Source organism: Anabrus simplex, chromosome 5 (assembly GCF_040414725.1).
Source record: "Anabrus simplex isolate iqAnaSimp1 chromosome 5, ASM4041472v1, whole genome shotgun sequence".
NCBI lineage: Eukaryota > Metazoa > Arthropoda > Insecta > Orthoptera > Tettigoniidae > Anabrus > Anabrus simplex.
The window spans coordinates 453,742,570-453,886,748 of NC_090269.1; the positions used below are offsets into that span (position 1 = coordinate 453,742,570).

General features: G+C 40.0%; 1 protein-coding gene across 3 annotated transcripts; it reads left to right on the forward strand.

The window, feature by feature from the left end:
* The first annotated feature begins 10,779 nt into the window (after nt 1-10,779).
* LOC136875118 (oocyte zinc finger protein XlCOF6) lies at nt 10,780-102,401 on the forward strand. Of its 3 annotated transcripts, none has more exons than XM_067148856.2 (4): nt 10,780-10,867; nt 18,125-18,266; nt 70,122-70,201; nt 99,275-102,401. In XM_067148856.2, the coding sequence occupies exons 2-4, from the start codon at nt 18,201-18,203 to the stop codon at nt 100,218-100,220; spliced, it is 1,092 nt and encodes a 363-aa protein (XP_067004957.2). In that variant the 5' UTR covers nt 10,780-10,867; nt 18,125-18,200; the 3' UTR covers nt 100,221-102,401. The 3 variants fall into 3 exon arrangements, with proteins under 3 accessions (XP_067004957.2, XP_067004958.2, XP_067004959.2); XM_067148857.2 differs by lacking the exon at nt 10,780-10,867 and adding an exon at nt 11,178-11,256; XM_067148858.2 differs by lacking the exons at nt 10,780-10,867; nt 18,125-18,266 and adding an exon at nt 54,549-54,652.
* The last annotated feature ends 41,778 nt before the right edge of the window (nt 102,402-144,179 follow it).

Sequence of the window (144,179 nt, forward strand, 5' to 3'; positions counted from 1 at the left end):
GGACTCAAATCTTTCATCAAAATCCAAGGTTTAAATGGAGATCTTCTTGAAGTCAGTTCGAGAAAAATAATTGAATATCACTGATCCTATAGTCTTTTTAACTTTTATGAACACACTAAGTATTTGTCTTGAACCTGGAGTCTTTCTAAGTATTAAATCCAAAAAATGAACACACACTTATTATTGAAAAACTGAAAGAAAAATTTAACTTCTTGATGAATGTTTCTCAGTTCGTTAGCATTGAAATTAAGGATCATAAAACACTTGAAAACCCTAAAGTTCTTCTACATAATGTGAACATGAATTACTTGTTAAATTTGAAAAATAAATCTACACTAAATATGAACTTCTTGGTAATGATGAAAAGTTATGAAATATTGTTCACACGTAGCACTGAGAATATCACTGCTCAGGATTAATGAAAATAAAGTCAGTCAGTTCAATGACATGTCTGTTCCCCCTGGTCGCCTTTGGCAAAGGGCCGTACAGATCGATTGCCACAATTTCTCCAGGCTTTTCCGGGATGAGCGGTTTGGGAAATTCCTTGAGCAGGTAATTATTCGGCTTGATCCGCTGGCACAAGTGACAAGACCGCAAAATTCCCCTAGTGTCTCGCCTAAGGTATTCCCATGTAGATCTCTCCTTAATAAGGTTGAGAACTTTATCAGTACCAGCATGACCTGAAATTCAATGACAATGCCATATGATGGCCTTCCTAATTTTTATAGGTGCATAAATCCTGCATTGCGTCTTGGCTATGTCAATGTATTTCATAAGCATTCCATCCTGTAAACAGTAGTTTGAAGACAGTCGTTGAAGACGTGGGAAGTCATCATCATCGACGGGAATCGAACACGATAAAAATCGAATTAATTCTCTACAATTGCCGTCTCTTCGTTGCATCTGGGCGAGGTAGCGCAGTTTGCGAAGAAATTCTTCGTCACCATCAGTCATGGCGTTAACTTCGTGAATTTCGATGACGTCAGCAGGGTTGCGGTTAAGTGCATCTGCTAAGGCATTCTTACGACCAGGCTTGTGTATTACTGTGAGGTTGAACTGCTGTATGAAGAGAGCCCATCGTGAAACTCTTTCATTTGTCATGTCTGACGACAGTATGAATGTCAGAGCTTTATGGTCTGTGTAAATCGTAATGGGATATCCATAAATGATTTTCTTCCAATACTGGAGAGAATAGACAACGGCCAAAGCTTCGAGTTCCGTTATGGTGTAGGACTTTTCGTGAGGTCGTAGTTTTCTACACCACGAGTGTTCATGGAGTATGCAAACGCTAAATTTGTCAGGGACAGTTATTTAATTTTATTGAATGTCACTCACTCGTAAAATGCTTTGGATCGGTTATTACTGATTACTGAATATAATTAACTGTCTCACTACCTCTAAACAATCTGACGCGTTTGCCCTTTCATTGATGATTGCACCATGAGCCGCAACTGACTGTTGTTAACAATTAAAATGTTCAATATTAAAATAAGGCTTCTATTCACGAATAATGTACATTGTCCGTTACCACACGGCTTATTCCGCGATATCTTACATCGCAATGATGTGTTTTTCTTCTATAACACAACACTTCATAAACTGATATCCAAGTTCACTCCTAACGTGTTAGTACCGCAGCTACACAAATGACAATGAGATACTGTATCTAGGTCCTGGCTCTACTTATAGCCTCCGGACAAAATGATCAGGGGGAAGTTAAATTATGCCCCTGCTGAATTTGAAGGTCTGGTAATCGGAATCTTTCAGCGACGTAAAAACACTCAAATTATAGCTTATGACCTCTACTTTCTACTGAACACATATAAAACTAAAGCGATCAGTGGGTCATTCACAATCTTAAAAGCGTCCTTTTAGAAAATCACGCGTCATGGTTCATCACGCAAGACCTCCCACTTTTTTCCACACATTGTCAGATTTCAGCAGTCATCTTTAATCTGCGTACTACTATATGACAAGCGTCATTACCGATCCACCATTAAAGTATTGCATTTATATGCATCAACAATTAGCATTAAATACATCGGTTCGAATGAGACCTGACTCATAAACTTCCAAAAATTATTTCAGATGAAGCTGTTCTTCTTCTTGCTCTTTTTAGTAAATTATAGTGAAGTGGTACCAGTGAAGGCGGTGTTGAATTAGTAAAGGACATTTATATCTCAGGGGTTAACACACCTTAACTCAGGCCACTCTCCGACAACCTACATTTCCACGCGTAGCGTCATCCTTCCTTCTCGCTCCCAGGGGCGATTTCTCCGAGCATGCTACGCTTGCTGCGCAAGCGCAATATTTTTCTAAAGCAGGCGAGTTAAACAATTACAACATGTACCGTATCTGTAATAGATCTGCTTTATACAAATCGCATGTTGCATATACCTTGGCGAGTCCAGCGAGGCTTGCTCTCGTCTTAGGAGCTTCAGCGGAGCTGTCGACACAGCGAGAAATGTATGCCCGCGCAGGTTTCGTCTTTCCAAGGCCGGTTGCAAGCTGACACGTTTGTAATGTGTAACTGGAAGCTCTGGTCTGAGAGCTACAGATCTAGTGTGTTGTATCAGTGAGTAGTGTACTGTAAGTTCCTGATCATCTATTCTGAATGATTTGAAGTGTTGCAATAGGTTCCGAACCGTGCATTATTGGCAGCATGTTATCAAATCTATTTCCTAGGAAGACTATCCAAGAGAAATCAGACATTATTAAGAATGGCAGACCCTGTCGAGCGCTGCCAGATTTAAAGACACAGCACAGGGAGAAAAATGGATAATATATACGTTCGTTCTCTGTATCTCAATATAAAAATATAAAAATACCCACTGGTTGACAGGGTCCAAGAAACTGAATAGACCGTTTTGCTGGCCGTGTTTACTATTTTCTGCTCATAACGGTGTATGGTGTAAAAGTGGCTTTGACAATTTGAACACCAATACAAGACATGAGAAATTTGCAAACCATATGAAGGGTTTCTTGCAGTTAAATTGCTTTGGGCGTACAAGGATCGACCACCAGCTGCATGAACAGAAACGCATCAGCGACCAACTTCATAATGAAAATACAAAGAAAAATCATGACATACTTAAACGACTGATCGATGAAGTATGCTTTTTAGCAAAACAGGAACTGCCATTTCGCGGACATGAAGAGTCTGCAACTTCCGTAAACAGAGGGAATTACATCGAACTTCTACAAATTATAAGTGAATATGACCCTCTTCTGGCAGCTCATCTGAAAGACTCCGCCATTTTCAGAGGGACGTCGTCTGCAATCCAAAATTATTTAATAGCAGAAATGAGTGCAGTAATTGTGAGAAGAATAAAGGAGGAGCTTAAACAAGCAACTTTTGTGGCAATAATGTTGGACGAAACGTCCGATATTATTAATAAGTCACAACTCTCTACTTTACTCCGTTTTTTAGATGAAAGTGGTGAAACTCAAGAGAGGTTTCTTGTTTTTGCTGCCTTGAGTAAAGATTGCACTGCTGCAGCCCTCTTAAATCATGTTCGCGCTATTTTAAAAGAGTTTAGTTGTGAGGAAAAGATTGTGGCTCAAACATATGACGGTGCTGCTGTCTTAGGCGGTCATGTGAATGGGCTTAATAAACTACTTCAAGACCAGTATCCATATGCGACATTTGTGCATTGTTATAGCCAACTATTGAATTTAACACTACAGCAGTATGCTTCAAAAATTAAAGAATGTACAATTTTCTTCCAAACAATGTCAGGACTTGCTTCTTTTTTTTTTTTTTTTTTTTTTTTTTTTTTTTTTTTTTTCAAAGTCTACAAAGAGAACAGCTGATCTTCGAGATTTTGTTCAGAAGATGTTGCCAACAGTAGCACCAACGAGATGGAATTTTGCTTCGTGCCTTATTAATACTCTGAAGGAATATTATGATACGCTGGTGAAATTCTTTCAGCATGTACAGGATACTTCAGACGACTGGGATGAAGACACTACATTGAAAGCACAAGGATTTTTGTTCTTCTTACTTAAGTTCAACACTAAATTTCTGCTGGCAGTGTTCTCCAAGATTTTTTCATTCTCCGATACTGTGTTCAATATTTTACAAACAAAAAGTCTGGATATTCAGTATTGTGGCAAAAGGTTGAGGAGCTCTTTTTAAATATCCAGTCTATGAGAGATGAAGCGTTTGACAGTTTGTATGGACATGTTGATACTGAAATTGATGTTTTATGGAGGACAGCCGTGCTCTAAAAATCGAAGAATTTGTGATGAACCAGAAAAATCAAAATATAAACATATATTCAATGAAATTATTGACAATGTACTTGTCCAAATAGGAGACCGTTTCAAATGCATAAAGAAATTTGTGTTCTTCTCGCTGTTGGATTGCGATTTGTTTGAGAAGCACAGAAATACGTTTCCAGACAGTGATGTTACTGCCCTATAAAAGACCTATGGGTCATTTTTCGACATTGTTCGCTTAAGAACCGAATTAAGTGTGATGTATTCCTCTTCTGATTTTAAAGAGAAAAGTGTTTCGGACTTAATGCAGTTTATGCATACTAATAAATTGTACATGGGTACGCCAGAAATGTTCAAGCTCATCAAACTTGTAGCAACAATTCCTGCTACTACATCCTCTGCAGAACGTTCTTTTTCAACACTGAGACGCATTAATACATATGGCAGATCAGCTCAAGGTCAGGAGAGGCTATCATCATTAGCTATGTTGTCGATTGAAAAAGTATTGCTTGCAAAAATTAGATTACAGTCCACTTTCTATGATGACTTTATTGATGGTTTTGTAAAGAGAAGCCGCAGAGTAGAGTTTGTTTTCATGTAGGAAGATCTAATAAATAGTTGAAACTTTTCTGTGTACATAGTTTGACGTTTACTTGTTCAAATTATATAATCACTGGCTTGTCATGATTTGTTAAAATTATAAAATGTGTCTGATTGTTATTCTTTTGGCCATTCTTGAAAGTGTGACGTAACGAGTTTGAATGCATGTTCATGTAACCGATGATGAAAATGTTTACGTGATTTAGCGATTATTGGATTTATAAACTTTATTCATTCATATCTATGCATGTCCCACCCCACCAAGTTTCACGAATGGAAGAGCAAGCCTGACTTTCATGACCAGCATTCGCCCCTGTCGCTCACACGAAAAGAGAGCGCGATTTCAAGATCCAGCGGTAATGCGCTATCCTTTTCTCGTTACAGCGCAGAAAATTGCTCCCTTCGGGCTGGGATATCGCAAATCACACCCCTGCTCGGCATGTAGACTGCTAATTACTACATTATATGTCACAGAATGTTGCGGAAAACGGCATATATAATCGACCAAACCTCCTAACTTGCCTATGGCATGGCTATGAACGGTTACAGTATACATGTCTTTCTGTAGTGAATGACTTTATTGTTAGTGCATGACGCCGAATTATCCATTCTTCTACATACGTAATTCTCGTTTTAACCAAGCAAATGCTCACCATATTCACTGCACTTATTTCATTATAACATCAATGCAAATTAAGCATGTTTGAAAATGTCGTGTTTATTCTTAAATATATCTTTAATTTGCAATAACGTGACCGGTAATCTCATCAATTCATTGAACTGATAAGGGCTAACTGTCAAGACCAAGAAGTGGCAGCCGCCATGACAGTTGTAGGCAAAAGTTAGTTCGCTGTGCTTCAACCAGGGGCGCTGTAACGAATATATTTAGCAGTCTATTGCCCGGTTTCTGGAACGTGAGATATCGAACCTATAGCGGTATCGAATGGATAACTCTCGTTTTGGCGTTGCACGAACGTCAGCTACATCTATCGATTCGATAAATCTCCTGCTAACTTAGAGGGTCCTGAGCAGGAGATATCTATTTGTTAACTTGGTTGGCACGTGCGCAGTACTTCAGTATCGGCGAAGGTATCGGCAGCTAATATTGTGTTAACGTTTTACATGGCTTTCTCATCTTCTTCCGACGAAGAAATTATAGAAGTTGTCAACATTTTAGAACGACCACGATTATATCATCGTCGACCTAATGTTATGACGATGTACAGTGAAAGCGAATTCAAAGACAGATTCAGATTACATAAGGATACTGTCATGCATTTGGTTGAGGTTATAGGCAATAATTTGCGTCCTGTGACAAACAGAAGTTTTTCAATTTCTCCTCTTGAACAAATATTAATAACAATACGTTTTTATGCTACTGGTTCTTATCAGATTCTTGTCGGTGATTGCATTCATGTCCATAAAAGCACAGTTTGTAGAGTAATTAAGAAGGTAACTCACGAGATTGCCAGTTTGAGGCCTAATTACGTACGAATGCCAGAATCAAGGAACGAACTGTTAAGGGTAAAGGAAGGTTTCTTTTCTATGAGTGGATTCCCTAATGTATTAGGCTGTGTTGATGGAAGTCACATTCCAGTTCAATCACCGAGCAAAGATATGGGTGAACTTTATAGAAACAGAAAGGGATTCTTTTCCATTAATGTTCAAGTTGTCTGTGACCATTTATTGAAGATTAGGGATATTGTCGCACGATTTCCTGGGTCTGTTCATGACAGTACAGTCTTCAACAGTTCCCATATCAGGGCTAGGTTTGAAGCTCAGGAGTTTGATGGCACTTTACTTGGTGACAGTGCTTACCCATGTCGTCCATATCTCATGACTCCATTTCTCAATCCTAGTACTGAAGGTGAAGTGAGATATAATCATGCTCACATTAGAACAAGAGTATCAGTGGAACATACATTTGGTGTCTGGAAAAGGAGATTTCCTTGTTTATCTTTAGGCCTGAGGATTAAATTGGAAACAGCACTTGCTGTAATTGTGGCTACTGCTGTTTTACATAACCTAGCAATAGATGAACATGGACAAGAGTTTGACATTGAAGCTATTCCTGAAGAAAATAACATGGACCCACCTCTGCCAGACAATGGGTCTGGAAATGCTGTGAGAAGAACACTGGTTACCACCTTCTTCAGGTAAGACTGAAATATGATTTAAAAAATGAAATTGTACAACACTACATTGTAATGAACAATATAACACACAGTAGTAGAAAAAAATTATTTAACGTTGTTTCCCTGCTTCTAAATATCAATGTTGCACTTTAATTGATCATACTGTGCTTGCTTTATTTTAAGTTCTAAGGTTTTCAGTTCATTTTCTATCTGAATATTCTCTAACTGGTTTAATTTCACTTGTCTTTCCAATCTTGCACTCTCCAGTTCTATTTCAAGTTTACTTTCAATTAGTTTATGGCATCTTTTCATATGGTCCAACACTAAAATACTGGTTTCCTCCCCCTTGCCTTTACTGCCTCCTAAGTAGTCATTATTTTCAATTTTTTTTCATGAATTTCATTGTCATATTTGTCTTTAATATTTTTTCTGTTTATTACTCTGTCTGCCATGCACTCTGCTGCCCTCTTCCTTCTTATAACATTACCATTACATTGGTCACTGTTTATTGCAGCTGATCGACTGTGTGTGGGCGTTGGGGTGACCACTTCTGGTGCCCTATGCACATCAGGGACTGCCTGGGTGACAACTTCTGGTACCTTATGGACTATAGGGGCTGTTTGGGGGATGACTTCTGGTGACTTTTGAATCTCAACTTCAAGGGCTGTTTGGGTGACCACTTCTGGTGCCTTTTGCAGATGATCATCTGATGGATTAATCACATCTAGTACAACATCTGAAAAATATAATAGTATCTATTAATACGGTATAAAATAAAAAGGTCATAGTTAAGTTATAGTACTCATTCCAACAAAATAAATTAATTAATAAATTATATGACAGAAAGGAAGATAACAGATGAAGATTAAATTAGATACCTCCAAGATATTCAGCACATGAATCGTAACAATTCCGCAGAGGCTCAAGCTGAGGTTTCATCATTGCTATGAATCTCTCATCTATGTTGTCTGTTTTTGGAGTAAATGTTCCACCTGAAATAATAAATACATGCATGTTTACCAATAATCATAAAGGAATAAATCTCATTGAATCCTAAAGTAATTCACATAATAGCTAAGCAAACCAGCAAACCTCATATCCAACAGACAGACCACTGAGGATAAAAATGGAAGAGAGGTATTATTTTATTCTAGCCTTGCATATAGACTAACCTAGTCTTAATTATGTAATATTTACAGTTGTTATCCACATGTTGCATTATTATTTCATTACTGGTATATTAACAATAATTAATATTAAAGATTCATAACTGATAATTATTGTATTATTCAATTACCAGCTGTCATGAAACGTTTTCATACCTTCCTGTGTCATAAAAATATAGGCTTACTCAGTACCTTGCATGTATCTTAAGAATAGTTGCCTAAATTTGGACAAAACAAGTTCTAGCTCTTATTCAAATGAAACCATTGCACTTGCATTTCATTTTCTTACTGTCATGTTACTGTTTTTAATAATATCAGTTTGACTGCATGATCAGATTACATCTTTTACTATTATTATTATTATTATTATTATTATTATTTCCTCCAGGCCCAATTTTATCATCAGCTCTTCATGGAGAATTCAGGGAACAGAAGGAAGATTTTAATCACATAGAAATTAACTTATTGTTTTCTTCAGTTAGTGCAAAGAAAACTATTTTAGAATGTGAGAAAAAAGTCTGTGTACCTTTCAAAGTGGTGGTGGTGATTACTGTTTTAAGAGGAAGTATTTATCTTTCAAAAACAAAGAACAAGCTTGGAACCAACCAGCTGGTAGTTTCAATGAAATATGTGACTCCCAAGAAACATAAAACATCTGGGCCTCTTTAATTAAAAATCTTGCTGAGAGCTGTTGTTTATGTTACCTTCTTATCTGTGTCAACACACTTCACAGCCTTCAGGAATATTAAGTGGCCTTGGTTAGCTCCCTACATTCAGTTGAAATTCTCAAGCAGACTGCTAAATCTCATGTCATGAGTTAAGAGAGGGATTTGGAGGTATTAACAGGTAAGTACGAAAACAGATGCTTCTTTTATGTTAACTTTAATTTCTTCCTTCATTGGTTCACCAACAAATCATAAAAATACTGGTGGAGAGGATAGTTTGCTTGATATCATTTTCTGCCATATTTGGGAGATTGTTAATTCTCTGAGGAAAATTGTGCAGTGTGTTAGTGACTTCAAACTGGTCATCAGTAACAGGAGGTAGCTTTCTTAACCTCAGTTGTACATTGAATCATTAGCCTATCTATCATCAATAATTTCAATTAATTATTTCATTTTCTAATGCCAATAGGCCTACTATTTTTCAGCTGTATTAAAAAGTGTAGTGTTTGAGTAAATAGTTCAGCAGCTTGTTATTCAAATCTATGGTAACCTTTTTACTAGGAAATTCCCAGATACATTAATACAAACTGGGGGAAAATGGGTTTAGTTTAAACTCAGAATTAAGTAGTTTTGGGAGGATGGTTGTCCAGCTGTACTTCCTCTTAAAACAATAATCACCAACCAGAAATGCTAAACTACAGCAGTTTCAAATAAATGCAAGTTTGAACTCATTTGGAGGAAATGGCCCTAAGCCTAGGAATTTCTTTCTTTCTTCATCTTCCTGTTTTGCTATTTGTTTTACATCACAGTGCCAGATAATTATTATGCCAATGATGGGATAAAAAAAAAAACTACGACTGGTAAGGAAGCAACTGATGTGAAAATGGGAAACCAACATCTGTGCTGCTGACAGCTGGGTTCAAACCCACTATCTCCCGAATGCAAGCTGGCAGCTACGTGACAAACCGCGTAGCGAACTCACTTGTAGGCATTTCTATTGTAAGGTTTATATGGATAGCCTAACCTATAATATAGTAGGAATAGATAGAAATATTTTTATTGAAAAATCTTACCTTATCATCTGCAATATGCTGCCGAGCCTTCCTCTTCAATGTGTCGTACAAATAGTGCAGCTGTTTCGGGAGCCTGGGTCCTGATTGACAATTAGCATTGTACAATTTGGTTATCTCCTCCCAAGCTGTATTCTTTTCTTTCACACTCGTTGCATCAGTCCTTTTGTTCCCTATAACACTTATGAACTGCTCTACAATATCTAACAATATATTTTTGTCTTGTTCAGTGAAGTTTTTTGCCCTTTTGCTATCCATGATGTTACCCTCTGCAGAATTTAGCAATATTATTCAACGAAATGTACCGTATGACGTATTTGTGATGATGACTGGGACAGCTGGATAATAGCCAAGACTGTGAATCACTGCCTTTTGGATTCTGCTCATATTATGCATAAAAACAAGGCAGTACTAGCGGAGGCATCTAGTGAGTAGTTACGAAACTTGATCAACGAGCCAATAGTTGACAGTTCGATAAGTTAGCTGCTGTTACGCTGTGCAACGCAGCGAAGATTTATCGATTCGACAGCTGTAACAAATCAATAGCTGTCGGAAAGATATCTCACCATTCCAGAAACCGGGCATATATCTTTCATGTCGTTGGCACAAATGAACGAGATAGTTCATTTGAGCTAGTTCATGAACTATCTCGTTCATTTGAGCTAGTTCATTTCAACGACTCAAGGCGACGAACGGTATCGAATGAACTAGTTCAAACAAACGTACTAGGCCTACTTCCTCTTAAAACAATAATCACCACCACCACCACCACTAAAATATATGTTTTATTTTTAATATTATTGACCTGTCCAAGAAACCTGCGGATTATGTTTATTAAATCAAGATGATCTAAGGACATTATCTTAACTTTTTGAAGAAATGTTATGTTACCATTTCTTGTTGGTAACACTGCAGCTGGCACCGTCACCGTAGTTTTTAGAGTTTAACAGCCAAACCTGATCTTAACAATTTCGGGTAAACTGGAAGACGTTCTTCACCTTTGTTGACAGGTAAGCTGAAATGAAATACACGTACGGTAATTATAGTGTAATAAATGTTCGACTCTGTTAACAGCGCTATGGTAAGGAGCTTCATTGCTGTTAGAATATCGGAGCGTTTCCCGCCAATTTAACGATACAGTTCTTATATTAAGTGAAATAGTGCTGCGTTGTGTGGAATAGTTAACTGGTCGTTATACATTGTTTCTGTCTTGGTTAACACTTTGGTCCTTTGCATTCGGTACTCAAATATACGATACTGGTTGCTCTCCTTAACATAACCCAGCTACATGCTTTGTGTCATTATAACTGTTATGTTAAGCGATTAGTGCGGAATGTATATGCGTATGGACAAAAAGTATTGAAATAGCTACAGGTGTTCAAATAATACATTTACCTATGTACGTATGTGGGCTATGGTTTGATTTCGAAATGGTTGGTTTGATATTTAATTGTGATATGCATTTTTGATTTTCCAGATGTATTGCCATACTTTGTGCCACTTATTTCGTTAATTGTGTTATTGCCGTATCCTTCGCTTCATTAAGGAATTGTGTATTTTAAACATTTTTGGTTTTGAAATATTATTGCTGCAAAATAGCCAGAGATATATACACATGTAAATACAGTACGAGGTTGAGCTTATATTTATTCACTACCTACATAGTTTTATTCGTGATATTAGAGCTATTATTAATTTTTTCTTTGTGCACATAATGGCATGTTATCAGGAACATTGAATATTACATAGTTCAAAAACATAGTCCTAATTTCGCTACTGAAATCTTCTGTTGGTGCATAGCTTATGGTGGAAGTCAAGATTCATAAATCAAGTGATGATTGATGATGTGTGTCATTTTATTCAGTTAGTCTGTCTGCAGTCATCTGTCAGTATGGCATCTCTTATGTATAATTCACTCAAAATGGTGTTTCATTTCTCATGTAATATTTGGTTTTAAATAGATGTAACTGCAATCTCATATCTTCTATGAAAAAGTTTTCTTTAATGATAGTATAAGTCAAGTTTCGATGGTGTTGTGCTCTGCATGATGTGCATGTGTGTGTGTGTTTGTCAATACTGTAAATAGCTTTCCTATTGTCAATGAAGCCTGCATTATATTTCTTTCCAGAGTGTCTTAGAGTGTCTCGTACCTGTTCTATGAGATAAGTGATTGATTGCTTGCTTGGGGAAAGCTGACTGGAGTACTGAACCTATAGTTTACTCAAGCCTATTTGTTAAGAGCCGGGCCTAGTGGTGCTGGCCTTCTGACCCCAACTTGGCAGGTTCAATCCTGGCTCAGTCCGGTGGTATTTGAAGGTGCTCAGATACATGAGCCTCATGTTGGTAGATTTACTGGCACATAAAATAACTCGTGCAGGACTATATTCTGGCGTTTTGACATCTCCAAAAACAGAAAAGTATTTTGTGGAACATAAACCAAATAACATTATTGTGTTAAGATATTAGAGAACATTTTTAAATTTACATTTTTAGGTGCAGTATCTAGGTATGTGTCTGGGTTATTGGCATCACCTTTCTGTTTAAAAAAAGGACTTGTTGAATTTCTTAATGCTTCTTGGACATTTTCAGTCATGTTGCATTTGTTAAACAAGTTTATTCAATAGTTTTCTTTTAGGTGAAAAGACTACTGTAGGTGTTCTGTTGAAATGCCACCTGTTCGTAACACTTCTTATTTTTTGTTGTAGTTATTCCTTTGTTTATTTATATTTTTGTTTATTCTCATGGTTCATGGTGTGTGGGTTACTGTAGTCACGTAGTTCGTGAACCATAGGCAATGGGTGAGTGGCCTAGTAGGTGGTCCTGAGAGTCGGGATACCAGTTGCTACGGAATGGGAGAGGGCATCTCATACATATTCCGAGTCATGACCTTCATTGGGCTCAGGCAGCTAGAGCTATACAATACACCATGGACCCTAACCCTTAGAGGAGACATCCTCATTTGGACTATTTGTAAGTAGGGTACCATCGAGCTCAGAACATTTTAAGCAAGCCTCGGACCGATGGGAGTAAGAGAGGCCCACTCCCATTAGACAGGCGAGGGACTCCTTGGAAATAACTTGGCGAAGAAAATAGAATTTGATGGGGAGCTATCAATATTAATGGGGCTTATGGAAGAAATTAGAACTTGCTGAGTCAGCAAAGAGGATGCATCTGAATGTGCTAGGCATAAGTAGATATTCAGGGAAGGGAAGGTAATGATGAAGAGATAGGAGATTATAAAGTGTAATTGACAGGTGTTAAAAAGGGAAGGGCAGAATCTGGGGTAGGGCTGTTCATCAGGAATACTATTGCACGCAACATAGTCTCTGTTAGGCGCGTAAACGAGTGAATGATGTGCGTAGATTTGGTAATTGGAGGAATTAGACAAGAATTTCTCAGTGCATTCACCATGTGAGGTGCAGATGAGGATGAGGTTGACAAGTTTTGTGAAGCATTGAGTGACATAGCAGTCAGGGTCAACAGCAAGGATAGGTTAGTGAATAGGTGATTTCATTGCAAGAGTTGGAAATAGAATTGATGGATACAAAAGCGTGTATGGTAATGTGGAGAAGATATGGAAGCTAATAAGAATGGGTAGCATTTGCTGGACTTCTGTGCTAGTATGGACGAGTTACCCCGAGGTGACTCCAAGCTCGAAGCAGCTCACACCAGTGATAAGATGCATATCGCCAAGATCTGTTCAGGGAGGACGATCGGCGTGAATCAGAAAGATGAAGAGGCTCTGATGATGTCCCAGGAGATGGAGGCAGCGATTGCAATGGTACGGCTGGCGGGACCCCTGCTAGTGGATCCAGCACCAATGGAAGACAAACCGATGACCAATGAACGAGGATACCACCTGGCCAGGACACTCGTTCCGGTATGAACATTAAATTCCGACCCTGGAAGAAGAGGAAATTCAGCAGGGCCAAGCCTGGGACAAGCAAACCGGTCCCTTGCATCACCTCGGAGGACTATGAAGGCGCTCAGGCCCTGGCAGTAGACGTGGGTGTGGACGAAAAGAAAACTGCTGAAGTTCCAGATACCAAGCGAGGACTTGAGGATCATTATCACCGGGAACGAGGACAGCGTCGACCAGACCCAACGGATCTCCCATGGGAAGGTATTGGCCAACCGACCAAACCGTCTGGCGCTGTATCGTGGAGTATGTCGGGGCGCCTTATCCTGAGGAGAGGGCAGTATAGCATGGTGACCCGCTGTATCCGCCATGCCAAAGTACAACCATGGAAAGTAACGTGAGGTAGTCAGCTCCAATCGTACGCTCATCAAGAATCTTTATTTGCCATTGAATTAGGCTTCGTCAACTCATGATAATTTAGTACTAATTATTGCTAAGGCTAAATGAACATACACCTTTTATTAAAACTTAATACTAACATTATGCATTTTTAAGAATTCAGAGGTATTATAAAATCAATTTTATATTAACAAATGTTATATTTTTCTTATCAAATTACTTAAAGGAGTGGACTGTGCAGGATGTGGTATTTTATTAAATAATCTTAAACAACTGATTTTATGTGAGTGAGCAGTTTTTGACAGCCTGTGAATTGGGATGTCAATGCCTGCTTTGCCCCGAGTATCATGAAGGTGAATGTACTGAATTTATTTATGTTGTTTTTAACATACATCAATGATATATAAATATACAAATTTATAATTGTCAGTATTTTAAGCTTAATGAAGAGAGGTTGACAATGGTCAATTGCACCAGCCCTACACATTGTTTGGAAAACCTTTTGCTGTATTAGAAGAATATTATATACATAAGAAGAATGCCCCCATAATAACAGTCCATAAGTAATGTGTGACTGGAAGGGACCAAAATATGCCATCCTTAGGTAGTCACTGCTAACTAAATCCCTCAATTTCCATATGAAATAGGCCACTTGTGATATTCTTTTACAAACATGATCATTGTATACTTCCCAGTTTAATTTGACATCAGTATGAAAACCCAAAATTTGACTGACTGACTTTCAGTATCTTTGGATAATTCTTGTGTGAGAAATTGAGTTTTATCCTGATTGCACAATAGCCTATTGGATGAAAACCAATCCATTGCAGTTGCAAGAGCTTCCTGTGACATCTGATGCAAACCTGAGATGCTCTGGTGTTTTGTAATTAACGTTGTATCGTCCGCATAGAATATAAGAGCATGAGCTGTGACATTTTGCAGTAAATCATTGACTGCCAGAATGAATAAAAATGGACCGAGGGCAGAGCCCTGTGGCACACCAGTTGTAACTTTCTTCAAAGTGGAATACCTATTTTTATTTGATACAAACTGATATCTGTTATTTAAGTATGACAATCCTGTTCAGTGAGGGATACTCGACACCATACAACTCGAGTTTTGTAAGTAAAATTTCATGATTAATACAATCAAAAGCTTTACTTATATCACACAACACCGAAGAGATGTCCTGCCTTTTTTTCAAAAGCTCTTAATATCTGATTAACAATTTCAAGAACAGCAGTAGTAGTACATTTACCTTGTCGAAACTGAAGCAGACAGTCAGATAGGAGATTGTAAGTTTCAAAATAGTTGCTAAGTTGATTGTACAAAAGTGATTTATATATTTTAGAAATTATTGGAACACTTGAGATTGCACGATAGTTCTAAAGAAATTCTTTGTCCCCACTTTTAAATACTGGAATAACTTAAGAAATTTTAAGTAAATCAGGAAAAACTCCAAACTCTAAACACTTATTAAAAGTAAAAGCTAGAGGTTCAGAAATCAAATGTATTATTCTTTTGAAGATGTAATTAGATAACCAATAACAATCCATACTCTTAGAGTTTTCAGTGCTGATAGTAAAAATTAGACAGAATTAAGCCCTACATTAAGCACATCTATACTGGGATAGCTCATGGTCCAGAAGACAAAAATATCATCACAGTGGGATGCTTCAAGAGAACCTACACTGAAAAGCAGCTCCTGGGTACAAAATAATCTACAAAATAATTTTTATCACAATACTAGCGGGTGATGGCAAAATTTCATTGTGGAATATGATACACTTTCGAACACATTGCTGTCTAGAAGGGCAAAGGATGTGCCATCGAGAGGAGAAGAGTATGGTTTGGATTTGACTCTAACTTCTTTGATTGCGAGATTACTGATAACTCTTCAAAGGCTGGCACCTCCGCATAATGTATAAAAACAAGAGAATCCTTGTATTCAAATAAATACAATCCTCACCTCAAATACGGATATGTTTATTATAAAGGTGTTTTTACCACATATAGCTATACTGTATGGAAGTACGATGTGGGTAACAGCTGACACAGAAATAAAGAGAACAGAAACTCCTGAATTTGGTGTTACCAATAGTTCAGGTCACAAGTAGAGAGATAATTAATAAGGTTGACAAGAGAAGAAACATTTGGTATAATTTGGCCTTAAGGAGGGATTTGTAGATTACATGTGGAGAAACCAAGAACTTGTTCAGCTGATTTCAAAGCTGTGAGAAAGTGACAACAAAATAGAGAATTTGATAGGCCAGTGGTACATATTAGATGTGTAGGTAAACACGGCATAGTGTGAAATGAAGATCTGCATCAAACTAATCTGTGGACCTGGAGGGCAGCTCAGGATATGGGTACAGGGAGATCTGTCTCAAACCAATCTACAGACCTGGAGGGCAGCTCAGGATATGGGTACAGGGAGATCTGCATCAAACTAGTCTGTGGACCTGGAGGGCAGCTCAGGATATGGGTACAGGGAGATCTGTCTCAAACCAATCTACAGACCTGGAGGGCAGCTCAGGATATGGGTACAGGGAGATCTGCATCAAACTAGTCTGTGGACCTGGAGGGCAGCTCAGGATATGGGTACAGGGAGATCTGCATCAAACTATAGTCCTCTCCGTGTAAGGACGTACCCTAAGGGTGCAACCTTACCCTTTCTCCCCTGTAATATTAAGATATTGATTTATGGTTACTTTTCTTGCTGTTGGGTCTTTTTCAGTGTCGGTAACCATACAGTTTAGGGACCCTACTTGCCGATACGACGTCTTACATTTACCGTTAATCTGGCACGTTGGCAACGTTCAATCACTGCTCTAGCGTGAAGTGCGTGTTGCCACCGCATCGCCGTTAAAGTCACTAGTGATACATTTGCGAGAATATTTAAAGCATATTTTCTTTTTCTGTGGGATTGTAAATCTATTTGGCTAATACCAGGTAAGTAGGATTGTGGCATGTTCGGATAATGCATTTAATAACATAGTTTGTGTGAAATGATGAAAGTGCTCAAATACGTCAGTCTCATGTCTAGATCTACCGGTACATGAAATAACTCTTGCGGGACGAAATTTTGGCAGTAGAACTTATAACATTATTATTTTCAAATCCGCAGTGAACTTGAAAGCTGACCTAAATTCTGTTCACGGAGCTTGGCACATTAGTATTCCTATATGTTTCCTGATAAGCTTGAAGATATAACCAGCCTGCAGGCTGAAAATATGCCCAATAATCTCTCTCCTTACTGGTTACCGGTATTGAAGAGAGAAGGAAATATTCGCGCAAAAGAAAGGGAAGTCATTGGATGTCTGGAACTTTCGAAAATCACACTGCAAAGACTTATTAAATAAATTGCATCGTTTAACACGCCCCTCTTTTCAAGAATATGGTTATAGTACGCCTACTGTATATCAAAATAAAGACAGATAATTTAAGTGAGAAAGTGTGTTTATTTCCTTAATTCCTCATTGAGGAGATATTCATAATTATCTTGATTTATTTCATCTTATCTTTTATCATTTACTAGGGTAGGGAAACATTCATTATCGGTGTTTACATTGAAGTTAGTTTGTTATGGTTATGTCTGATGATTTTAATATGTAACCAGGCAGGTTGGCAGCAGTGATCAGCCATTACAAAAAAGAGAAAAGAAGAGCATCGGGCGGCGATATTTACTTTCTGGGGTATTTCCTTACGTGGCAATTACTATAGTCTGTGGACCTGGAGGGCAGCTCAAGATATGGGTACAGGGAGATCTGTCTCAAACCAATCTACAGACCTGGAGGGCCATTGATCATGTAGTGATGTTAGTGGTTTCTCACAAAGGTGCTCATGGTCCAGTTCCAGCCAGTGCATGTGGGATGTTAGAAATGGAACACATGTGCCTGTGATTTGAATTCCACACAAGAATCAATACTTATTGAGAGACAATGCTCATAAGACTGGAAAGTTACAGGCCTCCTTGCTTGTCCTTAAGAATATTAATATATATTTTCAGGTTCCTGTTTTACTAGAAAGTCAGTGGATGCAATTTTCTACCCGAGTTCATGAAAATACGTCTGTTGCTGTGAGAAATGGCTGAGAAAATAGAAATCAAGGTGGAACCGGTCTGGTTTGAAGAAACAGCAAGTCCAGCTTTTGTAAGTATTGTTCCAGTTTACTTTGTAGTGATTAGGATTTAATTCTTGTTCAAAAACTCTATATTAAAGAAATTAGGTCTAATATTGGAAGTGAAATCTCTTAATAGGTTGTGTGTATACAGGGTTATTCTAAATTATACACCCCATTTTCAAATCTATAATTTATGACGTATTTCGTCTCAAATAATGTTTGATTCATAACAAGAGACATAAATTGTCCAACTTTCAGAAGGTACTTTTGCAGACGTTTCATCATACAACACATCATTTTGCTTGTCATTCGGAATTTGTTTATCGATATTAGTTTCGGTTTCAGCGATGGTAGTAATTATGTCCTCTGCTTTTTTGTTATTAGGCCAATTATGTTTAATACCTTTATCCAATAGATTCATTTCTTGGTTAGAGAAGGCAGTGTAGTGGAAATGTTAGTCAAATGGGAAGCGGACACTTTGTTGGTTGTATTGTGGTCAGATGTTTTGTGTTTGTTTCCTTGTAAACTTGTCGAGTCCAGCTACAGGAGGGGGTGAAGCGCGCCGATGGAGCGCTGCGGGTGTTCATTGCCAAGACCAAACAACCAGAAGACGCGACAGTGAATAGGCGGTACCTGCACGAAACCAAGATGAAGTTGTTCGACAGCCGCAGTAAGCTCCACGGCTCAGTGAACTGTCCAGGGCGGAGGTTCAGCGTGGAGCAGGACCCTGGGGAGGCCCAGACAATGTCCCAGGAGATGGGGGCAGTGATGGCAAGGACACAGCCAGTGGGGGCCCCCTCTACAAGACAAAGAACCAATGGGGTCCGAACCGACAACCACCAAACAAGGGTGCCACCTGACAGAACATCAAGGTACAAACATGGGGAAAGCCAGCGGAGCTTCAAATGCCATGCAAGGACCTGCGGATCAACATCACCAGGAATGAAGACATCGTCGACCGGACCCAGCGGATCCACCCTGGGAAGGTAGTGGTCCCCGATGGAACCGCCGGGCTGTGAACCGTGGACTTTGACAGTGCCAACAGGAGGGCTGTGTGAGTGAGGTAGTATGTGTGTGGTTAAATAGTGAGGACAAAGGCAAAGTCGAAGAGTGTGACCGTGTGTAGAAATTGTTTCAAGTTATAGAGGGGATATTGATGCAAGTGCAGTAACAGGTATAACTTGAAAACTATATTCTCTCACCCATTACTAATGTAGATATCGAGCTCGAATTATTATGGTTATTATTATTATTATTATTATTATTATTATTATTATTATGATTATTTTACCTTCTCAAACAAATAAATGCACCTGTGATCTGTCCATTCCAGAGCAGCCAATACTGTTAGACAGCAAGGAAGCATGCAGCAATTTGTTATCAGTTCAGCTCGTTGGTTGTGACACACTAGTGCGCTTGCTCAAAGCTCGCAAACCAGAGCACGGACGTCTACATACGTCGCTCTAGCTAGCGCGGTGTAGATCTACTGTAGTTGACCGTGTTCCGAGACGTCAGTAACAAACATTCATTTTTTTATTTCTTTTAAACATACGGTAATTAGGTTAATATTTCTTCCCAGTTATTGATGATTTTACATTACATTACTGACGAGTTTATAAAACAAAACTTTAATACCATTGGATAATAATTATCTTGACTGCCTGGATAAAAGTTTTCATCCCATGCCCGGCCACTTGTGACGCAGTAGTAAGATAAGAGTCTAGCGATGACAACTGAGACATTGTAAATAATTCAGCCCCGGTCTAGAGAGCCAAGAATAACGGCCGTGAGGATTCGTCGTGCTGACCACATGACACCTCGTAATCTGCAGACCTTCGGACTGAGCAGCGGTCGCTTGCTAGGCCAAGGTCCTTCGCGACTGTTGTGCCGGGGGCGGGTGGTTGTAATAATGCAAAATTCTATCAGACCTCTTGTCTACTAGAAGATAAGTGTGTGTTGGTACCGATATTTCCTGGCGACGTTGCCGATAAGCGATCACTTACAGCCTTACGTATTTCAAATGAGAACTCATAATATGTAGGTGGTGGATAAATTGTACACTATCTCGCGACCACGTTGTCAAACTGCCGATAGCCTACCGGTAAGCCATGCGTCATACATATACCGGTATTATTTATTTATACCCTGTGCAACATCTCGCAAATGTGACTGTGTTGCCGAATTGCCCATAAACCATACACGTATTTACATTGCGCATTCATGTGCAACTTACATTGCAGTTCCATTTACCTTTTAACCAGATTGGTGAACAAAATTTGGACGTGCAACGATTATGCGATTAAATGTTTAAAGTCCGATTTTTGTATTGAAAATAAAGGATGCGACGATTATGCCAGGAAATATGGTGCAGCCTTTTTCTTTGCCATTTTGGACAATATCTTTTTTTCACACTTTGGCAACCCCTATGCCAAAGGGGATTGAACTCGGACTTTAAGAAATCTGGAGTGCCACTATTCATCTCAGTGACCCCCAAAACTATGGATTCAACACTACTTTTGATTCTTTTTACATTCCACCTCCTGACACCCAAGCCTATGGGTGCTAGGGGTGTCTTGCCCCAATGCGATTAGTCTCCTTATATTAAGTCGTAAGTGTACCAAGTTCGGTTCAAATCACTCCAGTAGTCCTTTATATTTGTATTTCACCCCTTTCCCTAGCGTTTCTAGAGGTGTCTTGCCCCCATAGCATAATTGCACCAAACTTACTAGACAGGTATGCTGGATAACACAGACATACATCCATAATTCCTAACATTTTGGTCATTTTACTTTTTCATCCTTTCTCACCACCTATGCCAAAGGGAGCTGAACTTGGACTTTAAAGAATTCCAGACTGTCACTATTCATCTCAGCAACCCCAAAAACTATGGATTCAACACTATTTTCAATTATTTTTATATCTCACTCCCCCACACCGTGCTACGACAAAGAGGGCTAAACTTGGAATTATAAAAAAAGAACGCACTGTCAGTATTCATCTCAGCGACAGCCAAAACTATGGATTCGACACTATTTTCCATTATTTTTATATCTCGCCCCCCTCGCCTCCCACCCCTACGGGATAACAAATTTGGTGAGTCACTACTTATCTCAGCTACTGCGAAAAATATAAATTCAACACTATTTTTAATTATTTTTATGTCTTGCCCCCTAATCCCAGTACCATAAAGGGGGCTGAACTTGGAATTATGAAAAGAAACGCATTGTCACTATTTATCTCAACGAACCCAAAACCTATGTATTTGACACTATTTTTGATTATTTTTATATATCACTCTTCCCTCACCCCTAGCCCCATAGGGAACTTTTAAAAGTTCCAGAGTGTCACTATTCACCTCAGCAACTCCGAATAGTATGGATTCGACACTAGTTTCTCCGTCACCCCCACCCCTTAAGGGTGCCTGACCCTCCTCATACTACTGTAAGTAGTAACTGTAGCAAGTGAATTAAATCGCTCCAGTGGTTTAGAAGACCCACACAGATACATCATACAATGACATTTACATACATAGGCCTATAGATAGATTATATAGACTTGCCTTTGCCCGTTGTGGACTCCGCCCCCAAACCCCTAGTTGCTCTTCGTTAGGAGTGGGTGATAACTCGTGTCATTCTACACGTTTCACAGTTCCTTAAATATTTCTTCACATCTAATGCACAGCTATGTTCTTGAAACTTAGCAGACCTATCAAAGCTGGTCTATGAAATGAAAGTACATCTCGATCACAGCATCTTGGATTGCTATTCTCAAATAACAGGCACAGTCATGAACCTCCTAGCAAGAAAGGTACTTTACAGTATAAAACATGATGGCATGATCCCATCCTCATATGTACAGCACATCTTGCCAGCGCAAGTTAATGTATCCACACAGACACACACAAGATGCTGTCAGTTGGCACAGTAAATTTTATTCACATACAAAAAATTACACACATTTATTTATTATCTGCCAAAAACAAAACATTCACATCACAAACCGCCATTTAAGGACAACTGCCAATCGCTGCACATCGAGATGACAACATTGAAACAAAAATGAAATGGCGTATGGCTTTTAGTGCCGGGATATCCCAGGACGGGTTCTGCTCGCCAGATGCAGGTCTTTCTATTTGACACCCGTAGGTGACCTGCGCGTCGTGATGAGGATGAAATGATGATGAAGACAACACATACACCCGGCCCCCGTGCCATTGGAATTAACCAATTAAGGTTAAAATCCCCAACCCGGCCGGGAATCGAACCCGGGACCCTCTGAACCGAAGGCCAGTACGCTGACCGTTCAGCCAACGAGTCGGACACATTGAAACACAAAAGAGTCGACTGCTTAAAAGCATGGCACACACATGGTTACAAGCATAACCTTGCTGCATCATAACTCCAATAACTCCCAAACCACAACTCAACAGTACCTCAACAGTAACTACCTTCACCGTCAAGATCATCTCTTTATATATATCTCTCGCCAGATTTCCAGAAAGATACCTTACAAAAGAAAACTACCTTCTTGAATATTCCAGAGCATCCAATATATAGAAATAATGTACAGAATCTTCTCAATCATTCCCGTCTACCTATACCATTCTGGAAGTTACAGTGTGTTTCACAATTATGGATTACAATTTATATATACAGGTAAGAATAAATTATAGTATTAATTTAGAGGTATTAACATTAACAGAACTGATATCAATGTCTATCTACATGACATAACTTCACATACAATACGATCATTCGACTATGTAAATAATAATACTTTCATGACATAACCTCACACACAATACAATCATTCAACTACGTAAATAATAATACAAATAGTAACATGATGTAACACTTCACAGCCATACCTACAAGTAGTAGTAATAATAATAATAATAATAATAATAATAATAATAATAATAATAATAATAATTGTAAAATGATAATTACGATGGTAAAATAAAATATATATATTCGTTTACGGCCATTAGAGACCACGTTAGATAACAATTACATGTTTCTGGAAGCCTTCCTCACAGCCCAGAACTTCAGCATCCTCTCTCTGGCAGCCTGTCTTCTTTCGTCCGTCCAACCACGGTTAAGTTTTGGTTCGTCATGGAATCCCTGAAATCTGTCGGTCACTGACCTAAACTTTGTTCGGTTTGAGATGTCTTCCGAATTTAGTCCCACCTGTCTGAGATCCTTTCTCACCTCCCTGAACCATTTGTCTGACACTTTAGGTCTGCTGTCTAGTATTGTGAAAATCCTTTTCGTTAGTCTCTTCTCATCCATTCTAAATAAATGCCCATAGAATTTAAGTCTCCGTTTTCTCATGGACTCAGTTAGCCTTTCATTGTCTCGGTAAAGTTCTTCCCTTCCTCGCAGCCTATACTGCCCATCCACAATCTTTGGACCCATTATTTTGCGAAGGAAAATAGTGTCAAAAATGTATCTGTGTGGGTCTTCTAAACCACTGGAGCGATTTAATTCACTTGCTACAGTTACTACTTACAGTAGTATGAGGAGGGTCAGGCACCCTTAAGGGGTGGGGGTGACGGAGAAACTAGTGTCGAATCCATACTATTCGGAGTTGCTGAGGTGAATAGTGACACTCTGGAACTTTTAAAAGTTCCCTATGGGGCTAGGGGTGAGGGAAGAGTGATATATAAAAATAATCAAAAATAGTGTCAAATACATAGGTTTTGGGTTCGTTGAGATAAATAGTGACAATGCGTTTCTTTTCATAATTCCAAGTTCAGCCCCCTTTATGGTACTGGGATTAGGGGGCAAGACATAAAAATAATTAAAAATAGTGTTGAATTTATATTTTTCGCAGTAGCTGAGATAAGTAGTGACTCACCAAATTTGTTATCCCGTAGGGGTGGGAGGCGAGGGGGGCGGGATATAAAAATAATGGAAAATAGTGTCGAATCCATAGTTTTGGCTGTCGCTGAGATGAATACTGACAGTGCGTTCTTTTTTTATAATTCCAAGTTTAGCCCCCTTTGTCGTAGCACGGTGTGGGGGAGTGAGATATAAAAATAATTGAAAATAGTGTTGAATCCATAGTTTTTGGGGTTGCTGAGATGAATAGTGACAGTCTGGAATTCTTTAAAGTCCAAGTTCAGCTCCCTTTGGCATAGGTGGTGAGAAAGGATGAAAAAGTAAAATGACCAAAATGTTAGGAATTATGGATGTATGTCTGTGTTATCCAGCATATCTGTCTAGTAAGTTTGGTGCAATTATGCTATGGGGGCAAGACACCTCTAGAAACGCTAGGGAAAGGGGTGAAATACAAATATAAAGGACTACTGGAGTGATTTGAACCGAACTTGGTACACTTACGACTTAATATAAGGAGACTAATCGCATTGGGGCAAGACACCCCTAGCACCCATAGGCTTGGGTGTCAGGAGGTGGAATGTAAAAAGAATCAAAAGTAGTGTTGAATCCATAGTTTTGGGGGTCACTGAGATGAATAGTGGCACTCCAGATTTCTTAAAGTCCGAGTTCAATCCCCTTTGGCATAGGGGTTGCCAAAGTGTGAAAAAAAGATATTGTCCAAAATGGCAAAGAAAAAGGCTGCACCATATTTCCTGGCATAATCGTCGCATCCTTTATTTTCAATACAAAAATCGGACTTTAAACATTTAATCGCATAATCGTTGCACGTCCAAATTTTGTTCACCAATCTGGTTAAAAGGTAAATGGAACTGCAATGTAAGTTGCACATGAATGCGCAATGTAAATACGTGTATGGTTTATGGGCAATTCGGCAACACAGTCACATTTGCGAGATGTTGCACAGGGTATAAATAAATAATACCGGTATATGTATGACGCATGGCTTACCGGTAGGCTATCGGCAGTTTGACAACGTGGTCGCGAGATAGTGTACAATTTATCCACCACCTACATATTATGAGTTCTCATTTGAAATACGTAAGGCTGTAAGTGATCGCTTATCGGCAACGTCGCCAGGAAATATCGGTACCAACACACACTTATCTTCTAGTAGACAAGAGGTCTGATAGAATTTTGCATTATTACAACCACCCGCCCCCGGCACAACAGTCGCGAAGGACCTTGGCCTAGCAAGCGACCGCTGCTCAGTCCGAAGGTCTGCAGATTACGAGGTGTCATGTGGTCAGCACGACGAATCCTCACGGCCGTTATTCTTGGCTCTCTAGACCGGGGCTGAATTATTTACAATGTCTCAGTTGTCATCGCTAGACTCTTATCTTACTACTGCGTCACAAGTGGCCGGGCATGGGATGAAAACTTTTATCCAAGCAGTCAAGATAATTATTATCCAATGGTATTAAAGTTTTGTTTTATAAACTCGTCAGTAATGTAATGTAAAATCATCAATAACTGGGAAGAAATATTAACCTAATTACCGTATGTTTAAAAGAAATAAAAAAATGAATGTTTGTTACTGACGTCTCGGAACACGGTCAACTACAGTAGATCTACACCGCGCTAGCTAGAGCGACGTATGTAGACGTCCGTGCTCTGGTTTGCGAGCTTTGAGCAAGCGCACTAGTGTGTCACAACCAACGAGCTGAACTGATAACAAATTGCTGCATGCTTCCTTGCTGTCTAACAGTATTGGCTGCTCTGGAATGGACAGATCACAGGTGCATTTATTTGTTTGAGACTGACATGATTACTGTAAACATGTGTGCGTGAGAATTTCAGTTTTTAATTTGTGTTTGGGGTGTTTGTACAAATAATTTGTTTTAATAGTGAACAATTATATCGCAGAACATTAACATGTGAAGCATTTATAAGCGATTATGCGTAAATATAGAAACTATTCTGCGGGCTTCAAGCTAAGCGTAATTGCCTTTGCTGAACAGCATGGGAACAGGGCTGCAGAAAGAAAATTTTCAGTGAGTGAAATGTTGGTGCGTGAATGGCAGAAATTAAAAAACAAGCTAAAAAGCAGAAACCCATCTAGACGCGCGTTTGGAGGTCCTAAAACAGGGAAGTTTCCTATAATTGACCCCTACATGGGAGACTCCTGATCTTTTGTATAGCTTCCTAGTTTCTTAGTCAGTTAGTTCTTTCTCCCAGTTTTAAGTCAATGACCTCAGAATTTGGAAACTCCTGCTGTTTCAGGGTCATCCTTCAAAGGTCCTTCTTTATCGGTTAGTGTGAATGTGGGAAACCCTTTCTTTGCATTTCTTTGGCTGCCATGTGGTTCAAGTCTTGTTGGCTTTAAAATGAACAGTGAATATTGGGGCACTCAATCTGGTGTTCTTCTTCACCCTTGTGTTGCATCTTATTTTTGTTTGCCGTCGTCATGGTTGTGGTGTTTAGGACCAGTGTAGCTTGAATAAATTCAACTGTGATCATTTACTAATGCAGATTTGTTTAGAGGAGTGTTTGTCCACAACATAGATCCTGAGAAACTGCTGCTTTTTATGGGAGAGTTAGCTTCTTGACTATAATTAAATATTATGCCATGGTGTGTTCTTTCAAGGTTTGATGTTTGGTTACGGTGAAGCAATAACTCTTATGTTCTGAAAAAATCTGAACAGTTGTCATGCGTTAGAATATATTCATTTATTACAGATGATGCGATATACATGTTTTCTATTCCACCCTTGAGAATAGCTGTCCAGATTGCAGTGGAAGGGTGGTGAAAAGGGTGGTGACCCTTCGAGCTGATTTATGGTCTCTTTAGGGCTTGCATGAACCAAGAATTTTCATGTGCAACCATCCTACATTTGGGCAGGTGGAATGTGCATTTGTCTTGTTCGCCTGCGTGGAACGTGAAGTGTAATCAAACCCAGTATAGCCGGACAGTCCACTTTACTCTTCAAGTATTTAGGTACTAACATTGTGTTCACACATTTTCAGTGCAATGACATGATACCACTTTTTACACCACTTGTATATTTGTGAATAAACGCCATTATTGTCTTCATCTATGACCTTGAATAGTTTCAAGTTTTCAGCGTACAAGAGACATTTACTGCTCTGGACGACTATAGTAATATCATTTAGAAACTAAACAAATAGAAGAGGCTTTAAGAGTGGGCCCTGTGGGACAGCTGATGAAGGTTGGTAGAGGTTAGAGATCAAACCCTCAGACTTGAAAATACATATTCGTTTTGTCAAGTAACTCTTCAGCCACTCAAAAATACTCCCAGACACTCCATATGCTGACAACTTCTTTAACAAGGCTTCACGTTGTAAAGAGTCGAAGGAGAAATCAGTATATATCCCATCAACCTGTTTACTTATGTCCAATGCTTCTGAAATTGAAGATAATTAAACTGCCAGGTTGGTAACAGTTGATCTGCCTTTAACGAATCCATGCTGTTACGGGTCTATGTACTGACTAAAAGAGTCTAAACACTCCGCCACCTTCGATAAATGTGAAATAAGCATTACTGGTCGATAATTATCAAATAACACCTTTTTGAAGGTAGGGATTACATAACACTTTTTCCACTTGGCTGGAAAACACCCACACTTAAATGATTTACTCATAATTTCACATATTTGAATTGCCAGTTGGGAAGCACATTCACGGAGGACGATGCCAGGTATCTCATCAGGCCCACATGATTTGTTGATATTTACCGATGACAGGACCCCTTTCACTTCTGCCACAGAAGTATGAACAGACACTGGATCTATTGAAAATTTGGGGGCGGGAGGGAGTTTCATTGCAGGGCTTGGAAGGAAAATAGTACTTAGCGAAAGTTTGCGCAGATATAGTCAGATTTCATCTTTTTCATGGATTTCCGTTCCATTTATTAGCATAGTGGGAGGCAGGTGGAAAAATTTTCTTTTATTATAAATTAAATTCCAAAAGCACTTAGGGTGTGTGATGACATCATCTTCTACCAACCTAACGTAGTCCCTACATTTTTAAATTCACCTCGTAATGTGAAAAACTGCACATAGTCCCATTCTTGGCCTGATCTTTTGTATTTCTTTCTCGCCCTGCTTTTTTCCTTCAGTTTCTGGATTCTGAGTCGTACAAAGGTGGATATTTTCTGACATTAATTTTTTTTAAATGGTACGCTGTCTTTTATGACTGCATATAGTAAGACATAAAAATTGCTCATACTTCATCCACAGAGTGGGACTCTGTAATCATATCCCAGGGGCACAGGGATAAAATGTCCCTCATTAAAAAATAATCAGCTTTCTTCCATGGAAATATGACTTTGTTTTGCGGTTTGAAGCGAAATATCCTTGGCATGGGCAGGAAAATTTTGATGGCTTGGTGATCAGAGTGAATACATTTTGAGTTTTGGTGAACTCTCCACTCCCAAGTAATTAGTTTGAGACTAAAATTAAGTCTAGAAAATTATCATTTCTAGTAGGGAAATCATATATCTGGCTGAGATGGAATTCATTAATAATTTCTAGAAATAAGAATATCTCCTCCCTTCCCTGTTTGATATTGTGTTGGACTGTTGACGACGCATCAGTTTTCCAAGCTAATTCGCTCAAGTTAAAATCACCGCACACAAAAACAGTGTCCCTTGTGTTGAGAACAGATGTAACGTTACCCAACATTGGACATAGGTTGTTAAGCCGGTCGTTCACTTCATCTGGAGGCAGGTAGCAGCACACAATTAAAACAGCACGACCGGGTTGAGCATTGACTTTCAGTACTTGACACTCCCACTTCCCATCAAGCTCAGGCTTTGACACTGGTCCAAGGTTAGACTTTACAGCCAGTAAAACACTTCCCCCATCCAGTTTTGAAGTATGCATGGAATTTCCATGCTTACAAAATGCAATGTTGCTCTCCGTTAATATTTCATTCTCGGGGACTGTTTCATTAACTATAGTTAAATACTTCATGGTTGTTCCATATTGAACTGAGAATCACACAAGTAATTTTAATGTAAGGAAATCCACCTTTTATCACACATGTAATTTTAATTACTTGTGTGTTTCTTTAAGCCGACTATTGCTGATACAAATACAGTCATATTTCCCGTCACTTAGTCCAGCATTAAAGTTAGCAAGCGAGTTACACATACTCTTCACATTTTGATAGAAAAATGTCATACCTTGATTGCTTTTGTTGGGTCCAGGGTTTAGTTGTACGTCTCCAGACAGTGCAAACATTGGGGCAGCTAGTACATGGCTGGATACCTGTGGTCAAGCTGGCCTCCCTTGGCTGCGGGCGCCCCTTTCACTTCGGTATGGCGACACCAACTACCTTGAGACGTTGAGAGAAAAATATATCAAAGGTTTTTCATTCTGTCAAACACTAAGCAAATACAATGTAAAGTAAAACACTATAAACATATCTGTAAAACACACACTAACATACAAAGAATGACATGTTTCGTTCTACAAGAACATCTTCAGATTCTATCAAATCACTTAAAAACAAGCTTATATATGTACAGTATTGGTTACGTAGCATAAACTTGTCAATGATAGAGAGACTGGTGATAACATGAAACAGTAATGACAAAAATAAATTATATACAATTATTAATATAAAGAAAAACTTACGTACTTATCTAGACTGCTGATGTTAAGTCCGTTATCACCAAACACTATTTCAGGACTGTGGTCATGGAAAGTTTGTGGCGAGCCACGCTGCACGTGTAGAGGAGAGGGCAAGAAAGGGAGGGGCCTTGTAGAGCGATGTGGATCTCTCCTATTGGATGATTAAATCGAGCAGACTATAGAGTGGAGAGGTGAGGGAGATGTAGGGCGGGGCGCCTGGACCGCTGTGGATTTCCATCAACATTGGAGAGGGGAAAGATGTTATTGACATATTTCATGTTAATTGTACCTTTATGTAATATGGATGAATGCAAATTAATAATTTTTAGGTGAATAAAGTAAGGGACGTTATTGTTGTTATAATTATTATTATCATTATTATTATTATCATCATTATTATTATTATCATTACAGTAGAACCTCGATAATTCGAAATCGGTTAATTCAAAATCCCACGTAATTCGAAGCAGCTCTCGTTCCCGGAAACATGAGATACAGTTTTGCATGTTATTTAAATTGTTTAATTCGAAATAGGGATAATTCGTAATTCGAAGTACAATGTCGGCCCCATTACCGAAATTCAGACTTTTAATTCGAAACTGCCTTTACATTTTAAAACAATAGTATGTTACAGAGTACCGTAACTTCAACTCGAAATTTATCCGCGTCATAACAGAACGCGTGTTCCGGAACGTGGAGGGGTAGCTTTCCGCACTTACACTCACTTCAGTGGGTCTACAGTGCGCTTCATGATTGCCAAGTTGAATGAAATCGGAATTTTTTTGTATTCAACCTTTTCAGGAACGCCGTAATATCACGCAACAGGCAGTGTGCGGGAAAACAGAATGCGCGAACGCTGGCGATGCCGACAGTTGACGAAAAAGCGTGGCTCATATAATAAATTCGTAAGCACCGAACAATACTGGCTTTTTTTTTTTTTTTTTACTTTACAAAAAACAATATAAATATGAGTCTCCACCTTATCAATACAAAATTAATTTACATTAAGCTGGTAAATATAGTCAAGACTAGTTTCGACCCCTAGGGGGTCATCTTCAGTTGACATGCATTAAAAATGTATTTTTTAACAAAAACATCACATGTAGTGGTAAAAGCTTAAATTAATTTGAACCGATCATAAATGTTGGTATGTCTGGTACATTTGGGCTATTGTATGTGTCAATTTTTAGTTTTTAGCACACAGTATGAAGGTAATTGATTAACTAGTGTGCATCATCCATGAAGTCACATGTTATTTTTTATGCTACTACCATCCAATTTTTGGGTTATACAATGTGGAATATACATACATTTGTGCAAATCAACAGTGACAACTTTAACAATATACATTTAAAGTTGGTTCATAAATTACACAAATTGGCTTTTTTTTTTTTTTAATATTTATATGTAAAAACAGTTAGGTAAGTATTTGAATAATCCGTTTGCAGATCAGGTAATACTTAGTTATATATCTGGAGATATTTTAGGCAGCTACTAATGTTGGAGTTATTAGAAATCTTGAATATATTAATGGAGCATGTTTTTCCATCCGTATGTCGTGATGTTTTAAGTTGGTGACATTTGTCAGAACGTGTTGAAATTATGCGTCTTGATGCACGTTGATTTTATCATGGAAGCGTATATGTTGTAAAAACAAGGTACAGTATGTTAGGTGTTGGAACCGTGCATTCTTTGTAGCTGCCTGCACGACCCAAAAATTGGATGGTAGTAGCATAAAAAATAACATGTGACTTCATGGATGATGCACACTAGTTAATCAATTACCTTCATACTGTGTGCTAAAAACTAAAAATTGACACATACAATAGCCCAAATGTACCAGAAATACCAACATTTATGATCGGTTCAAATTAATTTAAGCTTTTACCACTACATGTGATGTTTTTGTTAAAAAATACATTTTTAATGCATGTCAACTGAAGATGACCCCCTAGGGGTCGAAACTAGTCTTGACTATATTTACCAGCTTAATGTAAATTAATTTTGTATTGATAAGGTGGAGACTCATATTTATATTGTTTTTTGTAAAGTAATATCTATCAATACGGAAATGAAACTTATAAACAACAATACTGGCATTGCCGATGAAACTGCATTGCTTTATTTTAATGTGAACCCAAACGGTCTTATGGTTTTGAAGGAGAAAGTGCCAGCCGGAGAATCGTACAAGGGTCGGGGATGGGGGTCATTGTAGTGCGTTGCAATTGCAATGCACATGGAAGCGAGAAACTTTATCCCCTCGTCATAGAAAAGTTCGATAAGCTACGTTTTAAGGGCGTCGGGCACTTTCCATCCCAGTACAAAGCATCTAAAAATGCAAACAGTACAGAAATCCAAAAAATAATGCATTTGCACATGGGAACCAGCATAATTTATCCTCGTCTTTGAATTGTGTGATTTTTTTCTTTCGTTGCGTGAGGTTATGTTCGTCAGTGATTTATCCAAGTGCATTATTTGAACATTGTAAATGCACCTTGTTGGATACATTTCGGAAATAGATTTTCTATGGCATTGGAAAGGTTTAAACTGTGATTCGAGGTGATTGCATGTATTAATGGGTCTTAGAATACTTTGTGACGTGGCAAGTGTTTACATTTCTGAAGTACGAGAAAAGTGCCATAGCGGGAAATCGTACAAGGATAGAGTCATAGGAAAGTTTGATTTTAAGGGCATCGGGTACTTTCTGTGTAAATACAAGGCATCTAAAATGCATACAGTATAGTACTCCAATGAATAAAGCACTTGCACATGGGAGCCAGCATAGATTTCTCCTCGTCTTTGAATCGTGTTTTTTTTTTTTTTCTTTCGTTGCGTGAGGTTATATTTGCCGGTGAGATATGCAAGTGCATTATTTGAATACTGTAAATGCACCTTTTTGGATACATTTTGGAAATAGTTCTCTTTTCATGGCATTTGAAGGGTATAAACTGTGAATCAAGGTTAACTGCATGCAGTAACGGGCCTTAGAATATTTCGTAACGCGGCAAGGGTTGGTACTTCTGAATTGCGAATTGGCGGTTAATTCGAAATCACGTAATTCGAAGTCCGATTTTTGAGTCCCAACGACTTCGAATTAACAAGGTTTTACTGTATTATGATAGAAGTAATTTAATGAGTAGGTGTTGTCAGATATTATGAGAGTAGAGCGAATAGGGGGAATTATTTAAATGTGTATACTCATTCAGGTTATTGGCATTAGCATTTTTTGCATGACCGTCATTGACAATGAAATACGTAACGTAATGATTAAACAGAAAAGTCCAGAAAACGCTAAGCACAACAAACTCGCGAATTTTCACCCTAGATTAATTAACAGAACAGACACTAACTTTTCAAAGAATGAAATAAATCTGCTAGAGAAAGGTCTCAAATTCAACTGCCAAGAACGTCATAACGAAAACAACATAAAACAGCTTATCACTGACGTAGAAATTGCTTGCGACAAAATACCCTCTGCACAAAGAGAAATAATAAACGTAGCCACCAACAAAGCCCTAAAAACAATCGCACATGAAAATTCCACTAAACAACCAAATTACGCCACTCAATACTCGGCACTGAAAACAGTTAAGAACAAAATTAAAAACGACAACCTTATCATCACGAAAGCGGATAAAGGTAACACAAAAGTCATAATGAAGAAAGACGAATACATAGAAAAAACAACAGAATTTATCAACAACAATGGTATTCAAGAATTGCAACGCGACCCTACAAGTAAATTTCAATACCAAATAAAGCAAGCTATCAAGGAAACAGACTTAATTTTCACAAAACAAGAAAAAGAAAGCCTCACCATCAAAAATCCTAAATTCCCCACACTGAGAGCCCTGCCCAAAATACACAAAGAGCTGTGTCCCATTAGACCAATAGTAAATTTTAAAGATGCGCCAAGTCACAATTTAAGCAAACAACTGAACATCATTCTAAAAGAGAAAATTTCACTTAAAGGAGACAGATCAATTAAAATCAGCCTAGAACTAATTAAAGAATTAAATAAACTTAAAATAACAGAGAACACACGTATGATATCCTTTGACATCACTAACATGTACACCAACATACCAATAGATGAATCCATTAAAATTATCGAAAACCTTCTTAAAGAAAACACCTCTCTACAAGAAACCAAAGAAATTATTAACCTTCTTAGAACAACACTACACCAAAATTTGCTTTGCATTTAACGACAAAATCTATTGCCAAACAGAAGGGCTAGCCATGGGCTCACCGTTATCAGGTATAATAGCAAACATTTTTCTGAATAACTTCGAAAACATCTTCTTAATGCGCTTGCTTTCAAAAGGAATCTTACATTGGAGCAGATTTGTGGATGACGTCATATGCATATATGATAATGACATCACTAACGCAGGCCAGTTATTAAGCACTCTAAATTCTTAACACAAATCCATCTGCTTCACAATGGAGCCAGAAAATAACAAGAAAATAAACTATCTAGACATCACAATCAACAGGAATAATGACAACCTATCTTACAAAGTATACAGAAAGCCCACTCAGATGTCGCACGCTATTGACAACAACTCGAACCACCCATACACATACAAAATAGCAGGACTGAATACAATGATACATAGAGCTATTTCCATACCAATGAGCGCAACGGATTTTAATGAAGAGATGCAAATCATTAAACAAATCGCGAAAGAAAACAACCATCCTCCAGGCACAGTAGATAAACTATTAAATAAACATAAGAAAAGTCACCGGGAAAGCACCACACACGACAAAGAAAACTACGTGGTTCTCAACTATGTTAACAATAACACATACAAAGTAGCTAACATTTTCAAGAAACAAGGTTTAAAAGTAGCTTTTCGAACGAATAACACACTACAGAGATACTTCAACAGGTGCAACATAAACAAAAAGGACCCTTTCTCAAAGTCAGGAGTATATGAACTCAAGTGCCAAGAACCTAACTGCAACGCCACATACATAGGGCAAACAAAACGTAATTTCCATACAAGATACAAAGAACACAAAAACGCAATCAGATATAATCGGCATTCAGCCTTCGGGGAACACATCTACGACTGTTCACACCATTTCACAGACATCAACACTGATCTAAAAGATTTTACACTTCGAAAATAAAAGTAAATCTTTGAATATAAAAGAAGCAATAGAAATTTACGTCGCAAAAAATGCTAATGCCAATAACCTGAATGAGCATACACATTTAAATAATTCCCCCCTATTCGCTCTACTCTCATAATATCTGACACCTACTCATTAAATTACTTCTATCATAATAATGATAATAATAGATGATGCTTGTTGTTTAAAGGGGCCTAACATCCAAGGTCATCGGCCCCATGATGATAATAATAGTAATAATAATAATAACAATAACGTCCCTTACTTTATTCACCTAAAAAATTATTAATTTGCATTCATCCATATTACATAAAGGTACATTTAACATGGAAAAGGTCAATAACATCTTTCCCCTCTCCAATGTTGATGGAAATCCACAGCGGTCCAGGCGCCCCACCCTACATCTCCCTCCCCTCTCCACTCTGTAGTCTACTCAATTTAATCATCCAGTAGGAGAGATCCACATCACTCTACAAGGCCCCTGCCTTTCTTGCCCTCTCCACGCGCAGTGTGGCTCGCCACAAACTTTCCATGACCACAGTCCTGAAATAGTGTTTGGTGACAACGGACTTAACATCGGCAGTCTAGATAAGTACGTAAGTTTTTCTTTATATTAATAATTGTATATAATTTATTTTTGTCATTACTGTTTCATGTTATCACCAGTCTCTCTATCATTGACAAGTTTACGCTACGTAAACAATACTGTACATATATAAGCTTGTTTTTAAGTGATTTGATAGAATCTGAAGATGATCTTGTAGAACGAAACATGTCATTCTTTGTATGTTAGTGTGTGTTTTACAGATATGTTTATAGTGTTTTAATTTGCATTGTATTTGCTATGTGTTTGACAGACTGAAAAACCTTTGATACATTTAACTAAGTCAACACTGGAAAACATGGCTTCATTTTTAACAAAAAAAAAAAGTTGAGAGAAGCTACAAGGCCAGATAAACTGCATTTATTAATCACTAGGACTTTTCCCCAAATGGTATCTCATGCACTAACAAACTTAAGAGTACTGTAATCACATGGGCACAAACGAATTGGACCGTAGGCATATTTAACTATCGGGAACACACGTACGAGGGGTCTACTATATTGTCTTACACATTGTTTTTTGTACATCCGGGTATGGTTCACATTTCCGAAGGTGGTAATGTGTAACTAGTGTTTTGTTCCACCGTTTGGTAGCAACACACTCACAGGGGTCAACAAATGCACTCGTCATAGCCATTTCATAACAACACTGTCAGCATAGGAGCAGACCACATGAAAGCAACCGTCAGGGACAGCACCATACGAGTTGGCTCCTTGGAGATTTAGGCATGTCCACTGCAGAAATTTAACTGTGTTTGGTGGGAGTCTGTGGAGAACATGCACCGTCACGGAAAACAGTTTAAACTGGGTGGAAGGTTGGAAAACAGGATGCACATCGGTGGACAGGGGAACAAGTTCTGGAAGGAATGTGACAGTGTTAACACCGGCCAACATTGCCCAGATCGAATAAGCCATCCAAGGAAACAAATGCATCAAATTTACGGAAATGGAGCAGCCATGGGAAATAGCCAAAGCAACCTGCAGCGGATCGTGCACGGCCACTTACAGTTGGGGAAAGTGTCGTCCACATAGGTGCCTAGACTCCTGTCTGCAGACGAAAAGCAGAGGCGTGTGGACATGTGCAGGGAACTTTTGTAATGCCATGATCAAGATCCAGCCGACTTCATGGCTAGGCTTGTGACTGGTGATGAGACATGGTTCCATTACCATGAGCCACAAACAAAACTGCAACCCGACAAAGAAAAATATAGGAATGATAATAAAAACCCATAAATATCACGAAAGGAGTACGAAATGAGTTGTACATGAGTACAACTTACCACTGACCAGCAGCAGCATTAAAAATACTAGCGTGGAGGGCACAGAACATAAGGAGAAAGGGCTGGATCATAACTAGCTACTTGAGGTGTTGCCAGGTCAATATTACTAACTACTAAATGAAAGCAAAATTAAATTTCAATAAATTGAACTTTACTTAAAAATTAGGAAAATAAAAAAATTATGAATGAAAACTGAAGTAAATTTTAAATAACCTCTTTGAATAATGGATTAAAATCAACTTTTAAAGCAATTTAACTATGAGTGCGCACTCGGATATCACCGTAAAATAATTTTTTATATAGCAATTAATAAGTAAATAGAAGAACATATACCCCATAAACGAAAAAATACTTATTATTTAATTCATTAAAATAAGAGACAAATGTCTATTTTTAAAATAATTAAAATTGTGAATACACACACAGATTACAATCTACAGCTTGCATTAGAATTAGTAAATGACAAATATTAAAATGGATCCGTGCTTTAGAAAATTAATTACACCACTGACCAGTGTTTCTTGTAAGCTGGTATACTACAAAAAATCTCACTAAACTGAAATCTGTTTCCAGAACCTGTACACAAGGATTTCAATCATCCCAGAAACGCGGAAACACACTCAATATTTAAGGAAACGATAGCCAACCAAATACTCCACACGTAAATAATTAAAAGAACACAAGAGAAACTAGCACAAACCTGAATAAAAATATGCCTCAAATAATTTTCAAATTACGAAGGGAAACGCTTAAAATTCCACAGAAAACGAACAATGGTACACACGAAGCATGCAGCTTCCCAAAACCAAGCCAACATCCAACTTAAAGACAATAGGCAAGGCCCACACAAAATTAGCGAGCCGGAGATAAGTTTAAAATATGACACGCAATAATGAAAGAAAGAAAACACGGACACGGATAATCTGAGGAGGGTAATGTTAAGTATCTTTAAGAAATGGTAGAAACAAATTTCAGTTTCCCACAACCACTCTATTACAATAATATAGTTATAATATTTTGAATTTAACATCTCCTCCAACCAAATATAAATAGAGGATTTAAATGCCGGTTATTAAATTTTAATTTTAGGAGGCTCTGGAAAACGTTAATGGCTGAATAAGACAGGAAATAAGCCATCCATTAAGTAATTAAACAGTGATCCATTACGAAAACAATACTAGCACACATCGTAATTCAAAACATTGATAACAGTCCAACGGATACCACAAATATGAACCAAGAAAAGTAGAAGGAAATCCACGAACGAAAGTAATAATAATAATAATAATAATAGTAATAATAACTTTAAGAAACAGAAAGGTAGCACAACGATAATCTCAGTAAAATACAAGGAATGGAATAATTCGCCCATCATCAGCGCATATACCAAGCTCCAGAATTACACTTTAAGTAATTATGATTTGGATATAGAATTTTACAAAAATCTGGTTAGGTTACATTTTAATAGTGTGAGGGTACAATTTGTATCATTAAAATGTTCGAAGCAGAAGAAATTCTAGGTTAATTTAATGAATAAACGGTGGTCGACATGTCTATAAAATATAGGCCTAATTTTAAATTACCGGTACCAAGTTGGCTTGATACGATTCAAACGGTGTTGCCGAAATACTTCACATAATTAATGTCACACACATTCTTCTTCTCCAAATAATCCGGCAGTGGAACAGTTTCGAAACAATTAAGATGATACTTGTACTTACATCATTGGGTGTCCACTTTAATATAATCCATTAGTTACGTAGTTAGCTCATATTGCAAAAGGTACACTCACTCAGATATTCACTCCCCAACACAAATACGAAAGAACGATGAATAGAATCTACATTAGGTACATAATTACACAATAACTAAGGCCAACGGCCTAATTCCATGTTTATTAGCCTGGAGTATCAGTCTTCATTCCACCAAATCTCAATTGCGTCTTGTACGCCACAACTTCTCCAAATGCATCCATGATGGTGCTCAGCCGGCAACAGACTGGCGTGCAGACGAGCAAGCTGCACATCACTCAGTTCAAAGGAGGAGTGCGCTTGCGCGCTCGAATCAACCAGCTTATTGAGCGAATCAGAAAAATCGAAGGACCTACGTAACAGTGGCAAAATATGCATTTTAAATAGGCATAGTTCTTGCACATAAATTAACGGCAATTCAAACAATGGCCGAGAATGGTAGATAAAGTCCCCACACACAAATACATATGTCCAACAAATGAGGGTAGGCTAAATTATTGTCACAAAAACAACAATCGAAGCATTGGAAGTGTGGGAGCAGTCCACCGCTAAAGAAATATGAAGCAGTGCCATCGTATGGCAAGAGAATGGCGACAGTGTTTTGGGACACAAAGGGCATCCTCAGTGACTGGCAGGAATTTGGGGCCACGATTAACAGTGCAGCATATGTGGCAACCCTTGTGCTACTCAAAATAAGCAGCCAAGAAAATGGGCTAAAAGTGTGCTTCTGCAACACAACAATGCCCGGCCCCACACTAGCCGACACTCTCCCGACTTGGCTCCAAGCGATTATCGGGAACATGAAGAAACGTCTGTGCGGTCGCAGTTTAGCGGATTTAGCAGAACTGGACACAGCTGTCAAGGCACGGATACGCAGCACTCTGAGAGAATGGTTTCGGAAAGGTCTGGAGAGACTGACACATCGATGGCAAAGGTGCGTACAGTTACAGGGAAATTATGTTGAGAAGGTGAACCTAACAACTGATGGGTAGTGCACTTCATTTGGGTAAAAAAAATAGTGTAAAACCATGAAGTACGCCCTTTGTATTACCAACACCTGAATGTGAAAAGCTGCCATCTAGCCAAGATGAGTCAAGCAAATTTCCTTGTTTTGTATTTTGTACTGTTTGCCGGTATCGTGTGGCGGGAAAGGGATGTTTCAACAGTCTCCTGGCAGGTGCAGTGCGTAATGATATCAATATATTGGAGCAAATCGGCTGCTAAAAAGTAGGTTGATTGAGGAATAAACTGGGCTATCCGATCACAGGCGACTACTTTTGGATGAGTAGTTTCTGAGATATAAAATGTAAAAAGTGTGGAGATGGTTTAACCCCTACCGTAACTTATAAATGAAGAATTGATATGACCATTTTCTTTGCACTTTCTCCCGATAAGTGTATTATGTGGTAGAAACCGTATGTGAAGATGTAGAGCACGTAAAATGGAACAAATAAAGCTAAAAAAAAAACCAGTTCTCAACGACTAGTGGTCTAGAAGATAATTTTTAAGTTAAGGTATGGTTTTCTCCCCAGCGTACTTTTAACTCCAAAAGATTACTTTTAAGCAAGGAATAGTTTGTTATGACCTCCAGTTTGGAAGTAAATTTTTGAGTTATTAAATGATTTTTTTTGTTTTGTCTCAAGCTAAAATACTATCGAACATGAATGGTTTGAGAGTTATAGAATTTTAAGAAAATAGCGGTGTAAAGCCCCAATCTATTTACTACACTAGAAACATTCAGAATATAAATCTATACTTCATTGGAATGCTCTTTGTATTTTTATTATTATTATTATTATTATTATTATTATTATTATTATTATTATTATTATTATTATTATTATTATGCAACATTAAGAGATTAAGATATGTACAGTTAGAAACAGGATATTATTTAACAAATTTTGTGTCATTGTTCATTTTTATTTTCCTATTTTGCAGGTTTCTTATTCCAGAGATACATATTTTAAAAGATAAAGCTAGCTTCTTTCAGATAGTGCAATGCACACTGCTATCTAGATGTACACAAGGTTGATATCTGATTTGCAATATTTAAAGTAGGCAGAGTGTATATCACTTACGTCATTCTGCATATGGTTTAGGCAAATGACGAGATGGTACCTAAGCCCTAATCCCTGAGCCTATTACACTTTACAGTTACTACAGAAGCACAGGTTATTGAACAAATTCTGCATATAGTACAAACATAGAGGTACTGAGGCTGATCACCCCGATGTTACAAAGCTGCTAATGAATCCACAGTACCAACTTAAAGAACGGCGCATTAATGGTAGAACACACCAACCATGTAGGAAATAATAACTTAGGGTACGTCCATAGTGCACCGCTTCCCGCTTCTCGCTTTGTCGCGTAAACCGCGCCAGTTGCATGCAGCGAGGTGAACCCGCACGATTCTAGCTGGTGGTGGTTATAGTTCACCGCTCATGGAAGGCCGGATGCATCTGTCAGTAGGCAAGATAGAGGTGTCACGCGAGGATCTAATGTGTATGTTGTTGACGAAGAAATTATTTATCATAAAATTAAACATGAAAGAATTACACACGCCCACAAAATGAACATTGTTTTGCTAGTGGCTTTACATTACACCGACACAAATAGGTCTTATGGCGACGATGGGATAGGAAAGGCCTAAGAGTTGGAAGGAAACGGCTGTGGCCTTAATTAAGGTACAGCCCCAGCATTTGCCTGGTGTGAAAATCGGAAACCATGGAAAACCATCTTCAGGGCTGCCGACAGTGGGATTCGAACCCACTATCTCCCGGATGCAAGCTCACAGCCGCGCGCCCCTAACCGCACGGCCAACTCGCCCGGTACGAAATGAACAGAACTCGCCTTAAAGTAGGGGAATACCATACTTTGTTACCTCAACTGAAAGCTCACCCCAAGAAATTTTACAAATATTTCCGAATGGATGAACAGACTACATCTTGAACAAAATCGAATACCGGATAAGAAAAGGATGGTGTAACTTTCATCAACAGACAATTCTTCCAGAAGAATGTATTATGGTAATTTTGAGGAAAGTAGTTTTGAATTATTAGTTTTGATTGTTTTATTTATACAAAAGGGAAAATGAAATGGTGTGGTAATTTTGAACAGGATTTTATAACAATAGTTATAAACATTTAATTACCGAGCCCGATAGCTGCAGTTGCTTAAGTGTGGCCAGTATCCAGTATTCGGGAGATAGTGGGTTCGAAACCCACTGTCGGCAGCCCTGAACATGGTTTTCCGTGGTGTCCCATTTTCACACCAGGCAAATGCTGGGGCTGTACCTTAATTAAGGCCATGGCCGCCTCCTTCCCACTCCTAGACCTTTCCTGTCCCATCATCGCCATAAGACCTATCTGTGCCGGTGCGACGTAATCTTCTTATAAAATAAAAAACATTTAATTTCAACGATAATTAATGGTGGATGCGTTAAAAGTACACTTTTTCAAAACTAATTTGATTAGAGAATGAATACGAAGTAAATATTAATGAAAATGTTTAGCATTACACTTTTTAACGTAACACGAATTCGCCTAACAGTTTGGTTTGACGCAGTGCGCAATGTCTCAAATGCATTACCATGAAGTGCGCTCTAAACGGTCTGTTCATTTGAGTATGAAGTGCCACCATGACTGGAATTAGGGCTGGGAATGTGTGGAATATCCTCGGAATTCGGATAAACGAACTCGTCAACTAATTGCTAAACTCTATTTCTGAGGCGCAGTTTCAAATGGTGCGGTATTTTGCTTACATAAGCCAAAAGGCTTCGAAAGAACAATGCATGATCATTTGTTGTCACATCGGTCACATCTGCATTCTTGTATGGCGCGTTCCAACAAAGAAGCCTTTTTTCCCTCAATCAGTATCATGTTCTGGTTATACTTTGAACTTGGTTCGTCTCGCTTCCTTTTTCTTGGGAAGCCTATGGTTTCATCCTGCTGCGTTTCCTGAGCTGTGTTTTTTTTTTCCACTCCCTGAACACCCTCCGTAAGGTCAATTGCACACCCAGCAGCAGTGTGAACAACCATTTCAGAATGCTCATTTTCCTGATGAGCTGGAGTTTTACTGTTTTTCAAGTTGCTCGATGTAGTTCTTGGGTTCACGATGCCCACTAAAAACATCAGTGATTTGGAATATGGCCATTTGGATTCTGGATGACCGCCAGCATCACCTGAATGACAGGGAGGGAACTTTCCCATTTCTATGGCGAATTGGTCTCTCAGATACTTCCATTTTTTCCGCAGAACCCCATCTGAGAAAACAAAGAGAATTATGAGTTTATCGATTGATTATTTACTTAGTTTTATACTTTTAATAACTTGCTGATCATCTGAAGTCCCGTTCAAAACTATTCCACCATTAGGAAAAATCTGAAAACACATTACTGGGAAATGCAGTAATGTTTAGTAACTACTAATGTAGTTGTTTGATATAATAATGACGACTTAATTTGTGTTGATAATAATAATAATAATAATAATAATAATAATAAAAAGTACTGTCTATTTCTCACTTACCGTCTTCAACACCCATTTCAGCAGCTATTTCCATGTTCTTGCAACCTTTTGTCCCAAATTACACTTTACATAAATACTTTGGGGATTAAAATGTCTTTATCCGCTTCTATTTTATAAAAGCAAGAGTGAGAACAACGTGCGCAGACGGAAGATAAACAGCAGACTGACCGGGTGTGTTGGGCGGTAAGCGGTTCAAGCGGGGAAAAGAAATAATATTTATTTCCTGTTAAAGTGGGTAGAAGCGGTTTGAGCTGGTTAACGCAGGTAGGCGGGTGCACTATGACCGCCCCAATCAGTTTTTACTATCTTTTCTTTCCCGCTCGCCCGCCGCGATAAAGCAGGAAGCAGAAAGCGGTGCACTATGGCCGTACCCTTACGTAGGAGTCATAATTCTTTCCAAGTGGACGGCGGACATGACAATGTAAGTCCGTGCTCTTCAGGAGAACCATACCTGTATCATAAGCACAAAACAGGTTTTGCTGAGTCATAGCATTCTTTGCTAGTAAGAGATGTGTGGAGTGTCGTATTTATCTGCAGGAATGTTGTCATTGTACTTCACACGCTTTTATCTAACAGTATCATGTTCTTGGCTTTATTTATAAATACCTTTGAATATTGCAGTTCCTATTATCTGCACCTCCTCTGCGAACCATGTGACCTTGCCGCGGTGGGGAGGCTTGCGTGTCCCAATGATACAGATAGCCGAGCCGCAGGTGCAACCATGTCGGATGGGTATCTGTTGAGAGACCAGACTAACGAATGGTTCATCGAAAGGGGGGTAGCAGCCTTTCGGTAGTTGCAAGGGCGGCAGTCTAGATGATTGACTGATACGGCCTTGTAATAATACTCAACATGGCTTAGCTGTGTTGATACTGCTACACGGCTGAAAGCAACGGGAAACTACAGCCGTAACTACCTCCCGAGGACATGCAGCTCTTCTCTGTATGAATGATGTACTGATGATGGCTTCCTCCCGGGTAAAATATTCTGGAGGTAAACTAGTCCCCCATTCGGATCTCCGGGTGGGGACTACACGAGAGGGGGCGATCATCAGGAAGAAGGATACTGACATTCTGTGAGTCGGAGCGTGGAATGTTAGAAGTTTGAATCGTTGTGGTAGGTTAGAGAATCTGAAAAGGGAGATGGATAGGCTAAAGTTAGATGTAGTTGGTATAAGTGAAGTACGTTGGCAGGAAGAACAGGATTTTTGGTCAGGCGACTACCGAATTATCAACACGAAAACAAACAGATGAAATGCAGGGGTTGGTTTAATAATGAATAAGAAAATAGGGCAGCGGATAAGCTACTACGACCAGCATAGTGAAAGAATTATTGTTGTCAAGATAGACACCAAACCAATGCCCACCACAATTGTGCAGGTCTCTATGCCTACTAGTTCAGCGGATGATGAAGAAATCAAAAGAATATATGAGGAGATAGAAGATTTAATTCAATATGTAAAAGGTGACGAGAATCTAATTGTGATGGGAGACTGGAATGCAGTGGTAGGCCAAGGAAGAAAAGGTAGTACAGTAGGAGAATTTGAATTGGGACAAAGGAACGAAAGAGGAAGTCGGCTGGTTGAATTCTGCACTGATCATAATTTAGTCCTTGCCAATACTTGGTTCAAACACCACAAACGATGGCTGTATATGTGGACGAGACCTGGAGACATTGGAAGGTATCAAATAGACTTCATTATGATTAGGCAGAGATTCAGAAACCAGGTGTTGGATTGCAAAACTTTCCCAGGAGCAGACGTGGACTCTGACCACAACTTGTTTGTCATGAAATGCCATCTGAAGTTGAAGAAATTGAAAAAAGGAAAGAATGAAAAAAGATGGGATCTAGACAAGTTGAAAGAAAAGGGTGTGAGAGATTGTTTCAAGGAACATATTGCACAAGGACTAAATGAAAAGGCTGAAGGAAACACAATAGAGGAAGAGTGGATAGTCATGAAAAATGAAGTCGGTAGGGCAGCTGAAGAAATGTTAGGAAGGAAGAAAAGATCAACTCAGAATCAGTGGATTACTCAGGAGATACTAGACCTGATTGATGAACGACGAAAATACAAGAATGCTAGAAATGAAGAGGGCAGAAAAGAATACAGGCGATTAAAGAATGAAGTGGATAGAAAGTGCAAGGTAGCTAAGGAAGAATGGCTGAAGGAGAAGTGCAAGGATGTCGAAGGCTGTATGGTCCTGGGAAAGGTAGATGCTGCACAGGAAAATCAAGGAAACCTTTGGAGAAAGGAAATCTAGGTGCATGAATATTAAGAGCTCAGGTGGAAAGCCACTTCTAGGGAAAGAAGACAAAGCAGAAAGATGGCAGGAGCATATCCAACAGTTGTATCAAGTTAACGATGTAGATAATTTGGTTCTGGAACATGAAGAGGCTGTTGATGCTGATGAAATGGGAGACCCAATTTTGAGGTCAGAGTTTGACAGAGCTGTGAGTGACCTAAATAGGAACAAGGCACCTGGAATTGATGATATTCCCTCTGAACTACTGACTGCCTTAGGAGAAACCAGCATGGTAAGGTTATTTCATTTAGTGTGCAGGATGTATGAGACAGGAGAAGTGCCATCCGATTTTCGGCAGAATGTTGTTATACCTATTCCCAAGAAAGCCGGTGCTGACAGGTGTGAAAACTACCGCACCATTAGTTTAGTATCTCATGCCTGCAAAATTTTAACACGTATTATTTACAGAAGAATGGAAAAACAAGTTGAAGCTGAGTTGGGAGAAGATCAATTTGGCTTCAGGAGAAATGTAGGAACACGTGAAGCAATCCTGACTTTACGTCTGATCTTAGAGGATCGAATCAAGAAGGACAAGCCCACGTACATGGCATTCGTAGATCTAGAAAAGGCATTCGATAATGTTGATAGGAACAAACTATTTATGATTCTGAGGATGATAGGGATCAGATACCGAGAACGAAGAATTATCTACAACCTGTATAAAAATCAGTCTGCAGTGATAAGAATCGAGGGCTTTGAAAAAGAAGCAGCAATCCAGAAAGGAGTGAGGCAAGGCTGCAGTTTGTCCCCTCTCCTTTTCAATGTTTACATAGAACAGGCAGTAAAGGAAATCAAAGAGAAATTTGGAAAGGGAATCACAGTCCAAGGAGAGGAAATCAAAACCTTGAGATTTTCCGATGATATTGTTATTTTATCTGAGACTGCAGAAGATCTCGAGAACTTGCTGAATGGTATGGATGAAGTCTTGGGTAAGGAGTACAAGATGAAAATAAGTAAGTCCAAAACAAAAGTAATGGAGTGCAGTCGAACGAAGGCAGGTGATGTAGGAAATATTAGATTAGGAAACAAAGTCTTAAAGGAAGTAGATGAATATTGTTACTTGGGTAGTAAAGTAACTAATGATGGCAGAAGTAAGGAGGACATAAAATGCAGACTAGCACAAGCAAGGAAGAGCTTTCTTAAGAAAAGAAATTTGCTCACTTCAAACTTTGATATCGGAATTAGAAAGATGTTTTTGAAGACTTTTGTGTGGAGCGTGGCATTGTATGGAAGTGAAACATGGACGATAACTAGCTCAGAAAGAAAGAGAACAGACGCTTTTGAAATGTGGTGTTACAGAAGAATGCTGAAGGTGAGATGGATAGATCGAATCACGAATGAAGAGATACTGAATTGAATTGGTGAGAGGAGATCGATTTGGCTAAATTTGACGAGAAGAAGAGATAGAATGATAGGACACATCTTAAGACACCCAGGACTTGTTCAGTTGGTTTTTGAATGAAGTGTAGGTGGTAAGAACGGTAGGGGTAGACCAAGGTATGAATATGACAAACAGATTAGAGCAGATGTAGGATGCAATAGTTACGTAGAAATGAAAAGGTTAGCACAGGATAGGGTGGCATGGAAGAAATGAAAAGGTTAGCACAGGATAGGGTGGCATGGAGGGCTGCATCAAACCAGTCTATGGACTGATAACTCAAGCACACATTATCTGCACAAAGGATGATTGCTTTTTCACTTGAGTTAATATTTTCCAAACAGTCAAGAATGTAGCAATGTTTTCTGATGTTAACTCATGCATAATTGAATTAACATTTTGAAGAAATGAATGAATCCAAACAGATAACTTCCTTCTTTCCTTATTTTGTCTTAACCAAAACATTACGATTTTGCTTTGTATCCCACCCACAGGCCACGATTCTTTATAGGAACGGGCTAGGAGTAGGAAGGTAGCAGCCATGGCATTTAGTTACAATCTGGTATGAAAATGGGAAACCATGGAAAACCATCTTCAGGGCTGGGGTTCGAACCCTCTATCTCCTGAATGCAAGCTCACAGCTGCATGAGCCTCAGTCAGTACTGATCTGCATTTGGGACACTTGTCCAGGTGGCAGATTCCCTGTAGTCTTTTCATAAATTATTGCAAAGTAATTGGAAATTTATTGAAAATCTCCCTTGGTATGTTGGAGCCTCTATGGCTCAGGCGGAATTGCGCCAGCCTATCATCGCTGGATACCGTGGTGCAAATCCCGATTACCCCATGTGAGATTTGTGCTGGAAAAAGCAGAGGCAGGCGGATTTTCCGCAAGGTACTCTGGTTTTCCCTGTCATCAATCATTCCAGCAACACACTCCAGTATCATTTCATTTCATCTGTCAGTCATTAATCATTGCCCCAGAAGAGTGCGACAGGCTTTGGCAGCCGGCATGGTTCCTATCCTTGCCGCAAGATGGGGGCTTCATTCAATCCATCCATGACCCGGTCAGTGACTGGCTGTGGATTTTCATTTTCCCTTGGTAAGTTATTCCTAACTCCCCTTCCTATAAATTAATATTTGCCCCGATTTGTTCCAAGTTTAACATCATATTGCGATCATTCCTACTTTTAAAGAAACCGGGCAAGTTGGCTGTGCGGTTAGGGGCGTGCAGCTGTGAGCTTGCATCCGGGAGATAGTGGGTTCGACCCCCACTGTCGGTACTCCCTGAAGATGGTTTTCCATGGTTTCCCATTATCACACAAGGTAGATGGCGGGGCCATGCTGCTTCCTTCCCATTCCTATCCCATTGTCACCATAAGACCTATCTGTGTCGGTGCGACCTAAAGCAAAATAGACCCCACTCATACTTACTTATCTACTAATGTCATTCCACGCCATCTTTCCACTGACATACCACATAGTTGAGTAGCCCATCTCCTTCTTCCCGAGTCTTCTCTGTGCAAACTTTTTCGCATTTTTGTTGGAAATTGCCCAGAACAAATCAAGATGCTTTTCTTTGGATTTTTTCTAGTTCTTGAAGCAAGTAATCCTGGCGAGGCTCCCATACACTGGAACCATACTCTATTTGGCGTCTTACGAGAGACTTGTATGCCATCTCTTTTACCTCCTTGCTACAACCCCCTAATACCCTCATGACCATGTGCAGAGATCTGTACCCTATATTTACAAGTACAATCCCATTTAATTGATTACCCCAATTAAGATCTTTCCTTATATTAACACGTAGGTTCAAGGGCTAATCGAATAGTTATACTAGCTCGCCGTGAGAGGACTCTGTGTGTCGTGACCGTGGCCAATGCGAAGCAAGCTACAGTAGCTGCAGACCTATTCGATAGGTACGTTGGTGTGGTATCCCGTCGGGTTGTGCGCGCAGTGCGGGCTAGGCTGAATGGCATGTTAACTGGATTGATTTAAAATCTAGCAGGTTCCACCTTTTCAATACAAAATACAATGTTGTTGGATGGTTTTTACAACATTATTTTATTACAGAACATGTTTCGGTGTTTCATTTTGACACCATCATCAGTGGTGTAGTGAGTGAGAAAAACGTGGTGATATAAACAATGAACAACAACATATTGCTAAACTTAACTCCTTAAAATCTAAATTATGCTGGTTTGAAAACTCTAATTTACAGCAAGAAAACTCTTGCGATGTAAAAAGAATCTACTTCCCCCTCCTTAGCACTTCATCACATAGCACACGATACGAGCAGACACTGTCGTTGTGCTGCAGTCGTCACGCGAAGTACACAGCTGTAGAGGCGAGTCGACCTCATCTACAGTTAGTTTCTTTATCAGATTTCTCGCTTTCTATTAACATTGGGCTTTCATCATTACAGGGTTGCATTGAACTGAGAAGCCTAACAACTTCTGGGCAAATCAAATCACAGTTCCAACCATTATACATACAGCACAAAAACTACGTTTCTACATATTAACAAAGCTTAGAAGACGGCGCAGTTTAACAATTTTATTGTGCACAACGGGTTTTTATCTACAAAAGGCTAACAATGTATATAAGAAATGAACATTTTAACATTAAAGGACTGTATTCAACTTTAACTCCTCAATTTTAAGATCGTATTTGAATCCGACATTACAAGTGCACAGAATTATAGCCATTACGGAATTTTAAGACAACTCATCACTCAGATGAGATTTTATATTTACGACATCACAAGAGTTTTCTTGCTGTAAATTAGAGTTTTCAAACCAGCATAATTTAGATTTTAAGGAGTTAAGTTTAGCAATATGTTGTTTTTCATTGTTTATATCGCCAAGTTATTTCTCTAATAAAATAGTGTTGTAAATAGCATCCAACAACGTTGTATTTTGTATTGAAAAGGTGGTACCTGCTAGATTTTAATTCAATTGTGATCTCAGTTCAATACATTAAGAAATATGAAGTTCCTTACTTTTAATGTTAACTGGATGTTCACTCCAAATTGGAGGTGCGTGCAGCGATCAGATTTCAATGGAATAAATGGCTCAATTGCACGGAGATTCATCTTAAAATCTCTGCTGTATCTGGCGAGTGTGCATTTTCTCATGCAGGTTCTGTAAAGTGGTGTTAGCTATTGCACGGATCTCACAGACTATTATTGACCGTGTGGATGGGACAACAACACTGGCATTTTTGTAATGGTATTTTCTGGAGGGCAACAAGTTTTTGCGGCAAATCGTCACAGGGGATGAAACGTGGGTCCACCACTTCACCTCCGAAACGAAGAGAATTTCGATGGAATGGGTGCACACCACATCACCACAACCAAATAGGCCAAGGCGCAACCTTCACCAGGAAAGGTAATGGCGACAGCGTTCTCCGACATGGAGGGTGTGGTGCACATGCACTTTATGCCAAAATGCGTAACAAATCAGTTCGGCTTCATATTGTCCAACGTTGAACCGGTTGCGTAAGGTGATTGGGCGAGGAGATTTTATTGCACGATAACGCAACACTTCACACGGTCCGCCTAATATCTGAACTGCTGCAGCGATTCAAGTGGGAGGTGTGGCAACAGTCCAGACGATTATCATGTGTAAGGATCTGGTTGTTTACAGTCTCTTGTGTGTAGCCGTGTTGCCTGTCTATAACTTGCAAGTGTAATTTACTTTTTGATTTGCCCTCATACTTACAGTGATCCCCAAATGGAACTTTCATCCCATCAACGCAGTGGTTAAAACTGAGAAGACTTTCCTATTTGTGAAACTTTCCCTGGTAACTCGTAATTAACTGTTTACTTTATTAGTATTGTTCTGGTGAAGTATTTATTAGCCTATAGACCATTCATTTTAGTTTCTATTAGTATTATTACTTACTATTCATGAACAAGTACTCTCTGTATTGCTGAACCACATGATGTATAGGGTGCTGACCCTTTGAAACAATCTCTCACCTTCTCACTTCTGAGTATGAATCTGTAAATAGTTCTAGTCTCCTCCTCCAGCAAGCTTTGTCCTCATACCCTATAGAGACTTTCATGTTCTTCACATTAATTCTGAATCTCAAGTAATATGTTGTCTTCTCATCAGTGAATCGAGGTACGGCCTGCACTTCCAGATACTTAGTAGACCAGCCTGGATACAGACTGTTCAAAAAAGGACAGCGTTTAACAGAGATGTCAGAGATGATTGAAGAAGTAGAATTATTTTGCTACTTCTGATCACTGCGTAGACCCTGGCCTTGAATTCATATTTTGAGAAATTGAAACCTGCCAGAGGAAGGGTTTGGTTGTTGGAATCTACCATCCACTTTGAGTACCTTTTCTTACTAAATTAGGAAACCTGCTCCATGATCACACAAGCATATATAAACACATGATTATGATGAGTGATTTCACTTGCATTCTGCTTCCACTTACCAGGGAGAATCAACTACTTTGTGACATGCTTCAGTCAGTAATTATACATATGTCACCCTTGAAATTTACCCACTTCACCCAAAATTCTCAGTATTTCTTGGAATTTGTGATCACAAACTGTCACCATATTGTTTTGCACTTTGGTAGCTCCCAGTACCAGGTATACCACAGCAGGACTTAATTTATATAACATATTATCTACGTTATCTTCAGAAACCAAAATTTGCATCCTTTAAGAATCTAAGGAACATCAATATTAAAGCAATTAAATTTGACACCATAGGTGTTCCGTGCCAAAGTATTTATGAATTGAATTCAATAAATGACGAAGTTGAGTTGCTAAATTTCCTCATACTAGGAATTTATCAGAAGCAAGCTCCATTGCGAGTTTTTTGACTAAAACATCTACGTGCTGTGATTGGTTAAGAACAGAATTCAAGCGTTTTTTGGTTCAACATAATTTTGCTTTCAGGTACTTAAAAAATACAGAACCAATGAATCCTTTGAAGCATATCAAATTACTCCATCAATCAGTATACATCATGCACATTATCTACTGAACACTGATAACTCATCAAAATTACGGCCATAACTTCATATTCTCAGGACATGTTCTTTAGTATGTTATGAAAAAAACCATTAGCGTTTCAGTCACCTAGGTTCAGCATGTGTCCTGTTGCTGGTAGGCACTAGGGCCTCCATGGTCACTGATAACTTGTTCCATACGTGATGGCGTGAATGGCATCCTTGGGGTATAGCCATCCATGCTGCATTCACCTGGTTCCACAGTTCATTTTTGGTGGTTGCTATTGGGTTACAGCCCCGCACCCGACATTTCATCATGTCCCACACATTTTTGATTGGCAACAAGTCCGCTGATCTGACATCCTGTGACAACAAGAAGGCACGTGTTCATGCAGCAACATGTCGCACATTGTCCTGCTGAAGTATGTCATGAAGGAAGGGTATGGCTACTGGTCGCAGTGCTCTGGACATGCACCAAAGGTGATTTGTGGTTGTACCCGATAGCCTCCCCACACCTTACGGCCTTGAGTTGGTGCTGTATGTCTTGTGCAAATGCAGTCAATGTGATGCGGCGAACCAAAATACTGCCATCATTTTCAAAGAAACAGAACCTGGATTCGTCCGAGAAGACTATCTGCATCATTCCTGTCCCCAATGATGACGTTCCATACACCATTGTAGTCTAGCATGATTACGCACATTAGTCAAAGGTAGGCGGAGAACAACGAGCCGGTAACCCAGAAAATAATACCCGGCATTGGACTGTCACTCCTGATAGTGTACAATGTGTTACACTGTTCCATTGCTGTGCCAGAGCCGAGGATGATGCAGGTCTGTCCTGCAAGGCCATTCATATGAGCTGTCAATCTTCTCGGGGGTGGTCTGTGTGGCGTGTCCAGACCCATCTTGTGTTCTACAGCCTTCTGTAAACCATTCTGTACACACAAGCGGCAATTTCCCGGATGGATGCATCACGTACTCTCATGCCAATATTGCGCGCTCTTTCTCTCGCATACACCTGCATGTCTGGTCAAGTCACACCGATCCATTACAACGAGAGACACACACACATTTTACCAGGTGTGCCGAGATATTGATGTGGACCTCATTTTTAGAACATACTAATGCACATGTTGTTTGAAAATGAGCTTCCTGTCTCTAGTCTTTCAAAGTGTTCTGGTTTTTATGAACATCAGTGTAGTAACAGTAAAATCAATACTGGACAGTCTGTATAACTCGCTCTTTCACATAGACGCTGAGACTGGCGTCTCCGAAAACCGTAAAAGTAGTTAGTGGGACGTAAAGCAATTAGCGTTATTATTATTATTATTATTATTATTATTATTATTATTATTATTAGACGCTGAGACTAAAAGCGCTCTAATTTTTACACAAGAGTACACCAAAGTCTAACTGTGAAGAATTTGTAATGAATACAGTTTCCATCAATGAAGTAAAAATCTGTGTTGCACTTAAGTAATAAAAAATATTAATAGCGAGGAAGGCATCAGTTTTAAAACACTTTATTTAACATGGACAAAATTCTTCCCATAATAATCCACATCTAAAATTTGTTGTTGATAATTCACACTTTTCCATCTCAATTGAAGCATGTAAATGCCCATCCCATTCCTGAAGTCAGTTTCATGCTCTCAGATTATCAACGTATGAATATCATATCAGCTCCTTCCGAAGGTCTTGAGTGGACCATTTATGCTCAAGTGTCAGAATTTTTACTTATATATAGTCTATTAGACACTAGCCCTTATTAAGAAGTGCTATGGATGGGAGGAAAATAACTATAATATCTCTAGTTGATATCAGTGATGCATCTTACTGCGTAGATCACGATATCCTTATTGTTGTTCTCAGAAACCTTGTGAGGTACAGTAGTTCAGTTGCTACCTCAGGTATAGGTATCGAGTGATTTGAGGCAGTAGCTAGTTTTCCTACAGTGAAGTAGCCTGTGATGTTTCTGTGCTGGGCATCATGGACAGAGCACGTCAAGAGTATATCGGTCGCTCCCTCCATCCATTGCAATGAGCCAGAAAATTCCTAACTCTAGTACTAAATCAGCACTCTAATAATAACAACAACCCTATTTTACTACTGTGTTGTTGTGCATATGTGACCTAAAATCACAGCTAGTTGGTTACAACTTGGACAGGCTATAAAAAGGTTAAAATTGAAACTATACTGTTTAACTGTAGTAGTTGAACTGCATCCACGTGGTCATAATAAGCAGGTACAATTTTGTATTTGGATGTTGTGAAACATTTTTAAACAACAACATATCTATTTGATAGACTTTGAAAACTTGCTAGAAAATTTGTTAACCAGAGATTTACCAGGCAAGTTGGCCGTGTGGTTTGGGCCAGGCAGTTGCAAGCTTGTATCGGTGAGATAGAGGGTGCAAACTCCACTGTCGGCAGCCCTGAAGGTGGTTTTCTGTGGTTTTCCATTTTCATTCTATGAAAATGCTGGGGCTTTACCTTAATAAAGTCCATTGCCGCTTTCTTCCCACTCCTCACCATAAAACCTATGTGTGTCAGTGCAACATGAAGCAAATTGTAAAAAGATCCACAAGAGATGAAATAAAAAATCTTCCCAGTTACTTTTCTGTTTCGTTTTTTTGCTAGGGGCTTTATGTCGCACCGACACAGATAGGTCTTATCGCGAGGAACTTTTCTGTTGGGAATACCGTTCAGTTGACTAGCTGCCATATCTGTCCTAAGACATAAATAATTTTGCATGATTTCAACTTAACACAATAATGCCTAGCTCTTACTGTATTTTCAACAGTTGTGCAGGAGGATTGGTACCACTTCTTATCGCTCTGTAAGGTAACTGCGCTTACGACAATGTAGTGCTCATTGACGTGTTTGTTACAATAATAGCATATAGACAGTTCAAAAATTGCTACCACTGTATGTGCAGCAAAAATGGACATCCGCTTCGAGTATGTGTATTTTTATAAGCTTATAATTATTACATGGATTATTTTTTGCTATTATACTTATTTGTATAGTGTAATATGCATTCTATGACCATTACAAATGATTTTACTAAAAACATGTGAAGTTATGGCTTCCGAATTTCAAGTTTACCATATGGTAACGCTAGGCGTTTATATTCTGTAAGACGTATATTTTTCTTTATTGTTTTAGGAGTGGGTTTTCACTTGCTGAAGCACTGGGCATCATTTACAATTATGATATTGACGGTGATGTGTTTATTGAACCACCAGTACCAAATATAGACACAGATGATGATTCTGGAAATGAGGATGAAGGTGGATTAGTTGACCACCTCACATCTGGTCAATTACTGGCTAATGCTGAAATAAAGTTATCCAACAAAGAAAGAATATGTGTGGACGAAAACGATTACAGCTCATCGGTACAACTACCCACACCAGAGGCAGCTTCACCTGAAATTATATCTATCCCAATATCTGAAAATGTTACCAAATGGGTCGCTGAGAGGGAAACATCTGACACGCAATGGGAGAAAGGAACTGATAAACCTACTGCATTCCCCATTCCAGATTATTCAAGATATGAATACTTGTCAGTAATTGAAATGTTTGAATTGTTTATAGACGAAGAATTCATAGAACATTTAGTGGAGGAAACCAGACGCTAGGCATTATTTTTGAATTATCAGGACCTAAAGATAACAGCAGAAGAAATACGCTGCTTCATTGCCATTCCATATGTCAGTGGTTACAATAACATGCCTTCTAAAAGGCACTTCTGGGATTTGAATGATGACTTGAAGAACCTGGCAGTTTCTTGGTTAATAAGAAGAGACGGATTTCTTCAAATCTGTATGTATCTGCACTTTGCAGACAACTCTAGAATCGACCCTAATGATAACGCATGGAAAATAAGGCCTATAATGGAACAGTTAAAGAAGAGATGTATTGAAAATTTCATACCTGAGGAACACCTATCATTTGATGTATGTATGGTGAAATATTTTGGTCGCCATGGGTGCAAACAATTCATTTGTGGTAAGCCCATTAGATTTGGGTGCAAGCTCTGGAGCCTGAACACCAAGGCTGGATATTTACTGAATTTTGAGCTGTACGAGGGTAAAGGACCAAAATCTAATGCTGTCTATGACAAGTTATTTGGTAGGGCTGCAAGTTCCCTACTTGTTCTGTTTGAGGAAGTTCCAGGTGAGAAAAGGGAACCAAGCTACACCTTCTTCATGGACAATTTATTTTCTAGTGTTCGACTTTTCTCATTTCTCAAGTATTGTGGCTATTCTGCCATTGGTACTATTTGAGAAAATCAAATTTCTAAAGTATGTCCTCTGGGAAACAAGCAAATATTTTCCAAAAAGATCATGGGACTTATGAGACAGCATTAGAGAAGAATGATGGACTGCTTTATGCTCGGTGGATAGATAACTCCGTGGTCACAATGATCTCTTCTTCATCACAAGAAGTCGGTCAAGTGAAGAGATACTCACGGCAGCAGAAGCAAAATGAAATGATTCCAAGGCTGGTCGCCAAATAAAACACCTTTATGGGAGGTACTGACCAGATGGATCACAATGTTGCACTGGGATACGAGGCAAAAAAATAGTACTGGCCTTTCTCATGTGGCTGTTCAAAACAACTGGATTTTACACAATAAAAGGAGAAGACAAAAAATTGCTCAGCTTGATTTCAAAAGAGAAATAGCTACAATCTACCAGAATGTACCAAAAGGAGCTGGAAGACCAGAAGCTTCACGGACCCCTCTTAGCAGCCGCATATCAGATTCTGTAAGACTTGATAAAACTGACCACCCTGTCCAGCACACAGAAGGAAAGAAGAGGAAAAGGCGCACTAATGAAAACTGTAAACCCAGTGTGAGGACAATGTGCTTGAAGTGTGGAGTGGGATTGTGCCTTGACTGTTTTGTTCCTTTTCATACTGGCTAGACCGTGTGGTTTTACAAACACAGAAAGAAATGATGTGTGTAATATATCAAATGTAAAGTTCTAATTGTTATTGCGTTTTAGTGATATTACGTTTTATAATAATTGTACCGGGCGGTACACCTCCACACCGCTAATTTAAAATGTGCGCCAGTTGAAACTCCTCAGCCGGAGGAAGTCTGAACTTTATTGTCGGTATTAATTTTCATGTTTCTCAGAAGATGTCACTACCTGGAAATTTTTGAGTTTTGAACTGTGTCATTTTTGATGTGTTTTTGTTTTGCTTGAAGTAAGAAGTGTGAACTTTCTCTTCTAGAGGACACTACTGAAGATCAACAATAGTGCACCCTAGTGCGAAGTGAAAGAACTGTTTTTCGGAGAAAATGTAATTTCAAAAGTTTGTTCATTGCTAAATTTCTTTCTGTTATTGTTTAAGTTGGCTGTATACCCCTCCCTTTCCCCTTGCTTGGTATTTAGCCAATCCCGAATTTCTTTTATTAATTTCTGAACCAATAGGATGTATCTTCCCCCAACTTGAATATGTTGCTGTATCCTACCCAATAAAGTTCTTGTGGGAGGGTGTTTTCATTCCCCTAACGCCTCGAACCTTCCGCGAGAGGATATAAACTGCTGATTTTAGGATCTCCGGGCCACTTCTGTTCCATCTTTCAGTGTGTAAAGTACATAGCAGGGGGCGGGAAGCGCCTCTTTCTTCTCCAGCAGTTCAACACCAGGTAATGGCCTCTTAATAACTTCTTTTCTTGCTAGGTCGGCAGTTTGACTCTCGGGGCGGGTTCGAAGCGTTTCCTCCATATAACCTTTTCCTAAAATGTAACTACTCTTTTCATCTATTATCTTTTAAAGCTACATATTGGGATAGAGAGTGCTAACCCTCTCGAGTTCCCACTCATATTGTTTTGAGGTGAACTTAGTTTTCACAACCTATTCTTCCTTGACGTAATGTAAATCGTTTCTTTTAAGTCACCTCTTTAGTATGGGATTAGCCCTTGTATTAACGGCCTAGTGCCAAGTAGGTCTTAAACAAAGTGTATTAGGAGTGCAAGTTCGCCTCCTCTCAAATTGTTAGTTTAGAGGTCATGTAAACAACCTTTTTTTTTCTTTCTTTTTTTTTTTTCATTTAAAAGACCTCAGTAGGTTGGGTATTTTACCCCTGTGTATATGTCCTTAGAGGACAGCTTGAAGGTGGAGTTTGGTGTGGCCTGTGATTGGCTTAAACTTTGAGAGCAGATTGCTCTTTTGGAATCTGACATTTGTATGCCTCGAGGAGGCTTTTCTGTGTAAAGAGGAGCTAGTGCTCCTGAACATGAATGGGGTTTTCTGCCCCTCTGGTAAAACTTATTTTGAAGTAAGGTTGGGCTGATTGCCCAAGCATTGTAAAGTCAGGGCCCGAAGCCCAAATCCTGTAAATATTGTAACTTCCCTTTGACTTGCTACTTTGTACCTGCCATGCTTGTTATTTCTTTATTTTTGAAAAGAAAATATAACCTTGTTAAATTTTAAATTAATTTTACTTTCGTAGTTTGAGACCCGTTCACGCCCGCACCTTCTTTCACCTCTACCTACCACTAAAACACGGTAACAAGTGGTAGCAGAGCGTGGTTGAATGGGTCTCAATTTAGCCCCTTTTGACGGCTAAACATTGTTTTGTTCCGAACTCTAACAATTTTCTCAGTTGCTGGAATTTTTTTTTTTTTAGTTTTTCAAAATTGTCCTGTCATCATGCCCGGCCCTCGCGATGTTCTCCATCTTAACTATTTGCGCAAAGAGGAGTTGATCTATGAGTTAACTATCAGAAATGTGCAATCTGGAGGCACGGTTGCAGTGGACACTAACAAGCTTAGAGAGTCCCTTGATTTGCCCATTTCCATCCCCACTTTGGGAGAGAAAGAAGTTGACGACTCTCTTTCCACGATCGTCGAGAATATTACTGGGCTAGCTTCTGTAGTTAGTTTTTTTTATGAAAATGATCCTTCTCCTAATCAAATTAAGCGTGTGCAAGCCAGGCTATATCACTTTTCAAATAGAGTTAACGATCTGTTGTCTCTAAAGCTGGATGACGTTCAGAAGAAGGAAGCTAGTACGCTGCTTGAAAATATTTCTGAATTATCTAGCAAGGTCACTCAATTGTTAACTGGGGAGGTTCCTCCCAAAACTGATCAACCCGTCACGGTGAATGTAGGTAGCGAGGAAGAGCCTCATAAGGGAGAAGTCAATAGGAAAACCATTGCTGCTCAAACAACCTCTGCCCCATTGGACGAGTCTGAACGCCGTAACTCATTAAATAATGTACGTTCTGAATTAACTACCTTGCCATTGAAACCTTTACCTACTATGTCACCCGGGTTTAGTAGCTTGCCTCATCCATTGGCAATGTTGCTCAGAGGTATCTCTAACTTTTCCGTTAATACCACCAGTGACGTAATTTCATTTTTAAGATTTCTAGTTGAATTTCAGGATCATGCCCTTGTTTTTTCTCTTTCTCCATGTCAAATTTTGCAAATTATCTATCCGTATGCTATTGGTATTCTCTGTGATAAAATCGTAAGAGCCATTGCCGAACAATCATCTGTTGAGGATTTCCATGCCCACTTGCTAGCTAACTTCATCCCTGCTAGGGCCAGGTCCTCCCTTATTCAGAAGTACTATTATCGGGTACAGCGCTTGGATGAAAACTTGGCAGACTTCATCCAAGATATTAAGTTTTATACTAGGGTGTTTGCTCTTCATTTCCCTGAGGATCAGATTGTACAAGCTATTGTGGAAGGGATTTCACCATCCTATAGGTCATATTTGTGTTTCGCGGCGTGCCCTCAAACTTTCTCTGAACTTGAAGCGTTGGCCGTCTCAGCGGAAGGAGTGAGATACGCCGATTCCTTGCGTGTCGCGAAAGAACCCCCGCCTTCTTTTAGTAATACTCAGCCTCCATCTCGCCGATCAGTTACACCTCGTAAATGTTATGCTTGCGGGTCGCCCGACCATCTTCGCAATAAGTGTCCACTGATCAAGTCTAGTAGGGCAAATAATGGAGCTGGTTCAGCACAAGGCTGTTTTAAATGTGGGGCTTTCTCACATATCGCCAAGAATTGCCCAAACTCAAATAGCACCCCCTCCTGCTCAACTTCTGGTGCAAATTCCACCAATGCCAATAATAAAATGTGACTAGCGGCTTCGGCTGAGTCGACTAATTCTGCTTCCCAAGGCTCAGCCCCTGGTAAACAGGTCGAAAATTCAGGGAATGTTCTATCTTCAAATTCATCTTTTGAATGCCCCAAAGAATGTCTTAGGATCGCGGCGGATACCCCCGCACCTGTTCCTTTTCTTAAGGTTGAGTTAAATAACGAGCCTATAACAGCTCTCTTAGATTCAGGCAGTGTTTGTTCGATTATTTCGGCTGAATGGTATTCTAAATTGAAATCGGTTTGTAAACTTCCTGACTATGTCTCTTCTCCTGTTCAATACGTTTCGGCTAATTCATCTCCATTAGAAATTCTAGGTTCCTTACTGGTCAAGATTCGTATTTTTAAGTTTACATGGAAAATTAAATTGTTTGTGGCCAAGCAATTGTCTTGCCCCATTATATTGGGAGCTGACTTTATTTCTCATACTGGTCTTGTGCTCGATCTCCAGTCTAGGTCGTGCACATTCAAATTTGCTTCTAGTTGTAAAATACCACTATTAAAGTGTAATTCTGTGTCATGTTCTTCTATTTCGCCTACCCAGGATGAGATGTTGTTAGACCTTAGACATCTACCTGAGGAGCAGGCTGATAGTATTCGTAAATTATGTCAGTCATTTCCAGAGGTGTTCTCTGATACTCTTGGTGTTACTGACCTTATTGAATACAAAATTGAGGTCACGGATTCGATTCCTGTCCGTTTTCCACCATATAGGCTATCTCCACCTAAAATGAAGGCTCTGAAAGAAATCATCGATCAGATGTTGAAGGACGGTATTATTAGGCCCTCTAAGTCGGCGTATTCGTCACCTATTTTTCTAGTCCCGAAACCCCAAGGGGGCTTCAGGCCTGTCATTGATTATAGGGCTCTCAATCGGAAGGTGGTGTTGCAATCTGTGCCCCTTCCTGACCTTCATTCTTGTTTTTCATGGTTTCGTAAGGCCAAGTTCTTTACTATCTTGGACTTGAATCAGGCCTATAATCAAATTCCCCTTGCCGAAGAGTCTAAACATCTTACAGCGTTTGCCACGGACTGGAACTTATACGAATACAACCGCGTGCCTTTCGGGCTCCCCACGGGAGCAGCTGTACTCACTAGGCTACTAGATAGGGTCTTCTCCGACATCAAATTTGAGTACTTATATCACTACTTGGATGATGTCGTCGTATTTTCAGAGACTTTTGAAGAACATCTAGATCATCTGCGAGAAGTTCTCAATCGCCTTCGTAAGGCTGGGTTAACTGTTAAGTTGTCCAAGGTTGCCTTTGCTAAGCCCTCTATGTCATTCCTAGGGCATATTGTGTCACCTGATGGTGTAGCAGTCGATCATTCCAGAACACAGGCCATCCGTGATTTTAAACCTCCCAAGGACATTAAAGGTATCGCCAGGTTCATTGGTATGGTGAATTTCTTCAGGAAGTTCATTCCTAACTTTGCTAATAGAGCGGCGCCCTTGAACCTTCTTCGTAGGAAAGGCATCAAATTCGAGTGGGGACCTTCTCAACAAGCCGCTTTTGAAGATCTTAAATTAGCTCTCTGTAATGCCCCTGTTCTTGCTATGCCTGATTTCTCGAAGAAATTCATCGTCCAAACTGACGCGTCGTCGTCAGCAGTAGCTGCAGTCCTTCTTCAAGAGACTGAACTAGGGAGGCGACCCATCGCCTATGCATCTAGGACCTTGTCGGCTCAAGAAGCCAAGTATTCCATCTATGAACTCGAAGGTTTGGCAGTTTTATTTGCCTTAGAAAAGTTCCGTCTCTATCTGGAACACGTCAAATTCGACCTGGAGACAGATAATCAAGCCTTAAGCTGGGTCTTAGGTAGGCCGCGTCGTACTGGTCGTATAGCCCGTTGGGCCATCCGGATTTCTGCCTTCCAATTCGATGTCAGGCATATCAGAGGTATCGAAAATGTGGTTGCTGATGGACTCAGTCGTATGTTTTCTAACGACGTTGAGACCCATGAACCGGTCGACAGTTCATCATCTCCCAAGTCCATACTATCTGGTGTTAATGCCATCTTAACAGATGCTCCCATGCTTTTTAGGGATATTGAGAAATACCAACGTGAAGATCCGACGCTGGCTCCGATAATGGAAACCCTTTCTTCTGGGGAACATGTTGTCCCTTATGTTCTGAGGAATGGTGTTCTATGTTGCCCTTCGAGGCATGATAAGATGATGAAGGTTGTCGTTCCAGCTGTTCTTGTGCCTATGATCTTCAAATACTATCATGAGACCCCATTGGGGGGGCATCTTGGAATCTTTAAAACTCGTGAAAAGATTCGTGAAAGGTTCATCTGGAAGGGTATGGACGGTGAAATCCGTGAACTAGTGAAGGCTTGTAAATCCTGTTTGCTTAGTAAACCAACCATGTCCACCAAGGTAGGCCTTTTGTCTTCCCATCAAGTGTCGCGCCCCATGGAACGCCTGTATATTGATTATGTAGGACCCTTCCCCCAGTCAAAGGGTAATGCCAACAAGTTCATCTTTGTATGCATAGACGGTTTTACAAGATTTTCCTGGTTATTTCCGACTAAGCTGGCTACCGCTCAGTCCACTATTTTTTGCCTAAATTCTATTTTTGCTTCTTTTGGTTCGTGCCAATATATTGTGTCTGATAATGCTAAGGCGTTTACATCAAATCTTTTTCGTAAATTCTGTTTTGACTTGTCCATCTCTCATGTAACTACTTCTGCTTATTACCCTCAACCATCTCTGGCTGAACGGGTTAACCGTAATCTGAGGTCCGCGCTTATTGCCTATCATCATGAAGATCATTCCAGGTGGGACACGTCCCTGCATTGGTTAGCTTTTGCTTTGAATTAGGCGGTTCATGAATCACATAAGTTTACTCCAGCCTCTTTGATGTTCAAGTTTGTTCCCAACTCGCCGCTCTCTAACCTCTGGTCTCTGAGTGACATTCTACCCGAGACAATAGATCCGGACAACATCAAATATCTTTGGAAGAAGGCTAAAGCCAATCTTAAAGTCTCTCATGAAAAGGTTAGGGAAAAGTATGATCATGGACGGAGACCCACCCCTTTGAAGGTAGGTGACCAAGTTATGGTCAAGAACTTTGTTCCCGCGGGCAAGCTTGCCCCCAGATTTCATGGGCCTTGTATCATTCTCAATTTTCTTACGCCGGTTACGTTGTTAGTAAGCAATCCAGCCACCGAGAGGATATTTATTGTTCACCTGTCCCAGGTGAAACCGGTGTAATTTCTGGGTTAACTTGCTTCATATAATCGTGAAAGGAATATGAAGGTTATATTTTTTTTTGAGTTTTCAATTTGTAGGCATTCTGCCCCTTCCATAATATTTTGTTTTATATGTAAGCATTTGTGTGAAACCTGCCCCGAACCGTTAAACTGCCATCCTGTCCTTGCCACGGCCATTACCACGCTCCCGTCTCCTGCTCCACTACACACAGTGGCTGGCTTAGATGAAATGCCATGAATATCTGCACGCCGCTGGCCCCTCAATCTCTCTACAAGCCTGTGCCCTCAAAAAAAAACATGATGGTTCAACACAATTCTGCCGCCTAGCTTTTATGTTTCAGTGCCCCCGCAGCCGCGCGGCGCTGTGCCGCGTCTGGGTTTGAGGATGGGCCCCCTCGACCCCAGCGAGGACGACAAGTGCACGGCGAGCTGGAGCTCTCCTCCCGGCCAAGGCTGATGTGCGGCGCGCGACCTGCTACTTGCCCGCAGCCTGTATATGTTCACCGCGGGCGCGGCGTGTTTCTACACCTCTGCTCCCCTCATAGTGCGGGCGAGCAGTATCTCAGGGTACTTGAGGGGTCCGAGCGGCCTCCTTCGGACGCAAGCAGTGGCGGCTGGTCTGGCCGTTAAAAGCATCAACGTTGAAGTACATATCCAGCTATATGGACATTCCAGTTCAACTTTAATACCTTTTCTTGGGAATTCAACTGCAATATTTGGTGGACTTTAAAAAATTTTCGTCACTTTCAAGTATTACAAGTTTTTCTTCTGATTTCAATTTCTACAAACATAAAGACTTTACTTCTCCTGTTGCAACCAAATTTTGGAACTGAATCAAACCAAATTAAGAAAATCTTATAAATGCTTCTGCCATCAATCTTCATATCCACATCATAACTTGGACCTTGTTTCAAACTGATTTCATGGGTCACCCCTGGAGGAACTTTTGGGGGGGAGGTCTGTACCGGGCGGTACACCTCCACACCGCTAATTTAAAATGTGCGCCAGTTGAAACTCCTCTGCCGGAGGAAGTCTGAACTTTATTGTCGGTATTAATTTTCATGTTTCTCAGAAGATGTCACTACCTGGAAATTTTTGAGTTTTTGAACTGTGTCATTTTTGATGTGTTTTTGTTTTGCTTGAAGTAAGAAGTGTGAACTTTCTCTTCTAGAGGACACTACTGAAGATCAACAATAGTGCACCCTAGTGCGAAGTGAAAGAACTGTTTTTCGGAGAAAATGTAATTTCAAAAGTTTGTTCATTGCTAAATTTCTTTCTGTTATTGTTTAAGTTGGCTGTATACCCCTCCCTTTCCCCTTGCTTGGTATTTAGCCAATCCCGAATTTCTTTTATTAATTTCTGAACCAATAGGATGTATCTTCCCCCAACTTGAATATGTTGCTGTATCCTACCCAATAAAGTTCTTGTGGGAGGGTGTTTTCATTCCCCTAACGCCTCGAACCTTCCGCGAGAGGATATAAACTGCTGATTTTAGGATCTCCGGGCCACTTCTGTTCCATCTTTCAGTGTGTAAAGTACATAGCAGGGGGCGGGAAGCGCCTCTTTCTTCTCCAGCAGTTCAACACCAGGTAATGGCCTCTTAATAACTTCTTTTCTTGCTAGGTCGGCAGTTTGACTCTCGGGGCGGGTTCGAAGCGTTTCCTCCATGTAACCTTTTCCTAAAATGTAACTACTCTTTTCATCTATTATCTTTTAAAGCTACATATTGGGATAGAGAGTGCTAACCCTCTCGAGTTCCCACTCATATTGTTTTGAGGTGAACTTAGTTTTCACAACCTATTCTTCCTTGACGTAATGTAAATCGTTTCTTTTAAGTCACCTCTTTAGTATGGGATTAGCCCTTGTATTAACGGCCTAGTGCCAAGTAGGTCTTAAACAAAGTGTATTAGGAGTGCAAGTTCGCCTCCTCTCAAATTGTTAGTTTAGAGGTCATGTAATCAACCTTTTTTTTTTCTTTCTTTTTTTTTCAATTAAAAGACCTCAGTAGGTTGGGTATTTTACCCCTGTGTATATGTCCTTAGAGGACAGCTTGAAGGTGGAGTTTGGTGTGGCCTGTGATTGGCTTAAACTTTGAGAGCAGATTGCTCTTTTGGAATCTGACTTTTGTATGCCTCGAGGAGGCTTTTCTGTGTATAGAGGAGCTAGTGCTCCTGAACATGAATGGGGTTTTGTGCCCCTCTGGTAAAACTTATTTTGAAGTAAGGTTGGGCTGATTGCCCAAGCATTGTAAAGTCAGGGCCCGAAGCCCAAATCCTGTAAATATTGTAACTTCCCTTTGACTTGCTACTTTGTACCTGCCATGCTTGTTATTTCTTTATTTTTGAAAAGAAAATATAATTTTGTTAAATTTTAAATTAATTTTACTTTCGTAGTTTGAGACCCGTTCACGCCCGCACCTTCTTTCACCTCTACCTACCACTATAACACGGTAACAATAATAATGTGGAATAGTAGCCTGCTGATGATTCAGAGCGCAAATTTTTAATGAAAGTGATACGCAGTATAAGTAGGTAGTAGAAGCGCTTAGCGTTGCCATATGGTAACGGCATATATTTTCAAAACTGAGTGATGAATAACATTTTAAATTTTTTTCAGTGTATTTGTGTTACTTAGAGTCATAATAATGTAAAAAAACAAAAGTTTAGAAAAAATAATTCAGGCGTTAATGGGTTAATTCATGTGGATTCACACCACTCTGCAAAAAACCTGGCAATCCTCATTGACTTCCCACAGGTATCGGAATATCTTGGAGTCTGATCCATGGCACCAGAAAAAGGAATTGCGTAGATGACCTACATAATAAAATTGTCATTCCTTAATTCAGGAGTCAGGACCCACGGTGCCAGAAAATGAATTTCCATAGATGACCTACGTAATAAAATTGTCATGCCTTAATTCAGGAGTCACTTCCTTAAAATGAGTTCCAGATGACTGTTGCACTTCAGCATTACTCAACTTCTTAAACTGATAGAATTTTCTTTAACAGAAACTCTCACTATAGTGACATTTCACTATGTATCTTCATCTAACATCAACATGTTTTGATGAGTCTAACTTCAATAACCTGTGAATAATAAAGCATAACATCAGTGTTGGGGAGTTTCCTCGCGATGCTTAGCAATCCCATGCATTCCATTGTAAGAACCTCAGGCTCGGGCTTACATCATGTGTATGAGTATCACAGCGCCTCTCAATACACAATTAACAAAATGCTCGAGCTCTCATGTCAGTGACAGAGTATACTCCACATTGCCTCACTGCAACCAACAAATTCCACCTTTGGGATTATTCTTACAGACATACCTGAGGTCAGATATAACAAGTTTGTTGATAGCTAGCCTCCTAAAGATTGAAAATAATTACACAAACTGGTTGGAACACGTAACTTGTAATACTTGAGCTCCATCTAAGTATTATTGGTTATTTGCACACGTATGAAACTTAAGACATGACTACAGCTCTTCAACGCTGTTACTTTCATGAGTACTGACACTACTGAAGAAGGTCTAGGTAAATGACAGGTTAGTCAGCTCCCTCCGTGATGCACTTGCTACTGTTACTTTAATGAGTACTGACACTACTGAAGAAGGTCTAGGTAAATGACAGGTTAGTCAGCTCCCTCCGTGATGCACTTGCTACTGTTACTTCCATTCTCCACACTTGTGGAATAAAATTTTAAGCTGAAATGATTGTTGCACAATTTATGCAGTTTGTATGTAAATGGACATAAATATCCCTTCTCATTTTGTTTGGTCAGGCAGTTCTCTTGTATTAAAATAGCTCATGGAAAACTGCCACTCATTCTCGGCTGACACTGTGATGTATGCTGCCATCAATGGCTAATGAACGCATTATTGCTGTCCATACCTTATGGCATATCTCCAGTGGAAAACATTCACGTCTAGTCTTGCCGATCGACACATAAAATGAAGTAGTATGATTCTCGTCACTTCGCAAGCTGAGGTCAGCAAGCATTAACATACAACATACAACTGTGAAGTACATACCATGTCCAAGTGGGGATGTCAATGAAATACAGCAAAGTATTATTCTCATATTTCGTAGCTTAGCCTTTAGAGATTATACTCCTGAAGTTTTGAATGTGAATTAAATCTCTAAGTCTTATTGAATAATGCAAAGCTGTTGATGATGCACATAGTACCTGCCCACTTTTCACAACATGCGTTGTACCAGCTCAAGTCTTCTTGTATTTAAATCTATTTATCCTTGCATATCAGCAAAATTCTGTACTGGAAGGCATAGTATAACACTTCCATTGGCTGTGATCCAGGAGAGAACACAATTTTTTATTATTTTAGACAGTCCAAAGAAAAATAAATTTTTCTGTCTCAAAATCCAGAGAGTTTTGAAATGGAATAAAAATGTCTCCTGTTGTTTGTACTCCACATGCAGTTGGGTGACGGTCTGCCTTTTCTCCATGTAGTTATCAGGATGCACAAGAAACACTGCTTATCTGACAATTCAACACCCCATATAGTTTGGCTTTTTCATATTCTACCAGTCTTTGTAAAAAGCTCATTTTATTCCTCTGGATTGAAGAAAGTGTCTGAAACCCTTGGCAAAGCCTTAGAATGCATTGTTTCCATGAAAATGACTACCAACCACTCTTCCTACAATCTTCATCACTTTAATACTGGTAAAAGATCACTCAGGTTGTATTTAATCTCTGATTGTTTGGCACTGATGTTGACAGGAGGGAGACTGGACTTGCAAGCTGTGACGAATGATATCTGATGGTAGCAACACATTTCGTACCCATTTTCTTTATTACTCACAACATGAGATTCTATGGGGCTTTTCGTATGCAGTTAAGTGATATGTAAGAGTAATTGATTATTAAACACGGAAGTTGACGTGAAATAGCTTATGTTCATATCTAGACACCAAAATCCTATCATCGTGCAATGAAGGACTATGTTCAATTACTAAACAGTTGTAATTGTAGAGTCAAACATTTGTCTGAACACTGCCTCAAATCATCTTCACTAGAAGTTTTTCATGCTGAGGTACAGCACATCTGTGGAGTAGTAAATAGTTCCCTTGTAGCAACTAAGGGGTAGTGAGTCCACCTCATACCCCGATGTCCTGGGTCAATTCCCATGATAAAATCTTCAGATTCTCTACAGTCAAAGGAAAGTCAAACAACTGACAATTTATAGACTGAATATAGTAGGCAAGAGGTTTACCTTCTTCTGGATGAGATCCAATATGTGTCTGATGATCAGAGTCATCTATCAGAACACAAGGGACAGCAAGGTACAAACAAGTCATTTAAGAACAGAAAATGGGATGAACGCAACAGGAAGTTGTGGGAAGAGAAGAGATATGGAGATTGTTCTTGTCCTTTCAAGTGTCCCTTCTTCCAGTGCTGTCTCATGTCTATCCCATTACGGGGTTATGTTCTGTCTCTTCATTTGACATGGCACATGTTAGTACATGTCCAGTTTTTATATATCTATGTTGGAAAAATAAATTATAATTTTTATTTTTTGTTCTGAGCTATCTGTGGAACAGCAGAGATGAAAGAAGGTGCAGGCTGGAATGGGTCTAACTACAAATCCAAAATTGATTTTAAAACTTTAACAAGGTTATATTTTCTTTTCAAAATCAACAAGTAACAAGGTAATAGGTACCAAGTAGCAGAGAAACAAATTAAAAAATGCACAATATTAGTACAATTTACAGTTCTTGGTCTTTGAGCCCCCTCTCTTTACATTTGTTGAGCTCTTGGCTCAAATTTAGAAGTTATAACTTTACATAAGGGCAGAAATCCCCTAGTACATGGAGCGCTTGCTCCCGCCTAGCACTGTCAGGCCCCTTAGAGGCACACATCAAAATACAAGAAAGAGCAGACCCACTCTCAATTTTACAAGCCTATCAAAGGCCACAACAAACTTTACTTCTAACTGCCCTCAAGGCACACTTACAAAGAAACAGGGGTATCTTGTACCCAACCTACAGGGCCTTTACTTGAAGAAAAACAACAGGTTAAGTTACTGGCCCAAAATACAGTGAGGACTGGGGGCGTTTACATGCACTCCTAAAGACACCTTTAAGAACCCTAGGCCGATTACACAGGGGCTAATCCCAAGCTAGGGAGGTGACTCGTATGAGAAAACTTTTAACACATTAAGGAAGAGTAGAAACGGTTATGAAAACGTAGTCACCTCAATTTCAAAATGAAGGGGAGCTCGAGAGGGTAAAGCACTCTCTATCCCCGAATTACAGTTCAAGTTATGTGAAGTTTTTACAAGGATTGAAAAGGCTTCGAACGTTCCCCGCGAGTTAAACTGCTGAGCTAGCAAGAAATAAAGATGTTAAAAGGCAATTACCTTGTTGAAGAACTGCTGCCTGTAGAAAGAGGCGCTTCCCGCCCCTGCTACATATTCACACACTGAGCAAGATGTTATTCGAGTGGCCCGGAGACAAGAAAATCAGCAGTTTTTATACCCTCGTGGAAAGTTCGAGACCTTTCATGAATGATAACAACCAGCCCTCAAACTTTTATTGGCTACAGTACATAGTTACACACAAAATTAAAGAAGAAAGCCCTGATTGGCCGAAAATTAATTACAGAAAATCCTGATTGGCTACATGCAAAACAGGCGGAAAGAAAGGATTAATATTGCCAACCCACAAATGACAGAACAAAATTTAGTAAAGACAAAACTTATGAATACAAAATTTCTCCAAGAAAGTTCATTCCTTCACACCAGAGTGCATTATCATAGTTTTTGGGTAGAGACATCTGTTAGAGAATGTCCACACTTCTTGATCAATGAAAAACAAAAGCAAATCAAGAACCCAGTGACATCTTCTGATAAACAGTAGAGTTAGTTCAGTTGTTAAAGTTCAGGGTTTCTCCAGTAGAGAGATACATTAAGGCGGAAAATTCAAACGTGCGGCGTAGAGGTGTACCAACCGGTACATTTTTATTATGCAAGTATTGCATTTGTTTTGTAAGCAGTGTCTTGTTTTTTAAATTCAAGTAACCTCTTTACTGTACATTTCTTAATTTACTTTCACTGTATCTTACAGCCTTTCGTGGAAGTTAAGGAGGAATTACTTGAAGAAGAATGTACAGTTGGCGAACCTGTCCCATGTTTCAAAGAAGAAAAGTAAGTACAGTTTAGCTTAAATAGATTGTAGACACCTAACCTTCCACAATATGGAATTTGTTGTTTTACCTGTGGACAGGTGATAAGAGTTTTAGCCTTGGATTCCAACACCGTGGGCTTAGTATTAGATCATTCTGTTTGTGACTCTCAGTTACAAGGTTTTTGTGTTTGACACTGGCATGTTAAAAATTTATAACCTGTAATGCCCGTTAATACCCTGCGAAATTGTCTCTCCAGTAGAATTCTGCTTCCTTAACTAGTCCTCAGGACAACCGGTTTGCTGGTATTGACAACCAGGCCACTTAGGTGGCAATACTTAGTAACTGAGCCTGTACAATGTTTATTAATATTATTTTCACAGTTCTGTTCTCCATGTTATTCTAGGTGTTCCTTGTTGGTCTTTTTTGCAACATGACCGGACCACTGACTCAATGTCCCTCCTTTCTCATCTGCATGCATCTGGTCTTTACGTCACGGCCCCATTTTCTTCTTCTGTTGGTAACATTACAGTACTTTGCACATATCTACTGTCTGGAACTGAAAATTACCTTGAAAAGCCTTGTATTTCTTCTGACCGAGCTCGATAGCTGCAGTCGCTTAAGTGCGGCCAGTATCCAGTATTCGGGAGATAGTAGGTTCGAACCCCACTGTCGGCAGCTCTGAAAAATGGTTTTCCGTGGTTTCCCATTTTCACACCAGGCAAATGCTGGGGCTGTACCTTAATTAAGGCCACAGCCGCTTCCTTCCAACTCCTAGCCCTTCCTTCTTCCTTGTCCCATCGTAGTCATAAGACCTATCTGTGTCGGTGCGACATAAAGCAACTAGCAAAAAAAAATATATTTCTTCTGGTCCACAACTGTTCTCATTACATTTCGTACATGATTTCAGTTCAGTATTTAATGGGATGGATGTATGTATTACAAACTCACACCCACTAATATCTGCAAGAAGATACTAAACATAGTTTCACTTGCATTTGTCTGTATAGCGATGTCTCTGTGTAAATGTTGGCCCAGTACTTGATAAAGATTCATCCTGCATCAACATTTTATCTTCCCTTCACTTTTTTGTGGCTCATTCATAACTGTCTGGTGGTAGGTGAGATGAAACAGTCTGTCTTAGAATCCTGTGGAAAAGCCAGAAATATGTTCGATTCTAAGGTTGTCCTGACTTTTTCTGCCTATGAAATGAGCACTATAATTATTTGATATGTGTGTAGGCTGCCAAGATGAGCCACCAATATTGTAGAACCAAGCAGTGCATACTGATACTTACCTAAAACAAATGCTTTGAATTTCCTCATTTTGAAATCCTTAAAATAAGAGGGTGGTAATTGGATTCTGTGCTACTCAAAATATAATTAAAACACACCAGTATGAAACATATTGTCATGATTAACCCTCTCCCGCCCATAGCGTAGTAAAGCGTACTTGTACTTCTAGTCGCCTGTATGAGCAATCTATCGGCCGATAGACAAATATAACTTACTGTTACTAGCATGTGCACTTCCTAGAGACCAAAGATATTAGTTTTCTTCTTTTAAAACCTTAGCAGGCTTATTAGAACATGAAATACGGAAGGCAGTGACATGCGGTATTGTAAACAAACATGTCGACGCATAATTTGCATGAAAATATTTTATGCGATAATGACATTGAACGTTCGGTGAACAGTAATTCTGACTGTGAAACTGTTTGTAGTGGCTTAAGTGAACTCGGTGAAGTGGAAAGTGAAAATGAAAGTGACGATATTTCAGGAAATGACGACGTACGCATGCATGATGACATGGATTGTAGGCCTAACTTTCAGTGGATAAATACATTGTCTTACGTCGAACCGGCGGACTTTACTGAAGAAGTAGGACCTTGCCATTCTCTTCCTGTGAGTAGTGAATTCATTTATTGTATTTGACCAAAATAATAGACCCTGCAAAGATAATTTTTATGATCCGACTACCGATAGTAGTGAATGACAATTGTGTATGGGTCAGTTACCAAATTTGAAGAGAAGCAGTAAATAAAATTTTAGAAATAAAGACAAGTTGTATGATCATAAAATATGTTTACAAATTTTAGGCTATTAAGTGGGCTTAATTTGACTCAAGTGTACACGTCTAATGCGTTTGGCAATGGGGTCATTAACTAACAATGATACTGGAGTTAAGAACTCTAATACTGTGCAAGGACCATGATAACGAGCTGCTAATTTAGCAGAAAATTTATTTACAGCTTTACTACTAGGGTAAGATATGACAAAAACAGTGTCACCCACAGACAGATCGGTAGTTCTGCGTCCTTTGTCATACTTCTTCTGCACATTAGCATAGGAAATGACGAGTTTAGCTTTTGCTCTGTCCCACATTCTGCGAATCTCCTCCAGATCTGGGTTGTCAGGGAGAAGAGAATCAATGTCAGACACATTAGAGATGGGGGAAAATGGGGTAAATCCTAGCATTAAAGACATGGGTGTTTGGCCATGTGACTCATGAACAGATGAATTGAAGGCATAAGTAAGCCAATAAAGGCAAGAATCCCATTTTGATTGTTGGTTATGATGGTATGCAATGAGAGCAGCACGTAAATTGTGGTTAACTCTTTCAGCAAAACTGGGGTTAGGATAGTAAGGTGTAGTGGTGACATGAGATATCGATAGATCAAAACAGAATTTCCTGAACAGGTTTCAGGCAAAAGACAGGCGCAATAAACTTAGGAGGACCAAATATAGAAATGATCGAATAGAGACAGGATATAGTGGTCTGAGCATCCATCTTTCTCGTCGGGAAAATCCATGTAAAACAGGTAAAACCGTCAGCACACACTAATGCAAATCTATTTCCTTTAGAGCTTAACAGGAACGCTCCGACATAATCAATGAACAGTCTCTCCATAGGTTTAGTAGGGCGAGATGAGGACAACAAACCAACACAGGTATTCAAACTAGGTTTGCCTATATTGCATAGTCTACAAGCCTTAACCATTTCCCTAATGTAAAAATCCATATTCTTCCATATGAAATGCATTTGAATCTTTTGACAAGTTTTGAAAACACCTAAATCTCCTCCCATGGGGGAGTCATGGTAATACTTAAAGATTTCAGGGATGAGGATTTGAGGAAACACAATTTTGTACATATTGTCATGTCTAGCCTTGCAGCATAGGACATTGTTAACAAGCTTATTATGCTTAACGACGTTACCATTTCCAAGTTGTTTAACAATGGGACAAATTTCAGGATCACTAGCTTGCAATGTTGACATATCATGGAACAGCAACGGGGAGTCAGTCAAGATAGCACTAATGCAATTGGATTGGCGTGCAGAATGGTTAGGAAGGGAATTGATGTCAAAATCAGAATGGTCGGGAGGCTTTTCACCAAACATCTTCAAGGGAAAATATAACAGCCAGACATTCAAGTTTGTATATGGAATACTTCATTTCATCAGAATTCAGGATACGCGAGGCATAGGCAATGGGTCTCCTACCTAGATCATCTTCTTGGAGGAGGACACCAGCAACGGCAGAACCAGAAGCATCAGTTTGAATTATGAAAGATTTTGAGAAGTTAGGAATCACCAAAACAGGAGCATTAGCCAGAGCCAATTTAAGTTTATCAAATGCAATTTGTTGAGGTTCCTTCCAGACAAATTTAACATCCTTACACCGAAGGGCATTAAGGGGAGCAGCAATTTGGGCAAAATTTATGATGAACTAACAGAAAAAATTGGCCATACCAATGAAGCGCGGGCTATTCCCTTCTGATCCTTGGGCTCGGGAAAATCATAGATGGCTTAGGTTCTACTCTGGTCCACAGCTACACCATTAGGTGATACGATATGACCCAGGAAGGACATTCGAGGCTGAGCAAAGGAAACTTTAGATCCTTTGACAGTGAGACCAGCTTGCTTAAAGCGACGAACCACTTCCCTGATGTGAGAGAGATGTTCCTCAAATGTTTCTGAGTACACAACAACATTGTCAAGATAATTGTACACCAACTTGAATTTAATGTCAGATAGTATGGAATCTAATAGTTTCGATAGCACGGCTGCGCCTGTACTGAGGCCGAACGGAATTCTCTCGTACTCATATAAGTTCCAGTCCGTGATAAAGGCAGTTAAATGCTTACTTGCCTCAGCCAGAGGGTTCTGGTGATATGCTTGAATGAGATCAAATACAGAATAAAATTTAGCACCATAGAAGAATGAAAAGCAAGTATGCAAGTTGGGTAGTGAAATTGATTGCAAGATAATCTTCTTATTGAGAGATCGGTAGTCGATCACAGGCGTGAAGCCACCTTGAGGCTTACGGACTAGGAAGATGGGTGACGCATAAGCAGAAGTTGAAGGCCTGATAACTCCTTCCTCAAGCATCTTATCAATGATGTCTTTCAGAACCTTCATATGTGGGGGAGACAGACGATAGGGAGGATAACGAACAGGGATGGTGTCACTCACATCAATTTTATACTCGAGCACATTAGTTACCCCTAACTTATTCGTGAATACCTCAGGAAATTCATCACACAATTCATGTATCAGTTGAGCTTGTTCACTAGTTAAATGACTCAGGTCACACCTTTCCTCAGTAACTTGGTCATGTGCATCATTAGAACAGAGATGTTTACCAGAACAAGGGAGATAATCGACCAATGGCAGAGCATAATCGGTACAAAATTTGAAAGACAGATAACGATTATGGGCATCTAGAATTAATCCTACGTGAACAGCAAAGTCGTAACCGAGAAATACATCATGCGATAGCCCTTCAACTACAATGAAATTAAACTTCCAGGTAATAATAATAATCGTATGGCCTCAGCTACCGTGTGCAGACATTTCGATTTGATGCCATCTGGCTATCTGCTCGTTAATTTCGACTTTCCGTTTTACTCTAGGCCCACTAGATGGCAGACAGTGTAAACTGGATCTCTCTTGGGCGTCTATGGCTGAGATTTAATTAATTTTGTCGGGTAAATACCAAATGTTTCACCAGAGATCTTTTACATGCTGACATTGTACGACATGGAATGTCGAGTGGACTTTTTTCCGCCCTTAAAAAATCCGACTACCTCTGCCGGGTTTGAACCCGCTATCTTGGGATCCGGAGGCCAACACTCTACCGCGGATCCACAGAGGCAGCTTCCAGGTGAAATGAATAATACGAATTTTGACCTTTACATATCCTTTAACATTTAAGACAGAGCCGTTGGTGGCATGAAATACAGTTGAAAGGGGCTCAAGATTCAGAAATTTACAGATAGATTGATTTTTGGAAAACCAAAACCAACTAATAGCAGAGGTAACACTGCCAGAGTCCACCAGTGCAAAGGTAGGCTCATTCTTGATTTCTACAGGAATAATCAGGAATTTTAGAATGCACACTCCCTGAAATACTTTTACAGTCACCAGGACAAACAACATCATCATCATTGACATAGGTATTATCACGGTTATCCAAATTATTCATAGAGGGCCTTGCGTCATCAGTGCTTTCATCTAGTCAGATGCGCTGATTAGTGTTACTCAGATTGAAATTAGCAGAGGGAGGACGATAATTTGGTACGGGGTAAGCACCGCCTTGAAATTGCGGGCTAGGAACATTACTAGTAGGCAAATTCTTTCTCTTTACCAATGGACATTTGTTACTTAAATGGTCTTTAGACCCACAAGCAAAACATTTTTTTGAAACAGCACCTAAACTACTGGCGTTCAGACCAGAGGACTGCCTAGCAGAAGGACCAGTTGGAGGGGGTACATTAACAGGCCTACAACTGTCACCATGTTTGGCTTCTTCAGCCTTAATACAAGCAATTTTTAACTCACTAAAGGTTTCAGGGCATTTCCTAAAGGACAGATATGAATGGTACTCAGGCGATACTCCACTCATTATACTATCTACCATATAAGCTTCATCAATCGATAGTCTAAACGCATTGCAATAGAACTTTAGGTCACTCACATAGTTAAATAGGCTTTCAGAATACAACTGCACTCGAAAACAATGTTACTCTGTCAAATCCTTAAGTGCTCGGAAAGGGATGAACTTCCTTAAAATTCCATCATGAAATTGGTCCAAGGTAGTATCACTCGAACAAGCCTCCAAAATTTCAGATTTAAGGATACCAACACAATGGGAAAATAGGGTTCTGAATATACTGGAAGAGCTAAGGTTAAAACAATTTGCGGTCTCCTTCACTTCGACCAGTAATCTTAAAAAGGACACAGTTTCATCAATCAAATCAATGGACAACTTGTTCACTCGTTTAAGCAACTCACTAACAGGGTTCACATTATCGCACCTTAGCATGCCAGCATTATCAACCAACAATACAGGTTGGCAATGAAAAGCAGCTAATGACTGATTACCCAAAACAGAGCTAGAAATGGGTTGGTTAAAATCATGAGTACCAGAAACATTGGGGTCATTACCTTGAGAACCACCATTAATATTAATATTCCCCAATTTAAGTGTTTGCATGATGACATTCAACTCAGCAGATATGCTAACAGCCTTAGTTAGCAACACAGTATATTGGTTTAGGGTGGAGCAATGTAAACAGATCCTGGAGGCAATTCGTGTAATGAGTTACACGAGCAATTTGTGTTTGTACTTGATATTCTGACGGTCTAGAAGTTTTAAAGGCTTCAGCTAATTCATTAATCTGATCAAGAGCATCAGAAATAAACAATACAGACTCACCAATATCTGACATTTGAGGTACAACAATGGGTTGGTTAGCAATTTCAGAGAGTAATTCTACGTCACCCTGGATAGCACCGGATGGCTTCCTACCACGAATTTGCACCTTGTAACTTAACTCCAGCTTCCGCAACATTCTAGGAACTGGCAAGGGGCGAGACTCCATAATTGACATGAAACAGACAACAATTAGATTAGAGTGTACACTTGGTCTCACAAATATAAGTTTAAATACCCTTTATTTTATTTTTAGCAACTAGCAATGTTGATCTGGGCAACTTATCAAGTTCGTTAGTACACAGCAACGATGTAGCAACCAGCGCGAAATGCTACCACAACACTACTGCAACCCGACAAAGATAAAAACAGGTATGATAATAAAACCCATAAATATCACCAAATGAGCACAGGAAGCAAAATACTTACCATCGAGCAGCAGCAGCATTAACAATACCAGCGTGGAGGGCACAGGACATAAGGAAAAGGGCAGGATCAAACTAGCTACTTGAGGTGTTGCCAGGTCAACATTACTAACTACTAAATGAAAGGAAGATAAATTTTTAAATAACTTGAATTTTACTTAAAAATTAGGAAAAATTTAAACCAAATTGATGAATGAAAGCTGAAGAACAAATAATAAATTTGTGAATAACCTCTTTGACTTATGGATAAAAATAAATATATTATGAGTGCGCATTCGGATAACAATGTAAAATAATTTTTATTTAGTAATAAATAAGTAAATAGAAGAAGAAAAAATAATTATAATAATTCAATTCATTAAAATAGGAGACAAATGTCTATTTTTAAGATAATAAAACATGAAAACACACTCAGATTACACACTGAAGTAACTCTTACAGTACCAAGAAATAAGCGGAGTTTGCAGCTCGCATCAGAATCACTCAATGACAAATGTTAAAACGGATCCATGCGTTAAATATTACACTACCGACCAGTGTTTCTTGTAAGCGGTTATACTACAATTAATCTCACTAAACTGAAATCTGTTTCCAGAACCTGTACACAAGGATTTCAAGCATCCTAGAAACACGGAAACACACTCAATATTTAAGGCAACAATAGCCGACCCGACCAAATACTCCACACGTAAATAATTAAGAGAACACAAGAGAAAACCGCACGAACCTGAATAAAATATGTCCCAAATAATTTACAGATTATGAAGGGAAACACTTAAAATTCCACATAAAACAAACAGTGGTACGCACGAAGCATGCAGCTTCCCAAAAACCAAGCCAACATCCCCCTTAAAGACAATAGGCAAGGCCCACACAAAATTAGCATACCAGAGATAAGATAAAAATATGACACATGATAATGAAAGAAAGGAAGAAAAGAAAACATGGACGCGAATAATCTGAGGAGGGAACCCATAAGTATTTTTAAGAAATGCTAGAAACAAATTTCAGCTTCCTAAACCACAATATTACAATAATATAATTATAATATTTTGAACTAAACATTTCCTCCAACCACCTATTAACAGAGGATTTAAATGCCGGTTATAAAATTTCAATCTCAGGAGGGCCTGGAAAACGGCAGTGGGTGAATAAGACCGGAAATAAACCATCCCATTAAGTAATTAAACAATGACTCATTACAAAAACAATACTAGCACATAACGTCTTTCAAAACATTGACAACAGTCCAACAGGAACCACAAATATGAACCAAGAAAAGTAGAAAGGAATCCACCAACAAAATTAATAATAATAATAATAAAACTTTAAGAAACAGAAAAAAGCAGCACAACGATAATCTCAGTTAAATTAAAGTAATGGAATAATAGGCCTCTCACCCGCGCATATACCATGTTCCAGAATTACTCCATTATAATAATTTGGATATAGAACCTTACCAAAATCACGTTAAGTTACATTCTAATATTTAGAAGATACAATTTATATTATTAAATTGTCCGATGCAGAAGAAATTCCAGCTTAATTTAATAAACTGTGGTCGACATGTCCATATCTATAGGCCTAATTTCAATTACAGTTGCGGAGTAGACACGAAGTAATATTAACAGCGTTGCCAAAATTTTTATATAATAGATGTCACAAATTGCTTGTTACCCACGTTCTTCTCCACATTATCCGGCAGTAGACAGTTTTGAAACAATTAAGAAGATACTTGTACTTACATCCTTGGGTGTCTAATTTAATATACGGTAATCCAATAGCTTACGTTCTAGCCCATTTTGTAATGAAGAACCCTCCTTCACACAGTTCGGTCACACAAATGTTAAAGAACAGTAAACCTGAGACACACTACAACTAAGGCAAATGCCTTAATTAACGAGGCTATTAGCCTGGTTTATCGGACTCCACTCCAACAACTTTCAGTCGCATTTTGTACACAACTCCTCCAAACGTGTCCGCCGGGAACAGACTGGCGTGCCGGCCAGTGAGAAACACAGCGCTCAATTTAAAGCAGTAGACCGGATGCGCACGCACTTCAACTGGTTTATTGTGCGAATCAGAAATTTTGAAGCTATCGACGTAACAATGGATTTAAAATGCATTTTAAATAGGATAGTTCAGGCATTTAAATTAACGGCAATTCAAACAATGGCCGAGAATGGTAGATAAGATCCCCACACACACACAAATACATATGTCCAACAAATGAGGGTATCGTAAATTATTGTCTCAACAGTAGACATGGAGCACCACAGCTAGAATTCAGGATGCAGCTTGTCAAACAGCTGATTGGGAATTTCACTGGCCGCAAACGAGTATGAAGAAAAAGGAAGTCTTCCTGATGCAACCACATCTCCAAAACAATTCCATTCCATAGTAAAAATTCCTGGTAGGGTAAAATCATGTGTGAAATGTGCTGCTGACAAGAAGAGGACTTTATCTGAAAGAAATGTGCAGTCAGCCTTTATGTGTAAACAATGCAACTTGTGTTTGTGCAAATCCGATTGCTTTCTATTGTTCCACCAACAAAGAGGAGTTGAAGTTATAAATTAAACTCTACAATGCACCCATTTCCTATATGTATGTACTGTTGACTTTCATTTGGTGAAAGAATCATATTTCTATGTTCATTAGTTTATAGGTTTTTGAATTTTCATTCATACATTGTTCTTTCTGCTAACACTACAGTCGCTTAGATGTCTATTTTGTATACAGTATTATTATGCACTTGTGTACAAAACTTAAGGATGTGGGATGGATATAACTTATCAACTACTTGGTTGAAACGTATAAATGTGCTGTAACATGTTGCCAGAAGTCTCCCACATGTGCATAGACACCGGGCATGATGTTGGCACTGACTTAGTCTCGCCCCACAAAGTTGAAGGAAGGGGACAAGACAGCAAGCTGTTACATTGCACATTACAACATGGCCCATAGACAACATTTGGATGACTTCACACGAGGAAGAATCATCGGGAAACTGAAAAAGGACAAAGTGTGATGAGTGTTCGGTAATGCTGTTTCACGTGCATAGAGAACATTCGAAACCAGAGGTACTGCTGCCCGAAGGAGAGGAGGATGTCGAGCAGATGACCACTGCACTCTACAAAGGCAAAAGGAGACTCACGTCAAACAGCAGGTAGAATTGCAACCACATTTAACAGGACTGCAAGGCACCCAAGTTCATACTCCACAGTGCCACAGCGACTGCATGGGTTTGGTCTGTTTGCTTGACGACCATTGCATTGTGTTCCATTGACACCATCATTTGTGATGGTGTCAAAGTCTGAATCGACGAGCAGTGGAGTAGTGTGCTTTTCTCAGATGAGAGCAGATTCAGTCTGAGTAAGGATTGTGTATGTACCCTCATCTGGTGAGACATGGGAACACGTAATGCACCCAGGAACATTGTCGAACATGATGATTTTGATGGTGCAAATGTTGTGGTGTGGGGAAGCATAATGTTGCATCGGCATATTGACCTCCAATTTCTGAACAGGGTACACTCACCAGTCAACGTTACAGTGACAGTATACTCCTTCCCCATGTGAGTCTTTTCAGGGATGCATTTGGCCTTTACTTGAGTTTTATGGATGATAATGCACGACTACATCAAACAGCGCAGGTGGATGAGGTGTTGAAATGAGAGGATATTCCGGGAATGGGTTGGCCTGCACATTTTCCTGACTCAAATCTCATTGAACACATGGGGGACATGTTGGGCAGAAGTATTGCAGCAAGTTCAGATGCACTAATAACCATCCAGCATTTGTCAACCGCACTGGTGGAGGAATGGAATGCCCTACCACAAGAACTCCTTACGAATGTTGTGGCCAGCAGGGGAACACATTGCCGAGCCTGGACCGCTGTCCGTGGTGATCGCACACCCTTTTATAAACCATGTCCCATCTTTTGTGATATCCAGGGGACCATCATGAGTCGGAGTCATTTAGGTGTAATTTATTGTCTGAATTTTCCGGGTATTCTGTGGAACGCAGAGGTGAAAGAAGGTGCAGGCATGAATGGATCGTTGGAGAAAAGATCAAGTTTTAATTAAAAACTTTAAAATTAGGAATTTTATTTCTTGCCTTTTTTCCTTTTCTTTTCAAATTTTAAAATTTGCTAAGCAATTACAAATAATGAGGTACAAAACTACAAGGGGACTGAGCACAACCACACTTAGAGGCAGTATTCACTGTGTTATCTGCTCGGTTGGTTGGGAGGCACTAAGCCTGTACTAGAAACATAGGCTTCCCACTAAGTTCTTTACATTACCAAAGAATTTTGAAACCTTCCCCTCGAACTACCTGTCTGAGACAATTAAAAGATGTCTGCCATTACCTTGAGCTGGCGGACCTCCGGAGATGGACGACCCGAGCCCTCCCCTACGTTGACTGCGGACTGGAGCGATCAAAAGACAATATGGCCCCAATGGTCCCAGCTTTTATAGCGGGGAAGGTTCCAGAAATCTCTGGGCCGAAGCCCTGGACACACACAATTCTTATTGGTAAATTAAATAAATTACAAAAATTCCTTATTGGTTAATTTTTAAAGCTGGCAGGAAGGGATAAAAGTGCTAGAAACCATTGAACACCAAAAACAATCTATAAACAATTCAGTTCATGAAACCTTGACACACAAAGTTACTTTGAAAATTGTTTGTTCATCCTCGTACCAGAGGGCACACATAAGTCAACAGTATAGACATCTGATGATAAATGTCCAAACTTCTTCCACTAGCAGTTTCAGAAATTATGTCACAGATGGCCTTCCAAATGCACAAAGCGGGTGTACCCCAGTACATGTATAACAGTGTCATTTCTGTTCACCTCATTGCATATTCCTTCCAGTTGCCTACCGTACCATACTGTAGCTGTTCTTGTCATCTATGGTTCAAGATTCATCGAGCTGTGTTACTTGGCAGTAACACAATATGTGAAAATTACTTTTGTCCTTAGATTTTGTACAGCAGTATATTTTTATCCACTTTGTATTTACCATTATGTGTGTGTTGCTTGAATCCATCGTCCTTGCTGTTACTCTGATGTTTTCCTTGTTGGAAATGTATATAGTGCTATGTATGATGTTTTCCTATAATATTACTACATCCAGATATGTAATTCACATGCCTTTCCATTGTTTAGATCATCCATATTGCTAATAATTTTTGCAAACAATGCATTCAGCTTCTTTCATATTCTTCAAGCCGATACTTCTCCTCTATCCTGTCAATCCAGCCTTACAAAGACGATTTAGGACTTCCTTAAGATGATCTAAGTGTTCTTCAAAGATTTCAGAAAACACCACGACATTGTCAAGGTAATGATAAAGATATTCAAATTGGTGTTGGAGAAGACCCTATCCAGCAGTCTAGTAAGAAGAGCCGTGCCTGTGGGCAGCTCAAACGGCACGCGGTTGTAGTTGTACAAGTTCCAATCTGTAGCGATAGCAGTTAGATGTTTTCATTCTTCTGCCAGAGGAATCCTGATTGTACTCTTGGTTAAGATATAGGATGGTGAAGAAATTAGCCTTACGCGACCAAGAGAAACATGAACAAAGATAAGGAAGGGGCTCTGATTGTAATATGACATTGCAGTTTAACACCCTGTAATAAATAACAGGCCCGAAACCACCTTCGGTTTTCGGTACAAGAAAAATGGGCAATGAATATGTCAACTTTGAAGGTCGAATAATACCATCCTTCAACATTTGATCAATGGACTCGGAAATAGTACTTCTGTATCAAGGATGACATAGCTCTTGCTTGAATGAAATTGGCTAATAGATGCGCATGGAAATCTTCTATAAAACATTTAACTGCTATTGCTTTTACAATTTTATAAGAGAGGACGCCAACAGAGTATGGGTAAATGATTTGGAGAATTTGGAAATGAGACATAGAAAATACTAAAGCATGATCCTGAAATTCTTGCAGAAACCTAAGAGAGGTGATCAAATCATTAGTTAAATATATTGAAATTTGGAGGTGCCCTTAAGTAACATGGTTAAGTGGTGTGGCAAGCTACTAAATCCAGGGGATATTACCGGAAATTATGTTGGATGTTGAGGTTCGAAAGATGCGTTACTGATGAAGAAAGGTGGAAATTGTTGTGGATGATCAGCCACTTGTCCAGATGGGACGGAAGTTTGTTGTGGGACAACAGATTTCCTACTCTCAGCTGATTTACTAGGGTCCTCTTCCGTTGTTAAGTTTACTGTTGGAAGATAGTCACTCTTAACACTAGCGGCTGACAACAACGTATTTGACATGCCACGCCCCCAATCTATTACAGGGAATGATGTTAGGCTAGATTACGCCATAGGGTAACGTCAACAATAAGGAAGGAAAAACAAACAATAATACAACTCACATACATAAGTTAAAGCAAGAACTGCGCTGGAAACCCATCCCATATAAAAAAAGAGGCGTAGATCCCTGGGAGATGCTGAGGCATACACCAAAAGTAACACCAATTTTCAAAAAACAAAACTATAATCAGATTAAATGAAGTTTATTTTAAATAAAATGAAAAATCTTTAAATGTTTGTTAAATGAGGGAAATTTTAAGGTGAACAGAACAGTAATGGTAGAAATAATACTATTCCATAAAAATGGTGAACCATTACCTAACTTGGTCTTAACAAGTTATTAAAATACATTATGTTAAATAAAATTAAAAATTTTACGGAGGGATAAAGCGTAGTTTGAATAATGTAGAGTGGCTTTTGACAAACCCCAGTGAAGGATCATTCACCCAAGTAATAAATTAAACTTAAATCACAACACAATCAAATGTCAAGAAAATCAGCAAATTAACAACCCATAGTCAATAAGTTGGAAAACGAGGCAGTAGAAGTAACCCAAGATGTCGACACAGCAGGAGAGTCAAACATGATCTCGCCTCCAGATGAAAACAGTACATTATTACATTAATAACGCCTCGCAAAAACAAGAAGAAAATTCCAAGCTAAGATAATGAGTAAAGGCCTTATTTTTTGTTGAAATATAACTGTTGATTTCTGTGTTAAAACTGACACTATTTCGGTGGGTATTTCGTGAAATAAATAGTCATAGTGATCTATATTTCTTGTGATAGCTTCCTCATAGTATTGGGTTAACCTAACTGATGTTGTGATTAGGGGTTTTAAAGTAAACTCTTGTAATGTATTAAATCTTAGAACATCTAAATATACATACATACATACATACATACATACATACATACATACATACATACATTATCATTATAGACTGTTATGCCTTTCAACGTTCAGTCTGCAAGCCTCTGTGAATTTACTAAACATCGCCACAATCCAAGATTTGCAACTAGTGTTGTGGCTTCATTTGGTTCTATACCTTTTATCTGAAAATCGTTAGAAACCATCGTCGTCTTGGTCTACCTCTACTTCTCTTACCCTCCATAGCAGAGTCCATTATTCTGCTAGGTAACCTATCCTCCTCCATTCACCTTGCGTAACCCCAACACCAAAGCCCGTTTGTGCGTACAGCTTCATCCATTGAGTTCATTCCTAAATTAGCCTTTATAACCTCATTCTGAGAACACTCCTGCCATTGTTCCCACCTGTTTGTACCATCATTCATTCTTGCTACTTTCATAATAATAATGTTATTTGTTTTACGTCCCACTAACTACTTTTTAAGGTCTTCGGAGACGCCGAGGTGCCGGAATTTAGTCCCGCAGGAGTTCTTTTACGTGCCAGTAAATCTACCGACACGGGGCTGTCGTATTTGAGCCCCTTCAAATACCACCGGACTGAGCCAGGATCGAACCTGCCAAGTTGGGGTTAGAAGGCCAGCGCCTTAACCGTCTGAGCCACTCAGCCCGGCCTTGCTACTTTCATGTCTGTTAATTCTAACTTATGAATAAGATATTCTGAGTCCACCCAGCTTTCGCTTCCATAAAGCAAAGTTGGTCTGAAAACAGACCAATGTAAAGATAATTTCGTCTGGGAGCTCACTTCCTTCTTACAGAATACTGCTGATCGCAGCTGCGAGCTCACTGCATTAGCTTTACGACACCTTGATTCAATCTCACTTACTATATTACCATTCTGGGAAAACACACAACCTAAATACGTGAAATTATCGACCTGTTCTGGCTTTGTATCACCCGTCTGACATTCATTTCTGTTGAATTTCTTACCTACTGACGTCAATTTTGCCTTGGAGAGGCTAATTTTCATACCATACTCATTGCACCTACTTTCAAGTTACAAGATATTAGACTGCAGGCTTTCGGCACAATCTGCCATTAAGACCAAGTCGTCAGCATAGGCCAGCCTGCTTACTACATTTCCACCTAACTGAATCCGTTCCTGCCATTTTATACATTTCAGCAAATGATCCATATAAACTACGAACAGCAAAGGTGAAAGATTACGGCCTTGTCTAACACCTGTAAGTACCCTGAACCAAGAACTCATTCTACCATCAATTCTCACAGAAGCCCAATTGTCAATATAAATTTCTTTGATTGATTTTAATAATCTACCTTTAATTCCATAGTCCCCCAGTATAGCGAACATCTTTTCCCTCGGTACCCTGTCATATACTTTCTCTAGATCTATGAAACATAAACACAACTGCCTATTCCTCTCATAGCATTTTTCAATTATTGGCGCATACTGAAAATCTGATACTGACAGCCTCTCTGTGGTCTGAAAACACACTGGTTTTCATTCAACTTCCTCTCAACGAAAGATCACACCCTCCTTTCCAAGATGCCAGTGAATATTTTGCCTGGTATACTAATCAATGAGATACCTCGATAGTTGTTGCAATCCTTCCTGTTCCCTTGCATATAGATAGGTGCAATTACTGCTTTTGTCCAATCTGAAGGTACCTTACCAACACTCCATGCTAATCTTACTACTCTCTGAAGCCATTTCATTCCTGCCTTCGCACTATATTTCACCAATTCAGGTCTGATTTCATCTATTCCTGCTGCTTTATGGCAGTGGAGTTTATTTACCATCCTTTCCACTTCTTCAAGTGTAATTTCACCAACATTTTCCTCCTCCCCATGAGCTTGGCTGTTCGCATCACCACCAGGATGATTTCCTTTTACATTGAGATGATGTTCAAAATATTCCCTCCACCTCTCCAGTGATTTCCTGGGATCTATTATGAATTCAGCTGAATTACTAAAAACACTGTTCAGTTCCTTTTTTCCTCTCTTCCTAAGATTCTTTATTACTGTCCAGAAAGGTTTTCCTGCTGCTTGACCTAGCCTTTCCAGGTTATTACCAAAATCTTCCCACGACTTATTTTTGGATTCAACAACTATTTGTTTCGCTCTGTTTCTTTCATCTACGTACAAATCGCTGTCTGCCTCGGCCCTTGTTTGGAGCCATTTCTGATAAGCCTTCTTTTTACGTTCACAAGCTGCTCTCACTTCATCATTCTACCAAGATGTTTGCCTTTTCCCATCTTTACACACAGTTGTTCCTAGGTATTCCCTTGCTGTTTCTACTACAGCATCCCTGTATGCCACCCATTTCTGTCTATATCCTGAACCTGTTTAGTGTCTACTGTTCAAAACTTCTCACTAATCATATCCATGTACTCCTATCTAATATCATCGTCCTGGAGATTTTCTACCGTTATTCGTTTGCAGATAGAATTCACTTTCTCTACCCTAGGCCTAGAGATACTTAGTTCACTACAGATCAGATAGTGGTCTGTATCATCGAAAAATCCCCGGAAAACTCTTACATTCCTAACAGATTTCCTGAATTTGAAGTCTGTTAAGATATAGTCCTTTATGGATCTGGTACCCCTAGCCTCCCATGCATAGCGATGAATAGCCTTATGCTTGAAGAATGTATTCGTAACTGCTAAACCGCAACCTTCCTTTTTGTACTGCCGTTAATTTTATGGGGACACCATGTCCTCCCAAGACACATCTCAAATCCCATGGCACATCGCGGCTGGGCAAATACATCCAAAGCCTGCGATTGCTAAATTATTCCTTCCTTTTCATTTGAAGTCCATTTATTCCATTGGAACTCTTCAAACATTTAATATACCAATTAATCCTCGGTGCGTGGATTCTGCCACTCATAACACTGGAATCGACATTATATCGTCTTAGGCATCGAGATTTATCTATTTCACCATCAAAAACAGTACGGCTCAATTCTCACCTCATGCCGGATTTTCGTCCCGCACGGCTTCCAATCTCAAAAATGGGCTCAAACCACTCTGGGCTTTCAACCTAACGTGACCATCCTATACACGTGCCTCTATCACGTCTAAACAAATGTTTATGGTTATACAAAGTCCAAAAACGTGAAATCATCAATTTACGTAAAAATCAAATTTACTACCCGAATTAAAGTCTTTTACGCCACATGTTATCTCTACATTGATTATTACTTTCACCAGCGAATTCTCCTTTCATAATCTGGTTTTCTGGTAACAAATATGCCTAACTAAGGTACAAATAATCACCGTGGTGATTGAAGAGGCAAAATAAACTGGGTTAGCATAAACGAAAAATCTAACACTTGAAATGAACTTAAATCAAAGTATTCACAAACAGCATGCATTAATTGAAAGAAATATCCCATACTTACATTATACACAACAAACAAATATCCAATTAATTAATTTGTCTATCCCATAATTACGTTAATGTAAATTAGTTCATCCGCCGATCTTAAATAAATCATGGATTCGGGAAGCGATCCGTGTGTTACGTTAAGTAACCACGATTAATTTACCCTAAGTTCTGTTTTGTCATGACAACATCCCCAAACATATCAAATTTGTGTACTCATTCCTGTGTAGAATTTCATTGTCTCGTGGCGATGGAGAAGCCTCATGGGCCCATATTGGTTTACTCGTGCATCATGTCGCACTTTTATAATAATAACAAAACAAAACACTTCTGGGCGATTACCCATTATTAACACCTTACTAAAGAATTTACAATGATTTATACAAAAACAACACTTATAGGTGCCTAAAGACCTATTACACTTTCACTATTATGTTCTTCCTTGAGCCCGAACCACAAGTCGTGACACTTACAACGAGGTGTCGTTTTATTCGACCCGGCGCATATCGCGTTAGTCAACCGGCAGTTCCTGATGTATTTCTAGGCCGTCTCGTGTACGCTCGCTCCTACAGTTCCCCACTCGGACAATTATTGTACCACCGTCTATCTTGAAATATTTACTTCCAGCTCCGTACACTGGCTTCAAAAAAGTACTATCGGCGTTCTGTTAGTTATTTATATTCAATCACATGAAACCTTTAGGCCTGGTTTCATCAACACATGTTAGTACTTAACAAGGTGTTAAATCATTTTAACATACGATTCAAGAAAATTTGCGTTTCATCAACAACTGTTAACATTAACAAATGTTAAACTGCCTATTAAAGTTAACATCGGCTATTTCCAATGTTAAATGGCTAACATTAGCATTTAGCAACCTGTTCCAAAATGGCTGCTGTGAATCTCGCTTTCGAGGCGGAATTGCTCTGTTTAGATCTTTTACAAAACAATCCTGATCGAAGAAGAGTTCAGCGACGTAATGACTTTGAAAATTTGACGGATGCAGAATTTCTGCATAGATACAAGTTATCGAAAATAGTCGTTGCTAAGGTTGTTGACGAAATTCAAGTGAGGTTGGAATATCCTACGAAGAGAAACTTACCTCTTTCTCCAATGTTGTAGGTACTGATAATATTACGATTTTTTTCTACTGGTTATTTTCACATAATGGTTGGAGACAATGCTGGAATTTCTAAAGCCACTGTTAGTAGAGTTGTTTGTCGAGTGTCTGTAGCAATAGCATCCATGAGAAGGAGGTATATAACATTTCCTTGAGTAGAAGAGAGTCAGCGAATTATCCGCGACTTCTATGAAATAAGCCGTTTTCCTGGTGTTTGTTCTAGGTGCATTAGATTGCACACATGTAAGAATCCAATCACCTGGAGGCAATTGGGCCGAAATATATCGTAATCGGAAGCGATATTCCTCTGTTAATCCTCCAAATCAGGGATATACTGTACTTGCTAGGTGGTCTGGTTCTGCACACGACAATACAATATTTAATAACTCCCGTTTGAAGTGGGACAATTAACGATGTGATTTTGTTAGGTGACAAGTGGATACCCGCTAAGAAAAATATCTGTTAACCCCATTGAAACCCTCGCGGACTTTTCCCGCGCCTCGTCCTTTTCTTTTATCGTCAAGCCATCTGTGCGCTTGCACTCAATTACTTATATATATTCACTAACTAATTCAATTAACAACTCTTCTTCGAAGGAGGAAAAATTAGAATTACGATTCCGTTTCACTTCACGCGCCATATTTTACAGCTGTACTCAAACAAAAGCGCATCAGAGTGTGCTGTAAAACAGCATGTTCGTATCACTGGCTCCTTGATTCGCACCAGTTCGCAATATTGGGAGAGTTAACAGTCGATTAGTTAACATTTCACAAGAAAAGTTTGATGAAACGCAAGAAACCTAACAAGATGTTAAATTTTTAACTCCGTGTTAACTAACTATTTGTTAGTATATATTTAACACGTGTTGATGAAACCGGTCCTTAGAAATGTATTAATTTCAACATACAGTTGTACTGTTTATTTACACTCGGTACTATGAATATACTCACTGTTCGTCTTCACTCTCATAACAACTCACGTACTTTCATCTCTAACTGACTTCGATTGCGTCCCGAGGTACTGACTTAACTACTTCATACGACTGGTGATGTGAGGTCCAACTCCTGGTTATTTATGGACGATATGGTTTCCCGCCGGGGTCATCCGCGGTCATACCAGAGGGAGGGGGTTGCACTTGCACGTGGATTTGGATCTCACTTATTAAACTGGTGATTCACATTCACGGAGATATTACTTGATTTCTGTCCTCCTAAGTCTATGCTGGTGCGATATCGCTGACCAGTAGGAATACAGGGTGGGTCTTTTCCTAGAATTCTATATTTTAATTCACCAAACTTACAATTAATCAACATGGGGATGACATCTAAAAATCCCGTCTGTTCAATTCAGTGGTTGGAATATTTTAATTATTATTTCGACTGGAGATAACTGGAATTCATATTAACTTCTGTCATGTTGGCGCATCTGCGAGTCCTTTAGAAATGTTGTCATTGGCTAACACTGCAGCAGTTCATTTAGATATCTCCCTCTGACTACTTAACAACAATATGCCTTGAGGCGTGGGACATATTCTCCGTATCCGTGACGTATGGCCTCCTCTTTTGTTCTGCTCGCTCACTTCCTTGTTGCAGTTAGGACTGTTGTTCTGAGTTGTAGATTTAATCCTCTTAGCTTTTGACCGGGAAATTTACTACCCATTATTACGGGCCTGACTCTTGGTGACAGATTGTTGCGAGCACGTCTGACAATGTTGAAATCTCTTGGTCTACACCAGAATGACAATGTGTATATTTGAATACTCTCATATGCCTGCATTTATTTTATAATATCAAATCATGATACCTCTGGGCCATCTCATCCGGGTACAATACATAGCCTACATATTTTTTCCATTTTGAATTACTTGTCTACAAAGTAAAAATTAAGCATGGTTTCAGCATTATCAGGATGCAGGGTCAGAAAGTATCTTTGTGTAAGCAGAGAAGCCCCTTTCATTGACCTTATTAGAAGTCAGAAACCATAATGCTTGTGAACACTTGGATGCAAATTCACTGTGGTCTTCTATCAAACCTCTTAAAACCTCACAAATAACGTCTTATTTCTTCGTCTGTACCAGATGTGTTTTCACTGCATGTTTCAAAGCCATCTAGCCCTGGAAGATGTTCACAAATAGGCTGGTGCTGCCCGACCAGGGATGAGTAGCTCAGATGGTTAAGATGCTGGCTTTCTGAGTCCAAGTTGGCAAGTTCAGTCTGGTGGTATTTGAAGGTGCTCTAATACGTCAGCCCCGTCAAATACAGGACAATATTTTGGCATCTCAGCGTCTCCGAAAACCGTAGTAGGACAAAAACAATAACATTATTACTACTCAACCAGGAGATCGATTTACAGTAGGCCTACTAATACCATCGTGGTTTACAAGAAAGACAGTATTATTCATCTTTCCTTTTATAATCATCCATGTCCTCATGCCAGGGTTATCCAGTTTTTCTATAGGAATATTGGCTTGCATGAATGCTTTTGTTGTGTCTTTTACAAACTGCTGCCTATCACTTTCCAACTTCTTTGCGATGTGTAAAGTATTGCTGATTATTATTTGCTTCATTCTTCTTCTTTTTGTGTGTTTCTGATTCTTTGCAGTGTTTATCGTCCGTGTCTTTTCGTTTCCACATAATACGAACATTACAGTACTTCCACAGTGGAATCTTTCTTGCAGCATCAAATACATAGAACGCTCGGCCCTCGAGAAAAACTGGTGTGACTTTAGTTTTCTGCATTTTTATACTTAAATGGTGGACATTTGCCAGAAGTGAACTCTCAGTGCCAACGAGTATAATGCGCACTGCTGTATATACGACCGTTCTTGTTACGACCGCAACACCATTTGCTGTAATCGATAATATATACCGATTTTTATTGATTGCCTTAGAGACCGCGGAACTGCACTTTGTGTGCATTTGTGTAGAGAATATACAGCCTGTCAAGCAACTGTCAAGGAAAGTAAAATAGTCATCATAATCATTTCAACGTTTATTGGAGAGCTTTTCCAGTACTATTTTGCATTTTTCGTACCAAGTGGGGTATATTTGCATAATTCGCACAATAAATCAGATTTTGCAATATTTTGCAAGTTCATTTTGCTGAAATATGGTACTTTAAGTACCTACAAGGGCATATATAGGCAAGAAAGCAGATATGAAAAATTTGTCCGTATTGCTATTGCCAAAAAATACGACCCATAATAATGAGCCAGTTACGTAACTGACAAGTCACGATAAGATAACACAGTGATGTGAAGAAGATATAAGAACCAGGTTCCTTACACTAAGGGCTGTCCAAAAACCCTAATTGAAAACGGTATATTTTACAATAACTACCACTTAGACTATTACCTTTTTAAAAAGTCACATTGGGATAAACCAACTTAATGTGAAGTATAACTTAATTAATAATATGTAGTGATAATCAAATCATATGAGCCTAACCCTTAATTTACAAAAGAAAATTGAATTTAATATTTATGAAATTTAATATACTGTTAAAAATAATAGTAATATTTAAAAAACTGTGAAAAATAGTGATTTTGTAGCACATATGTCAATACACGGCATAAGAGAGTAGAAACATACGTATCAATAAAACAGATCAAAATGAAAATAAACACTGCTACGGCATTAAAAACACAGAAACGACCCGCGATGGCTACAACACACGCATCAAGGATGAAACACACTGCAAACACGCAAACAGATATATCGAAGGTGAAAAATAAAACTTTGAAAGGCAAAGGAAAATTTCAAAGTAACTGGACAACAATAGCATCACATTTATGAGCCACCCACTTGAAGCATAAACGGCGTACCAAAGTAAATGCAAAGATGGAATTCAGATCACAAAAAGTACACCAAATAAATTAAAACGACACCTTCAGATAAGATTACATTAACAGAAGAAGTTCATAAAAGCAGTACTTACATCATAAGGAGATATCCCAGGTAACTCGCCGTTATTGACCTATGACTAGTAACACTCACAGGGAGGAATTAACCAATGATATATTTAGAAGTGTTTCAAAATATTAACATTTAAAAAGGATATGAATAATCATCCCTTGATGGGGTTTACCACCCATTTTAACCAATGCCGGTCAGTTGTTTCATCATGTTAATGGCTTGGATGCCATACATGGCTACCAGAATCGTCCACTCTCGAGCAGCTCTAATGGTAAACAGTCACTTTCCGCAGTAGGCCGCATGAGGCAGTAATGTCAGACAATCGTAGCACGCTCTGGAGAGCAGAGTCAGTACACAATACAAGATCCATGGTTCATGGACAGATGGGGTTAGAGTACATTTTGCAGTCTGATACACACACACATTGCCAAGCGCTGCACGCATTTTATCATAGAAGATGAGCTGCGCCATACCAACACGTAGTTCATATATGTGTCTTCTCGTATATATTCAGGTCCAATTCGTAATGCCACAGCCATCTCGAAAAGGTGTTCAACTAGGACATTAGCTTTTCTCGCATGCTCGTCCAGTTTCAGAGTCAATATGTCCCTAGCTCTATTGTAAAAATGGAACAATCTAGTTTGAACATGCTTGAGCCGATGTCCAAAAGGTTCACTACTTTGAAAAACTTAAAACAGAGGCGAGCTCAGTAGTATTGTCGGTGATGGTGGACAGAGCGTCATCAATTTCCTTCTCATGTACCAGAATACTGATGGGAAACTCTAAATATTCTTTAAGTTTAGCAGTATCTATAGCAACCGTGCCACCAGACTGGACCTTTCTAATTAAAAGTTCGTAAATTAATTCTTCCTTGCAAAGATACCATGGTGCAAGGTCTTACCTAGAAACAGGCATAGTGGAGGGGAAAGTTAAAAAATTTAGAAAATTCCAGAAACAGTTTTTTTATAGAGTTCAGTTTCAAGTTTTATGAACAGCCATCAAAAGAGGCTTTATCCAGACCCATTCAATCACGCTCTACTACCACTTGTTCCGGGGATATCGTGGAACGCAAAGGTGTAAGACGGTGCGGGCTTGAATGGGTGGATGGAGAAACGATCACATTTTTATATAAAATTCTAAACTTTGAAATTTTATTTCTTTCCTAGGATTTTTTGTTTTCCTTTCAGATCTTAAACTTCATTAAACAATAACAATAACATAATAATTGGAAATACATAGGTGGAGCTCTACAGCTCTAGAAACAATAATTATTTGAAATCAGGTACAGTAAAAGTTGAGATAGATAGACCACAATTGCTCCAGTTAATTACAAGAGAGGAGATTGGGCTCCAAAATTTACATTAGAAGGAGTGTCTTTGCTCCACACACTTACTCTCTAGGAAATTACACTCCAAACTTTACAAGATAGCCTCTCAGTGGCATTATTTAACTTTTACATTACGTAAACCATTAACCAATTTCCACTGTCTTACTTACTCGACAGTCTGCATTGCATTAAGTAGGAAGTAGAATAACTATAATTACCGGGGGCAACGATCTGCCAGGAATGGTATCCTTTAAGTCCATCTCTGCAGACGATATAAATCTTACAGTCCAAAGTACCTCCTTTCAAGAAGCAGAGAATATTCTGAATGAAGACCTTCAGAAGCTCGATGTTTATTTCAGAAAGTGGCATCTTTGACCAAGTCATTCCAAATCTGAGGTAACCAGATTTCATCTTAGCAACTTGCAGGCAAGATACCAACCTAGAGTGATGTTTGCGAACCAATATTTGAAATACAACAGCTGTCTTAAGTACTTAGGAGTGATGTTGGACAGAGAACAGACTTACAGCCATCATATTGAAAAAAATGGCCGCAAAACTGAAAAGCCATAATAACCTACTCAGTTGGTTAGCCGGAACATAACGGGGCGCTGGTGTCAACGCTCTCAGGACTACTGTTTGGCTATCACATGCTCTCCAGCTAAATACTGTGCAGAAATATGGTTGAACAGCTTCCATTGCCAACTGATTTATATGCAACTCTGCCAGACAATGAGGATAATCTCTGGCACTCTTTACTGCACTCCATCTCAGTGGCTACCTGTACTGTGTAATGTTGTTCCCCCTCACATCAGGAGACAGCAAGCTCTTGTCTGTGGCATAGAATAATGAAGAATGACGCTCTCTCTATCCACTGAGACATCATCCAAATCATTACATCCAGGTTGAAATCGTTAAATCCAGCGTACAGAATGGCTATACAACTTACTTCAACTGTGTTTGACCCCCAAAATATATGGAAGGATGGGTGGTCTAAATCTCCATCTCGTGGTCAGATTGAAATAGATGACCCCACCATAAAACTAAGTGGACTTCATCTCCCTCAGGCTATCTGTTCATGACTCAGCAGAATTTGATGTGGCACTGCCCGAACCAGTGCAACCTTACATCAGTGGGGCTGGATAGACTCACCTCATTGTGACTGTGGATATGTATTAGAAACCATCAAACATATCGTACAGGAGTGCCCTCTACATATGTATCCGGGGTCTTTGGAAGATTTTCATGCAGCCAATCCAAAAGCAACTGAATGGATTAAATATCTACAAATGCATATTTAAATTTATTTTCCTTTTGGTCCTAATGCTGTAATATTGTACAAATTCTTTTATTATACTGTCTTGTATGCATCATATGGTAATAAAATTAATAGGGGCAATAATCTACCGGGCCTTAGTAAAAGGAAAAGATTAAAGTTATTGGCGAACACTTGCACTCCGAAATTCACAAGAAAATAATTAAAAATCCCATGTGGGTTTATGGCCTGATATTACAGAGGCTAAGAGGTGACTAGATGCAGAGAATTTTAATTATGAAAGAAAGAGAGAAATTTTAAAGTTTACAAAATCGTAGTCACCTCAAAAGGAAGTTGAAGGGGAATAAAAGAGGGTTGCCACTAAGATCTCTAGAAACCTTCCCCTCAAGTTAGCTTTCTGAGACTATTACATGAAATCCTTGAGCTTCCTGCTGGCCACCCAGCAGTTGACTGGGATCTGGTTTTTTGGTCTCGATGATTGCACTTCAACCTACATTCATAGCCTTGGCAGTAATGTCCTCTTCCCTGGGTGCCATGTACTTCTAGGGGTCACTTTCTGCAGAATGGCACAAGGATGTCAGATATCTCTATACAATTCATACCATTTACCTAGGCACTTTGCCAGTGAGCTACTGTTTGCAGTATTTCGCTAGAAGTTCCATGGTTCCATGATTACAGACGACCAACATCCCTTCCAGTATTCTAAATTAAGGCGTGGTAGATTACTGAATACTCGGGCAGTGCCTCTGTGCTGTCCCAGCAGAAGTTCCTGTTGCAGTGTAGTCTAAATTCTTCATCCAGTTCTTCCAGACTTCATCGATCATAAGATTTCTTAACATGTCTGAAAGTTTTATTTGACTGTTTCCAAGTCAAGTTGCATTAAAGTACTAAGCTGTGCCTCACTCATTGGCCACATGGTCTAATTCAATATTCCACAACCGGTGTTCCTCCTTTCAGTTTTGTTTGAGGATAATGATGTGTTTGCAGCCACTAATTACTCTATGCAAAATGTCAGTTGTAAAGTTTTCTTTATTCTTACTAATGAACTAGGGATGACTTCTCGGTGAGGCTACATTATGCGGTACCCTTGACTGAAGAACAACTCTGAACATTTGCTCACCTGGTGAAGAGCCAGTGGAAAGGCAAGACATTGAATGTCCATTTGAGATACATGGCATATGCGAAGAAGTAAACAGAGTCCAGTTCCTACCTTTATGATCACACATTCATGATATATTACTGAGTTTTTACTTATTTCAATGTGGTCAATTAAACCAACACACAGGTGCAGAGATTGGCAGGTGGTGTGGTATCTGGGCTCACTAAAAAGAAAGTGCGGACCTGATCGCTTCTGTTACAACTATACAATTCTATTACAGTGTTACACTTGCTGTTGTGTAAGGTCCTACTATATTTTGACATAGAGAATTGAAGTCAGCTATGGGGATCTCGATGTGGTTATGGTTTTCTCAGAGTTTATTTTATTCTTATCATTAATGGGAGTACTGGACAAGTTGGCTGTGTGGTTAGGGGTGCGCAGCCATGTGCTTGCATCCGGGAGATAGTGGATTTGAATCCCACTGTCTGCAGTCCTGAAGATGGTTTTTCATGTTTTCCCCTTTTCACACCAGGCATATGTTGGAGCTGTACTTAGATAAAGGCTGCAGCCACTTCCTGCCCACTTCTGAGCCTTTCCTATCCCATCATCATTAAATTAAAATAAGATATATAATGGATCAACCTATTCGATACAAGTAGAAATAGAAATGTAATGTTACATTCCTAGTTAATAACATGCGGTACCGCTTTTGACCACTGTTCTGGGTCGCCATCAGCCGATCACATAGAATATAAAAACAATGCACGGGAAAACAACAGCAAATGCTGTTCATGAAGCACTATAATACTTTGGGGGTTAGTACTGCGTATTGAAAACTCACCGAAATCGTGAAGTAGTCGAGGATCAATCCCCCAGATGAAACCAAGAAGAAAGTTCTTGAAGAGCAGCAGAACATACATGCTGACTGGTACTGTGTTTCTAAGTGATTATGAAACTCGATGAAAATGTAGTTAATGGATCTAGTCTGCAAACTTTGTTAGACACAAAATAATACAATGCAGTTTCATGTATTTGACGATAGAAATATATATTAATGTTTATAGAAATAGAAATAATTTTTTTGTCAATTGTTTTTCATCTCCATCTTCAAACATCTGACATTGGAGATTCTATAAACATTAATATATATTTCTATCATCAAATATCTTAAACTGAATTGAATGATTTCACAGCTAATGAAGTTTGCATGCCAGATCCTTGAATTAATTTCATCGAGTTTCATAAACACTTAGAAGCACAGTGCAGGTCAGTACGTATGTTCTGCTGCTCTTCAAGAACTTGCTACTGGCTTCATCTGTGGGATTGATCCTCGACTTCTTCATGATTTTGGTGACTTTTCAACACGCAGTACTAATCCATAAAGTATTATAGTGCTTCATGAACTGCGTTTGCTATTGTTTTCCCATGCATTGTTTTTATATTTTATTTGATCAGCTGATGACAACCCAGAACAGTGGTCGAAACCGGTACCGTATGTTATTAACTAGGAATGTAACATTACATTTCTACTTGTATTAAATAGGTTGATCCACTATATATCTTACTTCAATTTAAAAGTGAACTCAGTTCAATACGAAACATTATGAAATTCTTATCTTTAAATATCCCATTATCGCCATAAGACCTATCTGTGTTGGTGCAACGTAAAGCAAAAATTGTAAAGAAAGTACTGGGAGTATCCCTTTGTTTTCACATCTGAAGTTTAGCACTGAGAGACCTTCATTGGCAGATATAAATCTGATCATCATTACTTCCATGCATTTGTTGTTGTTTTATGAACACTTGATCTTTTCTTTTCCTGGATGCTGCTTTCCCTTAAATATTCCATGCCTTCTAACATGAAAGGGATGCTCTCTGTAAATTTAAGTTCAAGCTTCCCAGATTGATAAGTCCTGAATATTGGTGAATGGAGATTGGGTACTGCCTGAGGTAGTCACATCTGTCTTATGTTTAACCATTGTATACAAAATAGTAAAAGGATCTACTAGGGTTGAGCCAAGAGTCTTTAAAATTTGCCACTCTACAGCTAGTGAATGTTTGTAATTTTTGCACAGTGATTTGTGTATGCAGTGTGATAGTTCCTGTAAGGTTTCTTCTTAATTAACACCTGTTACTGTAGTAATAGGCCATAGCATCATACAGCATCCAACAGTATGTCAGCCTGACAACATTCTTTTTTACTATGGGCTAAACATTTCACCGACACAAATAGGTCTTCTGGCAACAAACGAACAGGAAGTGGGAAGGAACTGGCCGTTGCCTTAAGGTACATTCCCTCCATTTGCCTGGTGTGAAAATTGTAAAACATGGAAAACTATCCTTAGGGCTGGTGACAATGAGGTTCCAACCTACTATCTCCTGAATACAAGCTCAAAGATGTGTGCCGCTAACTGCACAACCACCTCACTTGGTGACAGACATATCTTAGTACCTATCTAATAACTATGGAGTAAGGGTGTTCAGATGTCTGTTTTGTGGCAAATTTACCTGATAATATGAGAAAAATTTCAGCTCATTTATTGACTCCTTCTGTGTGCTATATATAACTTTTCTGTTTGTCACAAATAGTAATTAGTTTTTGTATTCCAGTGTGGAGAATATGGTAGTGACGAGTGGTCTGCTGGATTCATCTGATGGTTGCTGCCAAGTATTGGAAACAGGAAGTGAGCTGACATGCAGTTCTCCAACTGATACTGTGGAAAGGCCATTTGCCAAATGTGCAAAGGTCATTGCCCCAGGAAATTCTTCTATTCAATGCAATGAATGTGGCAAAACATTCTCTCACAAGTCTGGCCTTCGAAAACATCGTTTTATTCATACGGGGGAACGGCGTCACACTTGTGATAAGTGTGGTAAGAAATTTACAGCGAGGTCGAATCTTACGGAACACATGTTGATTCACACAGAAGAGCGGCGTTTTAGTTGTAATGAATGTGGGAAAAAATTCTCGCAGGGTTCCGTGTTGAGAAAACACATGTTAACACACTCTCAGGATCGACCGTACCCCTGTCAGGAATGCGGTTTGGCCTTCTCTCGGAAGTATAATCTCCGGAAGCATATGTTGCTTCATTCTGGTGAACGACCACATGTTTGTTCCGAATGTGGCTCAACCTTCTCTCTGAAGGCTACTCTAAAGAACCATCTGCTGACTCACCAAGAGGAAGGGACGCACCGATGCAGTGTTTGTAGTAAAACATTCCACCGGGATTATAACTTGAAGAGACATATGCTCACACACTCCGAGGAAAAGCCGGAAGTTTGTAATTTATGTGGAAAGACATTTAAATTCAAGTCAACCCTTAGTCAGCACAGATTAACGCATACTGGTGAACGCCCATTCCATTGTACTGAATGTGGTAATACATTCTCCCAGAGATCTACTCTTAAGAAGCATATGCTAACACACACAGGGGAGCAACCACATATTTGTCGTGAATGTGGTGATACGTTTTCTCTGAAGTGTAATCTTAAAAAACACGTGCGAACTCATTCTAGAGTGTTGCCGAGACGCCAGAGCCCGAATTTGGCAAGTTAGGTCGTGCCTTTGTTCGGTGGTATTGAGAGATGCCCAAATAATTCAGCGTTATCTGCATAAAAGGAACATTAATGAATTCCTTCAGGACATAATTCCAGCAACACCAAAAACCATGAATGTTAGTGGGTCATGAAACCAATGTCACCATTCATTGTGACCCTATTATTTTTACCACTCGCTAGGATGACAAGTTTTGGAAGAAAAGTTGTACGTCGTTCACACTCAAGCCATATGCAAATTCGCCATGCTGAGCAGCCTCACTGTTAGAGTGAATTTTGAAAAGGAAATATTTCTGGCTTTAAAACATCTATAGTTTCTTATCAGCCTTGCTTCGCAACACATCTGTGCGAAGGCCGTTCCATTGCAAGTTTCCCGAGAGCCTGGAAGATATATGTACTCATTCACTTTGTTCATCTTGTGTACATTTGTTCATTTTCCAATGTTATGTTTATGCAAAAAGGCTTGGTTAACGTCCAGTTGTGCTGTCACTAGAGTAGGGTATTCAGAAGTTTGTTTCTTTTGGAACTTGTTTAACAGTGCAGCAGATATAAAATATTTGAGAATAGATCTATTCTTTCTTGTACTTTAGGTGATTGTAATAATCTATGATCTTAAAAAACCTAACTGATAAGGCTGATGACATACTGAGTGGCATGACTTTTAGACTGTGAGCGCTCCATCCAAAGACCTCGTACACCCAATACAGAAATTGACAAGCTTGGACTACCAAGAATCTGAATTACATTCAAACTGGACTTGAATTATGTGCATACAACCTATACAAGAGAATAGGTCGCTGATCCAAAACTCTGATTGTGGAGCACCATACCAAACCATCCAGCACAGCATTGAGTAGTGCAATTTGAGAGCCTACACAATTTGACAGACTCGGTGCTAGACCATCAAGCCTTGGGTAGCTAGACTGGACATTAGGTTCTAACAATATTTTGTTTTGTGTCATTCCATTAATATGCATTTTATTATTTGTATGTTTCATTTATTATTATTTGTATTTATAATAGTTTGTGTGTATCATTGTTTTTCATTGTGTAATGCCATGTGTTAAATAAATAACATACCGGTACTAGACTTAGTGAAACTCTTATATTAAAAACCGAACCCCACTGCGCTTGAAAAGGCCTTGGCCTGCCCATCGACCGCTGTTTAGCCCAAAGGCCTGCAGATTATGAGGGGTCGTGTGGTCAGCAGGATGCGTCCTCTTGGCCATTATTCTGGGCTTTCGAGACCGGAGCCGCCATCCCACCGTCAGGTAGTTCCTCATTTCTAATGATGTAGGCTGATTACACCTGGAACCTGCCCTCAGGTCGAGAGAAAAGTCCCTGACCTGGCCGGGAATCAATCCCGGGGCCTCCGAGCGAGAGGCTGGCACGATACCCCTATGCCACAGGGCCGGCTGAAACTTCCATATACATGCATTTAAATTAACTTCTTGCTGAAAACTGGGTCTGCAAATTGCAAAATTTTCTTAAACCTTTTAATATGTGACTGTCCATAACTGCAATGGATTATATTGTGAATGGAAGTGCGAGGAACCCTTAAGGTGCTTAACACCATAGTGCTTCAATTTAGAAATGATTATCTCATTGATACTGTGTCATAAGCTTTGGTAATTTCAATAAACATGACACCAGTAATTGTTTGGTACTCAAAATGATTATTTCAGCAATAAATTATACTATAGCTTTAGTGGTTCATTTTTGTGCCCTGGAACCTGACTGAGAAGCATTTATTGTTCTCATAGTATTTTGAAAGTTGTATTTTCGTAGTGGTTTAATGTCGCACCAACACATGTAGCTGTCTGGACTGTTTCTTATAAACTGGAACTTCAGAACATTCTGGAAAAACCCTCTCAGTTTATATGTGTAGTTAGTGGGAACACTATTATATCAATAATTTATTTTCAAAAGGGGGTGGAGAGACCATAATAGACTCCTCTTTGAATTACAAAGTTCTATAACTATTCTTTTATCATCACCTCGTGAAACTACTTCTCGTGCAAACTTTTATCTGTCAGTGCAATTACCTCATTTGTGCTGCTGGTTTCCTGTCATATCAGTGACTGTAGATCCAGTCATTTTCCTCTGTATAAACTGATAACAAGGATTGGCAATATTTTGTATTTAGCTCACAAAAATTATTCAAAACATCTGGTAAAATGGGTACGGGTTCCTTTCTTACCTTCCCATCTATTTCCTTATAACTTCCCATGCATCTTAACACATATTTTTAGAGTTTGTAATATAGATTTCATTGGCTCTAAATTTTGTTCACTTAATTTCCCTCCTGTATATTTGCTTTACATTTTTGTACCTATCCTTATCATCCGAACTACTGGTCATAGTGGAATAACATTAGTTTCCTACTTTTGGAGTACACCAATTGTCCTATTTGTTATCCTACTTCTTACATTCATGAAAGAGCTTATTTTAGCTATAAATATTTCAAACGCTTCTGTAACACTGCATCCTGCCAGTCTGCACCTCAACCTTTTAATGAAATCTGCTTGGTATTATTTACTCCCTTACTTGCAGATGGTGCACACCTGTGTGGTGAGCCAGAGGCTCTGCAATCCCATATATTAGATTGTTTTAATGAACATTTCTGCTTGTCATCTAGACAGGTGTTACTCCTAGTAGGCTTATCATTTATGAGGAAATTTGTTTCCTCTAGAATGTTTATATTAATATACCCTATAAAGGTAATGTTTAAATTCTTGTAGTTTTCTGCGTGTTTCGTTAATTGGACTTTCGGAAAGATACTTATCACCTTAAAAATTTCAATGAAAAATGTTTCCTTCTCTCAAATTTCTTCTATGTCTCCCCAAGGAAGGACCTTTGGAGAGAGAGGTCTGTACCAGGAGGTACACCTCAACTATGCACATTCAAAAGAAGCGCCTTAATAAACTCTATCTCTCCAACAAAACCTGAAACTGAAACGGCATGAAGTTGGGATATTAACCAGAAGTCACTACTGAATAATTGAGAAGTTTGTCATTTCTAAGTTTCCTAAATTGATTGGATTTATTTTGTTTGTTTTGGTGTACATCAAGAAGTTTGGACATTTCTCCATATATGTCATTACAAAAGCTGAGGTCATGCACTCTGGTGCAAGGTCAAAGAATTTATTGAAAGAAATTTTGTGTTTATGGGTTTTCTCAAGTATATTAACTTTCATTTACTTTTTTATATATTTCAATGTTTACACTTCTTTCTCATTCCGCCTGTTTTGAATCTGGCCAATAGGAGTTTACTGTAATTACTTTTCAACCTATCACAGGTTTCTTCTTGGTCTTTTGGGTGTAACTTTTGATTCTGCCAATAAAATAGGGAGGGGTATCCGGATTAGTCTAGAACCATCCCCTCGACTATATAAGCTGCGGCATTTTGGCTACCTTGACTCTTGATCGCCGTATTTCTGAGAGAGTGTGTGTACTAAGCAGGAGGCGGGTTGCCTCATTTGCGGCCAGGCAGACCAGCAGCCAAGGTAATGACCACCAGACTTATTTTTCTGTAGCTACCTCCGTAGACTTACACGAGGGGAAGGTCCTAATTTCTAACTATGTAACCTGTTTTATAAAATGTAAATTTCCTTTTGTCTAGTGTAAAATTTCATAAAGTCTTTAACTGCAATTCGGGGATAGAAAGTGCGTTACCCTCTCAAGTTCCCCTTCACCTTAGTTTGAGGTGACTACAACCTGTAACTGTTTACTTTATTTCCTGTAATGTATTATATAAACGTGCATTCGAGTCACTGCAGTAGTTTGGGATGAGACTCTGCATCATCGGGCCGAGAGCCCAATTAGGGTTTTCTATGTAATGTTCTAGGAGCGCAATTGTACGCCTCCATTCATTTAGTGTTCGGCCATCCTTCCCGCGAAGGCCTGTCAATCGTAAACTGAGGCCAGAGATTGAGTAGGCTCTTGCCTTTGGAAGACCGTACTTGTAATCTTTGGAGCAAGATGCTCCTGTCCTTGTCTAGACATTGAGATTTTGTTAATTTTACAAACTGGATTTTGTAGCTCAAAACTTGTAAATCTGGTGTTTGAAGCCCGAAATTGTTAAATTCCCTATTTTGGGGTTCTGTATTTTAATCCCCAAATTTGTCATTGTTATTTGACTAAGTGAAAGGTTGTTGAGTTTGTTTTTTGAAAAGAAATATAACCTTTATTTAAAGTTTTAATTAAATTTTTGATATCGTTGATAGAACCATTCTACCTAGCACCTTCTTTCTCCTCTGTGTTCCACAGATACACCGGAACGTTATGTATCGAACTTTATCCCAAATCAAATACCTTATAAATTACAGATTTTGGAATGCAATAAATCACTCGGAATATCTCTGTATATTCACAACCTACAAGAGTGCTATACCATTAGATTCCACTTCCAATATTAACAGTAATTTTTAGTGAAAATTTTTTAGTGCAAATTAAATGTCAATCACTATAAAGTAATCGGGAATGATACTTACGGTTCGATGAAACCAGACTGGTTCCTCCTTGATCTCTGTTTTCTGGTCCAACAGAGGTATTCAAATGAACTTGAGCAGGCAAAGCACAGTCTACTGAAACAGATTACAGACCAAGCATGTACGATGGCAAGCAGGCCTGTAGTTGCTGTGATTGTCAATTTCTTTATCATAGCCATACAGCTCATAGTCTTGCATGGCATCCAGATTACAGGCACATGGCTCCTATTTCAAACATCCCACATGGAGAGATTGGGACTGAAACATAAGCACACTTGTGAGAAGCTACTAACAATGTCACTACAACATCAGTGTTCCCCTGAAGTCTGCAGACTGGTTAGGAACAGATCTTCATATCACCATATCCTCAGCTATCCTGCATGAGAATTTCTTTGATACAGATCTTCATGTCCGCATACCTTGACATACCCTCAAGTCTGTAGACTCTTTTGATAAAGATCTCAATGACACTGTATCCCATGCTAACCTGCAGGTCTGTAAAATGGTTTGTTACAGATCTCGATGACAGTCCATCCCATGTTAATATTCAGGCCTGTACAATGGTTTGGTACCGACCTCCATGACAGTCCATGCCATGCTACCTTCAGATATATACAATGGTTGATACAGACCTCCATGACAGTCCATACCATGCTACCTTCAGATATATACAATGGGTGATACTGACCTCGATAACGGTCCATGCCATGCTACCTTCAGGTCTGTACAATGGCTCCATACAGACCTACACGACATTCCGTGCCGTGCTGCCTGCAGATATGTACAATGGTTGATACAGACCTCGATGAGAGTCTATGCCATGCTACCTTCAGGTCTGTACAATAGTTTGATACAGACCTCCATGACAGTCCATGCCATGCTGCCTTCAGATATGTACAATGGTTGATACAGACCTCGATGAGAGTCCATGCCATGCTACCTTCAGGTCTATACAATGGTTGATACAGACCTCGATGAGAGTCCATGCCATGCTACCTCCAGGTCTGTACAATGGTTGATACAGACCTCGATGAGAGTCCATGCCATGCTACCCTCCAGGTCTGTACAATGGTTGATACAGACCTCGATGAGAGTCCATGCCATGCTACCTTCAGATCTGTACAATGGTTTGATACAGACCTCGATGACAGTCCATGCCATGCTGCCTTCAGATATGAACAATGGTTGATACAGACCTCGATGAGAGTCCATGCCATGCTACCTTCAGGTCTGTACAATGGTTGATACAGACCTCCATGACAGTCCATGCCATGCTACCCTCCAGGTCTGTACAATGGTTGATACAGACCTCGATGACAGTCCATGCCATGCTACCTTCAGATCTGTACAATGGTTTGATACAGACCTACATGACAGTCCATGCCATGCTACCTTCAGGTCTGTACAATGGTTGATACAGACCTCTATGACGGTCCATGCCATGCTACCCTCCAGGTCTGTACAATGGTTGATACAGACCTCGATGACAGTCCATGCCATGCTACCTTCAGATCTGTACAATGGTTTGATACAGACCTACATGACAGTCCATGCCGTGCTACCCTCAGGTTTGTACAATGGTTGATACAGACCTCGATGAGAGTCCATGCCATGCTACCCTCAGGTCTGTACAATGGTTTGATACAGACCTACATGACAGTCCATGCCGTGCTACCCTCAGGTTTGTACAATGGTTGATACAGACCTCGATGAGAGTCCATGCCATGCTACCCTCAGGTCTGTACAATGGTTTGATACAGACCTACATGACAGTCCATGCCGTGCTACCCTCAGGTTTGTACAATGGTTTGATACAGACCTCGATGACAGTCCATGCCATGTTACCCTCAGGTCTGTACAATGGTTGATACAGACCTCGATGACAGTCCATGCCATGTTACCCTCAGGTCTGTACAATGGTTGATACAGACCTCGATGAGAGTCCATGCCATGCTACCTTCAGGTCGGTACACTGGTTGATACAGACCTTGATGAGAGTCCATGCCATGTTACCTTCAGATCAGTACAATGGTTGATACAGACCACGATGACAGTCCATGCCATGCTACCTTCAGGTCGGTACACATGGTTGATACAGACGTCGAAGTCAGTCCATGCCATGCTACCTTCAGATCTGTACAATGGTTGATACAGACCTCGAAAACAGTCCATGCCATGTTACCTTCAGATCTGTACAATGGTTGATACAGACCACGATGACAGTCCATGCCATGCTACCTTCAGATCTGTACAATGGTTGATACAGACCTCGATGACACTCCATGCCATGCTACCCTCGGGTCTGCACAATGGGTGATACTGACCTCGATAACGGTCCATGCCATGCTACCTTCAGGTCTGTACAATGGCTCCATACAGATCTCTATGACAGTCAATCCTGAGCTAACATCCAGGTGTGTACAACGGTTTCATACAGATCTCCATTACAGTCTACCCTATGCTACCCTCGAAGTCTCACAATGTTTTGATGCAGATCTCCATGCCAGTGTACACCATGCTACTTTTCATGTCTGTATAATGGTTTAATACAGACCTCGATGACAGTCCATGCCAAGCTACCCTCTAGGTTGGTACAATTGGCTTGATACAGATCTCCATGACAGTCTACATCATGCTACACTCAGGTCTGTACAATGGTTTGATATAGTCCTCGATAACAGTCCATCACACGTTACCATTCAGGTCTGCACAATGGCGTCATACAGATTTCAATGACAGCCTATCACATGCTACCCTACGGTCTGTACAATGGTTTGATACAGACCTCGATGACAGTCCATGCCATGCTACCCTCAGGTCTGTACAATCGCTTGATACAGATCTAAATTACATTCTATCCCATGCTATCCTCAGGTCTGTACAATCTCTTGATACAGATCTCCATGACATTCTATCACAAGCTACACTCGAGGTCTGTACAATCGCTTGATATAGATCTCCATGATAGTCTATCACATACTACCCTACGGTCTGTACAATGGTTTGATACAGACCTCGATGACAGTCCATGCCATGCTACCCTCAGGTCTGTACAATCGCTTGATACAGATCTAAATTACATTCTATCCCATGCTATCCTCAGGTCTGTACAATCTCTTGATACAGATCTCCATGACATTCTATCACAAGCTACCCTCCGGTCTGTACAATCGCTTGATACAGATCTAAATTACATTCTATCCCATGCTACCCTCCAGATCTCTACAATGGTTTGATACAGATCTCCATGACAGTCAGTAGGTAAGATGTGATGGTTCTGGACCACCTCAGCCCCTGCGCCAACGCGCACGTGCGCTCCCTGGAGGGGCCTCTTACTGGCCAGGGGGGCGATGCGCGTGTGGAGTGTTAACTACACATACCCGGAGGTCTTTATGTAAGAGGCAATTATTTCTTGAAGGTTACTGGTGTGGGCGAGGCGCAGTGACCATGGGGCAGCGACTGGATTTGCTTTAAGGTCACTTGCTGGGGCGCCTCTTACCGACCAAGAGGGGCTAGGCACGTGTGGAATGAGGTCTTTATACAAGAGGCAGTTGTTTCTTGAAGGCTATTGTTGTGGGCGAGGTGCAGCGACTATATTTGCTTTAATAGGTCACATGGTGGTGAAAGGTGAACAGGATGTTAGTTTATGTAAAAGAAGCAGCTTGTTCTTTACTGAAGCCTCCTCCTCCTGTCCTACTGTGGGTGAGGGAAAAAATGAGTGGTGCTGTGCAGATGCTACTCGGCAAGATCTGCTTTGCAGCTTGTTGAAGGTTATCTCTATCATGAAAGATGAACAGGATGTTTATGGCAGGTTGTAATTTTGAGTGAAGGTGAACCAGCGACGACTCCACCCAACTGGTGAGGAGTGAAGGTGGTGGCAGGAGCAGAGCACGACATGCTAACTATCATCTAGTTGGAAGAGAACTTCTCTACTACTACTACTTTTCTTTCCTCTTCAGTGAGTGAGTTTAAGTTTATTTAGTTTGTTAATTGTAAAATAATTAGCAATTTCAACCGAATGGATATGCTAATGAAATTAAATAAGATAGCGAAGGCACCACAGTTTCATAACAGAGAACTAAGCGAGTTGCAAATTAACCATCCATTTAAGGTTAAAGAGCTGGGAGCAGTGTAAACACGTTTCGGAAGGAAAATAATAGCCGATATTGAAGGGGAAGATGAGGAGACCGTGAGTGTTTTCCTGACGGTGCAATTCACGGGAACTTTCTGGAGAAGAATTAGAAGAAATAAATTGATTAAAAATAACCTGAAAATGATGTATAAAGACATGAAGAGGGGCTACCACCAAGTGTGGTTCCTACAGTAGAATGCTGGCAGTTATGACACTTATTTTAACTAAGTATGCAGAAGGTCTTTTCGTTCTTATAAGTAGCTTCTTTTTAACTTAGTTAATTGTTTTGTTAATTGAAAATAGAATGTGCTGCTTCTTTTCAGGTCCGAGTTGCTATGATGAAGTGGAAGAAAGTGCAGATTGAGGCAGGATCCGAAAATCAAGCATATCCAATCATATAGAGTGAACGATTGCAAGTACATCGAGAGGAGAAAGTCGTTGCAAGTGCATAGCCTGTTCAACATGAAGCGGGACAACTGAGCGTAGAACAACAACAAGAACTGTCTGGTAATTGTATTGAACTATGGAACAGAGAGTGTGCACTCTTTAATTTTACAGTATATGTGACGAACTTGAGTAAAGCATATGAAAGCCAGCAGGAGGCTACAGCTGCTGTAGTGCGATTTCTCCTGACCGAATTTTCAAGTAATGAACACTATGGCAATTATCCTAAATTTAGAGGTGCCTTGTCACCCAGTGTACTTGAAAAATGTCATAACGAGCATTATTCTGCATGTTCCGGTTTCCTTGAACTGTCAGCGGGTTGATTATATTCATTGCGCTGCCCAGTCTTTTCGTAATAGTTCCGTTGTGCGCCACTACAGCTGATCTCCTCTGTACAGTGGAGCCATCTATTCGAGTCGGCGGAGTTGTCAACGCATGGACGTGCGACAATGAGAAGTGTGGCAGTTGTTTTGGTTGTTGTCGATCTTTAGAAGGAACGTCCTCCCTTTGTGTGCTGCTGAAATTTAATATAAATTAATTGAAAGAAAAAGAAATGGTGCTGCAGGTCGACCCGGGGTAAACCAATCGCCGGTCGGCGTAATGCCGAAACAAGACATACATTTTCTTTTATTCTAGAGGTTTCCTCGAAATTGTAAGTAAGCTACCAGTCCTTCCTATGCGAAGCAGAAATGATGTTGTTGAGGAAAGTGCTTATAATGTAACGTTAACACAATTTAACACAAATGCTCCAATTTATTTACATAAAACAAGTTTACAATTCACTGCACTGACCAAGAGATACATTGTACGCCATGATCTACACCACAACCAAAGATTACACAAACAAGATAAACAGTGTTGTTTCACTTGTAATGTTCATAGATATGCCAGTAAGATATGACACGGCAGTCCATGGAATAAATGTGGTTCCGTAACATCCTCCCACCTTGCAATTGTTATTTTCAATTGCAAAATACTCCGTACCGCAACTGAAACACAAACACATAACACAATAAATAAATGAACACAAAAGCAAGGTCACATCAAGAGTATTCACAAATCAAGTCTTGATGGCACTTTAATTCTCCGCCCCCCTTTTGACAATTTGAATTCTTCATGTGGAGGCTTTGTCTCAGGCGAAGTGATAGTCACAGTTTCAGGCTGCTTCCAATCCTCTGGAGTTGTGTGCACCTCCAATGGATAGAGACGCTGGAGTGGTCTGATCAGCTCTCCCTCAGATGTCTTCAGTTTGGCTACTCTTGCTACTTCATCCTTCCCTGGATACACTTCCACGACGACCGCGAGGGGCCAGTTGATGCGTTTTGTGGAATCTGCTCCTATCAATACCACATCTCCCACCTTGATGCTGTGGGTGTTCCTCTGGCCGTGGTGAACTAGGAGCGCCAAATATTCATTCCTGAATCTTTGTCGTAGGTCCTCATGTAGTTTCTGGAGGTACCTACATCGTTTAACATAGTCAACCTTGTCAACTGCATCCAAATCTGGAGTCTCATTTGTAGCAATACCCTGCAGAAATGTTGCTGGTGTCAAAGGCTTTAGTTCAAACGAATGGTCCACAATCTATGTAAGTGGTCTAGAGTTGATCGTCGCCTCGCAATCACACAACACAGTATATAAATCTTCATAGTACACATAGGCTCGTCCCAAGATTCGACGCAGTAGTTCTTTCACTGTTCTGATTAGTCTCTACCACCATCCTCCCCACCAGGCTGCTGTAGGTGGGATAAATTTCCAAGTAATCTTTCTCACAGCCGAGTGGGTGACAATCTCATCCCAATCCAACGCTTTCAGGGCATTATTAAGTCCTATGAAATTGGTCCCGTTGTCTGAGTACAGCACAGAAATTCTTCCACGCCGGGCAATGAATCTTCTTAACGCCAGAATGAAAGCATCAGTTGTCAAAGACTGCACCAGCTCCAGATGTATCGCACGATACAGCGCACAAGTAAATAATACAACCCACGCCTTTTCTCCAGACTTTAGATACAGCGGTCCAGCATAATCCACTCCCGAGACCTCGAAAGCTGCTGTTGAACCCACTCTATCCTTGGGCAAAGGAGCAACAGCTGGTGCTGTAGGACTAGCCTTGTACCTTTTACATTTGACACATCTTGCAGTAACTATTTTTGCCACTTTCCTTACTCCAAGAATCCAGAATCTTTCCCTGAGTCTAGCTAACAGCGTCAGTAGCCCTGCATGCTGTGACCGATGATGTTCGTCCCAAATCAATCTGGTCACGATGGCATGGTTTGACGGCAACAAGATGGGTTTCGTGAATGCTTCACTTTCTTCCCCAAAGGTAAGTTTTGTTTCAACCCTCAGAACTCCCATTTCGTCCTTGAATACCCTGACTTTCTTCTCAAGTTCCTGCTCGTGATCTCGAAAGCATTCCTGCTGCACAACTCTCAACAAGGTGTTCTCGGCTTGTTGCATTTCTTCACCAGTGAGTTCACCTCTTTTTGCTTGTTTTGCCTTAGTAAGGTTGCGGAAGAATCTGATGATCCAACCAATCATTCTGACTATCTTGACATAACTTGAGAAATACAAGAGACGCGAGCAAAAGTCAGGTGAACTACACGCCACACTCGATATAACTGTCTTCCGTTTCTCAATATTGACTTCGTCTTCAGGTGCGGCAATTTCATAAAACGGCCACTGCTCTGGATTGTCCCTTAGCCACCGTGGTACTTCCCACCATTTGCTCTCAAAGAGTGCCTTTGGACTGCATCCCCTTGATGGAAGATCTGCTGCGTTCAGAGTCCCCGGTAGGTGGCGCCAATCCTCAGTATTGGTGTACTGTCGTATTTCATGACAACGGTTACCCACGAAGGTACTCCAGTTGCCCGCCCGCTTTATCCAAGTCAAGGCTACTGACGAGTCGCTCCAAAAGAATGTTCTGCACCGTTGTAGTCCCAACGCCTCTTTCACTTGGGTAGAAATTCTGGTACCAATGACTGCTGCCAACAGTTCCAAACGTGGTATAGTGACATGTTTGACAGGAGCAATCCTCGCCTTAGCCTGGACCAACTGGACCGATACCTCTGCACCTCTCCTTGTCCTTAAGAATACACAAGTTGCATAAGCAAGTTTGCTCGCATCACAAAATACATTAAGACTGATATCTTCCGCTCCCCAGTCCACTTGTACCATTCTCCTTGGAAAGCGACATCTAGCTAACCATTGCATCTGCTCCACCCAGTTCTTGAATGTGCTTGTAATGCTATCCGGAAGCTCTTCATCCCATCGAAATTTGTGTTTCCATGTTTCTTGCAGCATCAGCTTTGGCAGTAAGGTAGACGGACATGTGAAGCCAATTGGGTCGAAAACACGCTGAGCCACAGACAACAGATTCCTCTTGGTAACTCGACAAGTGGTCATCGCAATGGTTTTGACATCACAGAGAAGCTCATCTGTAGTGACATCCCATAAGAGACCCAGGACTGGAACAACTCCATCTTGCATCGCAGCTCTGTCTTCTTGATGAACGGGGCTGCTGATCCATCCGCGAAGATCAAATTGTGCTGTAGACATCAGTGCAGTAGCTCCCCTCACAAATTTCTGTAGCTGTTCTTCATTGGCTACACTGGTAACACAGTTGTCCACGTAGAAAGAGTTTCTGAGTCGCTCTGCAGTACTATTCAGTTCCTCAGGCACATGTCTCAAGTGATGTGATATAGTCGCACCCAGTAGAAATGGACTAGACGACACTTCAAAGACAACTCTGCAGTGCCTGAGGATTGCCACCTCTTTGTTACGACAGTCCTTCCACCAAAGAAATCTTAAAAAATCCTTGTCACCTTGGGCTAGCTTGATTTGTAAGAATGCCTTTCTGATATCAGCTGTTACTCCAATAGCATGTTTTCTGAATTGTATCAACATCAACAGCTTGGGTATTAATTCCACCAAATTGGGCCCTTTTTCCAGACAGCTGTTAAGTGAGTTGCCTCTTTTATCTTGGGCTGAGGCATCGAACACAGGCCTAATTTTGGTGGTCATACTAGATTCCTTTATTACTGGCTGGTGAGGGAGGTAGTGACCATCATTCTTGCTGGCAGAGGGTATCATTTCCACATGCCCTCACGCAGCCATTCACGAAAGATTTCATCATACTCTTCCAACTTGCCAAAGGTTTCTAGTCTTTTGCTTACACTCAACAATCTCTTCTCCGCTAGATCGTAGTTGTCCCTCAGCTGCGGGTGCCCCTCTTTCCAGGGAAGGCAAACCTCGTATCTTCCTTCTTGGTCAACTTTCACTGTCTTCTCGAAGAATTCAAGTGTCTCTGCTTCTAGAACTTCTTTGGTTTTGACATCTGCCGGGTAGCTAATGCCTATGGCTTCCAGACGGCACAAATCAGCTACATTAAAACCTGCCATACAAAAGAGGTCAGTTACTGTATTGCAGTTGCTGAATATTCTACGCTGCCCCATCACTGTCCAGCACAGCTTAGTTTTGAGAGCAACAATCGTGTCATCAAAACTAATCTGCAGCCTGTTAGCAGTTGCCCCATTACGTCTGCCCCAAGTAATATCTTTACCTCAGGAACATTATAGCCTACATCTGATAAGATTATGTTGTGGTTTCGAAGCACTGGGTAATACCGCTGTGTCTCAAGCCGGGGTACAACATCACAAATTTTCTGTTGGTCCAACATAGGAATAGTGCATTCAAATTTTTCATCTAAACTTCTAAGAGTAACTTCATAAATACCATGCACTTCTCGCCCTGTCTGTACTCCACCAAACAGATTATGTATTAACGTCTCTTCCCCTATCTTCTTCAGCCCAAGCTTGTGAACACTGTCCTTCGTGATGTATGATCTTTGAGATCCCGAGTCTAGTAACACTCTTGCCAACTTAACAACCTTGTCCACCGACACTTTAACTACCAAAGTTTGCAACAATGTCTGACCCTTTTGATGAGACAGTAAGTTCTCTGTTCTACCTGGTTCGTTTCCTTTCTCAACTGAACTTTTCTTGCTGCTATCGACTGGAATTATATCCTTGCACATAATAGTGTGATGCCCCTTGCAACAAATCAAGCACTTGAGTACAACTTTGTACTTTTTTGCACTATGGCCCACCTTGAGGCAATGAAAACATGCTCCTTTCTTTTTCAAAACTTCTTGTTTTTCTCTGTAGTGAGACCTCTAGCTTTAAAACAGTCCTGAGACATGTGGTTCCCTTTATCGCACCAAATACATGCCCTATCACCCCTTTTCTCTTCACTCGAGAAAATTACTGCTGCTGTCGGTAGCTTTTCTTTGTTGTTTTGCGATGCACTCCCACAGCCACGTAGGAAATTAGAACGAGCCAGAAGGAGACGTTCTTCACTTTCTACCTCTTGTCTCAAAAATCTCAAAAGTGTCTCGAGATAATTAGATTGGTCACACTTCCTATATACCTGCGACATAGGAGACCGCTCCCATGCTTTCAAAATGTCATCTGGTAGTGCTGATTCTACAAGCGGCTAGAGCATTGTCGCATATTTATCGCTAGTAACCCCTACTGACTCTAGTGCCCTTAACTGGGTCTCCAGTTTATCAAAAAGACTCCGTAGACTTACACTGATTGACAGAGCAAATGCAACACCAAGAAAGAGTGGTCAGAACTTTATGCCAATTGCAGGGTAGACTGACGTCACTGAGGTATGCTCATGATGTGAAATGCGCCGCTGTGCTGCGCACGTAGCGAACGATAAATGGGACACGGCGTTGGCGAATTGCCCACTTCGTACCGTGATTTCTCAGCCGACAGTCATTGTAGAACGTGTTGTCGTGTGCCACAGGACACGTGTATAGCTAAGAATGCCAGGCCGCCGTCAACGGAGGCATTTCCAGCAGACAGACGACTTTACGAGGGGTATGGTGATCGGGCTGAGAAGGGCAGGTTGGTCGCTTCGTCAAATCGCAGCCGATACCCATAGGGATGTGTCCACGGTGCAGCGCCTGTGGCGAAGATGGTTGGCGCAGGGACATGTGGCACGTGCGAGGGGTCCAGGCGCAGCCCGAGTGACGTCAGCACGCGAGGATCGGCGCATCCGCCGCCAAGCGGTGGCAGCCCGCACGCCACGTCAACCGCCATTCTTCAGCATGTGGAAGACACCCTGGCTGTTCCAATATCGACCAGAACAATTTCCCGTCGATTGGTTGAAGGAGGCCTGCACTCCCGGCGTCCGCTCAGAAGACTACCATTGACTCCACAGCATAGACGTGCACGCCTGGCATGGTGCCGGGCTAGAGCGACTTGGATGTGGGAATGGCGGAACGTCGTGTTCTCCGATGAGTCACGCTTCTGTTCTGTCAGTGATAGTCACCGCAGACGAGTGTGGCGTCGGCGTGGAGAAAGGTCAAATCCGGCAGTAACTGTGGAGCGCCCTACCGCTAGACAACGCGGCATCATGGTTTGGGGCGCTATTGCGTATGATTCCACGTCACCTCTAGTGCGTATTCAAGGCACGTTAAATGCCCACCGCTACGTGCAGCATGTGCTGCGGCCGGTGGCACTCCCGTACCTTCAGGGGCTGCCCAATGCTCTGTTTCAGCAGGATAATGCCCGCCCACACAGTGCTCGCATCTCCCAACAGGCTCTACGAGGTGTACAGATGCTTCCGTGGCCAGCGTACTCTCCGGATCTCTCACCAGTCGAACACGTGTGGGATCTCATTGGACGCCGTTTGCAAACTCTGCCCCAGCCTCGTACGGACGACCAACTGTGGCAAATGGTTGACAGAGAATGGAGAACCATCCCTCAGGACACCATCCGCACTCTTATTGACTCTGTACCTCGACGTGTTTCTGCGTGCATCGCCGCTCGCGGTGGTCCTACATCCTACTGAGTCGATGCCGTGCGCATTGTGTAACCTGCATATCGGTTTGAAATAAACATCAATTATTCGTCTGTGCCGTCTCTGTTTTTTCCCCAACTTTCATTCCTTTCGAACCACTCCTTCTTTGTGTTGCATTTGCTCTGTCAGTCAGTGTATATCATTTAGCATGCTACTCTTTTAAGTACTAATTGCAAGAGTTCACGAACGTAAATCTCAATCAGAAGTTCATCTCTTGCAAACCTCGATTTTAATTGCTCTGAAGCTGAGGGTGGGAAACTTTCCACGAGTTCTCTAGCTGACGTCCCGGGTACAGTAGCCTGGCAAAGGTATTGGAATTTATCCTCTTCTTCGATTTCGTCATCCTCATGTATCTTTCTGAACTGCCCCCAGAAGGCTATCCAGTTGTGCACATCTCCATCGAACTTTTTAAGTTCTAATTTCGGCAATCTTAAATTTCTTTTACTCCTGGATTTACTAGAACTAGTACTAGCAATACTATTTGCCCCATTGTCACTGAGTGTGTCATCATGCAAAAAATTCTCATACCTGGTCTTTAAGGTTAACCACCTTTCGCGGTATCCCTCCATGATTTCGTATTCGGCAGCGATCTCATCTTCTTCTTCTTCGTGCTCTCCGGCGTACCAAACATCATTAATTTTTTCATCGAGCACGAATAATCGTTCAGCTTTGTCCTCGAAGATCTTGAATCCTGCGGAGACCTCTTCTCTTGTGGGTTGTTCTGCATTTAACTACTGTTCAAAGTCATTGCCAGCACGTGTAAACAATCGGCGCAATTGTGTTCGTTCACTTTTCAATTTCGTAATTTCTGCCATATTTAGGCGGAAACTAATTCTGTCACGGTCGCCAGATGTTGAGAAAAGTGCTTATAATGTAACGTTAACACAATTTAACACAAATGCTCCTATTTATTTACATAAAACAAGTTTACAATTCACTGCACTGACCAAGAGATACATTGTACGCCATGATCTACACCACAACCAAAGATTACATAAACAAGATAAACAGTGTTGTATCACTTGTAATGTTCATAGATATGCCAGTAAGATATGACACGGCAGTCCATGGAATAAATGTGGTTCCGTAACAGATATGATCGATTCCACTTAAGGTAAAACTGTGAAACGTTCTTCTGGTTTTGGGCGACTAAATTATGCTTGAATTGCGTTGTATAACTTCCGGAATAATGAAATTACTTTTGACAAGAGAATAATATTGTGTTTCGGTCATCACCATCATTTAGTAAATGTGTTCTAAGTTATTTGGAGTTTATTTTGATGTAATACTTTGAAGAATAAGTTTTCTTGGGCGACCATTTCATAAATTTGTTGGATATCAAGTGTTGTTTGTTAAAACTTACGTATTGTATTGGGTCGCAAGAATCTGTGCAACTCGTTAACTATAATGTCATGAAGATCCATACTGTTACTAAGGGAAGGGTGGTTTTACCCAGTATTTTCCATATTATGTGTTGATTTAATAAACTCTGAGCTCGGGGGTAAATTTATAAGCCGTAAAATTGTTTCTTTGACTAACTCAGTTGTGTGAGCAGCCATGTTTCTTTCGGTGTCACGTGATAGTTTCCCATCGCTACTCTTAGTAAACATATTGTGGGCGTGTACTATTTTCATTTTGACATTTGACGTACGACCTCATTATTATTGTTTTTCAACATATGAAGTGAGTCTATTGTGTAGATGAGACATATTCGTGAGGGTTACGCTTGTTGGCTATGTATGCCTAATGTGTCAGTGTAGAGACTTTTCTTTGCATAACTAATGTTTTAATATAACAGTTTCTGGAGAGTTTGTTGTTCGAAGATCTCTCGAATTACCTTCTGATCTAGATTTTCCGTGTATTTTTCTCGCTGAACTTAATCTTGCCGACCGTTCCGTTGGAGACGTCTTATTTCGTTTTGGGATAGCCATAAGAGACTGTTTTGGGCTCCCAAATTTTAAATCAAGTGTGATTTAAGATCACAGAATTGTAACGAAAATAAATTTCGATTTTCTTGATTATTGATCATTGGGTTGTAAAATCCTTGTAATTATAATTTAGCATCGTCTTATGATCCGTGGTTTTGAATTGTGGAGTATTTCTTTCTTGAACTGACCTTAAAGTTTTATTTGAGTTCAAGTGTACTCGTAATTTTTTAATTTTCTTTGGGCGTTAGGATTGTCTGGAAACCTAATTAATTAATTAATTAATTAATTAATTAATTTGACTTTATTAAAGTTATCACTTTCTCATATACAGTGTTCTTATTTAAGTCAGCATATTAAAATTCTTTCTTCTGGCGATTCATTAGTCCTCTTGGGTCTAGTTCGCTCTCTCGTTTTCGCGACCTTTGGACTGTGAAGGTAAGTTTTGTTTAATTCTTCTAATTTCTGTTTGTCCTTGGTCGTGTAACAACTATCGCTTGAATGTCAGGAAACTACGCGACAACACTTTTTACTATTTGTTAGGTAATAATAAATAATAATAATAGTATGGCCTCAGCTACCGTGTGCAGACATTTCGATTTGACGCCATCTGGCTGTCTGCTCGTCAATTTCGACGTTCCGTTTTACTCTAGGTCCGCTAGATGGCAGACAGAGTAAACCGGATCTCTCTTGGACGTCTATGGCTGAGATTTAATTAATTTTGTCGGGTAAATACCAAATGTTTCACCAGAGATCTTTTACATGCCGACATCGTACGACATGGAGTGTCGAATGGACTTTTTTCCGCCCTTCAAAAATCCGACTACCTCTGCCGGGTTTGAACTCGCTATCTTGGAATTCGGAGGCCGACAATCTACCGCGGATCCACAGAGGCAGCTACTATTTGTTGGGTATAACACATTCGAAGAAATTTACAAGATTGAATTTTCCTTTTCTTCACAAGAATCGAATAAAATTACCTATTACCGGAATACAATGTTAGGGAAACTTCAGGACGAGTTTCCAAGCGAAGCTGTTCACTAGATATAGTAGGGAGTGAGCTAGCTCGATGGTTATACTGTGTGATGACAGATTGTACATTCTTGATAAGTCGTTGCTACAGCAACTGTTGGACTTGTCTTGAAAACGCAGAAAAATTTAGCACCAGAACGTAATTTGTGGCCACATTTTTTAGTCACGGAGTTTCCTTCGAGAAAACGTAGAAAATTAGACATTAATTTACGGACAGATGAAGATAAGGGAAAAATGCAAGCTCATTTTGATAGAGCGTTTGAACGCATTCGTGAGTTTATGAGGGAGGTAAATGGATCTGTACCGGGTGATACACCTCCACGACGCAAGTTCAAATCTTGCGCCAATTATAACTCCTCCACTGGAGAAACCCAGAACTTTAATTACTGAATTAACTCCACGGTTTCTCGGAAGATGTCACTACTGTAAATTTTGGAATTTTGAAGTGTTCTGAACTGTGTCTGTTTCGATTTGTGTTTGTTTGCTCCGTGTCAAGAAGTTTGGACATTCTCTACCAGATGTCCCTACAAAAACTATGATAACGCACTCAGGTGAAAAGGAATGTATTCTCATGAAGAAATATTGTATTCCTAAGTTTTTGTTTTACTAAATTTTGTTCTGTGGTTTGTGGGGTTGGCAATATAAAGCCTTTCTTCCGCCTGTTTTGAATGTAACCAATCAGGAATTTCTGTAATTAATTTTCCACCAATAAGGTGTTTCTTCGTCGTCTTGTGTATTAGTTTTTGCTGTTATCCAATAAAAGTTGGTGGGCGGGTTGTTATCATTCATGAAAGGTCTCGAATTTTCCACGAGGGTATAAAAACTGCTGATTTTCTTGTCTCGGGGCCGCTTCAGTAACATCTTTCTTTGTGTGTGGTTATGTAGCAGGGGCGAGAAGCGCCTCTTTCTTCGGACAGCAGATCTATAGCAAGGTAATGGCCTTTTAACATATTTATTTCACTCTAGCTCAGCAGTTTAACTCTCGGAGAAGGTTCGAATCCTTTTGTAACCCATCTTCTAAAAATGTAAATTCCTTTTCTATCTAAAATCTACAAGGATCTTTAACTGTAAAGTGGGAATAAAGAGTGCTTCACCCTCTCGAACTCCCCTTCATTTTGAATTGGAGGTGACTACGTTTTAATAACCGTTTCTTCTCTTCCAGAAAAAAGTTAATTAAAGTTCTCTTAGACGAGTCACCTCCTTAGTATGGGATTAACCCTCGTGTGAATGGCCTAGGGCCAAGTAGGTCTTAAATGTGTATTAGGAGTGCAAGTTACGCCTCCAGTCAATTTGGTATTTTGGGCCATGTAATTAAGCTGTTCCTTTTCTGAGTATGCCCAGTAGGTTGGGTACATGATACCCCCGTGTATATTTGTAAGTTGTGGCTGCAGGCAAGTGATTGTAAAAGTCGAAGATGCCTTAAATAGGCGTGAGTAACTGAGAGCCGGTTCGCTCGTTTCGAATTAGGTTTTGAGTGCCTCTAGAAGGCCGGAATGTGTTAGGTGAGAGATAGTGCTCTTTGATTTAAGGGGAATTCTGCCCCAGGTAGTCTGGTTGGATATTGGTAAAGTGGAGCTTGGAGTTCATTAATGATTGTTTTCCTGCTACTTGGTACCTGTTACTCTATTGTTGTTATTTGTTGATTTGAAAAGAAAATATAACCTTTGTTAAAGTTTTAAATTACTTTTAATTTGGTAGTTAAGACCTATTCCAGCCCGCACCTTCTTTCACCTCTGCTATTCCACAGATACCTCGGAACAAGTGGTAGCAGAGCGTGGTTGAATGGGTCTCAATCTACCCCTTTTTGACGGCTAAACTTGCTTTCTTTCGAACTCTAACAATTTTCTCAGTCGCTAGAATTTTTTTTTATTTTCCTAAAATTTTTCTCTCATCATGTCCGGCCCTCGCGACGTCCTCCATCCCGGCTATTTGCGCAAGGAGGAGTTGTTCTATGAATTAACCATTAGAAATGTTCAATCTGGAGACACGGTTGCGGCCGATACCAACAAACTTAAAGAATCTCTCGATTTGCCTCTTTCCATCCCTACTTTGGGAGAGAAAGATATTGACGAAGCTCTCTCCACGATCACGGATAATACTACTGAGCTAGCATCTATAATTTTTTTTGAAGGGGGTGACCCATCAACAAATAAACTTAAACGTGTGCAAGCTAGGTTGTTCCATTTTTACAATAGGGTTACTGATCTATTGTCTCTAAAGTTAAATGACAGTTATGGGAAGGAGGCTAGTGCTGTTCTCGAAAATATTTCTGCTTTATCCAGTAAGGTGAGCCTATTGTTAACTGGGGCAGTACCCCCAAAGCCGATCAACGTAGTGACCGAGGAGCAGTCTCCCACGGGGGGAGAAAGTAGGCGATCTGTGGTAGCCCAGCCCGCATCTGTTCCATTAGAAACTGAGTCCGCTCGTCGCACATCCATTCCACCTTTTGTATTGAATAATCCACCCTCTGAAACAGCTCCTCCGCCAATTAGGCCTCTACCGACTATGTCACCCGGGTTCAGTAGTTTGCCTCATCCATTAGCAATGCTGCTCAGGTGTACTTCTAAGTTTTCTGTTAACTCCACCAGTGATGTTATTTCATTCCTAAGGTTTTTAGTTGAGTTCCAAGATCATGCCCTTGTTTTTTCTCTTTCTCCGTGTCAAATTTTGCAGATCATTTACCCCTATTCTATTGGTGTTCTATCTGATAAAATAGTAAGAGCTGTTGCTGAACAATCATCTATAGAAGACTTCCACGCCCATCTATTAGCAAACTTCATTCCGGCGAGGGCAAGGTCATCTTTAATACAGAAGTACTATTATAGAGTACAACGGTTGGATGAAAATTTGGCAGACTTCATCCAAGATATTAAATTCTACACCAGGGTATTTGCTCTCCATTTTCCTGAAGACCAGATTGTACAGGCCATTGTGGAGGGAATTTCACCCTCGTACAGGTCATATTTGTGCTTTGCGTCGAGCCCTCAAACTTTTGCTGAACTTGAGGCTATGGCTGTGTCAGCCGAAGGGGTCAGGTATGCAGACACATTACGTGTTGCGAGGGAGCCCCCTCCGTCTTCATCTTCTAGTAATTTTCGGCCTCCACCGCGCCGATCCGTCACACCCCGCAAAAGTTACGCTTGCGGGTCGCCTGACCATCTCCGGAAAAAGTGTCCGTTAATTAAATCTAGTAGGACATATACTGGAGCAGGTTCATCCCAAGGCTGCTTTAAATGCGGCGCTTTCTCTCATATTGCCAAAAATTGCCCGAATTCAAATAGCACTCCCTCCTGCTCAACTTCGGGTGCAACATCCACCAACAATCAAAAGTGACTAGTGGCTTCGGCTGAGTCGGCTAACTCATCTTTTCGAGGCTCAGCCCCAAGTAAACTAACCGAAATTTCAGAGAAATGTCCGAATCGTTCTACATTACCATTTGAATGTCTCAAAGAATGTCTTAGGATTGCGCCGGATACTCCCGCACCTGTCCCTTTTCCCAAAATTGAATTGAATAGTGAGCCTGTAACTGCTCTTTTAGATTCAGGCAGTGTTTGTTCTATTATTTCGGCTGAGTGGTATTCTAAATTAAAATCGGTCTGTAAACTTCCTGATTATTGTTCGTCTTTGGTTCAATATGTTTCGGCTAACTCATCTCCATTAGAGATTTTAGGTTTCCTGTATGCCAAAATTCGTATATCTAAGTTTACTTGGAAATTTAAACTGTTTGTGGCCAAGCACTTGTCTTGCCCCATTATATTGGGAGCTGATTTCATGTCTCACACCGGTCTAGTGCTCGACCTTCAGAGCAAGTCGTGCACTTTCAAATTTGATAGTAATTCCAAAATCCCTTTGTTAAAATGTAGTTCTGTGTCATTTTCATCTATTTCGCCTACCCAGGATGAGATGTTGTTAGATCTTAGACATCTACCTGAGGAGCAGGCTGATAGTATTCGCAAGTTGTGTTAGTCGTTTCCAGAAGTTTTTTCTGATACACTTGGTGTTACTGGCCTTATCGAATACAAGATTGAGGTTATGGATTCGATCCCTGTTAGGTTTCCACCTTACAGGTTATCGCCTCCTAAAATGAAGGCTTTGAAAGAAATCATAGATCAGATGTTGAAAGATGGTATTATTCGTCCATCTAAGTCGGCGTATTTATCACCTATTTTCCTAGTCCCGAAACCCCAAGGGGACTTCAGGCCTGTAATTGACTATAGAGCTCTCAATCGGAAGGTGGTGTTACAATCTGTGCCCCTTCCAGACCTTCACTCTTGTTTTTCGTGGTTTCGTAAAGCTAAGTTCTTCACCATCTTAGATCTTAATCAGGCGTATAACCAGATACCGCTAGCAGAGGAATCTAAACACCTGACAGCGTTTGCCACTGATTGGAACTTGTACGAATACAACCGCGTGCATTTCGGGCTCCCCACGGGAGCAGCTGTGCTTACGAGACTGCTAGACAGGGTCTTATCCGACATCAAATTCGAGTATTTATATCATTATCTTGATGATGTCGTCGTATTTTCTGAGACCTTTGAAGAACAGCTAGATCATCTGAAAGAGGTCCTGAGTCGCCTTCGTAAGGCAGGGTTAATGGTGAAGTTGTCCAAGGTTGCATTCGCTAAGCCCTCTATGTCATTTCTAGGGCATATTGTGTCGCCCGATGGTGTCGCTGTAGATCATTCTAGAACACAGGCCATCCGTGATTTCAAACCTCTTAAGGACATCAAAGGTATTGCCAGATTCATTGGAATGGTGAATTTCTTCAGGAAATTTATTCCTAACTTCGCTAAAAGAGCGGCGCCCTTGAACTTACTCCGCAGGAAAGGCGTCAAATTCGAGTGGGGGCTTTCTCAACGAGCCGCTTTCGAAGACCTCAAGTTAGCGCTTTGTAATGCTCCTGTCCTCGCTATGCCCGATTTCTCTAAGAAATTCATCGTCCAAACCGACGCGTCGTCGTCGGCGGTAGCGGCAGTCCTTCTTCAAGAGACTGAACTAGGGAGGCGACCCATCGCCTATGCGTCTAGGACGTTTTCGGCTCAAGAGGCCAAGTAATCCATTTATGAACTTGAAGGGTTAGAAGTCTCATTTGCTCTAGAAAAATTCCGTCTATATCTGGAACATGTCAAGTTCGACTTGGAAACTGATAACCAAGCCTTAAGTTGGATCTTAGGTAGGCCGCGTCGTACTGGTCGCATAGCCCGCCTGGCCATCAGAATTTCTGCCTTCCAGTTTGATGTTAGGCACATTAGAGGTACTGAAAATGATGTAGCAGACGGACTTAGCCGTATGTTTTCTAATGATGTAGAGACCTCTGAGCAGGTTGATAGTTCTTCACCTCCCAGGTCCATACTACCTGAGGTTAATGCCATTCTAACAGATGCTCCCATGTTGTTTAAGGATCTTGAGAAATATCAACGTGAAGATCCGACGCTGGCCCCTATCATGGAAACCCTTTCTTCTGGGGAACATGTTGTCCCTTATGTACAGAGGAATGGTGTTTTTTTGTTGCCCGTCAAGGCATGATAAGATGATGAAAGTAGTGGTTCCAGCTGTTCTTGTACCGATGATCTTCAAGTACTACCATGAGACCCCGTTAGGGGGGCACTTAGGCATCTTCAAAACTCGGGAAAAGATCCGAGAAATGTTCATTTGGAAGGGTATGGACGGAGAAATCCGTGAATTAGTAAAAACGTGTAAATCTTGTTGGCTTAGTAAACCCACCATGTCCACTAAGCAAGGACTTTTGTCTTCTCATCAAGCGTCGCGCTCCATGGAACGTCTTTACATCGACTACGTAGGACCCTTCACCCAGTCAAAGGGGAATGCCAACAAGTTCATCCTTGTGTGTGTAGATGGCTTCACTAGATTCGCATGGTTATTTCCTACCAAACTGCCTACTGCTCAGTCCACCATTTCATGTTTAAATTCAATCCTCGCTTCTTTTGGTCCGTGTCAATATATTGTTTCTGATAATGCTAAGGCTTTCACATCCAATCTTTTTCGTAAATTCTGCTTTGATCTGTCCATCTCTCATGTGACTACTTCTTCTTACTATCCTCAACCATCTCTGGCTGAACTGGTCAATCGTAATCTGAGGTCGGCTCTTATTGCCTATCATTATGAAGATCATTCTAGGTGGAACACGTCCCTGCATTGGTTAGCTTTTGCTTTGAATTCGGCGGTTCATGAATCCCATAAGTTTACTCCAGCTTCTTTGATGTTTAAGTTTGTACCCAACACGCCGCTCTCTAATCTTTGGTCTCTTAGTGACATTCTGCCGGAGACAATAGATCCTGATAATATTAGAGATCTTTGGAAGAAGGCTAAGGCCAACCTTCAAATATCACATGAAAAGGTTAGGGAAAGATATGATCGTGGACGGAGACCCACCAATTTAAAGGTAGGAGACCAAGTTATGGTCAAGAATTTCGTTCCCGCGGGCAAGCTTGCCCCCGGATTTTATGGGCCGTGCATAATTGTAGATTTTCTGACGCCGGTCACATTGTTAGTGAGCAACCCAGCCACCGAGAGAATATTTAGGGTTCACCTGTCTCAGGTGAAACCTGTGTAAATTACTTGCTCATTGGATCTTTATAATCTTGTAAGAAACCCAAAAGGTTATATTTTTCTCTCATCCTAGGCCTTCTGCCCCTCATAATTTTACATTTTGTTTTTTTGTCTGCTCTGTATAAATTTTGTGACTCCTTCTTTGAGGTTACTCTGCTGTCCTCTCCATAAGGCCATTACCAAGTTCCCGTCTCCTGCTAAAACACCAGTGGCAATAAAAGAAAATCAAATAAATAAAAGTTTCCACGCCGCTGGCCCCTCAGCCTCAACTCCAAGACTGTACCCTAAAAACAAAATGTCCAACACAATTCTGCCGCCAAGATTTTAACGTTTCAGTGCCCCCGCAGCCGTGCGGCGCCGTACCACCACTGAGGTGGGGTACGGGCCTACTCCACTCCAGTGAGGTCGACCAGTGTACGGCGAGCCGGAGCCCTCCTTCCGGCCAAGGCTGATGTGCGGCGTACCACCCGCAATCTGCTCGAGGACTGTAAACAATCGTCGCGTCTGCGGCGTGCATCACAAACGACTACCCCTCTCATAGTAGCGGGAGAAAGGTATCTCTGGGTACTTGAGGGGTCCGAGCGGCTTCCTCTAGGTACGGGCAGCGGCGGCAGGTTTGCCGTCAAAGTAATCGGCAGCTATGTACTTCTGCAGCTACATGGATATTCTACATCTGTAATTAATACATTTTTGGTTTCAAATCAACCTTCGTGGACTAAAAAAATATTACCTTCATAAATTAATTTTTTTACTACTGCAAAGAAATTCTTAATCAAACAACTTCAGAGACCTCCAACTACTGAAAAGTTCTTTTCTCTCTTCTAAATTCTTCAACTAATAAGCAGTAAACTTGGACTTTGCCTTGGAATTTTTTTCTGTTTTCTTCTGTCACCCCTCGGAAGGACTTTTGGGAGGGGGAGGGCTGTACCGGGTGGTACACCTCCACGACGCAAGTTCAAATCTTGCGCCAATTATAACTCCTCTACTGGAGAAACCCAGAACTTTAATTACTGAATTAACTCAACGGATTCTCGGCAGATGTCACTACTGTAAATTTTGGAATTTTGAAGTTTTCTGAACTGTGTCTGTTTCGATTTGTATTTGTTTGCTCCGTGTCAAGAAGTTTGGAAAATCTCTACTAGATGTCTCTACAAAAACTATGATAACGCACACTGGTGAAAAGGAATGTATTCTCCTGAAGAAATATTGTATTCCTAAGTTTTTGTTTTACTAAATTTTGTTCTATGATTTGTGGGGTTGGCAATATAAAGCCTTTCTTCCGCCTGTTTTGAATGTAACCAAACAGGAATTTCTGTAATTAATTTTCCACCAATAAGGTGTTTCTTCCTCGTCTTGTGTATTAGTTTTTGCTGTTATCCAATAAAAGTTGGTGGGCGGGTTGTTATCATTCATGAAAGGTCTCAAATTTTCCACGAGGGTATAAAAACTTTCTTCGGACAGCAGATCTACAGCAAGGTAATGGCCTTTTATCATATTTATTTCACTCTATCTCAGCAGTTTAACTCTCGGAGAAGGTTCGAATCCTTTTGCAACCCATCTTCTAAAAATGTAAATTCCTTTTCTATCTAAAATCTGCAAGTATCTTTAACTGTAAAGCGGGGATAAAGAGTGCTTCACCCTCTCGAACTCCCCTTCATTTTGAATTGGAGGTGACTACGTTTTAATAACCATTTCTTCTCTTCCAAAAAAATAATTAAAGTTCTCTTAGACGAGTCACCTCCTTAGTATGGGATTAGCCCTCGTGTGAACTGCCTAGGGCCAAGTAGGTCTTAAAGTGTATTAGGAGTGCAAGTTACGCCTCCAGTCAATTTGGTATTTTGGGCCATGTAATTAAGCTGTTCCTTTTCTGAGTATGCCCAGTAGGTTGGGTACATGATACCCCTGTGTATATTTGTAAGTTGTGCCTGCAGGCAAGTGATTGTAAAAGTCGAGGATGCCTTAAATAGGCGTGAGTAACTGAGAGCCGGTTCGCTCGTTTCGAATTAGGTTTTGAGTGCCTCTAGAAGGCCGGAATGTGTTAGGTGAGAGCTAGTGCTCTTTGATTTAAGGGGAATTCTGCCCCAGGTAGTCTGGTTGGATATTGGTAAAGTGGAGCTTGGAGCTCATTAATTATTCACCCGGGGCTGGAACCCCAGCCATGTAGTTTCTTAACTTGTTTTCCTGCTACTTGGTACTCTGCTGTTCCACAGATACCTCGGAACAGGATCAATACTAATTTCATATCAGTTCGAACCTAGCAAGGAGCGAGAAGAAGAAGCTCAGTTCGAGCTGATTGAAAATCTTAACGAGCTAGAGAAAATGCGTGATCGGTTGTTAGAAATGTATTTACACGCTCGCACTGTTAATGGGCTAACTTTTCAGATAGAAGATCTCTCTGCTTTCCAGTGTAAGCAGATTGAGGAACCCTTCCGTCGCAGAGTGTACACATTAGCGGTGGTAAATTTTAAAAATGATTTCTTACTTCTCGAAGAGTTCCTAGATAAATCTTACGTGTGGTTTAATAAGTATGTCAAGAAGGCACTAAACACACAAGCTTTAAAAGTAAACACCAATCTCTGCACACATGTTCTACACGATAAAATCCATAACAATTATTTTCATTCAAGGAATGCAGAAATTACCGAAGGTACTTATTTAACAGATTGGTACAACGAAAATATAACTAAACCGACTCTGAAAAAATTGACAGTGTTCGAGGCTCGTGATTCGGGTTGGTCTCTGCTACGAATTCGTGAATTGAGAATAAACATTAATAAAAATGTAGGTTTTCACGTGGGCAAGTCGCCAACTAGTCTAACGTTGCCTACAGCAGTTAGAAACAAGAAAGCAGTTATTAATCTGCGGAACACACGAGATGCTTCCTTTGCGTGGAGTGTTGTTGCTGGCTTAGTTCCAGCTAAACATCATGTTGATCGAATTTCTTCTTATCCACATTATAATTTAATCCTAAATTAAAAATACGTACCAATCCCGATGGAAATGATGTATATGAGAGAATTTGAAGATCAAAACGAAATCTCCGTGAATGTATTCGGAGCGCAGTATGACGAGAACAACTGAATGTGCATAGGACAGAAAGATGACAAACAAGAGATTACTCTTGTACCTTTGTACGTTTCACATAAAACGTGTGAAAAGAAAGATCTTCTAATGCTTCATATTGGCGACAGTGAGAAGTATTACTTCTGTTTAATTAAGAATCTTCCACGTCTTGTGCACTCATCTCTTACGAAGAACCATAATAGAATTTATATTTGCAGACGGTGTTTGTCTTACTTCCAAAATGAGGAAAAATTAGCTTTGCATACTAATAACTGTATACAATTTCCGGTGGGCAAAAGTATAATTGCATTCGGATAGGGAACGGCTAGTGTACTTTACCGAGTATAAGGTTAAAGAGCCAGTACCTTTTATTGTGTATGCTGACACAGAATGCATACTGAAACCTGTATCTACTTGTTTTCCAAATGATAACACGTCGCATTCAACTCCAATGCACGAACATATGCCATAGAGCGTAGCATATTATTTACACTGCAGTTTTGACAGAGATTTGTGCTCTTTCAAACTCTATCGAGGTAGTGATTGTGTTAAACGTTCGTAGATGAGATGTATAACTTAGTGGACTCGCTTGCACCCTATTATTTTGAAACGGAACCGATGTTACCATTGACTGTTGAGCAAGAAAAAAAATCCTCTCGTCTACATTATGTCACATATGTGAGAAGGAAATCGCAGATAATGAAATTAAAGTTCGCGATCATTGTCATTTAACGGGTGTCTGCAGGGGATCAGCACATCAATCGTGTAACTTACAGTATCGTAAAATTTCTATCTTGCCGGTAGCATTCCATAATTTGACAGCCTATGACAGTCATTTTATAATTAGAGAACTGCATAGGAAGGGAGGGGATGATGTGACAAATCTCAGAGCGAACATTAAACTATTGCCAGTGAACATGCAGCGATGCAAAGTATTTTCAAACTTCATACGTTATAACCAAAGACAATGTGTTGAACTAAGATATATAGACACATGCAACTTCATTCCTTTTTCGCTGGACAAAATGGCACAATTACTTAGTGACGAGTCAAAGCTTGTAACGAGACAGTATTTCACCGATGATTACGGTTTAAACTCGCTTCTCGGAAAGGGATATTTCCATACGAATATATCACTAGTATGGAGGTGTTAGACGACACTAGTTTACCGCCATAAGGAGGTGACGTAAACGATCCCAGTAACTGGCATCCAATTACTATATGCTCAGTTATTAGACGAGTCATCGAGAGAGTTTTTGATAAACAGCTTCGGAACTACATTGGGTTTCATGACAATCAAAGGGGTTTCACCAATACACCCGGTACTTACATAAATACCTTAATTTTGGAAGCCGCTTTACAGCACACTAGGCAAGAAAAGAACGATGCATGCATTATATTTCTCGACGTTCGCAAAGCTTTTGATAACGTCGGACATGCGCACCTCCAGAGCACACTGGAGTCGGTCGGAGTTCCCGAAAAACTGACGAGACTGATAATTGCTCTACAAGAGGGAAACGTAACACAGATACAGACACGAAAACAGGGAACAAAACCCATCAAAATTAATCGCGGTGTGCTTCAAGGCTCCCCTTTGTCACCGGCATTATTTAACATCGCTACCAATCATATTGTGGAAGAACTTTCTGAAGATTCTTTAGCAAGGAATTACGGTTACTCGATTGCAAACGAGGAGCTTAACCTCATTATAATGTGTTTTGCCGACGTTACGGTAATATTTGGGTAAAACACTGAATCTGCTGCCGAACTAGCCAGGATCGCCATAGAAAGATTTAAGGAACTCGGCCTGGACATCGGCGCTTCAAAATCAGCTTGTCTTTCTATCAAGAAAGGTCGGCTAACGGAGGAGAATATCATCATTAATGACGACTGTGAAATTAAATCACAGTGCAACGGAAGTGCGATTCGTTACTTAGGTGTAAATTTCATCAATGAACTTAAACTGGATCCACAAGCCGTACTTGAAAAGACGCGAAACAAGATTGACACCCTTGTTAGCTCACCATTGCTGCAATCTGACCAGACATTTTCAATTTTAAATAGTTCAGTATCACCTACTCTTATTTACCAACTCCAAGTTACTCCCCTAAACAAGATACCTCAATATTTTTCTAAGAGATGCGGATAAAATATTAAAGAGTGGAACTAAAGAATTATTACAACTACCAGCAGACGTTCCGGATCACACGGTGTACACCGAAAGGAAGTATGAAGCCTTGGTTTGTTTCGCGCCACTTGGGAAGCCAAACTACAGCATATTAACATCTGTAATAAATTATCGCTTGCAAACAACGGCTACATTAATGCAACTTGGAACAAGAACGTACAATATGTTTGCAAGATCTAGGCATAGAAATGAATGATCGTGTTATGTCCAAAAATAGCCATCTTCCCAACGTAAGGAAGGTCCGACAGATACTACGAGACAGGGAAGTTCAGTCATGGACGAAGTTGCCGCACCAAGGAAAGGACGTTTGACTCTTCCAGGAATACACGCCAGGGAACAAATGGATAAGACATCACCGAGGCTTATCCTATGCGGAATGGAGAGAGGCCATCAAGATGACTGCGAATGTGTGCGCCGTTCGTTCCGTGCCAGGAAGGTTCCAGGACAACACCCCCTGTCGGCGTTGCCACAGAGAGCACGAAACTCTTGCCCATGTCCTGGGAGCCTGCCGTCACGGGGAGGTATTGAGAAATTCCCGCCATCATACAATACGACACATGATTGCGACCTTGCTGAGGGATCACGGTTTCATGGTGTACGAAGAGGTCTCTGGCCTAGCTACCGACGAGAGTAACAGACGTATTGACATGATGGCCTTTCAACCAGCTAGCAAGCAAGGACTAATCTTCGATCCCACAATACGCTTCGAGTCGCACGTTGGTCATACCGAAGGGATGGACGCCGAAAATAAGTCAATTTACCAGCCAACTGTAAACTACTATAAAGATACATATCACCTAGACAATATTTTCGTCCATGGACTCATGATCGGAGCTCGAGGCACAATCCTTAAATTTCTTGTACAGCTATGGGATTCTCTCGGTCTCAGCCGGACACGACTTCACGACATCGCTATCGCCGCAGTACAAAGTTCAGTGACCATACTCCGCAATCATCTATATATCATCTGAAGAACCGTATTGCAAATCTATCCTGAACCTTTTGGTGAATCTTCTACCTGGCACACTAGCAAAGTCAACAGTAACTTACAAGACAAAATACTGTGTAGTCGACATACTTTGACCTTCTGGCAGCCTCCGCATGGGGAAGTTGTAATAATAAGGGTGAAACTATGTCGGAAGAAAACTACGCGTTTGCTCACCTTATTTGGAATAAGTTTAACTGTAAATCGTTGGGTGAATATTCCGATATTTACTTGAAAATCGATACTTTACTCTTGGCTGATATATTTGAAAATTTTAGATTGAGTGGAAAAGAAACATATTGTATTGATGCCGCTTATTTCTACACGGCAGCATCTATGACCTGGATTGCTATTGAAAAAATAACAGCTGTCCAGTTAGAATTAGTTCAAGATGTTGACATGCTGTAGTTTTCGAACGCTCTATACGCGGTGGTAACGTGCAATGCGTTACGCGGCATGCAGTAGCAAATAACAAGTACATGTTAACATACGATGAGTCCATACCGGAATCATACATAATGTACTTTGACGTGAACAATTTGTATGGATTCGCTATGCAACAGTTTCTTCCAACAGGCGGCTTTCAGTGGGTAAAGAACGTCGAGAATTTAGACATTATGAATGTAGGAGATGAAGCAGATGTTGGGTTTATGGTGGAAGTTGATTTAATCTATCCCTGGAACCTCCTGATAAACATGCCGATTATCCATTGTGCCCTGAAAAATCTACAAAACTAATGAGCACTCTTTACAACAAGGAACGGTATGTTCTTCATTATAGACTATTAAAACAGTGTGTAGAATTAGGTATGAAAGTAGCTCGCATTTACAGAGCGATTCAATTTAATCAGAGTGCATGGTTAAAATTCTACATTGATTTGAACACAGAGATACGAAAGTTAGCAAAAAATTAGTTCGAGAAAAGGTTCTATAAATTAATGAATAACCCAATTTTTGGTCGTAAGGAAGCTGCGCGACGTCACACAGTGGGAGGGTGTTGTGGTGCACGTACGTTGATCTCAAGAGCAAACTTCAAACGTCGTATTATAGTAGACGAACAGTGTATGGTTATCGAAATAAAGAAACTTCAAATTCTTCACAATCAACCGGATTACCTCTGTGCTACAATTTTAGATTTGTCAAAAATGAAAATGAACGATTTTCACTACAACGTTATTTTGAGAAACACTGATTCAAACTCACAACTGCTATACACTGACACCGACAGTTTGATATACAGTTTTTCATTTGATATATACGAGTATGTGAAGGAAAATTCAGTTATGTTTGACACAGGAAACTATGACGAAAATGATCCTTTCCAAATTGAAAGAAAAAATTCAGGTGAAATAGGTTTAATGATGGATGAAAGCGATGGAAGTATTGTTCAAGAATTTGTAGGTTTGCGACCAAAGATGTATGTTATTAAGTTGTGTGAAAAAGAGAAACCTACTTGCAAAGCTAAGGGTGTCAAAAATGTTGTTGATCACCTTACAATTGATCAGTATAGCCGTTGTCTGTACGAAGGTGAGCGACTGACCAAACTACAAGTGTGAATCACTTCCACTTCTCATTCTGTATTCACGGTTCGTAAAAATAAACTAGCACTCACAGGTAATGATGACAAAAGCTACATCACAGACAACAAAATTAATACATTACCATTTGGACATTACAGCCTTGCAGAGAAAATCCTAAATTATCCAAATATAACCAATGTATAGCTGGCATTTCTGTGGGAGCTATCTTGCATAGTAGGCTCCCATTTTTTGTGAGCACCTCCTGACTTCCTCATCGGTTTACCCTTCCGTATGTAAAGTAATGTAATTTACTCTGTAGGTGATTATTAAGTATTAGCAAGAGAAGCTCTTGTTTCTTCTGTATTTAATTTATCAATCTTTTTATTTTTGAAATTCTTGTTTCTTCTGTATTTAATATATCAATCGTTTTAATTTAGAGGGAATTGTATTCCTATAGAATTTCAAACTAGGTAAACATTAAACTTTTTTGTTTCTTTTATTCAATGTACTGTACTGTATTTATACTTTATCTTTTAAAGTGCACTGCAAACCCTTATTTTTTCTTTTTTAAACTACTATACTGTATGTCTACTTTCTTGATATATCAAAGTGAATTGTAAACCGTTATATAATATTTTCTTTCTTTTTTCCAAATATAAAAGTCAAACTAGATGATCAAAAGTTGTTAAGAAGTTTTCTTTCAACTATCCTGCCCTATTAGTTCCTGCGCCACCTCTCTTTTATTCCTTGTACTCTGACTAAAGTAGGAGCAGGAGAATGAAAAACATATATATTTCTTTATAAATTACATTCTAATTTATTGTAGGCTAAGAGAAAACTACAGAATTTTTAAAAATAAAATTTTGACAGAATCTTCATAACTGTTACCACGAGGAGAGACCTGCAGAGGAAAAAATGATAATTAGTTGATGCAGAATAAAACAGAGAAAGCAAGCAAGAAAAAGGAAACCATCATCTACTTTTCTTCACCTTAATAATTGTTGAATTGATAGTTGATATCAAGCTCGGGCGTTGTTGTCGTTGTTAGCTCCTGAATCCTGACAAGCATGGTGTAAGTTCGCCTTCAGGTGATCTGGTAGATACTGCCAGAGCGCACTTAACTGATGTTGTTCGTAAATAGTTAATATGTTTTCAGGGAAGAAAGCCCACTCAAATTTATTGAATCTGCTAACACCTTCTTTCTTGAATTTGTTTATTACTGAACACACTATTCTCATCACACCATCTGACGATTTTAACCAACTATGAACTGCGTGAACGTTGAGCATTGCATAGCTGCCTGAATGTCTTGCAACATGTGGTAAATGATTTGGATAGTCAACACGGAAACACACGTTACGCATTGTCCTTTAATCGGGCACACCTTCTACAGTGTTCAAGTCAATTATGCAAGAACGAGGATACTCTCGCAGTGCCATTAGACGTTAATTCATTAACACAGTTGCACACAAACAGATATTGGTATTGTTGATCAACGAGAAGACTGAAGAACGCCGTAAGCGTGAAATCTAAATTAGGTACACTCATAGCTATTATAGCTGTAGATAACACATATGTACACGAATCTATATTACAACAGGCTATCTCGTAACCTCTAGTAGGTAATTTCTGAATGTCAACTATCACTCCTTTAGGTTTTGCACTCATGGTGTGTCCGATATCGAAGAACTGAAGCAGAGAATCCTCTCTCTCTCTCTCTCTCGTTTATATACACTGTTAGGAAAAAAGGAAGAAAAACTCGCGCAAGATTATTAGAAGAAAAATACTTCATTCGTTAGAGGTTTATAATTTATTATGGGATCATGCATAATAATGAGATGCAGAGTAGTGTTGGCTGGAATACGTTCGTTTGTTTCAATTTCAATGCGAACATCTACAGAGGAAGATTTTATCGATTCTAACTGTTCCATGCAATTAATAATAACAATAGGACAATGCGACTGAAATTCACTTCGTGATATATTCGGTTCAGAACAATTATCGTCAAGCTGATAGTACGCATTACGAAACTTGACGAACATATCGTACAATTCACTGCAGTCGCCATTGTTAAAATTAGCCACAGCTTTTTCATAGGGATACAAGTTTGAATTTAAGAATACCGCAACGGATCGAATATTACAGTGATCGAACTGACAAGAAGAGGCATTAATTTTCCTCCTATCGGTTTGGAAAGCAAGCAGGAAAACTCTCGGTTTTTCTATTTGTGACGTAGTCATAACCGTCCAATTAATTTTCATTGAATTCGGAACAGTGGGCAACTCGTGATAACTCCACGATCGAAATGCTACAGGAATAGAAGGATTTTTTGGATCAACTTTATGCGTTTAACTTCTTCCTCGTCGGACAGTATTAGAGTTGGTAGCTTTATACACATTTTGCGTACTTTGACCTTAGCTGTCTCATCCGCGTTGGCCGAAAACAGTGCACATTTGTCATCTCTAGAACGAATAAAGATAAATTCAAGTTTACAGATTATAAATGGTTTCCTGTAGTCTTCAAATAAACCGCAAAGAACACACATTGGGGTGATTGTATGGAACAGCTTTGTAGTTGCGTGAGCAATATTAGCTTCGTTTGGTGGTGTAAAAATTGAGGGAAAATAACCGGCATTTTTCAGCGCTAGCATTTCATTTTTAGAATAAGAGGCGAAAGTTTATATAGCACTAGTCGTACCTACACGCCGAGTTCTTTCTCCTTCCCGTTCAATTCAATACGAATTTCATCGAAGAGATTTGCTGCAAAGTTTTGATCGGGAGCGGCTGTAGCTGAAGGTGTATTATCTGCGCTTGATCTAACTATATCACATTCGATGTGAACATCGGCTTCAGAGGGTAAAAAGACATGCTCTTGATTGTGTACAGGAACTCGAATTTCATCGTTAGTAGGGGAGCAGTGGGCGTTCTGAACCACCTCGTCAGCATTTTTTCTGCTGAGTCAGCACCCGAGGTCATTGAGCACACTCACGTGACCATGACGTCATGACCACGTGCTTTGTTTTGTAAACAAAGCCACGCAAAAACAACGCATCGCTAACCTCACTGCTGCCATCTTGACAGGCCTAAACTTCAGTGCTGCCAAGTAAACCTCACTAGCGCGAGATTTGAATTCGTAAACAAATCCACGTGCTTTCTTGACAGATGTCATCCGCCATCTTGCATCGCAAACCTCAGTGCTGCCCTCTTTACGGCACTGCTGGTAATTTAAAATCTACGTGATTTTTATGCATCGCTTACCTCAGTTCTGCTGTCTTTATGGCACTACCTTTGAAATGTGATGGCGGAAATTTTTACGTGCTTTTTGACAGCTAACATCGACCATCTTTAAACAACAAAGCGTCGTTCTGCCATCTTTAGCTACTACCTTTTACATGTGGTAGCAGGCAATTTGAAGAATTCTGTCAGCTGTCATCCGCCATCTTTAATCAACGGAGCATCGTGCTGCCATCTTTATAGTACTAAACCTCATTCTTTGATATGTGGTAGCGGTCAATATGAAAAATTCCATGTGCTTTTTAACAGCTGTCATCCTCCATCTTTAATCAACAGAGCACCTTGCTGCTATTTTTACGGCACTGCGGGCAACTTAAAAAATGCTGTCAGCAGTTATACGCCATCTTTAATCAACAGAGAACCGTGCTGCTATCTTTATCGTAGTAGTAGGCCATTGCTACTTAACAGCTGTCATCCGGCATGTTGCATCGCTAACCTTAGTGCTGCCCTTTTTAGCTACTTAACTTTGAAATGTGGTGGCGGGCAATTTCTACGTGACAGCTGTTATCCGCCATCTTGCATCGCAAACCTCAGTGCTGCACTCTTTAGCTATTAACCTTTGAAATGTGATGGCGGAAATTTGAAAAATTCTATTTGACAGGAGGCATCCTTAATCAACAGAGCATCGTGTTGCTATCTTTAGCTACATACCTTTGAAATGTGGTGGTGGGCAATTCCACGTGACAGCTGTCATCCGCCATCGTGCATCGCTAAACTTAGTGTTGCCCTCTTTACGAGGCTAAACTTTATAGGCACGTGGTGGCGGGAAATTCAAAATCCACATCCTCTTTTGACAGCTGTTATCCGCCATCCTGCATCGTTAACTTCAGTGCTGCCTTCTTTACGAGGCTAAATCTCATCGTGGTGGCGGGCAATTTAAAAAATTCCACGTGCTTGCGGCCATCTTTAATTAACAAAGCACCGTGCTGCTATCTTTACGGCATTACTTTTGACATGCGGTAGCGGCAATATCAAGCTACCATCTTTAATCAACAGAGCATCGTGCTGCTATCTTTACAGCACAAAACCTTATCCTCAGACATGTACTAGCGGGGCAATTAAAAAAATTCTACATGCTTTTTGACCGTGCTATCTTTAACTACATGAACATAGCTTACCCCTATCTTGACATAAGTAAACTTTATAGTGCGGAACTTAGCCACATCGCAAGCAAGCTGCCCTTCTTACGATCATAGTTATAAAGCAAGCTGCTCTTCTCAACATACTTACCGAACTGCCCTTCCTAAGTGGGGTAGGAGAGAATGCTTAGTTAACATGTGCTATATACTGGTGGGGGGGGGGCAGTAGAGTTCTCACTCCCGGAAATGAGTTAACACTTTTTTGCAGAGTCAGCACCCAAACATCGTGAGTGAGCACGTGCTGCATTGTGCATGTGTAGCCAACTGCTGTTTTGTGTGGAATTTAACAGGACAAGCAAGCAACCTGCTACTTGTCAACGCACACCGCCAGCAAAGTGTCCTAATCTCAGAGAACGACCGGATGCCCTTCTTGACGGTCCACATCCGACGGACTTGGTCAGGATTCGAGTTAAAGCAGAAAAACTACAGCGTTAGGCGACTGCTGCTCTTACATGCTTTTGTGCAACGACGCATTTATCGGCCATCTTTAATCAACAGAGCACCGTGCTGCCCTCTTTACGGCACTCGTAGTAGCGGGTAATTTAAAATTCTATGTGATTTTTTGTCAGCTGCCATCTTTAATCAACAAAACATCGTGCTGCCCTATTTACGACACTAAACCTCACGGGCGGGAAATTTAGTAAGATGTTTTTGACAGCGGTCAGCGGCCACCTTTAATTAACAGAGCATCGTGCTGCTATCTTTACTGCACTAGACCTTAAGACTACTATAGCGTTAGCGAGACGATACAGAAGACAGCACAGTATTTCCTTCTCCTACAGTTCTGCAAAGAGTCTAACCCTGCTGAGCTATCCTCCTCATAGTCAGCTCAATCCATCCACTGTCGTGACTGAGCCGCGTTCCTCCTTTTAACAGCGAGACGATACAGAAGACAGCACAGGCCCTCCTCCTCCTACAGTTCTGCGAGTGGTCTAACCTCGCTCGGCTATCTTCCTCAAGGTCAGCTCACTCTGTCGAGACTTAGCCGCGTTCCTCCTCCTAGCAGCGAGACGATACAGAGGATAGCACAGTCCTTCCTCCTTACATTTCTGTATCCGACAGCGTACAACAGCACAACCCCTCCTCCGTACAGTTACGAGGTCGCCTTAATCCCCTCCTCCTCTTACAGATCTGTATCCGATAGCGTAGCGTTATAGAATCCCTCTTCTACAACGACAATGTTGCAAGGTAAACTCAAGCCTTTACGATAGGTGTAAAGAAAATGCAATAAGTAGAACATTTAAAAATATTTATTAAAATCCTTGTTGTATGTCTTTACACAATAATACACCTACGACGTAATTCGTCTTCTGTTTCTTCAATCTCTTGTGTGTATGCAACATTATAATAAGTTCTTAGGAGTTGTAATCGTTCAACGAGTAAGTTAACATCTTTACAGTATCTTACATCTGCATAGGGTAACAGAGTTTTGCTAGACAGATGATGTAGAAGAACTTGTTGTGCTACACAGTTTGATTGAAAAGAATCTTCAGATGTTTGCACACCTACAGAACATGTTGTGGGGAAAAATTCTGAAACGTTGAGTTCTTCTTTTTCTTCCTCCTCCTTATCTGGTAGTGTATCAGTAAGCTGAGACGATGATATATCGTTTGTTAAGCGTTCTACTGGTAAAGAAATGTGTTTAGAATGTACATGTCGTGTGAGATTATCACGTCTGTTGAATATAGCAGTACATTGTTTGCATGCATATATTCTAATGTTATGCTTTACAGCTTTATGTCGTTAAGTCTTGAACAACTACAAAGATCACACATAAACCTAATGGTTGTTTTACACTGCAACAGACAAATAACAACTGCCTATTTATCTGTAAAACTGCGTCTAATAAGGAGAAGGGAGGGAGGGTTATTTGATGAGGAAGTAGCATAGATACGTTTTTCTTTTATTAGACTTAAATGCTCCTTCCGTTATTATCTTCTCTAGTCTTTTTCCGTCCTCCTCTTTATTTTTTACAGGCAGATTACACATCTCTCTCTTGCTCTAACTAGGTAGCCTTTTTCCGAGCAGATGCTTGTAACCGCGTTCGATCCTAGCCCAGTCTAGAATTCGGCAAAAATAACTCGAATAGCCGGCTACAAAAGCCCTATCTAACAGCAAAGATAAGAATTAAAGTGTTCTAGCGATAATTACAATCTACAGCATTTACCTAGTGTAAAACTACACTATATTCTAGAACGGTAACTAGCGTTTAGGTAAAAAAACGTCCTTGTTCTTACCGGGATACTGTCTAGCGCTGCTTAACGTGCACGAAGCACGTCTTAAGAAGAAATTTCCGTCCTTACCAAGAATCGAACCCGGGATCTCCGAAGCAACCTCTGAGAGAAGGAGTACTCTGGGCCTTTTACAACAGGTACTAGGTGCAGAGTTTATAGATAGTGCATTTTAGTTACCTCTTATGTTAGGCAAGTAGGAATAAACAACCGGCAGAGAATACTATAGATGCTTCTTTTTTGTACGACAGGGAAGGGGTTCGATCCTAGCTCAGTCTAGAATTCGGTAAAAATAACTCGAATAGTCAGGTAGAAAAGCCCTATGTATCCTACAACCTAATGTCTTACTCTCTACGACACTGCCCTTGTAGTTGGTTCCCTTGCTAAGTCCAAACAAAAAAACTAACCCTAAAGGGTAAGCAGATTAAGAAAGAAAGAAATAGTAAGAAGCTATATTGACCGAATTAACTACACAGAGTAGCTGTAGTGTAAGTGTAATTGCTGATGATTCCGGCTTAGGAACATCGTGTTTTAATTCTGGCTCGGGAACCTTGTGTTTTGTTAAATATGTTAGCCTCTTGTAGATAGATTTACCAGCACATAAAAACTTCTGTTTGGACAAGGTCCTTGTTCAGCATAAAGTCGCCTAGGCAAGGTACTAGTCACTCACCCTAGTTGTATCCCACAATCTAATGTCTTACGCTCTAGAATATTGCACTCCCGTAGAAAAAATTCGAACACCTCAGCATCTCTCAAAACCGCGTAAATAGTTAGTGGGACGTAAAGAAAATAATTATCGCTTAGGAACTTATGTTTGTTTCTGTTCAATAGTAAGGACATTGTAGGGTTTGTGTTAGGAAGGGCATACATATATACAGCGTTAGCTTGAAAAGGCCCTTGTTCAGCATAGCAGGTAAAGCTGTCTTTGAGGAAGTATTTCTGTGTTACAGAGTTAGTCAGAGCAAATGCACAGTAAAGAATGTACACAGCAACAGAAATTGTACACTCTTCCGGCTGTCTCGTTGTCAGCGAGCAGCGAGAACACTTGTACCTCTAAGTAGCTTAATTAACAGTAGAATAGCATTTTCTTAGCTGTGTAAGTAATTCGCTTTGCGCATTTAACTCGTGTAAAACTATAGAAAACGCATCTCAGAGAAGATAAAACTAAGTGTCGGCACATAGCCTACAAACACTTTCCCTGTGCTTTTCTACTGTGTTGTGAAGACTGCCTAGCATCATCAGTTAATTTTGGCTTTTCCCTGAGCACCTTGATCAGATCTTGTTCTTTTTATTCGCTCAGTAACTTTAAGTAATGTTATAACGATGAAGCAGAGAATCCTCTCTCTCTCTCTCTCTCGTTTATATACACTGTTAGGAAAAAAGGAAGAAAAACTCGCGCAAGATTATTAGAAGAAAAATACTTCATTCGTTAGAGGTTTATAATTTATTATGGGATCATGCATAATAATGAGATGCAGAGTAGTGTTGGCTGGGATACGTTCGTTTGTTTCAGTTTCAATGCGAAAATCTACAGAGGAAGATTTTATCGATTCTAACTGTTCCATGCAATTAATAATAACAATAGGACAATGCGACTGAAATTCACTTCGTGATATATTCGGTTCAGAACAATTATCGTCAAGCTGATAGTACGCATTACGAAACTTGACGAACATATCGTACAATTCACTGCAGTCGCCATTGTTAAAATTAGCCACAGCTTTTTCATAGGGATACAAGTTTGAATTTAAGAATACCGCAACGGATCGAATATTACAGTGATCGAACTGACAAGAAGAGGCATTAATTTTCTTCCTATCGGTTTGGAAAGCAAGCAGGAAAACTCTCGGTTTTTCTATTTGTGACGTAGTCATAACCGTCCAATTAATTTTCATTGAATTCGGAACAGTGGGCAACTCGTGATAACTCCACGATCGAAATGCTACAGGAATAGAAGGATTTTATGGATCAACTTTATGCGTTTAACTTCTTCCTCGTCGGACAGTATTAGAGTTGGTAGCTTTATACACATTTTGCGTACATTGACCTTAGCTGTCTCATCCGCGTTGGCCGAAAACAGTGCACATTTGTCATCTCTAGAACGAATAAAGATAAATTCAAGTTTACAGATTATAAATGGTTTCCTGTAGTCTTCAAATAAACCGCAAAGAACACACATTGGGGTGATTGTATGGAACAGCTTTGTAGTTGCGTGAGCAATATTAGCTTCGTTTGGTGGTGTAAAAATTGAGGGAAAATAACCGGCATTTTTCAGCGCTAGCATTTCATTTTTAGAATAAGAGGCGAAAGTTTATATAGCACTAGTCGTACCTACATGCCGAGTTCTTTCAATCCCTTTCCCATTCAATTCAACACGAATTTCATCGAAGAGATTTGCTGCAAAGTTTTGATCGGGAGCGGCTGTAGCTGAAGGTGTATTATCTGCGCTTGATCTAACTATATCACATTCGATGTGAACATCGGCTTCAGAGGGTAAAAAGACATGCTCTTGATTGTGTACAGGAACTCGAATTTCATCGTTAGTAGGGGAGCAGTGGGCGTTCTGAACCACCTCGTCAGCATTTTTTCTGCTGAGTCAGCACCCGAGGTCATTGAGCACACTCACGTGACCATGACGTCATGACCACGTGCTTTGTTTTGTAAACAAAGCCACGCAAAAACAACGCATCGCTAACCTCACTGCTGCCATCTTGACAGGCCTAAACTTCAGTGCTGCCAAGTAAACCTCACTAGCGCGAGATTTGAATTCGTAAACAAATCCACGTGCTTTCTTGACAGATGTCATCCGCCATCTTGCATCGCAAACCTCAGTGCTGCCCTCTTTACGGCACTGCTGGTAATTTAAAATCTACGTGATTTTTATGCATCGCTTACCTCAGTTCTGCTGTCTTTATGGCACTACCTTTGAAATGTGAAGGCGGAAATTTTTACGTGCTTTTTGACAGCTAACATCGACCATCTTTAAACAACAAAGCGTCGTTCTGCCATCTTTAGCTACTACCTTTTACATGTGGTAGCAGGCAATTTGAAGAATTCTGTCAGCTGTCATCCGCCATCTTTAATCAACGGAGCATCGTGCTGCCATCTTTATAGTACTAAACCTCATTCTTTGATATGTGGTAGCGGTCAATATGAAAAATTCCATGTGCTTTTTAACAGCTGTCATCCTCCATCTTTAATCAACAGAGCACCTTGCTGCTATTTTTACGGCACTGCGGGCAACTTAAAAAATGCTGTCAGCAGTTATACGCCATCTTTAATCAACAGAGAACCGTGCTGCTATCTTTATCGTAGTAGTAGGCCATTGCTACTTAACAGCTGTCATCCGGCATGTTGCATCGCTAACCTTAGTGCTGCCCTTTTTAGCTACTTAACTTTGAAATGTGGTGGCGGGCAATTTCTACGTGACAGCTGTTATCCGCCATCTTGCATCGCAAACCTCAGTGCTGCACTCTTTAGCTATTAACCTTTGAAATGTGATGGCGGAAATTTGAAAAATTCTATTTGACAGGAGGCATCCTTAATCAACAGAGCATCGTGTTGCTATCTTTAGCTACATACCTTTGAAATGTGGTGGTGGGCAATTCCACGTGACAGCTGTCATCCGCCATCGTGCATCGCTAAACTTAGTGTTGCCCTCTTTACGAGGCTAAACTTTATAGGCACGTGGTGGCGGGAAATTCAAAATCCACATCCTCTTTTGACAGCTGTTATCCGCCATCCTGCATCGTTAACTTCAGTGCTGCCTTCTTTACGAGGCTAAATCTCATCGTGGTGGCGGGCAATTTAAAAAATTCCACGTGCTTGCGGCCATCTTTAATTAACAAAGCACCGTGCTGCTATCTTTACGGCATTACTTTTGACATGCGGTAGCGGCAATATCAAGCTACCATCTTTAATCAACAGAGCATCGTGCTGCTATCTTTACAGCACAAAACCTTATCCTCAGACATGTACTAGCGGGGCAATTAAAAAAATTCTACATGCTTTTTGACCGTGCTATCTTTAACTACATGAACATAGCTTACCCCTATCTTGACATAAGTAAACTTTATAGTGCGAAAC

Excerpts from the sequence above, each read along its gene's own strand:
- LOC136875118 (XM_067148856.2), top strand. The coding sequence starts at position 18,201 with ATGGCTGAGAAAATAGAAATCAAGGTGGAACCGGTCTGGTTTGAAGAA. Across the intron at positions 18,267-70,121 it reads AAACAGCAAGTCCAGCTTTT|CCTTTCGTGGAAGTTAAGGA; the intron begins GTAAGTATTGTT and ends TGTATCTTACAG. Across the intron at positions 70,202-99,274 it reads CCATGTTTCAAAGAAGAAAA|TGTGGAGAATATGGTAGTGA; the intron begins GTAAGTACAGTT and ends TTTGTATTCCAG.